General features: G+C 40.0%; 3 protein-coding genes across 7 annotated transcripts; 2 read left to right on the top strand and 1 right to left on the bottom strand.

Moving 5' to 3' along the window:
* Positions 1 to 16,842: 16,842 nt before the first annotated feature.
* On the top strand, positions 16,843 to 90,421 carry NBEAL1 (neurobeachin like 1). Of its 5 annotated transcripts, XM_054278527.1 has the most exons (56): positions 16,843 to 16,914; positions 17,340 to 17,630; positions 32,567 to 32,658; positions 37,751 to 37,912; positions 39,200 to 39,281; positions 39,465 to 39,592; positions 40,422 to 40,504; positions 42,615 to 42,700; positions 44,232 to 44,538; positions 45,734 to 45,840; positions 49,189 to 49,275; positions 50,721 to 50,804; positions 52,312 to 52,410; positions 52,512 to 53,092; positions 53,701 to 53,833; positions 54,399 to 54,518; positions 55,667 to 55,970; positions 56,884 to 56,969; positions 57,284 to 57,373; positions 58,859 to 59,027; positions 60,009 to 60,142; positions 60,523 to 60,682; positions 60,779 to 60,881; positions 61,579 to 61,735; positions 62,223 to 62,381; positions 62,719 to 62,878; positions 63,155 to 63,243; positions 64,046 to 64,627; positions 65,205 to 65,380; positions 65,734 to 65,887; positions 67,071 to 67,199; positions 67,513 to 67,818; positions 67,929 to 68,078; positions 68,978 to 69,135; positions 69,598 to 69,722; positions 70,535 to 70,661; positions 71,754 to 71,902; positions 72,707 to 72,840; positions 73,537 to 73,638; positions 74,770 to 74,865; positions 74,974 to 75,098; positions 76,297 to 76,437; positions 76,532 to 76,662; positions 77,662 to 77,771; positions 78,342 to 78,459; positions 79,108 to 79,205; positions 79,498 to 79,614; positions 80,105 to 80,194; positions 81,326 to 81,435; positions 82,011 to 82,183; positions 82,621 to 82,715; positions 84,489 to 84,605; positions 85,288 to 85,449; positions 86,501 to 86,649; positions 87,311 to 87,446; positions 90,010 to 90,421. In XM_054278527.1, the coding sequence occupies exons 2-56, from the start codon at positions 17,580 to 17,582 to the stop codon at positions 90,109 to 90,111; spliced, it is 8,175 nt and encodes a 2,724-aa protein (XP_054134502.1). In that variant the 5' UTR covers positions 16,843 to 16,914; positions 17,340 to 17,579; the 3' UTR covers positions 90,112 to 90,421. The 5 variants fall into 5 exon arrangements, with proteins under 5 accessions (XP_054134502.1, XP_054134505.1, XP_054134500.1 ...); XM_054278530.1 differs by lacking the exon at positions 49,189 to 49,275; XM_054278525.1 differs by lacking the exon at positions 90,010 to 90,421 and having other exon boundaries at positions 87,311 to 89,647.
* Positions 90,422 to 96,637: 6,216 nt separating this feature from the next.
* On the bottom strand, positions 96,638 to 103,391 carry LOC128938327 (alpha-aspartyl dipeptidase-like). The gene is made up of 8 exons (XM_054278531.1): positions 103,276 to 103,391; positions 103,105 to 103,193; positions 101,949 to 102,023; positions 101,314 to 101,393; positions 99,805 to 99,978; positions 98,301 to 98,360; positions 97,516 to 97,598; positions 96,638 to 96,998 (listed from the first exon to the last, which is right to left on the bottom strand). The coding sequence occupies exons 1-8, from the start codon at positions 103,374 to 103,376 to the stop codon at positions 96,920 to 96,922; spliced, it is 741 nt and encodes a 246-aa protein (XP_054134506.1). The 5' UTR covers positions 103,377 to 103,391; the 3' UTR covers positions 96,638 to 96,919.
* Positions 103,392 to 103,469: 78 nt separating this feature from the next.
* On the top strand, positions 103,470 to 118,878 carry LOC128937959 (cytochrome P450 20A1). The gene is made up of 13 exons (XM_054277858.1): positions 103,470 to 103,570; positions 104,175 to 104,224; positions 104,310 to 104,476; positions 109,455 to 109,600; positions 110,250 to 110,417; positions 111,087 to 111,165; positions 112,783 to 112,898; positions 113,312 to 113,366; positions 114,766 to 114,886; positions 115,723 to 115,834; positions 116,437 to 116,501; positions 118,265 to 118,354; positions 118,523 to 118,878. Exons 1-13 carry the CDS (start codon positions 103,499 to 103,501, stop codon positions 118,671 to 118,673), a joined length of 1,392 nt encoding a protein of 463 aa, XP_054133833.1. The 5' UTR covers positions 103,470 to 103,498; the 3' UTR covers positions 118,674 to 118,878.
* Positions 118,879 to 129,803: the final 10,925 nt, after the last annotated feature.

Genomic DNA, 129,803 nt, shown 5'->3' with positions numbered 1-129,803 from the left:
CCTATCTTGGAAATGGTTTTGCCTCTATTTTTGTAGGTGGTCTCTTGTACTGGAATATATAGATTTTTTTTTCCAGTAACATATAATTTATAGATGTTTCCTAACCAACTATTTCAAGTTGATGTGGAATTGTAGTCAGACTATAACAGACAATTTATATGTAATTCACAGTGTTTGTGGTGCACTTAACTTTTTTTTTTAAATCTCAGACATGCTTAGCTGTAATATTAATGACAGACTGACACCCAATGTCCAGAAAGTGCTAGAGCTCATTCCTGCTCACAGTTACATGCACCAAAATAGCCTTGGGTGTAATGTCTCTTAGTTGAATTCTTCCACATCAAGAACTAGAAATGTCACTAGTTGTGATGTAGGGGCATTTCACAATACGTTATTTAGAGGGAGGGATCTTCCTCTCTGCTCCTGGGATAAGTGGGTGGATCAACTGTCCCTCCTTTTGCTGTGAATGTTACACTGTATATTTTTACAGCCTTGTTTCTTATGGACAGGAATACTTGAATGTCCAACCCAGGATATTTTTAGAAATCTCTGCTTTGAGTGCTCACCATACACTGCAGAGGAGCAATGTTTTCTTCAAAGGTTTCCAGCTAGCTATTCATGCTGTTTCCTGTGGTGGGCTGTTTGAGTTTGCATTTGGGTTTTGATGGGGTTTTTTTCCTTTGGGAGCAGGAGAGGTGGGCCTTTTTTAGCTTTGATTCATATTTTGATGTTATGTAAGCAGAGATAAAGAAAGAACAGAAGTAGTATTTCTCTCAGCTCGTGTTACTGTCCACTTGCTTAGATCTTGCCCCTTGTGGACTCAGAGATACTTCCTTAATGATCAAAAGGTAGCAAAGTTACAAAATTTTCTGAAGAAGATAAGCTAATGTTATCAGGCTCTTCAGTTTCTGTTTCAGCCAACAACACTGCTTCATTTTAATCATGCACTAAAGATCATTCCCACTCTATGAGAAAGCAAAGGAAATGCTTTGATGAGCTGGGAAACTAAAGATGCTTTATTTTGCAAAGTCCTAATTCATTTAAAGGTTAAATGTACTGTTTTAAATTATCAGTGGAAATCAGATTATGCTTCCTTAAGAATCCTAGACTCAAAGAGCTGGAATCCAGCCCATCTGAAAATTAACTCTCTGGGGATATTTTTCCCCCACTGAAGTAAACTGGTGGAGATTTCCTGTTATCCCTCATCAGTTTTTAAGCCTTGGCTTAAATCTCCTTGAAAATCACGTGCTAACTTTATTAAAATATATAGATACTTAGGGAGCCCAAGTCACACCCTTGAGGCAGTTCAGATGGACACTACAAATCGTGCTCATTTATCCCCCAGGACTGCTGAAGCACTTAACTTGGCTTCTGCTGACCAGAAGAGTGTGCCCATTGTCTTAGCACATCGTTTCTGCAGGTATACAAGTCCATGAGTTGTTGTCCTGTCAGGACCACTGGATTCAACCTTTGAAGATCTCCCTGCATCCACCTGCCATGCTGACTGGCCCTGAAGCTGCAGGGCAGGGCCAGAAGCAAAGTGAACACATTTCACCCCACCTCCTAAAAAGCCAAGGCAGGGGAACACCAGGCAGCAGGACCTGGCCCAGCAGAGCCACCAAGTTCCAGCCTGCTGAGTTTCAACAGCTGCACAGGGAAAGGATGGTGTAAACCATGGGCTGTGCCTGTTGTCTTGGGAAGATGGGGGCAATGTAGAGGAGTTTTGTCATTGTAGCCTAAAAATGGCATCTAGCTCAGGCTCCTGAAATTCATGACAATTGCAAAAGTGCATTTTCCTCAAGTGGAGGTAAACAAGATTACATGTTTCCAGTAGCATTTGACAGCCTTTATGTCTATCAATTATTGCTTGCTTTTAAACTTAGACTAATACAAGAAGTTTTGCAAAGGTCAGTCATGCCACTGTCCACTGAGAGCCACTTACAGCTTGCCTGTTTCTTTTTCAATTGCAGCAAAAATGAGAGTAACTTCAGGAGCATTAAAGAATTTGAAACCAGAACCTCTTACCTCCAACCATGTATTGCAAGTGGGCCCGTGCAGTAGATCTGGAAACCAGCCTGGTGGCACTCTAAGCCCAGGATGATACAAGGCTCTCTCTTCCCCAAGGCATCAAGTACCAGACACCAACATGACATCAGAAGCAAGGTCCTCATTCAGCAAGGAGAGCTAAGAAGGACTGCAAGCAACTGGACACACTGACCAGAGGAAAGCAACAGAATGACAAAGTAGGTCTGGAGCATTCACATGAGCCAGTAGAACAGTTTTTGCAATGCAACACCGAATGTCCCAGTCTTGTCCGCCCTTCTCAGCTCTCTTTAGCATGAGATGTTTCATAACAACACTAAAGTGTCAATTCTAAATTGGATTGCATGACATTGGCAGGAGGTGTCACTCATGAGCTGGAAAGTTAACTCCAGTAATATACACATGGAAAGTATTCTTCCACCTAATATCCCTGAAAAAAAAAAACCCAAAACATTTACTACCATCACTTTTAGGTTAAAAGAAAAGAAACCCTGTTTTAAAAGAAATTAACAAAACCGCTGACTCCATAAAGAACCCAGTAATGTCAGATTAGCCTAGCATGTTCATGAAATAGGTTCTGCCTTTCATTTGTCCATGATTTGCTAAAGCCTTTTGTTTACCACTGCTCCACTAAGCAACAGAGCTAAGAAAACATTCCAGCAGCAGTGCTGGATTTGCTGAACCAGAGCAAGGGGGCTCCCCCACAGCCCTGAGTTCAACGTGCATCACATGTCACACAGCAGGAGGGAGGCTGATCTGCCCTGCAGTCCCCATCTCTCCTGATGGATTCAGCCCTGCCTGCTGTGCTTTTGCTTATTAATATTTGCGTCCTGCAGGGAACTACAGAAGCAAAACAAGGAATCTCTCCAAGGAAGCCTGGAACAAACTCAAATTGAGGAAAGCAAATGAAGCAAAGACATAATAAAAGACCTAGACTTCAGGTACTTCACTTAGTTGTAGGTGAGTTAACTGATGTCTTCTACCTTAGCTTTGGTAATACATTTGCAACTTGTGTTTTAGTTGGGGTTTTGTTTGTTTTTAAATCTTCACAGCCATTTCTTCCTGTCCACCCTCATATCTTGCATCTAAGACATCCATTCCTCTTCCATTATCCATTTCTCTCCTGCTTCCTCCTGCCAGTATGTTGGGAGCTTACATTCTCCCAGTGCATCCCTACTGCTCCTCAAGGCACTATGCTACTTTTCCAGGGACAATGAGGGATGCAGCACTTCAGGGGCAAGGAATACACACTTTCCCTTTTCCACAGTGCTTTGCAACTCCCATACAGGATCCAGCATTGGGCAGGATGATGTGGCCTGTGCCTCTCAGCTCTCCCCTTTAACCATCTTGCTTTCTTATTTTGGTAAAGGGCTCAGCTAAAGAAAAAGCATCTCCCTGCAGTGCCAAGTAGCACTGAAGTCTATCTTCCAATCCCCATTTTTACATCTCTAATGGTAAGCTCATATGTCCATGCTGTGCTGCCTAACAACACTCCCCATTCCCTAGATGGGCTGTCACTAATCACAGCTCAATATATTCACAAATTACAAATTAACTGGCAAATCTTCTCTGAAACAAATTCAGGAGAACCATAGGCAGCAGCCAATGACAGGACTGAAGCAAATTTCATCCCAACTCAAACAGCATCAGTCTGACCCCTTAAAAGCCAAAACAGAGAGAAATTATACTTTGAAATTAGGTCATTTCAAGAGGGGAGGAGGGGATATTACTGCTGAGCCCATGAGAGAGCAGTGGTGAGGGGGTGGTTAAGATTAAACAGCTAGAGAGATTAACATCTTATGACTGTTTTTTGTTCACTGACCTGTAATAAAATAAACAGTAAGACTAACAAATAGGTGATTAGCCTTGTTTTTCCAGTGTTGGTTTTGCTGTTAAACTACTGCCATGGTCTTAGCTTTTCTTTGGCTAATACTTTGTGGTTTTATAGATAAGACTAGTGAAATTAAGAGGAATAAGCAACAGAAATCTTATTATAGTATGTTATACTTACTATATTATTACTTATTTATGCTTATAAGCATAAACTCAGTGCTTTATTTTCAGAATGCAAGTACCTGCCTTTTTGCTACTCCCTCCCCTGTTGGCTGGTTGGCATCTGATTGTCTGCACACAAAAATCAAGCCCAGCACATCATATGGTTTGCTGCTCACATGTTCAGACAGCCAGAACTAGAGACCTGAAAGGTGCTTGTGTGTGCACCACAGGATTGGTGAATCATAGCCTTCTGCTACCTTGACAGGAAATTCCTCCTTTTCTGAGCTATATTGTCTCCAGAATGAAAAAAGAAAGGTCTTTCAGTGACCAAATCAATTAGTCAGAACAACTTTAAACTCTTTCTTCAGCTATGCAGAAAGCAATGAACAGAGTTCAAATGCAATGCAGAGTCATGAATTTTTTATACAGGACCCAGAAGAGATCTCTGATCATAGTGCACCCTATGCATACATTTAGGGCCTACCATTGCACTGCAAAACTACCCATAGTGGGAAAGGTAAGAGGCCATTCTGGTTCTGTTCTTCCTAAGCACCTGAAATCATGGAAAAGGGGCAAATGGGGAATTGAACAGGGCATTATCCACTTTTCCTTTGGCTAATTTAAGAGGAAAATTGTACCCCAGAGGCTGGCTCCATCAGCAGAACTCATGGTGGCAACTTTCTGTCCCAGTTCAGAGCCCAGTTTATGACACTGAAATCAGATGGTTTCAGCTAACACGCCTGACTGGACAACACAGCAGCTGAAGCACAAACATCTTGTCTGCTGGACCAGAGAGTCTAATTTCTTAAATTGCTCCACTCAAGTTTGTGAGTCAGAGTCTTCGTACCACAGCCAGAGTTACTAGAGCACTGCCCATGCAAGCAAGCACAAATTTCTCCCTCATTGCTGCTACAGTAATCTTAAGACAAGTCACTACTGATTCTCCAGCTAGTCTGAAAATTCTCACTTATTATGTGAAGTGCTTTTTCTTAGCCAAATGTCATGTAGAAACATCTATCTAGCATTCATCAGGGAAAATCAAAATATCTTTTCTCTCCCAAACTGGTTTATCTGTTGGACAAAAATATAACCAATCTGTTCTGAAAAGCATCAATTTTATCAGGTTGGAAAGTAATGTAAGTCCACAGGACTGTGTATCTTCAAGAGGCAGCTGGCAGCAACAGCAATCACCAAAGCCATGCGAAAATCAGTTTTACTGCATCTCTCTAAAACACTGTTAAAGATGCTGGCTTCACAAAGGGAGTCATGGTTGAAAGGATGCTTAGAGGTCCTCGAAACAGAAACTAGCCCAGACAGGCTGTTATGGAGGTAATCTGCCAGGTACTTCCACACAGGTATTTCCACTGGCAGCGCTAAATCCATCATCTGTTTAAGTGAAGAAAGTGTGTGGTGTGGTTGCCAAAGGCATCCAGGCCTAGATTTCAGGGTCTTTCATGGGGACTTGCCAGCAGACAAGTATCAAGTCCTGAATAGTGTACTTACAGTAACAGCAGCAATACAGCCAGTCAAATACAACAGGTAAGCAAACATCATGACAAGGAAATCCAACAGGATGAAGGCAGGTGGTCCGAGGTAACACAGTCTGGGACAAAAGGGCTGAATATACTAAACAGGACAGAAGAGTATCTAACCTGTTTGGAAATGGTGAATGCACATTAGCCACTGTCATTTAATGGGGATATAGTTTAAAAAAAATCAGTGAAGTGGTTTGTGATGGAAGGCTGTGAAGGTGAAGGTTTCATATTTCCCCAGAATACACTTGTCATTCTCTTTTCTTTCTTACTACAGCACTGAAAGCACTTTTCTTTGGCCTGAAACCTAAGCAAAGCTGAGCTCCACTAAGTCTCCCAAACTGTGCCCTGCCCTCCTTCCTTACAGCCACAAACACTCCTTTGTTCCATCAGAGGTGGAGGCTATGTAGTTGAAAATAGAGCTCTTTTAAGTAAATTAGGTCTACGAAGGTGTACATCTGTGTGCCAAGTTACTAATGGATCATGTTGACAAGGTCTTCACATGCTTGAATGAGCTCCCCCAAATACATAGGATTAAAAATCTAGTTTTGGAGTACAGTAGTTTGTTTTGATCTGATGCCTCATCTACTGGTGATATAGGTCACTTTTATAACCAGCTTTGCATATTCCATGAAGCAGTTTGTTTTTCAGAGTCTAAGATTTAGGTGCAAGAAAATGATAATTGGAACAGAACAAGTCAAGGTTTATTACAAACCCGCACCAAACAGGGAAAAGAAAAACCCAGAGGAAAAGTTTCAAAATGGAGGAATACAGTTTTCTCTAACCTAGTATCTATACTTTAATGTTAAAGCACTCTGCTTTAGCATTAAACAACCATCATTCTGAGTTCCAGACAGACAGCAACTGGAGTTTAATGCTGTTTTCTCCCTCTGAATTTTTAAAACAGACTTTCAAAGGGAAAACACTGAACCAAGTGACCCAAACTGATTTACAATGTTAGTTGTATAGTTACACTGATAAACATCTAATAAGAACCACTTGATTTCAATCGTTATAGTCTTCTGGGATGTTGCAATTAATCACACACCAGGAAGAAACTGAGACTTTTAATCACTACTTCCTCCTCACACGTCTGTGCTAAAATCTGTACACAATAGAAAGGATTAGTAGACAAAGGCTAACAACACCACGTGAGATGGAGACTTTTCCTGTCTCCAGGATAAAGTGTGTGACAAAGTACTGAAATTGAAGCAAAGTTTATCTGCTGTCACAAAAGGAAAGTTTGCCATGGGACAAGCTTGGGCAAGTGGCAGTCAGTACAGGGTGGGGAAGGAGAGGAACAGACCTACACCAGAAGCTGCTCAGGTTGGCGGAGTTTGAGAGCTTGCACGCAAAAGAGGTTCTATAAAGAACCATTTTTCTATTCTCATACATGTGCTTGTTCCTATCTCACATTGGGTCAGATGGACCACACAAAACAGTTAACAGCAGCTCAAAGTGCAGTCTACCCCACAGTTACATGATAACTCAACTTGCACACAGCACCAGCAAATGCAGTGTGAAACACAGAAAAAATAAGAGTCCCCTGTGGGAAATGCAATAAACATCATGACTACAATAAAGACAAAACATCAAAAATCCCCACAGCTTAAAATGGTCTCTTTTGTGTTACTTTTTGCAGATGGGGCATTAGGACTGTGGTACATAAAAGCAAGCACAATGTCTGCTCACAGCTCTCAACTTTCATCTCAGCAAATTTTCAGAAGTGGGAAAGATAAGTGGAAACCTCAGTTTGCCAGTGCCCTGCTCTGACACAGACACCAGGGTGGACTATGAGTCTTTCTAAATGTTTATATTGCAGATAATTTTTTTATGACAATAAGAGCTTCTGGGTCACTGCTGTGAATGTTGCAGTGACCACCTTGACCTGCAGCCCTCTGTGAAACAATGCAATTCCTTTATGGCAAAAAAAGGCTGCTAGAGTACCTATGAGTGCCCAGTTACTCAGAACACCATTGCCTTTTAAAAAGGAAGAATGATCCTGACTTCCAGAAGTGGTTCAGTCTCTGCAATTCCATCAGGTCTTGCCATGTAATACTAAAAGTGAGTTCTTTTAGTTTAAGAAAGTGGGTTTAGTTTATCCCTTAAGATTATAGTTACACAGTCTCTCCAAGCAACTTTAGAGACAGGCAAAGTTTAGTAAGGCAATGCAAAGTTTCTCTAAAGATGAAGGAAATCATCTGTTTAATATCAAAGCTATTTCCAGGGCCTTTTCATAACTTGAAGATACTAAAACAAAGTGGAGTGACTGTTCCTAGGTAAAGAATATCTTTACATCACCCAGGGAAAGGCTGGCAGGGCTAGCTGATAAAAACTTCTGTTGTGGGCTGATGTATGCAACTTGCTTATGATCATACTGTGTTATTGTACAATGATACAATGTTAAATCAGATTTGCAACGGGTACAGTTTTCCTAACATAAAAGCTGTGTCTGTTAAAGTGAGGCAAAGGATTAATACTTGCAAAGGTACTTCTCTCATTATTTTGATATCCTTTCAGCATGAGCCATAGCAGCAGGAATGTCTTTTAGTAGCATAATTCTGAAAAGGCCACATTTTTCAGGCCTGGTCATGAGTAAGTGCCACACATCATCCACAAATTGCATGAATACATTTGCTCCTCTTGTCTTGATACAGAGTCCTTATAAATCACATTTCTTGAAATCATAAATCATCTTCCATTTACTTGCTATCACAAGTGTGATCATACCCATTTGTTGGCACACCTGAGCTCTTCCCCATGGGTAAGTATTCAACCTTTTCCATTCATTTCAAAAGAGTGAATCTTTTTGCAATCCCAACTCCAGAACAGAACACAATTTCTCAGAAATACACATGGAAGCAGGCAACACTCCCTTTCCTGTATTTCTGTCTTGTTTAGTAATGTCAAAATCAGTTAAACTTCTGTCTTTTCTGTATTTTTGCTATTTGCCACTGCAGAATTCTATTTCCCACAATATTCAGCTCTATAAAAAAGGAATGCCCCAAGGTCAAATGTTGGATCTTACTGATATTTGTCCCAGCCTATGTCCATCTCCCTGAGATTTGGTCCCTCAATGTCTGATATAGCTCTTGGATCTTGTATGAAATGCCAAAATTCAGGGCAGACTGTATTTATTGAAAACTAGGGAATAGAGAAGCATTCTTGACTGTGGTGCAGTAAATGCCAAAAATTGTCTCTTTGCAGAGGCTGGCTGACACATACTGAGTTACTGCTCTCATACTAAATAAACAGTGAATGCATTCCAAAACCCGGGTTCAAACAAATCTTTCTTCAAACAAATTAAAGTTGTGCAGTCCAGAGGGAAATCTGATTTCTTTCACATTTTCAGGGAAGAGGAGGAATATGTTTAAAATATATTCACAATCAGCCAGTGGTTCATGATAAGTTAAGGCATGATAAGTTACATAAGTTTTAAAGGTCCAACTACACATTGCTGGTAAGTGTACACTTACCATACCCTGGTAAGTGAAAATCTGATTCTTTCATCTAAGTTCTCTATTTTCACAAGTTTTCAATCTAGGAATAGATCCCAGCTCTATACTTATCAGGGATACTACTGTTTTTCAGAAAAGTTCTGGAGACTTTTGGGAAGAGAACACAGTACAGAGAGCACAGAACTATTAGGAGACTTCAACCTTATCTAGTATGTGTTTAATTTTAAATGACTTCATCTTGGCTTGAAATGGTAGGCTTTGACTTTGTTTTGCCTAGAACACATTCTGATAATGGAGTCCTTGAATAAAACCAAGCAACTTTTACAGCAGTTGGGGAAACTGCTTAAAACTCACATCCCTCCTTGCTAATGTCAGAGACCTCATTTAGCCATTATTTCACACTCACATGACCCAACAGTAACAGCCTGTTAGTGATGCTCACCAGCCCTTCCCTGACAACACTGGAGAGAAAAATAGAACTATTCTTTGCCCTTCTTGTCCTTTCTTTGGGACACTACCTCTGCCCTCCTGCCTGTCCTTCACTGCATGAAGTAGGCTGTTCAGCTACTGCAAATATTTGGTGTACATAAAAACACCATGCTTCAGCCAGAGGGAAATGGAGCATGAGCAACTTGGCTCTCAGGGCAGAGGTGTGAAAAAGCATGTTTCCTCTTGCTCACAAACACCTAATATTGTGCATTTATGGGAACTGCACAGTGTATGGAATATGTGTGTTAGCATGCTTAGCTAACACAGATTTGCAAAATAACATAGCAGTTCAGGTACAGTATCTGCTTGTCTGCTTAGAACAGGAAATCAAAATATTTCATTTGTCTTCAGCAGGAATAAAATAAAGAAAGAAGAGACCAGTTCCCCAGACAGCAATTAGCATATGCCTACTTACTGCAACAAAGTATCTGGTTCAGAAAGTGCAATTGAGAGCCTGGGCTCTGTAGTCATGTGTAGATTATGTGCTGGCATTCCTCTGGCAAAAGACAAGAACCAACAGAAATAGTTATTCAGAGATCAGAGTGATAGGTAGGGTGTCTGGATTCTAGATTCTGCCACAGTCTAGAGCTTAGGGGTAGCTAAACTTCTCCAAAATATTCCACCTGAGATAGGGATGGTGACAATTCCTATTTTTAAGGACCACTTAGGGGCTGCACTTGCTTTTGTTTGCAAATGTTCAGAGACTCTCAAGGAGACGTTAAGAGCAAGTTAAGAACAAGTTTTCACTGGCAAGTCATCTAGGCTCCTGCAGCTTGCTTTAAGGTTGGTAGCAGTTTATATCATCTTAGATTTTTAAGATGTCAGGCAAATAAGTTTGAAATAACCTATATCAAACAAATGTAAGGAATATCACCAAACAATACCACTTAATTTAATATTTCTAACTTGATTTTACTGCTCCTAAGACTGGCAGTCCAGCAGACCTAAAGTGCTCAGTGGGCTTATTTGTCTTGGACAAGAGAGTCTTGTTTTTTTTCCAGTATCATTAAGAGATGTGAAAACTTCAGCACTATTCAGATATAGTGGAATTATTCCTTCTTTGTCTGTCTTCCACATTACAGAAGATTTCTAGGAACCCAGGACTGGGAGCATGAGGTGGGCACAAAGTTGAATGAATTTGTGATAAAGTCATCCACAGAGCTATCAAAGAGCAAATAGGGTTTCACTTTCTCTAAATGCTCCCAAAATCTTGTCAAAAGGCTGCTAACAGAACACTTTCAGCATGAAATTATGATAACAGTCGCTCCCCACTTTCAGAGTCCCAAAGGGAGATCCACCATTCTCTAGTGGAAAGGAAGAGAAAGGAAGGCAGCACTAATGATCTGCACATACTATAGAAAATGGATATAAGGGCTTTGCTAGCCCTAGGGCTCAGCAGAAGTGTCCCTATGGACCCTTGCAGTCTTTGGATTGCTTTGTACAACCTAGGCAAAACCCAGTCAGCTTTCAAATACTTGGCAGTGTGATTGGGAGTACTTCTGTTTTATTGCAGATGTCTTTCTTTGAGGGCTGCTCCTGTGACACCACCATCAGAGCTGCATGCCTTCCTCAACTCCTGATAAAGTGGAAACCAGCTGCTGCATATCTATCAATGTCCCAACTACACAGGCCATCAATACTTCCTGAAGGTGGAACCTCTCCTGACTGCCAGCACTGTGTGGGCTTCAATATAAAAGAAACCCAAAACCAACAATGACAAAAACTTTCAGACCTTAGAGAAAAAAATTCTTCATTTATGATTATGAAAATCCCAAACTCCACCTGTAATTGAGCCCATGGGCTAACTCCATGCTTGAATTGATGTACCTTTCATCTTGAGTTGCCCCATAAAAGCAATGGCCTTCACAGAAGTGTTTCTTCTGTGAGTACACTGGCAAGCTGACAGCAAACAGTGTCATCATGGAAATATTGCATACCAAGCCTCCAGCTGTGACACTGGATGGCTTAAGACAGAGCAAAGCATTTACAGTATTTACCAAGTTTATTAATAAAAATTATTTCTAGCAATGACTATTTAAAATGCTACAGGTAGCAAAATAAATCTTTCATTTGCTCATTCACTTAATGATTAAGAAATATCCAACAAACAAACAGTTCTGGTGCCCAGTAGTTTCTGCTACCAATTGGCATTAAATCCAGATTTCTGCACAGGATTGAATTGCTCCTACTTCCAGCTCAAGGCCTACACTGTGGTCTTTTGTTTAGCCAGGACCTCACACCATTTGGAGGCATGAACTCATGCTGACCCTCCACAGCACAGAAGTAGCTGCTTTCCTCAGGGCCTGGGGTTAGGAACCAAAAGAGAGACCTGTTATATTAAGGTTTCTACAACCAGTTCAGTGTGCAAGTGGGCCCCCACAAGTCTCTCACATACTCTAACAGCACACTGTTTACACTCCACTGCAGAATCTTTAAAACTTCATTTCAAGTTTTACAACAGTAGCCATCATTCAGGTCTCTATACCCTTTCTGTGCTCAGGAGTTAGGCTAGCCAAGTCCTTGGGACATTCACAAGGGCACCTCTTTGGTTTCACATCCCACTCAGAAGCAGGCAGTGTGTTTGCAGCCAACATGTAACTTTTGAGAGGCTGTGGTACTAATATTTTGCAACCCCACCTCTAGTCAAAGTTAGAGCTTTCCTAAGCCCATTTTCCCTTAGTTACTTCCCTTCATTTGCCTTCTTCCCCAAACCAAGACAAGTTAGGCTCCAAGTTGCTATAGCAGACATCCTTAAGACAACCTTACCCTGCTCAGCTAAGAGGGAATTAAATTCAAACACATCAAGAGAGACTACTAACCCCTACACATCCTTCAGTCCTGGTTGCTGCTATGTTGTTTTTTTCCTGACACACTGATTGCTTTCAGGAATCACGCTGCAGATCCATACTGCTGAGCACTGCAACATAGTGAAATAATTCATTAAATACCCTTTTATCTAAAGCAGAATGATTTGAAGTGCAAGTATGGTAACTTCACTGATTCCTGGCACTGAGATTTTACAGAAAAGGATGGGTTACTTTGAGTGAGAACTCAGTTTGGTGAAGGAAAGAGAAAAATTTTTATGATGCAATCTTCTGCAGTAACAACTGGTGCCTTCAAGCATCTGCAAAAGAAAGACAGATATAGCATAAATCTACATGTTAGCTCTTGCACAGCTAATCTAAATGACAGCAGAGGAGAGGGGCAGTCCTGAGACTCAACTCTCATCTCGAATATTTGCTATTTGCTTAAGAATCTAAGCAGATCAAAGCATATAAACACATACTATCTATTTAGTCTGAAAGGGTCTTTAGGAGGTACCCCCACAAGAACATTCCTAGCACAGCTGCAAACTTAAAGCAGCCCATACTACAAAAAAGGGAGCAGAAGAGATCAGGTCACTGCCTGAGCCTTTGACAACGGTGTAGTTATTCTACTGAGGGCCCCCTGAGGAAACAAGCAGAAAGGACAGACAAGGACAAAAATACTCACCAGGGTCCCAGGCTACCCTGGGGTAAATTCCTTTCTGAATTTAAGTCTGGTGAATGGCTTAACCCTGCATATCTGAAAGCAGGGCAGGCAGGGGGACTTAATGCTATTAGCCAGACCATCGCCTCCCAGCTTTAGCTGCGGCCAGTCTCCAGCACTTTGAAAGAAATTAACTAAAATCCCTAGATACCAGTTTATATGTCAAGGGGCAAACAAATTCCTTCCCATTTTCAAATTTTACAAACAACTAACAAGCTCTGAATTACCTCTGGTACAAAGTGAATATAGTTACAGAAGGAGAATTAAACATCAGGTTTGCTGACTTAACTAACAGAATAATTGCAAACTCATCTGGCAATCATAGCCAGAGAAATTCAAATCACCCTCAGCAAAACATCATCACAGAGACCTTGGAATCTTACAAGGACCAGCTTGCCTCTTTCCAATAGCCACACCAAATCCAATCACAAGTTATTTTGGCTTGAATGTCCAGAAACTAGCATGCAAAGTCTTATTTCTTTACATTCAGTAAGAGGTATTTTGATAATGGAAATTTTACATGCAACCACAAGGCCATTTGTTTACTTCCACTGTAAAGATTACTCCTTGCTTCTGTGCAAGAGACTGTTTGTAAAAAAAAAAAAAAGGTGTAATGATTGAGGGGCAGGTTCCTTTCTAAGCTAATTTCTATATCCATTTCTATTTTAGGTCTTTATTGTTGGTAAACAAAGCATTAGCTTTAAGACATCAAAAAAAAGCTCAGCTAAAAGCTTAGCCATACATTCATCTCAGCATGATTTCTGTTGGTCTGGGGCTTGGTTTCAGTAGAAGCCTTAGGGCTAAACTACAGGCCTGAGAATATCTAAAAGTCAAATACAGATTTTTGCCTGATTTATTTGCATCCACAGAAAAGAAGCATAATCTTGCAAAAGCAGTATTATAAGGTATGTGGCTTTTCCTGCCACTTCAGAGGTTCCTGGACTCAAAGTTACAATCCAGTGTAGTCCATTTCTTTGTTAAATCTTTCCTCAACACGAAATTAATGCCTTCTCCTTATCCACACCCTTCTTTCTATCCATTCTGTTACCTGGACTCGCTGACAAACATATTCACTCCACAGTAAAATGACTGAGTTACTAATTTATGGCTCCTGATGAGAGACATTAAAACCCAAAGTAATAAACAAAGTATGAGAAATAACCACTGTTGTAAACAGTTACCACAAGACAGCAGCTAAGGGACAATGAAATACTAAAGAACACTGCTGACCTGACAGTTCAAGGTCCATGAAACAATTGGTATATCATTATGGAAGAGCAGGCAATGAAAAGTCTAGCAATTATCTCACAGCTGAAGCTATCCATAAACACTCACATTTTAAAGTACCCATCCATAGCTGGCAAGGCTTCTCTTTACACCTTCCTCCATTCTTTGATTTCCATATCATTTGCTGAGTATTCGTGTAGGTAAGTACACTGAAATATAAATTCACCTAGAATTATACTCCACCTGCAGAGACAAACCTGTAACCTACCTTTTTCCACTGACCTCTCCCATTTTTGCCCATATATCTATGGAAGCAAATATCTATCATAGCAAATACTAAATATCTGTCTGTACAGGGAAAGACTAAACTTGACACACACCCACTGATGCAGACACCCCAAAGCCACCTCAACAACTTTACAGGGAGCTTCCTGGCTTAGGGAAACCTCTAGAAGGTCAGACCAGGAGACCACTCACCCTGAATGACACAGGAACAGATCGTTCTGTTGCAAATCTCAAATGCTTTCGTTTCCATCTAGAGCACCTATATAAGGCAAGAACTGCCTACACAAGCAGCACTGATTGCCTAGGCCCACTAAAATAACTACATTGCTACAACTCCAGCAGAGTGGAAAATGGCTGCTTTATAGTCTGGGAGCATCCGAATTACGGGGGTGGCAGCACTTAGCCAGGGAGGAGTCTCCCACTTCTGTCAGAGGAAGGCTTTTTAATGCTTCATTGAAGGCTCTTGCAGAACTGGTGTGTAGGAGCAGCTGCTCGTACAAGAGTCAGTAATGCAAAAAATCAGAGCAATATCTGAAGGCAGGATTAGAATTTTTACATGGCTTTGCTAGGGCCTGACTTCTTCAAAGGGAGCAAGCTGTAAGAGAAATTTGAAATAAGCTGTTGTTTAGTCTAGAAAAGGCTGCAAAACATGTGATAAGAGTTTGTAACTCAAAAGACCTGCTAGAAAGAGCTTCCTTTTATCAAATTACTGCAGAAGGGTCTAATAACAGTGGTTTGCATTGCTAGAAAGGTGGTGCAGGTTGGCTGTGAGGGAAGAGCTCCCAGCAGTAACTCAAGCCCTGAGCTAAGTCTCTCAGGGAGGAGGCAGGCTCTCTTTTTTCCTAGACACGTTTCACCAAAGGCAGTCCAGGGTGGTTTAAGCTCAGCAGATCCTGCCCTGGGGACAGAGTTAGACTCTAAGCTCCTATTTTTTTCTTGATGGAAAAAATTATCTTACATCCTAAAGGCAGCAGAATATTGTGGCTAGCGTCAAGTATCAGAGCACATGTATCACACAACTAAAAATAATTTTACAGGCTCATTTTTGTCAATGTCCCTCCATCCGTGCTAGATACTATGTTTAGATATTGCAGTAAAAGATACTTCTACCACTCCCACAGTGGTGATCCACATGAAACAACATTCAGCACAGATTAGCTCTTGAATTTCTCCAGGGAAACTTCACTGATATGCTAAAAACAAGACAAATATGCAAAGGCTTGTTGCAGGAATGTATCTCAATCTGTCTTTGGGCTCTTGGTGATACTTATCCATCCCTAGAAAAAATTAATGTAGCAGACACTACAATGATATTGCAGAGTCACTTCCTTTGCAAAGGATTTCCAAACTTTGGATTAGATCATTGCAAAGATGTGAAAATCCCCTGAAAGTGGATCAACTGTGTAATGAATGGCAATGCTTTATTGCATGAAGCTGTAGGAACCGAAGTGAAGAGATGATCCAGTGGCAGAAGGACCAGGGCTGTGGCCAAAAGCTGCAGCTTTGTGATTCTCCCAGCAAGCTAGGGAGATGCCCCATGTCTCCTTAAACTGCCTCCTCCCTGCTTTGGAGTCTGACACAACATTAACTTCCAGCCTCACTGTCCAAGGGAGCAGGAGGACACGGAGGGAAGCCCATTCCCTGGGGAGTCATGCCAAGCAGATCCAGCTATTGAAGGAGCAGGAGGAAGGTCCTTCACTGGAGTGCAGTGCCACGGCTGCGGCAGCACAGGCCGGTGTGCTTGGGCAGCACCACTCGCAAGCTGAGGGACGTCTTTGCATTTCTCCTTTGGAAATCTAACTTTGGTTCCTTAGTCCTACGCAAGTTCTGCATACAAGGTAGGGGGCTGCATACAGGGGCAGCAGGTTGGATGTGTGGATATATCCATGCTCTGCAGGCTATGCTGGTAGGCCTCTCTGGAGCGTATGTAAAACGCGTGTATGTGCTTGGTAACCTTTATTAACTTATAAAGCAAAGCAGTGCGGAGGTTTCCTGAGATGCTCAGGATGGGGATGCTGATTCTTTACGGGCACGCTCCTGGTGCGGCCGAGGGGCGCAGGCCGGGCAGGAACCGCCGGCTCTGTGGGTGAGACGCCGCAGGCTGCGGATCGCCTTCTCCACTGGCGCTGCCCTTGCCCCGGCCGCCCCGGGCGGGCACTGCCCCTGCCCGCTGCCAAGATGGCGCCCGCGGCTTCCCCGCCCCTCAGCGGCGGCCCGGGGCGTGTGCGGGAGCGCGGGCGGGGCGGGCGATGTGGCGACGCTCGGCCCCTCCTGCCCGGCCGCCACTCGCCGCGGCCCGGGTAGGCTGCGGGAGAGGCCGCGGCAGCGCGGCGGGAGCTGAGGGAGGCCGGGGTGCGGTAGGTGGCGGCGCGGGGCGGCCGGTCCCGGCCGGGAGCGGGCGGCGGCGCAGCGCGGGGCTCCTCCCGCGCCCTGCGGCTCTGCCTGGCAGCCGCTGGCCTGTGGGGCCCGCCGGGGTCCGGAGCGGCCGCGGAGCCCGGGGCAGAAGGGCGGTGGCGGTAGCTGTGGCTGTCACTGCCGGGCCGGGAGCGGCCGTACCCGGGGCTCCGGCGGCGCCGCTTGGCTGCCCTGCGGCTTCCCCCCTGCCAAAGCGAGCAAGCGCCACGAACACTGAACGGCAGAGCTCTCCGTCAGCGGTAATAGTGACAGAGAGCAAAGCGGTGCGACTGCCGCCGCCCCAGTCCCCAGGTTGTCTGTGGGCTTTAAGTGCGGATTTGTTTTCCTCCCTCCACCAAAGGCCTGAAGGGTGTGTTTTCACTTTCAGAGATTAAAACCGAAGCGGCGCTGGCGAAGAACGGACATGCTTGACACTTGTCTGCAGTTGCTTGTGTTGCGCCTCGTTGTTTACTCGAAAAGGAGAGACTGAAACTATTACTTGGCTTCTTCTCGGGTTATGTTATAACTAATAATAAAGCAAAACTGTGGAAAAAGCACCTGGGAACTGAGCATGGTAGGATCTTGAAGGGAAAAGTAGCTGGGATCGACGGGAAGAGGAAGGGGAGGAATGGCATCCCGAGAGAGACTGTATGAGCTTTGGATGCTTTACTGCAATAAGGTAAATATTTGTGTTTGTTTGCTTTTATCCTCTCTTGTTTGGTAGTCAGGTATTTAAACTGTAACATCTTTTTTCTTGGAAATTGCATAGACGTGATTAGCCTCTGAAAGGATGTAATTGCACTTCTTAGACTGTTTACAGCCTCATCCCATGGTTTGCTGTTCAAGTTGGTCTTTTTATGTTTGAGAATTGCAGTGTTCCTGGGTCAGTTTAAGCAGTTATTGTAGCTATGTATTTTAAGTATGTGAATGTACACGTTTACATAATTCTTCATTTTTTAGCAATTAAACTGTGCTGTATTAATTTAATTAAGTACTGCCTAGTATTCAGCTTTTTACTTACTGATTTCTGAACAGCTTCAATTTTATTTAACCTTTTTTAGCAAAATCCTTCCCAAAGAACAGATTTGTTAAGTTGCTCCAGAGTCTGCCTTTGCTGGCTATTGCCATAATATCTACATATTCCATTAGTAATGAATTTCCTTCACCTGGCAGAAATAATACAAAAATGCTGTCCTGCTTCCATTTGCGTTTTATAGTGTAAAGCAATTAATGTGTTTAAAGCACATATCCTGATTGCTGCCGGGTGTGCCGAGTATGTAGAAAAATTGGATTGCAGATTATCGGAATAGGTGGGTCTAAAATAAGTAGCATACAGAAAACAGCTGTAAAGGTGGAGGAAAGGACTGATCTACTGTCATACAGGAGCTCAGTGGCAAGGGTAGCTTTTGATGGCCTTATTCTCTGGGTTGTTTTGCGTTTTTGCAGTCTCATGCTTCGTTTGTATTTCGGTTTCTTTAAGTCTCCAATCCAGCAGGACATAAGGGTAGAACAGTCCTTCGCTTGTTCCTCCCACCTCATTTCTAGAGAATGTGAGATGTTAAGTACAGACCATTTAACACAAGTGCACAAAGTACTTGTCTTAATTGCACTGTTTCCTAATTTTTGTACCGCCTTAATCCTCTACACGCTGTTAAACCTAGTGCGAGCACAACGGCGTGGTCCCAGTTCTTACTGCTCCCCGTGTGGGTGAGCTGCTGGCTTGGACCTTTGCCTTTTAAACCAGTGTAGTAATGATAATGGCAGTAGGAAGTGGAGTAGCACTGGAGAAGATGGATGTTTTGCCCGTGAGTTCATCGATGTGAGAGGAACAAATGCACTTGGAATACATTCAGAGAATCCAGACTTGACTCAGCTTTGGGAGACGCTAAGGCAGCAGAAATGAGCCAAGTTCTGAATTTCTTTGATTGGCTGTTCTTTGGCTCTTTCCTCCCTTGTTGTTTAAAATATTCTTCTGTCTGTCTTGGACCTACTCCCCCTTTGCTGGAATCTTTCATTCAGATTGTATGCTATCTGTCTCTATGTTGTTCATAGCAGGAAGTTTGCATGAAGGAGTGCTATTTAAAATGTGTAGTTTAGATCACTTAGGGGATGTTCAGTTACTTGAGGGGAATGATATGCCCACAGTCTACTCAGCTCTCAGGTGGTAGAGGATGAGCTGTTTGAAATAAATAATCTTTTCATATGTTCAGTCTCCTCATTAGCTATCAGTGATTTTTTTTGGCCTTTTTTTCTTTCAGACCCATATATTAAGGGCATAATTAAATGAATTTGTTTGTTGATAACGGCTTGTTCCTAAGTAACAAAACATGTATTTTAAAAATAAAATGGAGTGTCTTTGACATATGAGGGCAATTGGAGTGATCCAAAAAAAGGGAGTCTTCACTTTTTCAAGAAGTGTTAATCACAAAACAGTTTTCTTCCATATCTCTCAACTGGTTCAGGTTAAAATGATATCTTATTCTGCTTCAGGCATGCATCCAGAATGACAGTATTAAGCTTGGTGAAGTTAAAAGCAGATGAAGAAGTTATGTCTCCATCTTGGGATGTAAAATGTGGGAGGCCTTAAAGTAAATTAGTTTATTCAGCCCACTTGGAAACATCTGTATATTGTGCTTTGTTCTTCTCAGTGCATCTAGCAGAATGGGAAGGTGTAGCAATAATTACCAGTGATAGGATATAGTGGTTTAGAGAGAAGTTGGTTATAGCTGGGAGTGAAGTGTTTATACCTGCCCAGTGAAGTGCAGTATGTTGCACTGCAGTGACTGTCCCTGGATGACACCCTGGGAAATAAAGCTAGGCAAATTCTTCAAACTAGAAAATGGCTGGAGAGTGACAGTTGAGTAAGGCACAATAAATTCCTATTTATTGTGCCACAAATCCCATATACATGGCTTTAGCTTTTGCAGCCTTGTTAGCTACAGAAACAGTGAAATCCAAGCTACTCCTTTGTGATGCTTCCAACTGTTGCTAATGGTCTTGTCTTTTGATAATCGGGTCCTTCGTGATAATCTTTTAAATACAGCACCCTCTGCTAAAGCAGCAAGGCTTTTCACAGCTTTCAAGTGCTACATAATGCTGTGTTACCATCTTACCATCTATCCTGGGTCGTGACTTTTGTTCTTTGTGATCCCTTGACATCTCTGGCAGCATCAGGTGTCATTGCAACGCTTAATTTTGTGCAAAGTAACACTAGGAAGGCATTTCTCCATTTTCATTGCCTCTTGAGCGGTTGAGGCATTGGAGATACGGGCAGATAGCAGCATTAAGCAGGGCCTTTACAGGAGCAGTCTTTGGAAGACACCATGTATGAGGTGGTTTAATTTTTCTGGGGTTTTTTTGTTATTGTGGTGGGATTTTTTTGCTTGTTTGTGGTTTTTAAAAATATTTTAATTTTTTTTTAAAGATAATATTTGGGTGTCTGCAAGAGTTTGGTTTTAGTTGGTATTCAGTTGTTTTCATTTCGCAGTTTCTAATCCAAGGGTGGGATTTGGTTTTGGATTTTTTTTCTCCTTCTGTTTCCCTAAAAGCTACAGATTGCAGTTGGCTGTTACAGATTAAAGTAGTAGCCACATTTGATTTACAATGCTTCTGATGTTGCATGGAAGCAATTTAAAATTTCTTTAGATTTAGTAAAATTTAGATTTGAGTCACTGGGGTTGTTACCATGTTGTATTATTCACAGCCTAAATCTGGTTTTATCTTGAGTATTTTGTTGGTTTTGGTTTTTTTCTTTTTTTTCAATTTGTTAAAGTTTCTGTATAGAGTGCCTTGTTAAGGATGTAACTTCCTGATGATTTTCAGTTTGAAATGATTTTAGTGGTTGGGGGATGTTTTTCTGTTCAGTGAACTGTTAATGTACAACACCTTTACTCAAATATTGATATGAATGTGAACTGCTGTCTTGTCATCCAAATGTTTGAATGAGCATTTTAAGATAATTGAATTGTGTAAAATAGATAGCAACATTTTTTTTCCAGTTGACTGATAGTTAAAAGCCTTCAATAACCTACAGAGGAGCATGGAACACTCCTTATATAAGTGCACATAGAGCAGATAGCTGGAAATGCTTTACTAATGTAAGTGTACAGCAGGAGTAGAGCTCCATGAGGTAGAAGAAAAAGACATGCTTTCATGTGTGTCTGACTTCTTTGGGTTTGTGACAGAGCTAATCTACCAGTTTTGTCTTGTAACATTAGACTGTCATGGCTGCGATATTACTATGGTAATATTGCTATTACTATTGTGATATTGGTTGACTAACCTTTTATTAGATATCAATTTTATATCAATATAGAAAATTTATTTCTCTTTCATTATCCTCTGAAGTAGCTTTTGCTGTAGATTCAAATTAAAGAGATTCAACCTTTGTCCTATCTATAAGATTTTAAGTATATGTAGTTCACCTCCAGTTGTTCTGTTAGGTATTTCAGACTCTTAGACATAAAGCATGTCAGGATTTCTGGTATTTTGGATTTTATTCAGAAGGTGTTCAGATAGCCTTTTATATGGAGATTTTTTTCTAATCTGTGAAAATAAGAGATCCTAGCTGCCTTCAAAAGGGATTTCAAAGGCATTAATGCAAGCACTTAACTGCAACATTCACATCAGCTTTCATGATACTACAATGGTTTCTGAGCTTTTTCTTACACTCTTGTCTTGAATATAGCCCTGATTTCATTTAAACACTGTCTTTTCCTGTGAGGTGACAATGATTTCAAGGGAAAGCTGTGAATGTTCTTCACTCAGTTTGGAGCCTGTGCTTCTCATTTCAAGAAGGAATGTTCAGCCTTGGTGTCATTGATACAGTCAGGGCTGTGTGTTAGCTGATCATAATGATCTGGTCTTTACTAATGCAGAGAGCTGAGGCAGTCACATCCCTTGCTTGTTAAGAGCAGCAGACCTGTGCATAAGCTGTTATCTCAAATGTGCTTCCTTACCTTGTGCTGCACCTCTCATTTGTTTTTACAAACTGATTGTATTGAAATAATACAACTACAATTGTAGTTTTCTCTCTGGCACAGTGAGGGATATCTTTGTATTATAAATATCTTCTCATTTGATATTGTAACATTGTTTCTCAAATAAATGTGCCTTTAGCCAAATTGTGCTTTGCTGTGGTGAGAAGCATGTAATTCAACAAGAATAATCATTGACATGGAATTGTAAGCCCCGTGTGAAACACTGGCCGTGGCATCCCCAACATGATCTCATCCTGGCTTGGCTTGCCCCTGCCTTCCTTCTTGTGCAGTTGCTGACTTGTCAGTGATGCAGATCACATTGCTATATGTTGCCTTTGTTAGAATTTGATAAAGAATTATTCAGCTTACACTTAGATGAATTTGAGCAAACCAAGTGCTCAGTAAAAGTAGTTTTTAGTAATTCACTGTCATGTAAATTCATGCCTCTGCTGAAACAGTGAAGTCTTCGAAGGAGTTGCTGTGTAAGATATCTTTTCTGCAGATTGTTTTAAGTAAATTTTTTCGTTCCTAGGGACTGTAACTTGTAGAAGAACATGTCACTTGTGGCCATGTGGTGACAAAAATATCTTTGTTCTGTCTCTATTCAAGAGGCTGAACTAAGAATGGATACAGATAACAGTTGGTCTTCTGAATTAACAGTTGGTCTAATTCTGAATTAACTGCTATTTAAAGAGCTGTCTCCTAGTCCAAGAACTAACATAATTCTGATATTTACAAATATAGAACTTCTCATATAAATAGCTGACATCAGTGTATGAGCCATCAGTCTCTGGAGTGGCTGTTTCCTTCCTTAATTATGAGCCAGGGTGACCTTGTGCTGGTAGTTGTTCAGACACAGAACAGAGACTGACACAGAGAATGCAGATTTCAGGTTGCAGTGAGGCAGCAGATAAATCTAAACAGGCAAAGATGTAAGAAAACCCTAACATTTTACAAGCTATGAAGAAATGATTGTTGCTCATTCTTTCATACAAGCAGCAGTGCATATATATAGCTGCTATTGCTGGACAAAGTAGAGTCTCAGGTTTGTTGGTGTATTTGATGTAAGATTCAGGGTTTTAGTGGAGTCCAACATGAGGTTAGAATTTCCACATGTCTATGGGTTTGTGGATCAGCACTTTACAGAACCAGTAAGAAACATCCAGTTCTGAACATGCCAACAAATAATAATTCAGATCAAGCTTTTATTGATGTGAAAGAGTTGAGTGTCTCCTAAATACAATGATATATCACAAAGCTAGGAGCACAGGCTTCTGCTTCTATATGTGATGCTCTAATGTAGAGAGAAATTAACCAAACCCTGCATTGTTGTGTGTGTCTGAGTTACAGCTCTTTTAACTTGGCCAGCTGGGCAGCCTTGGAGATGACGTGTGTCCTGGTGAGAGAGTATTGCCAAATCAACTCAAATATGCAGTATGTTTGTGCTGATTTTGAAATGAGAGAAAGGCTTGCTAGCTGCCCATTGAACAGCTTTGAAGCTTGAGGCCTGAATCCAAATGTTGTCAGTAGACACTGTTAAAATATTTACAGGCTTCAGAAAGGTTAAACAGCTGCTGTAGGAGAGAGAAGAGCTTCTCCAATTACTGAGCTTTTCTTGCTGAAAGAATTATATGTGAGTATGGGAGCAAACATCAAAACATGCACATTTCACCACTACCAATAAGCCCCTTTTTCTTAAAAAAACCCACTAATTTGCTCAAGCCCAACTTTTCCAATTTAGCTTCTACTAAATGGGAGGCTGCAGTGGAGGACAATGGGAGAGATGACAGGGAGCACCAAGAGATGGAAACTGTATTTGATTATTCTCCTCATAAACCCTGTCTTGAGTTTGGTATCTCAGTCTTCTCCAAGTATGTGCAGATCTAAACATTAGCTGTGAGTTCTCTGTGCTGGTAAGATGTTTGTGTGTGTTGATGCATTCTCTGATATTTAAAGCATAATCCAATTTATGGTTGAGGATTACATTTGCCTTTAGAAAGCAATGAGAATAAGTGATATTAAATACATAGTGAGTGGGTAAAGCTCCTGGGAGTAAAGCAGGGTATAGAAAACAAGTGTGTTATTTACAGATACCTGGCTCTAGTTAATTGTGCTGGTCATTTAAAAACTGAACTAGCAGAAGTGCAGTGGATGCCAAACAAACAGAATTTGGGCAAGTAACCCATATTCTGTTATGCTGTAGTTTTTGAGGGGTTTTTTTAAGTGTTCTTCTGAAAAGTGAATTTGGGGATTTTAAACGATACCACTTCAGTCTATACATGAATTATACCTTCAGTGCATAGTTCAACTTCAGTATTTTAAGTAAGGCCAGGTGAGAATGAAGAGGCAAAACCAAATCATTAAATACATAGCTAATGATACAGAAATTGGTTTTAGTTTAATTTGGTATGATCACTTGACACATTGAAACAAATACTTTTGTCTTTGAAACAAAGCCTTTTTTTGCTAAGCTGTGTTCCAGTTCTCAGCCTTATCTGCTGGAAGACATAGCTAGACAATATTTAGCTGTTGATATGGTGAAATAGGCTGATGTTTTATTGCTGTAGCACCATCCTGCTTCCTTTCTGTCTGTGATAAACTTGTATTGTCTCTTGCACTACATTGAAAGTTAGAAACTCAGTGGGGCAAAAGCTCACTTTGTGTGTGTTGGTGCTAAAATTCAGCCTTTTTCTCATGTCAAATAGTGGCAAAATTTGGAGTTTATAAGCAGGTAAAAGTTCAAGTCTTGTATAAGGTAGAGTTTGAATTTTCATTAAATTTAGGCTAATCTTGGCACTGTAGACTTTTGGCATCATGTTAGTTCAGTTATCTTTGAATCATTTAGGATGCTTCTTGTTCCCCTTAAAATAAAGTTTCCAGTTGGTTCACAATGCCAAATTTGGTGGGAAAATTGAATGTTAATAGAATGAAATTTGTTACAGTATGGTAAGTTCCTGATGAGTATTCTGTGTGGTGAACTCCAGAAGGCTGAAATGAGGTATACCAACTTGTACATGGGGCTTGCCTGGTGGTACTTTCTGTCGAATGTGAAGACAATAAAATCTGAATTCACATTAATTAGATTCATCCCATGGATGGCATCAGACACATGCCAGTTTCAAGCTACAAGGTTGTAATTGTATCATCATTGAAAAGCAACAGCAACAATAAAAAAGGCAAGAGGAAGAAAAGTAGAGGCTTTACTTCTATTTTAGTAAGAAAATTCTTTCATTTTGTTTTTCCAGTTTTGTTGGAGATCTGAAGTCAAAAGGAAAATGAATAAATTGCTTGGATTGTCTTTAAGGCAATACTAGAAGAGTAAAAATATTTTTTGTTTTGAGAAGAGAAGAAAAACACTAAACTTGACCTAAAGTTGAGAAGACAAGAAAAATACTAAACTTGAGCTAAATGCTATCGTGATTGACAGCTATAGGCTTATTTTGGTATAAATCCCTATGCTAAAGAGAATTTTTAACTTGTCCCAAAATAGTTGTTTCTATCATGATTCACTGCAACTTCCATTTATAAAACAAAGCATCACCACTCCATCCCTTTTGCTTTTAATTCTGGAAATGGAACAGAATGCTTGTGTGGATGTTGAAAATGGAAATTTATAGTTACTTGCCAGGAGCTTTTCTTCTTTTGGATCCACTGATTCAAAAATCACTCTTTTGATTATAATGGAAAGTTGAGCCCAAAGGTGATTCCCCAGTCAATTAGAATAGATTGATTGAATTTATCAAGGCAGTTATGCCAATTTCCAATGGTTTATCATGAAGTTTTTTACTAATTCTAACTGTGGTGTTGCTGCTGTAACAAAGCTTTTCATGTTTTATTTTGACATTTCATATGAAAGGTTCACAAAAAGAATAGGCACTGTCATATTGCAGAGTAAAGGCTGCTAGGAGTTCTCATGCTGGAAATGTAGCCTTTTATGTCTGAAAACATGAAGAGGAAAGAGCTCCTTTAACACAAATCTTCTAATTCCCAAATGAATAGATTATTTCAAACAGTGTTGAGAAGTGTTCTGCAATTCTGCATTATGCAGACTACTTCAATTAATTTAAAGATGAGTAAACTCGCCAGTGATCTAAAGGGAATGTTTCATGTTTAGTTTCCTAATGTTACATTTTGTAAGTCTAATTCAACCTTGACACCAAAGGATTGTTCTTATTTTGACTAAAATGCTTGGGGATGGGGATTACTTGTGATAATGCCAGTGCCAGCGAGATTTTATGGTTGTGCTTCTAAGGTGACATCCACTTTGAAGGTTGACTGAGAGCTAGCACGGGAGTCAGACCCGGCTGGCTGTTTGATGGCTGCATGTTAAATTTAACAACTTCAAACAACTGCCTTGTCCAACAAGTCGGGCTTGTCTGATAGCTGCACTCTGAACTGCCCTGCAGGGAATTTTTGCCTTTAGAGCATGGAATGTGACCCTGCCAAGAGCCTCGGGTGGATCCAGCTTTTGTTTTAGCAACTAATACTTCCTGAACATATCTGTAAAATTCTACTGAGCTTTGCCCTTCCATTCTTTGCCTGAAGCCTTAGTAGTAATGGAAGTCACTACTAAATCTAAAATAAACCCTTTATATAAATACATAAACAGTGTTGGTTTGAGGTCTTGGGTAAATGTACTTGTACGGGCACAGGGCTGAAGGCTTTCAGCTGGGAGGACTTCAGTGCCAGTTTTGTGTAAAATGTTCTCATTTAGCTGAGAGCTGGCTGTAAGACTAGTACTACCTGGCTTCTTAAGGGATATAAAAAATGTTATACTGGTTCAAACATTTCCTGTGACCTTCTTGCATAGATTGAAGAATAAGACTGTGTTAGAATATTTTTGTCATTCATTTAATGAGTTTTCATAGAAACTAGAAAAGGCTCTTGTAATTTCCAGACAATTCAGTGTATCTAAGACAAGAGCCTGTCCCAGGCTAGTGTAGATTTTGGCTGTGATTTCTTTTCACTTTGTTGCCTTAGAGAAGGTCCTGCCTGTCTGAAGGGCACCAGAGGAGATCCCCACTGGGCTATGGGCATGGTTCAGTGCTGAAGGTGGTGAATTGGGAGCCTGTGTAAGCTTATACATCCAAACTGCAAGTGTGAACACTCCATGGGAATCTTGATAATTGCTTGGCAGAATTTAGTCGCAGTATTGCAGTGCACACTGGGGACCAGTACAATAGGTTTACTTAGCAAATGTTTTTTTCTTTCTAGCATTGTATTAACTAATTTGGAAAAGAAAAAAAAAAAAACAACCCAACCTAACTCTCCTCTGGCTGTTTCATGGGAAAGGGGTTTAGTGTGTTATGGTTTGGAGTAGTTTTTGAGGTTATTTTCAGTACCTGTTAGAAACACTCCACTGCTCAGGTCTGGCAGTGTTTGGTTTTTGGTGGTTTTTTTTAAGTGTAAAGAGCTGTAGCAGCTCTTATTGTGCTGAGAGGATCTTGGGGAAATGGAGGCCTGAAGGGTGGTGTGTCATTGTGCTGGGTTGGGTTATATGTTTGTTTTTTTAATGAAAACCAGAGGTATTCAGGGAAGGGAGGGAACAAGGAAGTATTTTCACTTTCAGCTGCTCTGAGCTACATTTGATTTAATAGGCACAAAGGACTTATTTTTCATTAGTGCAGGTGAGTGACTGCTGTAGCGCTTTCAAAGGCCTTCATTACAATGGACTGAGCTCAGAAGCCTAAGCTTAGCCTCTGCAAACTTGTGGCTATTAACAAAAGAACTTTTATATTCCTGGGCTCTTTATTTTATTTTTCAGTGGTTTTTTCACAGACTTTTGTTACAATGACACCTTTAAGATAGCCTTGTTTCCATTTATCACTATGAAGAGAAATGGCTGACTTGAGTTTTATTTTACCTTCTTGGAGTTCAAGCCATGGGGAAATTATCTTCCAGAAGTTTTAAGACATACAGTTTCTATATGTGAATTATTATTCAAATAAATTACACAAATTTGGCCTGCAGAAAAGCTGGGCAGGTTTCAGGTAAGTAAATTAAAAGCTTAGGCTTGTAACTTAGAAGGCTTTAAGGTTTCAGAAAACAGCATTTCTTATCTTGTAATTGAAAAGTTGTAACTGGTGAAAGGCATTTTATTACCCCTTAGAAGCTTCTTCCTGCTTTTACTGCTTCTGCACCAATCAAAAATGTTCTTCTTGATTTCTTGCTGATCTAAGAGGACATGTGTGCAGAGTGTGTGTGGTGGGGCTGGGAAAGAATACCAATCCTCACATTGGTTTGTCACAGTTCAGCCTTGTGGTGTATTGCCAAAGCATACAGTGCTTTGTAAACTGTGCTCTCCAAGTGCATCTTCAGCCAGCCCCACAGAAAACAATTTGGTGCTGTTTTCTGACACCCAGCCTCCAGCTGCCTGTCTGCAGAATGATAACAAAAGGGTAACTTTCAAAGAGGGGAAATACATTCCATAGGTTTTGCTGCTTCCTTAGGAGGACCACACATGTGATGTAGTAGCTCACAATTTACAGTGGATCAGGTGGAGCTGAGGTTGCAGTTCAGTGATTTGTTGCCCTCAGTAGCATGGTGGATCCCATGGGATGCTCTCTTCTGACACCTAGTAACACAGATATTTGTCATATTGCAACATGTACTGGCTTGGAAAGTTGATCTGGCACTGGAGAACACAAATGTATTGATGTTAAATTAAGATAATTTGTGTTCTGCTCTTAATATGGTTTACCATTTCTGTTGTGGGACAATAGAGGATTGTTGAAAAGGTGAGTGGGGGAGAGGACTTAACAGAAATACATTCTTTTTCATTTTTCATTCCATCAAATTTAAACTCCAGATTAAGTGGGGCCAGCTGACCTCAAGAAAAAGTTCAGTTCAAGGTAAAGATGCTGGGTTGGATAATTGCATTATACATAAAATCACAGTGTAAACAAAACAGCTGATATCTGTTATTACTGCCTGGTTTTATTATGAACTTGGAATATTAAACCACTGTAAAAAGACTGTTTGTCCTGAACTATGATATGTTTGGTTTGGAAGAATGTAAGGTGCATCTGATTTAACATAGGCAGGTCTTCAGAAAGGTTGTATCTATTTAGCTATGGTTTAGGACATTTATATACACTGTGCCAAGGCTAACATTTACCATTTTCAATTTCCTTTCCTAAAACTTCTTCAGTAAAATCTAAATTTTCTTGGAGCTTTCAACAGGAGACTGGTGCCTAGGATCTGGAATGATTGCTGCTAATAAAGAAAAAAGAAAACCTGAGCCAGATTTGAAGTTAGAAAGCTGTTTATAGCTTCTGTTTCTAACATTATTGGCATCACTTACATGAAATATTTTAATTGTAGCCCATTTGCTAAGTATTTTGTCAGTTTTTCCTGGAATGAACTTCTGCTTCACAAGTCTTCATTTTTGTTCATTTCTGGAAAGGAGGCATGCCTCTGTTAGCTGGTGTATAATGGAGATCTATTTCTTGGTGTTTCTCATGTTGCTAAGTGATCTTGTTTACTTTTTTGCCTTCATGATTTTTTAAAAAAAAATTTGTCCAAGTGGTTTTGAGTTAGTGATGGAAATCTCTAGATTTGACTCTGAGTCAGCTGTTGCATAAACTGTTTTCTACTGGCACATACCAGTAATGCTACCTGGTATTTTGATATAAAATCTGATTATTTTAATAACTTGGAATATTCCGTTATTAATTGACTGGCAGGGGAGTGAGATGAAGGGAGTTGGATTGAATTGTGTGCTGCAGGAATAATCAAGCAGTACAGCAGTTCTTGTTTTTACCAGGAGCAGGAAGAGTTCTAGTGGCAAAGCAAATTGAGCAGTCTGTGTTCAACAGGTAACCAGACACTTCTGGCTGTTTCATAACATGTGGTTTACTCTTGCCATCTGTATAAGTGCTATTTCTTGCAAATTTTGTCAGCCAGTGCTCTCTTATTCCCAGTCTGTACTGATAGTTTTGCAAAGGCATTGGAGTTCAAAGATAAAGAAGCTTGAAACTCATTTAGGGTGTATCATTAAAAAGGAGCAAGCAGGCATTTAATATAACTTTGTCTTTTGCCCTACCCTTCCCCTTTTCTCATCCTTGACTTTTGTTAAAGCAATTTTAAGTCAGATAGTGTTGTTATTTGCACATCTTCTTTCATGGTAACCAAGAAAAACACGTTTTTTACACAAGTTTACTGTTAGCAATTAGGAATGAGCCTGAGTTGTGTCAACAAAGAATTTTAATTTGGAAACATGAATCTAGTGTTTCTTGTTGGCTTTCAAGGAGAAGCTTCTCATGCAATGAAGAAGCAGTTTGTTCAACAGGGAACAAGTCTGTTAAGTTCAGTTTTTGCACGTGTATACGGCCATTTTCATCAGGGGCATGGACACATGGATATGGCAACATTTCTGTTCATTACTTCCTGTAGTTGCTTTGTCCTTTGTAGCCTGAGCTCTGTTGTAATTGCTAAAATGGTATCTTGGTTTCTCTTGTCTTTATGATCCTGTGAAATAGTTTGCTTGCAGCTAAAATTACTTACTGTGAAATGCCAGAAAGTTAAAGCTGTGAACATTTTTGAGAAGTTGGGCTGCCTGAAGACAGTGTCTTCTACTAAATCTAAATCATTCTTTTAGGCAAGTCTTATTTCTTGTCTAACTTTTGGGTTGTTTTTCAATATGTTTGATGTCTGAACCTGAGAAATGTGTATTCTATGCTCACCTACTTGTGATAATCCAACAAACTCTGTAGCTTAAAGCAGCAGCTTGGAAACCTTGAAGTTATTCTTTATCTCAACTGCTTCCTTCATTCTGTGTTTTGCAATTCCACGTTGAGGACACTTGGTAGGTGTGTTTAAGATTAGTTAACCATTTGGTACTTCAGTGCATATTAAACATGAGAACAAGGCTACATTACACTTTCAGAACATAGTGTTGTTTTGACAAATTTTTAACAGAAAAAGAAAGGAAGTGATTACTTAAATAATTGAAAAGTGAATAAAAGCAGAGATGAGGAGAAGCAAGATTATGAAGGAGGGAGAGATTAGGAACTAAACAGAGGAAGGGAAAATAAGAATGAGGAAAAATGAATAAGAAAATGCCATCAAGTCAGCAGAAGTGAATAATCAGATAAGTTATGTATCTAGCTGAGGGTTTTATTTGGCACCTGTTGTCACAGTACCTGAACAGGTTTTATATATAATTAATAGTGATAGTGAAGTAAATTGTGTCTGGATGTTTGTGACACTTCTTGCCTGAATTGAGGATGGCTTTTGGGGACATAGAGAAGGGTAAAGGTTTAGAATGAGAAGGGGATTCCCATGCTTTGTAACTCCTGTAGATGCTGTGGAAAGATGCTCTGGGAAGAGCTTTGCACCACTTGAGGTTCTGGATTTAGGTGTTTATTTTATTCTGAGGTTGTTAGTTTGTTTTGTTTGTGTGGTTTTTTAAAACTTTGTTTTGTTTGATTTCTTTCCCACGTGGAGGGCTCTTTCATAGGTAGCTATTTTACACTGACAGGACTCTGTTAGTCTTTCTTGGTGACTTTCTTTTACATTGACATTGCTGCAGAAACAGTGTGTTTATTAGAGATATTCAATGTTTGCTCTTCAATCTTAACTCTGCAAGGAAACATTATCTTATTTGGGAACATCTGTTGTAGTATAAAGGCAACAAACAAAAGGGAGGAGATATAGAGGAGGGAAAAGGATAAAGAAAAATGTTTTCAACTTCTGCAAAATGTTATAAATTATGGAACAGATTCAGGAATCGTTTGTAATCTCAAATACTTCAGGCAAAGTTTTTAAAACTGTTTTGAAAATTATTTGTGGTGTAGAATGGACTATGTGCATTGTGTTAATGAACAAGAACAGTCCTGGCAAAGGAATATGTTAGCTATGGGCTGGCAGCTTGTTTTTGAAAATTAAGCAGCTTGACTTGGAAAGTAAGACTACCTCAAATGCATATTTTGACAGCATTTCCCTGTGTGGTTTGCAGTGGTCCAGGATCTGTCCTAGTTCCTGGGGCAGTGTCTAGCCCTGAGGGACTGCTGGTCACAAACACAGTCTTTGTGCTCTACTAGGAACAAATAGGAAGCTTAAATATAATTTTAATCTGTTAATAGCTATCTAATATGCAAGTCATAGTTTCTACATTGTGTTTTCTGAACGCCATCTGTCTCTAATCTGCTATTATCTGCCATATTGACCTATGAGTGAAGCAAAAAGGAAATTATTTTGTGATTAGGATTGCTCTTAGGGTTCTTATTTAATTTTATGAGCCATAAGGAGAGTTGTGTACTAGTATCTATGGTATCAAGACTAGAACACATTCTAGTAAGTTTGTAAAGCTGGTATGGATGACTCTGGAGAATAAGTTACGATTGTTTATGAGGAGAAAAGCTAAAATGCTTTGGTTGACACTGGTGCCTGGAAGAGGAGACACATAAACTAATGAATAGAGCAGCAATGTCCCATCAGCACAATGTGGCTGAAAATTTCAAAGTACACAGGTGGTGGTGGTTGTTTTTTCTTTTGGTTCTAAAAAATGTGGTTTTCCTCCTTTCTTCCAGTTGAAATGCATTAAATAGAAAGTTTTTATTTGAGGCAGTATTACAGAGCTGTTGATAGATGACCTTGAGTGCAATATTGCCTAATGTTCTCTTTCTTTTTACAGAAAGACCCAGATTACCTGAAGCTCTGGTTGGATAGTTTTGTGTCTAGCTATGAACAGTTTCTGGATGTGGACTTTGAGAAGCTGCCAACGAGGTATGTAGAATTACAGACCTGTTTATCTTTCCCTGATACGTGAAACAGACCTGGCTGAGAGCCCAGTCCTCTTTAATGGCTGTGCTGCCTTTAAACAAAAGTAAGTTTTTAAGTTGTGAAGTGGCAGTCCCATTCATGTGAAGGTCAAGTTGGCTTAGGAGTGATGAAATTAGGCAAATACTGGTATTTGCATTGTATTAGGAAATTGGCCATTAGTACTTCTTGTTCTTGTTCATAGAAATATAATTGTTATTCCTTGTGTTCCTTATAATTCTGAATAGTGTTTACTATCTGCATCAGCAGTGACAGAAGAGAAGCAAGATATAGATAAAGAATTTGTAATTTTATTTCAGGGTTTGCTTTAAGATTAAGGATGAATGAAATTCTCAATGAAAGATTTGGATATCTTAGCTGAAAGCATTTAAAAATTAAAATATGCACCAATTATAGACTTGAGGGTGAATTCTTTGCATCCATGAAGACTTCAGGGTAAGAGTATTGCTGACTTCCCTCATGTTGCTGACCAAAAGCTCCCACTTATAATCATGAGTCTATTGGAGCCTAATTTCAGAGTTTCATATTTAGTATTTTAAATTTGTATGCTGTGTTATCCTGATTGTGTTTTCATGTCTAACTTTGAAAATGAGGAGTAAAAACTTAAGCATTGGATGTTTTCTCTTGCTTCTGAGGTGCTTGGAGGAACTAGGGATTTTAAGAAAAACCAAATGTAAAGGATTCAGACTTCATGAGAGCTGCTGTCAGTATTATAGCTGATACCACCAGTGGTGTTTGAAAGCACAGAATGGTACTCCTTGCATGTGGCTGCATTCCAAGCCCTGTTGAAATCAATGGAAATTCTTTAATGGGCTTTGGATCAGATCCTGTTTGAAGTGCAAGTGATAGCCTCAACTCTTACAAGGAAAGGCAGAACGCTGCAACTGCATCTCAGCAGATAAAACCTGGACTTCCCAGCTCTTTGTATTAAAAATTTCCTCATAATGCCTGTATGAGAACAAAATATATAGTGAATTACTAGTAAGCAAGACCTTCAAGTTAATTCTGTGCTCTTTCTAAAAATTTGTTTCTTTCTGGTATCAAAAATGCATCTTACTATGTTTAGTTAAGGAGAAAAGTTTGTCCTTTGACACAGGTTATCTTCAACATACTATTTCGTATTGAAATATGAACACTGGAAGATAAAAATCTGTTGGTACTTTGATTTGAAGTTTTTAAAATTTATTTGTACTCTGAGTTTGAGTGGTTTTTAGTGTATGTGTTCATGGTTTTCATGTTGAGTTTTTTTTCACCTACATAAAGCTTAGTTATGCAGAAAAGTAGCAGCATCTTCATTGTTATAAATGGTGACTTTAGTGAGTGTAAAAATAATGTGTGTTTTTCTGAGCTTAATGACAGGATTAGTGACTTAGTCTGTAGGAATAGAACCATGTGGATTTAGGCTCATTTGTGTAACAGATGCAAAGAAAAATCATCAAAACAACATAGGGATGAAGGCAGATCCTTCCTGTGCTTTTATGTCTGCAATAAGCAAACCCATGGTGGTCAGATACTAGAATTAATGAAGAATTGCAGTTTCTGCCCATACATGCATTTGTGATATAATCAGGCATATGAAAGTGGCATCTTTTTGGGCTGTGTCAATTTGTATTGCAGAACTTTACATTGCAAAAACATTATTGCTGGCCCCATGAAAAAAAAAAGTAGGTCAGTGTGGAACTGCCAAATGCTGATTTCCAGTGACTCCAGGGGCCACAGGACCCTGTGGACTCACTTTATTTTTTTTTGTTTAACTCGATTCCTTACTAGACAGCTAATTCTGTCTGTTGGTCTTTAAAAAAGTGTGATGCTAGCTAAAATGAGAAACTGCACCAATAGTTTTTTCTTTTTTTCCATCTATGAATCTTGTTGTGTTTTACAGCTGTATGCCTGCAAGACCTTGTGTAGTGAAGGGCTAATGCCAGGAAATAATGAGAAAATGTTTAGGGAGAAGGCTTGTACAGATTTCTGGACACAACTAACTTTTTGGACTACAGGCATGACATTTTGTGTCAATATAAACCATATGTGGGGCTTTTTAGTATCCAAGAAAATACCTGTTAAGAAATGTAAAGATTCTATTACAGGTTTGGTTTTGGGTTTTTTCCTTCCTGAAAGGAGGACTCAATTGGCGCTGTCACTTGCTGATTTAACTCATAAGGGTTTTTTTCCTATAAATTAGAATGTCTAATTTCCTGAAGTCTGCTTTGGAAATGTGGAAGATGCTAAGCAGTGCAGAATTAGGAAACCTCTAAATATAGTGTGTGAGTGTACCCACTATGATTTGACTGTATAAGTAGAGCTTATACAGTTATGCAGCTTATAGGCTTATACAGCTTCAGTTCTACCCCTCTCTTAGTGCCTCTACTCTGTGTGAAATGGCTCATTGATGATGTTATAATTGATTTTGCTGAAAAGGTGAATATAGCTATGCTAATGGTTTGATCATTGAGCACAGAAGGCCATCACACCTGTCTGTTATTTCCCTCAAAACGTGTATCTATGCCTTATGTATTTACCATAAAAAGGATAAAATCTCTACCAGCTGGTGTGAGGATTTTTTCTCCTCACTGGAGAGGAATTGTCATTTGATTCAATACTTTTAAAAATAACAAAGGCCTCCAGAGTGTTTGTCATACTTTTTTTCTGCCTTTGGTTAGCATGATCTTGAGCAAAGGAGCTTAAAGGAAGCTCATGCAAAGTACCATAGAAACCGTATTTTATTACTTGCTGACTTCAAACCCACATAAAAATGATGCAGAAATCATGGTAGGAATGCTGATTACATGGTTTGTGTGATTGCATGGTGATTGTTGCAAAGTAAAGCCTGGTTTGCCACAGCAGTTTTTACTACTGGGGGAGGAGAGTTCCCAGTGTGTGTTTGAGCTGAATAGGTGACTGATGTGGAGGTGGTTCAGTTCCCTTCCTGACACACCTGACAGAGTTTGTATGGCTGCATGACCATGTTAACATTATGGAGGAAATGATAAATAAAAGGATCCCAAATAAGGCAAGTTCTTTCTCATATTTTTGAGGTATGGTACCAGCAGTCAAGTAACAATGTCAGATTAATATAAATTTTTTTCCATCCTTTTAGAGTACTTGCTTTAAACAATGACTCTGGTCGGGAAAAATTGGTACTACATGTCAACAAATTTAAATCCTTGTTTAAATCTAAGGTTTTTTGGTGGTATAATAGTAATTTGGTCTGGGGTGAAAACAAGCTTGATTGGTTATAAATATTTACATTTATTTATATACTCTATAGTGTATTAATTTTGTGTAATGCCAGTTAGGATTTCTCATGCTGGTCTCACACATCTCTCCCAAATTCTCATGGGTTGTGCAACACAGGCAGCTACTGCAAAGAAAACATTCTTTGGGATGTGAGGCATGAAGGGTATGTTGTTTGCTTTCTTGTAGAGCATTTCATGGTCTTACTGAAAAAAACTTGTTGGCCATTTTAGGGAATTAACTTCTGGAAATATGATTTCAGCTGTCAAAAATTACGAATTTCCTAATACTGAGAGGGAATTATCAGAATCTGAAATACAGAATCTGAATTATCAGATTGTGAGAAACCATGTTTGTGGTTCTGGAGAGTGTGGATCTGCCAGCATCTTGAGGGGTGAAGTTGCTATCACAGAAATTAAAATTTCTTTCTTGGCATTTGTGTTGGAAAAAAACCCCAGTTGCTCTCAGTTTTGTGGTTAGTGTTGCTATCAGTTTAGAGCCTCGCCTATAAAATTTGTGTTACAGTGCTCTGAATCCCTTGAGATTCTGAATTCCACAATCTGAAAAGCAAATTGCACAACTGTGTGAGGGGGCAAGGGAATGAAGTAGGTACTTGTATAAATGTAGGTAACATTTGTTTTCTAGGATATGGGAGCCTTCTGTCACTTACACCTGTCTAGGTGTTTTACTAAACTGTGCCTCTGATTTTCCCTCCTATGAAGGCTTCCTTTTCAACATTGGAAGCTAAACAATGGGTTGTTCCCCATTTTCCTCAGATAATAGAGTCATATTGTATAGGGTCAGTCACTGCATTTCTACACATCTTTTTTGTGGTTTTTCTCACATAGATACAATGTACACAGCAGCATATTAGTGAGGGTTTGTGCTTGCTGAATTTTTTTGTTGTAGCTTTCCTCTGGCTTTGGCCGTGTTGGAGGTTTCTGTAAGCTCTTGCCTCTGTCTTCCTTTGCCTATGTAGAGTTCATAGAGGATGTGTCAGGCTAAATAGCTGCTGCCAAAGGCTAACTGTTTTTAGCATGTGCAACAGTGGATAAACAATTCTCATCCCAAAAAATGTTCTTACAGTTCTGTAGTTTTCTATACTGTTATTGAAATGGGTTTCCTTATGGTTGTTCATGGGCATTTTCTTCTTTGGTTTTGGATCACTGGAAAAAAAAATTAAACCACAAATAATCCTATTCTTTTCTTCATGTCTTGGTTCTCGCTGGTGTGTTTCCAAAAATGTTTTAGTTTGCAGAAAACAATAGGCAAAAGATAATTTTGTATGGCTTTTTGAAATTTATGTAAGAACGACATGAGGTTCACTGTGGATGAATACCAACTGGGCTTCAATAACTATGCAATAATTGGCATCTCATTTATTTGGACACTTTTAATCTTCAGTAGAAAGTAGAAAATGTTCTTCCAAATATGTTTTGTTCTCATGTTTCATTCCTCTGTGACTGTCGCTGGGGATTGCCCAGATCACCTTTTTACCTGATGAAGATCATGCAATTTCTTTGTGGCAATTAAAGCAGCTCATTGAATGGAGGAGGATTTAGGAGCCACTTGTTGAATTTTAACACTTTTTTTTTTTAATGTAGTTCATTTCTGGAGAAAAGAAAGCTCAGACTGGTGTATTGCCACCAGACATTGCCTTGTGGCTCATTAGGAAGTGTTTGTGATGTGTCAGCTGGGTGACCTTTCCCACAGAACTTCACTGGAACACCACATGAGAGCATGGGAATCGATTGGCAGCTTGGCATGTATGATTAACAATTTTGTGTCTGGCTTTTTTCATTAGGGTGGATGACATTCCACCAGGAATATCGCTGCTTCCTGATAACATTCTTCAGGTCCTCAGGCTCCAGTTGCTACAGTGTGTCCAGAAAATGTCAGATGGCCTGGAAGAGCAGCAGCAGACTCTGTCACTTTTACTTGTGAAATTCTTTATCATCCTTTGCAGGTATTTGCTCTAATTGGTACCTCAGCAAGGTTGTTGTTTTGGTTAAGAAATCTTGATGCAGCCTATAAATACAGATTTTAATGACACATAATAAGTGATTTGATACCTTCCAGTAGATACAGAGAAATAACACTTCTCACAATCTTCAGAATAATGGCAGGGAGAATAAAAGAGAGAGAGGGGAGCAGTGCATTCATCTTAGCAGTAATGTTTGCAATAGAAATAGAAGGGGTTTAAACACTAAATTCTTTGTAGCTATAGAAGATAAATCTATGGGAATTCAAGATATGATGTACCTTGTATAAGAAATACTTTTAAAAAGGAAAGGTGCACTCTAACAACTGGTAGCTATGAAATAACTTGAGAGAATTGTACAGGAAGAACTGTTTCACATTCTTAACATGCTTATAATTCCATAAACAGCTTGTGAAACTTAGTATTACACTACTCATGCAGTTGATTTCCTTCTGAAACTTCTGCCTGATAGTGTAATTCTGTTGACACAAATCTATTCCTCACTATTTCTTCAGTTTGCTGTTGCAAAATGCTGTTAGAGAGAGGAAGGGGAAAAAATATAATAGAGAATCTCCTTTACTGAGGAGTATTTGAAGCAGCATTTTTGAATACTTTGTCTCACCTTACCTCTGAAACAATTTGAAGAGCTGGCAGTGTTTAAATACCATGGAGTATTGAGTATAAGCTGAGTGGATGGTGGTAATGTGTTTCTGAATTACGAACTAGTGTCACCTTTACTTACTGAAAAGTTCTCCTATGTCATCACTTTGGTATCTGATCTTTGTAACATCAAAACTGAGAAATTCTTAGTTGTTGTTGCTTTATTTTCTAAAGTAATTTATTAGGTGTTTGTTTTGCTCCAGGGAATTTAAAGTGAGAAAATTTAAGTTTCTAGGTTACATATTTCCTAAAGTTTTAGAAAGCATATGCACTAGTAAAGTGGAAGTTATTGTCTTTGTTATCAGATGCCATTTCTGAGCTTCCTATTTAGGGTGTCCTGGGAATTTGCTTAACCTCTGAAACCCCAAATTCCAGATGGAATTGGCCTGCAGCAGTGTGACTTGAATCTTTCTTCCTGTTAGATGAAAACTCGTGAGCTCTGTAATGGTGACAGAAATAAACATTTAAGTATGTGCAGTCCTTTGGAGACTATTTTTGAAATGCTGGTATCCTTTTGTATGAATATAGACAGAATGCTAACACAAACATTGTTTGAACTAGCTTCAAATGGTACACTGTGTACAATCTGTGGTTTTTATGTTGTCTTTGCAGGAATTTGGCTAATGTGGAAGAGATTGGGATGTGTTCATACATTAACCATGTTATCACCATGACTACGTTGTACATTCAACAGGTACATGGTTAATAATTCCTGTCTGTATTTCTGTCATCTGATACCTCCTGCTGCTTTTTATGTGATCTGCTCTTTCAGCAATAGTGGGGAAGAATTCATAGGCTCAGAACTGTTCTGGCGGAGATCAAGATAAAGTTTCAACTTCTGGAAATTTTCTGACCATGGCTTTCTTTTTCTCCTCAGTTAAAAAGCAAAACAAAAGAAAAAGAAGTGGAGGATCAGACCCCCATAGAAGAGTTTGTGAGACATGCATTGGCTTTCTGTGAAAGCCTGTATGATCCATATCGGAACTGGAGGCAGAGAATTGCAGGGTATGTGTGGACTAGCACAGGATGCTAAATACTCTGGTTTATGACAGCTTTAACCATCAGTCAGTAGAGTCACATCACAGAAACGTGGTATGCTTTCTCAAACTGGATATGACTTAAATAATTTTCATAAATTATAATATTTTTGCTGTTAATACTAAAGTTAAAACAAAATTAAATTTGAGGGTATATCAAGAGGTGATTGGTTGTAACTGATCACCATGAAGGTGCTTACATTATGTTCTCCTTCCAAAAACTGACCATTTTTCTAAATGAGGGGAACGGAGAAGCCAAAAGAAATGTGGTGGGCAGACCTGCTTGAAATAGAGTAAAATAAGTTATTGAAATTCATAGTGTAGATAACTTATATCTTTGAAAATAAGTTTATAAGTGTAGCAGTAGAATTACAGCCCTTTAATTTGATTGTGTGTTCTCACCAGCCTAATGAACTCATAATAATGTTTTCTGCCCATTTAAAATTGCTTGGTCAACAAATGTGGCATTCTAGCTGGTGGCTTAGTTGCAGTAGGCATGGATTAAATAAGAGATTGCTTTTTTTTAATTTTAATTTTTTTAATTAAACCATTTTGTAAAATGTTAAATATTTTTAAGTGCAGACTGAATATGAGATGAGCTGTGAGTCATGTCTTCAGGATGAAATACTACTTCACTATTCTTTTTCATCCTGTAGGTAAAAGATAACTCCTGATTTATGGCAGCATTTTCTACTCTGTCATATTATAAATTCACATTATAAGTAATAAATCAATACGTAAGTAATAAACAAAGGTATCATGTCTAATTTCTTTGGTGTTTTTTAATGTAATTGCAGACGTTTCCTTAGTACAGTTGAAAGGAGCAGACAGAAATATAAACCAGCTTCCCTCACTGTTGAGTTTGTCCCTTTTTTTTACCGTAAGTATTACTTAACATCCTGTTAAAATATAGTTTTCTGTGGAGGAATGAACTTAGTGAGCCCAAGTAACTTTCTCCTAAGCATGCCTGGTAATGTTCAAGTCATTTACTTGCTTTCTGAGACTGAATGTAGTGGGTTACTTTGTTTGTTTTTTGTATTTCTTCTTTGCTTTGAGCATCACTATTTTGTCATCCCTGCTCATCTTTGAAAGCCTTTTTCTTTATTTCTAGACTTTATTTCAGTGCCTAACGTGGTTTATTAGGGTTGGTTCTGTGAACTTTCTTTTTATTGTGGTACACAGTGATTGCACATGCGATCCCTGTAGTAACTGCACTGATAACTCGTGGAAAAATTATCTTAGGAGAGTGTTCATGCACTTCTGTCTCTTTAATATGCTTTAACAACTAGAAAAAATGAAACTCTGCCATTCAACTAGCAAATGCTCCTTGGCCTCGAGTTTAGGAAACAATTTTCTCTGGTTAAGTCATTAAATATCATGATGGCTACTTTGGAATTTGTATGTTCTTATGATTACAAATTGTTTGTGTGGAAGAGAGGAGCTTACATGTCCATGTTCTGTACTTAAATCTCAAGAATGTGGGATGCCCAGGTAGTTTGCCAGTTGAGCATACCAAAGTGCTAGTGCCTACAGAATTGAAGCAGCAGGAACAAGCTCGAGGGAAGGGCAGTGAAGGAGTGAAATCAGCCCTTTTTGCAGCTATCCCTTAACTAGTTTTAATTGAAAAAAAAATAAGAGAGAGATTATATTCATGGAGTGGTAGCATTTATGAATTTGATTCTTCTAGGTTTGAGTCACAGCTCCTGTTCTTTGAGATTGCATTGCTGCGTACAAAAAATAGGATAGTTGCCAAAAAGACCAAATTGTTACTTCCAGTAAAATGCCCTTATCTACATACCAGAGCACTGAAAACCCACTGTAAAGGCTGCTACTGAGGAATATAATCTATAGGTTCTCTCCTCTCCATTCAGTGCATTGCCCTGGGGTTCCTCCTGTCTCTTAAATACAATATCATGTGACTGAGCTAAAAGTGTGCTCATCAGCCAGCAGATACTCCTCTGCTTGTTGGCCACCTGGCAGAAAGGACAGAGTAAGAAATTGCTGAGCATGTGCCTTAAGCATCCTGCCATGCCAGGACTAATTTGAGGGGGGGTGGTTTTAGTCTACCCAGCCTAATGATTTATTTACAGTCTGCTAGGTACTGCTCTTTTCAATTTGTCTGTAGTTCTGTAAAGATCCAGAGGCTATAAGTCAAGGAGTGGTGTTACTAGCTCACTAACAGTGGGATCATCTAAGTAAGCTTTGTTCTGTTTGGAGAACAGATTGGAAAAATGGCTTTGCAATCTTCTTTTAAAACAGGCTCAATATATGTAATATACTATATTATATATAATCTTACTTTCCAATAAGTGGCATTTCCATAAATAATCCTTTGTAGTTTCTTGCTGCTGTGTTATGTCTGGAGTTATTGCTATAACAACAACATCCAGGTTATATCTATTGCTAAGAAGAGACACTGAGGCTGTCTGGGATTAATTTCCATCAGATATGGCAAGAGAAGAGATGCAAGATAGTTGTCATTAAAGAAATTACTGCTAGAAAGGTTACAGATCTGCACAGGATTCTCTGACAATCTGCCTTAAAGTCAGGAAGCTCAGAGACTGTTTTTTTGAGCTACCTGCACTGCATATGGCATTTCATGCCAAAATTTCTCTGGACTTTATCATGCTTGATAACTGGTTGTTTGTTAGAATGTCCTTCTCTTTCTCATTAATATGGACAAAATGGGCTCATTTTTACATTACAAATTGAGAGCAAAAGTTGTGTGTCAATAGTTCTGTCAGCTGGCATGGGAATTTTATGCAAACTGAAGGTGTGGCCCTGTGAATTCCTGATAAATGTGGTAATGTTGTGTTGCTTTGATTATGCTGGAATTGGTGTGTTTGTGTCCGAGTTATATAAAACAAAGTGGAGATAATACCGTTGATTTTTTTTTTTTAATTTGTATGATAACAGGGAATAGAGGAGGGATTTTTTTATTATTTGTTGGTGGGGTTTTTTTGAGAAAAATCTCCTTTTTGTTTAATCAGAATGCTTTCAAGAAAGTGAACATCTCAAGGAAAGCCTAAAATGTTGCCTGCTGCATCTCTTTGGAGCTATTGTGGCTGGTGGTCAGGTAAGGATACTTTGAACTTTTCAGCTGCTGAAACCTCCAAATGCTTGTTCTTTGTTTAAGATTTTTAAATACTCCATAACTCGTAAATGAGAAGAATTTATTATCCATGATTAATTATTTTTGTCTTAGCAACTTTGGGATCATTCTGGGCAATAATACCTAAATGCTAAAAGCTGGGTCCAAATTTCAAGTAACCATAGAAGTTTGCTGTTTAGAACAACTACATGTTCATATGAATTTACTGTAATCTTTAAGAAAAAATGTGCATAACTAAATTAGGAATTTCCACCTGCACAGATGGAAGTTTTGTGTTCATATGCATGAAATTGATCTATCTTACTTCCCCGTGCTGAAAGTAAGCTGTTTTCAGTAGGAGGCATGGTAGCTTGAAAGGCATTACAGCTTGGAAGCTGTTTAAAGTCTTTGAAAGAACATGAGGAAATGAGGGTATTCATCAGCAGCAAAGCCAACATCCACTTTCTCACCTGGCTCCTGTAAAGTCCTACTTAGTCTGGTCACAAGCAGCTGCTGCTTCTGGTGATCTCCAAGAGAGTGTTTTTAAAGGTTTCCAGGGAGCTGCAAAGCCAGGCTCTGCTCCATCATGGAAGGCAAGTGGAGTCTGAGCAGGATGGCCAGGAGCAGCTTCCTGACCAGCAAAGGGTGCAACCTCACTGCACCCAGTGATGGGAGCAGCTGTGCTGGCTGGAGCCAGGATGGACCAGCCCAACCCAGCCCACTAGACAAGGCTGTGGTGATAAAGCCTAAAGTCAAGCCAGGAAGTCTGGTCAGCACATCAGAGTAAGGGTTTGCTCTGCTGGTGGTAACTAGGGTCAGTCAGGAGGCCAGTGGCTGCCAGCCCCAGCCATGAGGCAGGGCCGAGGTCAAGCTGCAGTCAAGTCAGTGGGTCAGGTTCAAGACATGACACAGCCAGGCATGGCCATGGCTGCAGTGTAGATCAAACAATAAAGGGTTGAGAGCCAAAACTTGAATTCAGCTCCCTACAGGGGACAAAGAATCCCTGACAGGGCTTCTCAAAGCTCACCACAAGCTCAGGCTCCTGTCCCTGAGCCGAGGCAGTCAGGCCCCCAGGAAGAAAGGTGAGGAAAATGCATTCAGGGCCCAGGCAAACATTTGCTGATGAGTGTGTTCTTACCACATGTTCTAAAGTATCATCAATCTCATAATCTAAAATGAAAACTCAGGTGAAGGTTTGCCTCAAATTAGCAGTTTATCAGGGCTAATTTATAAGAATGTTGTAACACAGATTTAAATTGTATTTCCTTTTCTATATAAGCATTCCCTTTGAAAAAGAGAGCCTATTTAAGTGAACAAGATGGGATGAATTTCATCTGTAGCCATCAGCATAATCCAAATAGAATGTTTCTTAGTTATTTAACTACACAGCATTAGTAGACAGAATAATGCATATTGCATGGTTCAGATAACTCAAGTAGACACAGCTGGTTTGAAGAGGTTTAAGTTCTTCTAAATTTATTTTTCTTAATAATTCTTTTGCCTTTATGGGTTTCAGAGGAATGCTCTTCAAGCAGTATCCCCTGCCACCATGGAAGTCTTGATGCGTGTTTTAGCAGACTGTGACAACTGGGATGACAGAAACCCTGAGGAAGTGAGCAGGAAGGCAGAGCTGACTCTGAAGTGCCTGACAGAAGTTGTCCATATCCTCCTCACCAGCAGTTCTGACCAGCGCCAGGTGGAGACAAGTACAATATTGGAGAACTATTTCAAGTTGCTTAACTCAGACCATTCAGCCTTACCTAATCCAAGGCGATGCAGGCAGTGGGAGAGCAGGTTCATAGCACTGCAGGTCCAAATGCTGAGTGAGTACACAGTTCCTTTCAATATTTCTGACAATAACTCTGAAGCAAAAAATATTGACTTGGCTAAGCAATTGAAAAATTTCTAACATATCTTCTTAGATATTTCTTGTTTTAATTATTTACTGTCGTACTTGAGAGGGTCACAAAATGAAGCAATGCTCCACTTTCAGGAGGCTTCAAACCTGGTTTTAATACAGTGTACATGCTATTTATACATTCTTACAAAGCTCATAAGTTTACACTTTACTCATAGGTCAGGAAAGACAAACAGAGAGCTTATTGGAATAGGCAGTTGTAGGTTTCTCTTATTTATCCTTCTCTCTTTCTTGATTTCTATGTCGGTGACCTTGGTAGAAAATTCTTTCAGGGGTAAACATGGATCCTCTTATCAAACTTCTCTCTGGCTCACAGAAGTCGCTGTAAAACCTCTTTCACAATTTAGTAATAAAAAAACCAGAAGAAACCGTATCAGATTGCTGCCATTTAACCAGTGTCAAGGTTCATAGGCTGAAAGTCTCCATTAAAAGAGAAAAACTTTGCTAGGCAAGAAGTGAAGCTTATCAGAACCTTAGTAATTGCAGAATAAAATTGTTCTGTAATAAAATAGCTATGTGGTATTATTTTGTGATAGTTTGATTTTCAAATGGCATTACTGTAAACATTGGCCAGCAGTAATAGTCTGAAAGAGTTGGGTATAAGTTTTTGTGTTAGAATTCAGGGCTTTGAGTTTTTTCCATTTTGATGTTCAGCATGGGAAATCAAGGTGTTTCTTTTCCCACACTTCCAAGAAAACTGAGGAATAGTACTGTGGCCATGGAGAATGCTTACCCTATAAGTCTGCTGTAGAATGCAGAGTAATTACTTGTTGAGGAAAGAAACATTCATGTGCTGTAAAGAAAAGATGATGCTGCTTATGTACTCACTATTGGAAATTACTTGAAACAGAGCCCCAAAGCAATCAAAGATATTCATTTGGTAAAATTGCTCCATAATATTAGTTTGTGGTAGTCTTTACTGTGTCAAAATGTTTAGCTTTAGGCCTAGTGATTTGTTCTTAAAATGCATATCATTCTTGATCAAAAGTGCAGATAATATAATTTTTTCCTGATATGTATTGTAGAATGTGCAGGAAAAAATGCTTGATGGATTTGGGATGTGTTTTGTCTTTGATGCCAGTTCTATTTTAATTTTATAGATACCATCACAGCCATGTTAGACTGCACAGATAGGCCTGTTCTGCAGGCAATTTTCCTTAACAGTAACTGCTTTGAGCATCTCATTCGACTCTTGCAGAACTGCAAGGTAAGTGTTCCCTTATCAGCTTATTTTTAACAAACCCTGCTTTGTATTATTACTAATGAGGTGGAGGTGTCTCATTTGTCTTGTGGTTAAAGCAATGAATACTTTGAGTCCTGAGCAAAATACCTTTGCAGACCCTGCTCAGTCTCCAAAAACTGTTACAATCTTTGAATTACTGCTGAATCTTTTCCTACCTATTACAATCTTTTCCTACCTATCTCTCAGATGTCAGACTTTGAGCTAAGCACAGTAATCTCTTAACAGTATGTCTGATTAAAAAAATCAATCCCTCCTGCCTTTTTATTTGGCTTTTTATTGTGGGATTTTGTTATTTTGTTTTGTTTCTCTTATATTCTATCAATGGATCATTAGGAAGTCACTTAACAACTGCTGCCAGATGAAGGTCTGAATTCTAATTTCAGAGGAATTTTTCCATTTAAAAAAATCTTTCTGGTGTCCCATTTTAAGTCTTTCAGAATATTTGAATCCTGTCTGTGGCTGACATAAAACATGAGCTCAAGCTGTTAAAAATGCTCCTCAATTTTTCCTTTTCTACATAGGATCTAGGGTTTTCATCTGAGTTGCAAATGGTCATAATTTGCAAACTTCCACTGATTGCACTGATTTTATTTTTCCCTGTGTGAAAGAACACAGATATGATGTAACTCTCTGCACTATTTCTTTTTGTGATATATTATTGTGATCTGTGATATGTTAGTGACATAGCTGTTTTGAGCTCTTCTGATGTTAGATTATTTAATGCTAACTACACTGTGCAATTTGTTTCTAATCCCTTTAGATTTTGGATTAGAATGTATTTCAGTGCAATGATGTATTAAAAATAAATGTGTTTGGATTATGTCCTAATTGTAATTATAATTAGAGGCAGAATGCCAGCTGACTTGAAGTGTTTTAAATAGTCTGTAGCTTTATTATCTCCTTCTGAAAATACATTGTTTGACCTTTCCATTCTTCTCCTGTGTTTGGGAATCTGCCTGTTTTTGTAGTAACCTTGTACTTGATAAGAAGCTCCTTTTATAGTTTCTTCTCAAATCATCAGCAGTGTGATGTTTACCTCTTCATGGAAACTCTTTGCTGTGTTCCTGCACTTGTAAACAAGTGGTGGAATTCAAGAAAGCAGGAACAGCTGATCTATTTTTTCTTGCAGCTTGCTGTTTTTATTTTCATTCTGCCTGTCTGTATGTTACAAGATATGTTCTTTTAAGGTTTTTTCCAGGGGTACAGACTCACATATCACTGTGTTGTTTAGAGATCAGTGCTGCCAGTTTGGTACACAGTGTACTTTTTTAGCATTTCACAGGCAAAATACCCCCACAGATGAGAAGTGGGAGAGATAGAGGCAGGGCAGGTGTTGCAGTATATTTGTACTTCCAAATATACTGTGTCTCCATTCTTTTTCAAAGGTAAATAGCAAAGGTTGAGTTAGTTTTGGAATTAGCATTTCTCCTTATTAGTTGGGGGTGGAGATCCTAGTTCTAGATTTTATTCCTTCTTTTGTGAAAATTGCTACTGGGTTCCTAAGCAAACTGTGTGTGGAAAGCATGCTCTGCATTTCCGCAGAGAGCATGAAAGTCCATACACATACCTGAAACTCAGGAAGTGATTGGATCTCCTGCAATTTGAAATGCAAGTAATTTCTGTGGAAAGGAGGGGTAAAGCAAATCCGTACCACTATTTCTGCTCTAGATATCCCAAAGAACTTGGGGTGTTTAAAGCTGTATTTCTACTCATACTTCCTAATAATTTGCAGTATTACAATCTTCTGAGATGTAAATCCTTTTTTTTTCTTTGCTGGTGTTAAGGCTCATAGGCAACTGTCTTTCCTTAGCTATGCTTTAGGGTTAGAGATCTGCACAAAAGCTTTTCAAAACTGCTTGGTTAACTTTTGATGATATGAATGTCACTTTTTGCCAGTGATATCCATAAAGAGGGACTGTAATCAGGAGGTGCTTATTCTGTACTGAGAGTCATTTAACAATCTGGTTTGTCAGTGCTGAATCTTTTCTCATCTGTTTAACTATCTCAGAGGTCAGACTTTGAGCAAAGCACGATGATCTCTAACAGTATGTCCGATTAAAAGAAAAAAAAAGTGGTTTTTTAACAGCTTTTAAATGGAAAAATTAAAACCTTGTAGACATTGTAAAAAGAAATCTATTTTTCCTTTTCACATGCCTTATGAGAAATGAAGCAACTTGTACCAAAAGTTTGATGACATCTTTATTTTTTCATTGTCTCCGTTTGCGTTTGTTTAATGTTCTTATTCTTGCTAATGTTATAGTCCTCTAAGACATATTATAGTTACTCTGCATTGTTGAGTGCTCTTGGCTGTGATGTACCTTTCAAAGTGTTTCTAGCAATGTGCTTTCACACCTATGTAAGTCAAAGTAATATCTTCAGTGTTGTCCTTTGTTTTAGCCAAATTTATGGAAGTTGATTTCTCAGGTTGTTCCTCTTCAGGGAGACTGACCTAGCAGATAATGGAGCAAAATGTGTGTGTGGGGGGGGGAAAAGAAATGCTTAGGTTTTACTCACTGAAGGAAAGGGTTTATATTTTTTAAAGCAACTTTTAAAACATTTTGATCAGAGTTTTTTGGGTTTTTAAATACCTCAATAGAATCTTAAAACAGAAGGAGGTAAATCTTAGTCCTGATTGCATTACAGCTAAATTTGGCACACAAATTGTCTGCAATTGATTATGAATTTGGGTCAGTTTGAAACTGTCAAATTCAGGTACTGACTAGGAATTTAGCTACTGAACACAGAGCAGTTCCTTAGCTGAAGATGCAGTATAGGTGTATGTTTGATTTGAAGCTACTTGCAACCTGTCTGCTTCTTAGGATGATGGCAGAGATATTTTGCCCTCCTTCCTGTCCCAAAGACTGTGTGCCCCAGAAATTCTGCTACTGTGCTGTTTGAAGATGAACATATTCTGTCTAGGTATCTTCAGCTTTCACCTAGGCTGAAACATAAGTGGAAAATGATGAAACATTTGTATCCATTTCCTTGTTAATGCCCCACTGTTGTCTTTATTTCTTACAAGTAAATTTCTTACAACTCTGTCATATTGCTTATTGTGAATGAAATCACAGTTGCTAAGCCAGAGATGAGTACAAATTCCAGATAAATCTCTCTTTGTCTCAGTGATTACATATTTTCTTTCTTTTTTTTTTAAATTACTCTTTTGCAAAAATACAATGTAATCATCAGTATTTTTTCCCCCATTTTTGTTTTTGTATGTGAAATACAAATATAAGGCAGCCTCCACAGATTTGGCTGCAGGTAACTGTTTAATGCAATTATTTCCATTATTCTTGTCTCTGTTTCTAACAGCTGTTTTTAAATGCTAACAATAAAGTGGCAGACAAGAGTGAGAAAGACCTTACCAACAAATTACTGACAGAAATGAATGAGGACCAGGTACCTACCTAAACTGTATTTTGCTTCAGTTGAAGTCAAGACACAATCACAGGAAAATTGATTCCTGTGCTTCACCTTAACCATCCTCCTTAAGCCTTCTGCAGCAAGATGAACTTTTGATGCTGCAGAGATCAGCATTTCCTGTCACTGGAAAATAATTTTTCTGAATAACAGATTGAATTCAGCCTATGTTTTATTCATCTGCTTCAAACTGCAGATACTGGCAATAGAATGAGCATCAGTTATGCTTCTTTTAAGGAAAAGGTGAAGCACATGAATGAGATCCAAATTAATTTTCTCAACCTGATGGTGATTCTTTTTCCCCTCCTTTTCCTCTTTTTTGCTCTTTGTCTCAGCACTGTGGTGTTTTGGATTCTGAGGCCTTGTTTGTGAAATCTCAATGGTTGTGTTTGGTGTCCTGGTTCTTAGCTTGTCATCAAGAACAGATGTTCACAAAACAATGGACAGGCTGAATCAGGGAGGTAGGAATAGCCTGTTGCTTCGCTTTTCCCAAATACTGTGGAAAGTTACAAATGCCAACTTTTATATAAATTTTATAGTAGAATTATTTGTTCTGATTAAAAATGTAAAAAAAAGCTGAATACAAGGGATGGTTATTTACAAATTGTGATTTTTAACTAATAGCTTTGGCTTTTTTGGACACAGCACAACACTTTAACCATATGTAAATGTTTCTTCACATCTAATAATCTTGACATTTCACTTAATTCTTGACATTTCACTTTCAAAATATGTCTGAGGTGCACATCATTTTTCAGAGATGATGAAACAGTATGTTTGTTTGCACAGTGTTGCTAATTAGGTTTACTGATGGATGCAAAAGAGTGCTTCAACATTTTTGTTCTTAAAACCATCATAGACATATCAATATAAACAAGAATTATAGAAAAAAAAAACCTCAAAAGATTACTTAAATTGGAGAGAGAGGTGTTGAATCAATGCAATGAGGCTGTGGGTGAGGCAGCCACCTAACTATGCTGGTGTGACTTATCTCTTAGATTTTGGGGATGTGTCTGTGCTGCATTGGTTTGCAGGGCCTTGGATGGAGAATAAGTCACTTGATATGAACTGCAGATGCTGATTTTCCAGCAGCACACACACTGCAAGAAATTTCTAATTGTTTTCCTCCCTCCCTCTTGAGGTTGTCCATTAGACGCATGAGGAAAACTTGTTTGTCCATCAGAATATTTGAGGTGCGGTTTGTGTTGCGAATGCTTCTCTCCTCTTGAAGTCTGTGGTTAGTTGTCTACTGTGATGTAACTCCTTGTAGGCTGTGGGGTTTGAAATTTTGGCTGGTGGGGAGATGATTTTTGAAGCATGTTAGCAAATTCGTGGTTTCCCTCCTGGCAGGAGGGCACAGCGCAGATGTTGGAGCTGAACTGTCTTTGCATGTGTTGTATGACTTCTGTACCTGCTCCTTTCAGGTGTTTCAGGGACACCTGGACTCCTTGGCAGTGTCAACCATTCAAGCCCTCACAGCAGTAATGCACAAGTCTCCAGCTGCAAAGGTAACAGTGTCTATGCACAGGGCTGTTTGCAGCTTCTTCATCTTTTTCCAGTTGTACCTTGATGGATCTTGCTAATGGAGATGAGCAGATTGTGCTCACACATTCATGCCAAATAGGAATAGCTGATTAGCATTTCTTATCCCTTTATATGTGTCTGATGGCTGAACACTGAGTCATCTTTCTACCTAAACTGGAAGATCTGAGTATGCTGGCAGTTGGAACCTTTGTAAAGAAAGGACATTGTTACTTGTCTCATGGATATATGGGGTAGACTTAGTGGGTATTTAGAGGAATTTTCAGGCAGCTGTTTGTGTTATAGTTTTATAAGGCTTTAAAGCAAGCCAAGACAGTATTACTGTCCAGATGGTGGTCATGCTATTGCCCTGTGCCCTTCCCTGGTAGTTATTCTTGTGATTTGGTAAATGGATAGGTTGTGGTTAGTTTGTGATTCTGACTGGAAGCTGAGCCCATGGAAAAACAGTATATTTATTCCTGGGTTGCCGAGTTACTTAAATCCAGCCCTTGGCTGAATGATCCCTGGACTTGGCACAGGTAAAGGGATGTGACTGTCCAGTGGAGGATGAAGGAGGAGTGGGAATCATTTATTTTTTTGCTACTTGCAGTACAGCCTAAGGGAGAGACAACAGGATCTATTATGCTCCTCCAGAGCTTTACTGAAGGTGTTTATTTCTCCACTGACTCTGGAAAGCCTGGGAAGAGTTGTGTGTTGGAGATGGGGCCTAGCTGGGATTCACAGAGAGTCAGAGTTTTCAATTGTACTTCTACTGCAATATGTGTATTTTTTCTTTTCATGTTTACCTAAGTAATCACCTCACTTCTGCTGAACGATTTATTCTTTTAAAAAAAGTCATTTCAACACAAACTAGAGCCAGGAGAAGAGTATCCATTCCATATGATGTATTAGCTGTTTAATAATTGAACCATAAATGGATACTACCATTTGAACTTTGCTGGTTGATTTTTTTTCTTGTAAAATCAGTTAGTTTTCAGGAAAACTTCTGTGGAACACTTCTCTAATTTTTTAAAGTTTTTAGGATAGGTGGTTTTTAATCTGCTCTAGGAAAGTTTTTTACTGAAAGATTAATATTTTAATATTTCTGTGTTTCAGTGCAAACATTTCAAGCTATAGTTTGCACTAAAAGGATGAAAAACTAAGCTCTTTATTCATTGTGATATTATTAACATTTGGGTTATACCAAAGTAGTTATATTCTTTGTAGGTAATTAATAAAATACAACTTTGAGCTGTTATTTATCTGTGTGCTACAGTGAAATGCTTCTCATCTGCAGCATTCTAGAGACAGTAGATTGAACAGGTTATCAAAAATAGATTTCTAACCTGTAATTATTACATTCTAATTATTATGTGTCTAATATTGCATTAAACTGTCTAAATTAAAATTAAAAGTTGCTTGTCTACCTGCTGCAGTAGACAAGCAGTTTTTGTCCATTTTACTTGTTAGTGAGTTGGGAATTTTTATCCTCAGGAGGTCTTCAAGGAGAGGATTGGGTATGCACACATATATGAGGTACTGAAATCACTGGGTCAGCCGTCACGGGAATTGCTGGAGGAACTCATGAATATGGTGAGCTGTGCTTGCTTTGAAGCAGAAATCTCTCATCTTTCAACAGTACTTCTGGCCCCGTCTTATTGTGTTTCATGTCTGAGTTCCCTGCTGTTTTTCAGGCTGTTGAAGGTGACCACATGGCTGTTGGGATACTAGGCATTAGTAATGTCCAGCCCTTATTGCTGCTCATCCAGTGGCTTCCAGAGCTAGAATCCCACGAGCTGCAGATTTTCATCTCCAATTGGTTGAGGCGAATCTGCTGCATTGACAGGCAGAGCCGTGCCACGTGCGTCAACGCAAACATGGTCATCCGCATCATCGAGACCCTCAATTCCCACTCGGTGCTGCACTGCACCTGTGCAGAGAACCTGATTGCCCTGCTGGGCTCCTTGGGGAGTCAGTCCATGGGCTCAGAAGAGCTGCTGCAGCTGGTGCGGCTGCTGCGGCCGGAGGAGCCACGGGGCGCACACCCCTACGTGGTGCCGGCGATGCGCGCGCTGCTGGCCATGGCGCGCAAGCAGGGCCTGGCCAGCGCCCTGCAGTACTTCAACCTGCACCACAGCATGGCCGGCATCGCCCTGCCCGCCATCCACAGGTGGCCGGGCTCCGCCTTCTCCTTCAACGCCTGGCTCTGCCTCGACCAGGACCGGGTGGAGCCCGGCTCGATGGGCAAAAGCGGCAAGAGGAAGCAGCTCTACAGGTACAGTTACTGCTACAGCCTGCAGGGCTGGGCCATCTGTGCCCTGTGGCGTTTGGTACCGTGGCATGTGCTGCTTCTGCTTATCTTCATCAGAGGCAATACTTAATGCTGCTCTGGGAAAGGGAGAGCTTTCAGCTGTCAACACAGCCAAGTTCTGTTACAGAACTTTAGTGTAGTTCCTTCGCTGTAATGTCTTGTCATCTGCAGTTTCAACATCCATAACTCCAAATTGTGGGAAGGTTAATTGCTTAAAAAACACAACATTAAAAACCAAAACCCAAACCCAAAACCAGAACAAACTTTCACACAGTTTGTTGTGAATGTAATGAACTCTGGATTTGTATAAGTGCACAAGTGAGAAGGCACCTTCATGCTGCTTAAATAGTGCATATTGACATGAATGCTTCTTGATGTAATTTAACTTCTTAGGTACTAATAGAAGCAAACAAAATGTCTTTTTGGTCTTTTTTTTTTTCTTTTAATAAGTAACAGTCGCATAGTAAATATTGCACCACCACCAAACAACTTGGGTGGATTTTCTTCTTAATGAGTGTATTGTTAGGTGGTAGTTTTGATGAAGCAAGTCCTTGATTGTGTGTCTCTTGTAGCTTTTTTACAGCAAGTGGTATGGGGTTTGAAGCCTTTATTACGTGCTCGGGGGTATTGGTGGTTGCAGTGTGCACAAAGAGGGAATATGCAACAGTGATGCTGCCTGACCATTGTTTTTTTGACTCTCTCTGGGTAAGATTTGATACTGACAAACACTTTGTTTAGGATTGTATTGTTAGCTCAGAAGTCAAAATTATGGTTTTTTGATCATTTAACAAATAGTCTGTTTTATAATATTGCGATAATTCATTGCATAAGAGCAGTTTTAATCTCAAATAGTACAAGCAATTTTCACATAGATTAGTTGTTGATTGAGCTAACTTATGCATGTATGTTAGGCATTTTTGTTGATTAAGTTTGTTGCAGCATTAGAGGTTTTGATATTAAATTAAAACAGGCATAGATGGCTGTGGTGCTGTCTCTGCATTACCCTTTTCTATTCCTATACTTAAGAACTGATGTGCATTACTATGAAAGAGCTGTATCTTTCTCTTCCAAAACCTGTTTATATGTAAACATTACATTCACTCCTTTGAAATAGAATCAGCAGATGTTCTTGTTATATTCTTTTTGGTGCTTTGGATTTACTTTCTTACGTGCTTTCCTCACCAGCTTAGTAGAGATAAAGTTAAATAGTTTCATATAGTAATTTCGCTGCTCTTAATAATGACTTAATTATTTTTTATTGCTTAACCAGCACAACATAACTATTGTCCACGTGCCTGGAAAGAGGCCCTTTGGTCAGAGCCTTGTCTATATCTATGTCAATGGACAGCAGAAGGTCTCTGCCCCACTTCGATTCCCTGCTATGAATGAAGTAAGTTCCCTTCTGAGCCATTGCCTGGTAGGATGAGCTCTCATACAGCAGTGATTCTACAGACTGCTGCTAGTAATGTTCAGCCATGGATACTGTCCAGAATTATCCTTTTGAAATGTAACTAACCATTAAGTAATTTTTATTTAGTCATCTCTGTTTAAAAACAAAAAAGTCTACTAGGTGACATTAAGTAGTGGGGTTATCCTCAAAATAATTGCCTGAGCATATTGACATAATTTATGGTGACATCATAATAACTGGCAGCTCTACCAGTAGAATTGTTGTAACAGTACTCAATGGGGAATATTCCCCGTTATTTTCATGTGTTTTTACTGGGGTTTTTTTGAGTGTTTCCTTAATATGCTATTCCTCATTCCTTTAGTAACTGAATAAGCACTTTATGTGCTGTTAATCTAACCATTTTGGATGTATACACATTTAGCAATACGCTACCCATCAAAATGAATGTATGTCATGTTTAATTTCCTCTGTAAGCTTTGTTCATTCCTTTTGGGAAACAAATTTATATTAAACTGGGCTATAATACCCAACATTCTTCCCTCTTTTCTAAGTTCTATTTTGATATTTTCTTAAGTATGCTGAGAAAACAGTTAACTTGCATGCTGTAATGGTACAATCAATATAAAACTTACTTAAAAATGAGAGAAAGTGTAGTTTTCATTTCAAGATCAAACCCTGGATTTTGGTCCATCTGTGAAATAAACATTATAAATCTTAACGTAACTAGACGTAGGGCAGGTAATTTTACCATGAGAGCATCTGTTTGAATGGACTAACTGATATGAGAAATGTGCAGTAGCAGACATGCTGGGCTAGTATTTTGGAATATAGTGCAGAAGAGGAGTGTTTACAGAGGATATCAGGAGCTGTCCTTCCTGCTGTGCTCCTGCCAGAGGTCATGCAGCACTTGAGGTAACCAAATTGCTCTTAGTTGGAAAAAGGGCGTTCTCTCCTATTATGAGAAGCATATGCTCTGGTTTTTGACCTACTGTGATGGATTGCTTGGCAGAACTTGTTGCTTGGGGTTTCATTTATTTAGTTCAGATTTGCTAGATGCAGTCTTCAGATTTAAAGCACAGATTTACAGTATATGTTTTGTTTTCTTTCTTCCATGTATGACTCTCCAGTCTTTCACTTCTTGCTGCATTGGTTCAGCTGGTCAAAGAACAACAACTCCTCCTCCCTCTCAGATACCAGATCCCCCTTTTTCCTCCCCAATCATGCCCCACCGGACGTCCCTTGGGGGCATTCTCGCTCCAGGAGCTTGGGGTGGGGTGCTTGGAAAACCAGAGTTCATCACCAAAATGATCTCAGCAGGGACTCAGGACAGTGAATGGGGGTGTCCAACATCCTTGGAGGGCCAACTTGGATCAGTTATTGTCTTTCATGAAGCACTGCAACCTTCTCAGGTGAAAGCATTATATTTAGCAGGTAAGTGGTGTTTGTTCTGGTTTTAGCAAAGTAAAAGGAATGAGTTATGAACAAGACCCCATTAAGCTTTGCTCTACACAGACACATAATGAAGAACTTACAATCCAGAAGAACTGCAGAGCTGACCTAAGTGAGAGGGCTTTAAAGCAAATAAGTGTAACATTTAATAAGTATGTTATGAAGTTTGATTTTAAAATGTTATATTTGCTTAAGCTCATCTGTTTATCATATGAGCAGACCAGCAAAATTAAAACATTAGGTAATAATTTCACTTGTAAATTTCTGAATTTTTGCTACCCTTTGCCTACATGTGTTTACAGAGACTCTGAAAGTATTGCCCTTATTTGTTAGGCCACTTAAAGGTGATATATGCTCGAGGATTTTCCCATAAGAATAAATAATTAAGTGGTCATTTTGAAGAAAATACTCTGAAAGCTATGTTGTACAGTTCAAAGTGTGAACGATATTAAGTTGCATAATAACTCAAGGTTGTTATAGATTGGCATTAAAACACTTGTATCATTTAAAGGAAATATTTTGTATTGCTAAACAAAACTATCTTGAAGCTTGCTAATTTTGTGGGCATTTAGGCTTGATGACAGATTAGTGACAAATATAAGATAGGTGTTTGTACAGACAAAGATGAGAACTGATTGAAGGTATAAAAACACCTCTTCTTTGTGCAGTTTAGCATTTCATGTAGAATGTGTTCCTTTTTAAGCATGCCCTCTGAAACGAATTATTTAAGTCATAGAATCTCTACTTCGAAGCATGTTTGAAATAGATACAGTTCAGACTGTCCCATTTGTTCTTCCAACATGTTTGGTATTATAACATTTGTAAAGGGCAACATTATTAACCACTGGACTGTTAAAATATGTTATATGATTTTATATACCTTTTTTTTTAATAGGTCCAAACTGTTTAACTCCATGGAAATCTCAAGAAGCTGAAGTAGCAGACCTCCCCAGTAAGGTGCTGCTTCATTATACACCAAAGGTATGAACCAGGACATAATTTCTGTTCGACTACACAGTGTGCATTGCTTTCAGTGTTTGCACTGTGGCTTTTATGGGAAGATAAGGAGCAATGAGAGCTTTCTTAAACTGTAGTCTTGTGCAGACATAGTAGGTTTGGCAAAAGGATGGAATTATCTTGTACAATAGAGAATGTCAAATCTAAAATGGCATATGTTATATTCTAAGGGTTTCATGTTGTTTAAATACTTTAATATCAACACATTGGCAGAAAATCTTGTGTTCAAGCATCTGTAGATGCTTGATGACATCATGTCTTCTTTATTTGTTTAATAGGCCTGCAGAAACCCAATTTGCCTTGACCTGTCTGCAAATCTTTTACATGGAAGACTAACTGGAAACAAAGTAGTGAATTGGGACATCAAGGTAAATGTGTTGTAAAGAGGCAGAACCTGATGTAAAACTGACAGTGGCTGTGTGTGTTCATCTAACTTTTGGAATGCTGGAAGTTATTATCATAATGCAAATTTTTTTTGCATTATGATAAAACACCATGTTTTTATGCTGAGAATTCATGGGCTAATGCTGTAGGTGGAGTAGTGTTGCCTTTACGTTACATTTATTGAGAACTTATGAGTGCCACTGCTTTTACTGGCACAGTACATGAAGATATTTTGTGGTAGCTGACAATTCTTCATAATAATGTTGAATGCATGTTGTGTATCAAGAGCATTTTGTCATCTCTAGGGAATTCTGTCATGGTTTTCTTTGTCATAAACTTTGAGTTAGATGAAGATTACTAGGGTTTGGTTAACACTTGGGACTTGTCAATAGAATACCACGTTTATTCATCTTGAGGAAAATGTATGCACTATAAATAAGATCTGCCTTTTTTTTCCAAGAACTGTGAACAATTGACTGTACTGGCAAACTGATTAATGAGGAAATATTGTTGGAGCTGCACACTACATATCCAGTGTGCACATATCTCACTGTATATATCCACTGTGCATATCTCTACAACCACTTGCTGAGACTAATGTTAAGAATATTCAGGCACTTGTTAGTTAATTTGCTATGGTGTGAATAGTTCCAATACTTTGATTTGTTCTCTTTGCCCATTAATGGGCTTCACAGTATTTGTCTCTGGACCAAGCTGGGGAAGTGAGTGGGTGTCTCTGACTAGCTTGCTAAAACCCTGATTTTGAAATGATTTGAAGTGGTTGTGAATCACTTCCAGAAATCTTGTGTTTGGAATATATTATACCTTACCACAAGAAGCATTGTTTGAACAACAGAATCCAGAATCAATTAAATTGGAAACATCCTCTGAGGTCATCAAGTCCAACCTGTGACCAAACACCATCTTGTTAACCAGACTGTGGCACTAAGTGCCAAATCCAGTCTGTCCTTAAGCACCTCCAGGGACTGTCTTGTGCTATCTCCACTTGTGAGAAGAAGGGGAAAAAAGGGGACTTAGGAGACTTGAATTTTAAGGAGAGGCTTAGAATTGATGTATGTGTAGAGTTATTTAAAAAAATTGTATTATTTAATTGCCTGAAGTTGAAATGCTGCGTGAAGATGATTAAAACAGAGACATGTATAATCTTATAGTCTTCTCTTGCTGCTTGCTGCAAGTAACTTAGAAATCACAGAGATGTTTTTCCTGGTTTTTAAATATATTTAGCAGATTTTGTGTCCTTCAGTTTTCAGTGTTTATATGGGGGGAGGAGGAAGGAAATGTACAAAATGTACTTTCAGAACAAGAGCTGACAGGATGGCCCATGTGTAAGTGGCCTGTGAGACATTCTGATTGGTTTGTGAGTACTCTTGTATGCAGAGTAAATTTTTGTTATAATGGAAGGGGTTTTATTTATGGTGATGTTTATCCTGCCTTTTCTCTTGATTCAGGATATGATCAACTGTATTGGTGGGATGAATGTGCTGTTTCCATTGCTGGAGCAGATCAGCTTTCTTGGTGCACAGATGCCTGAGAAGTCTGAAGGAGAAGTTCTGCCTCCAGAACTTGTAACTCCTGTGGAGGGTGACTGGGTGGTCTTTTCATCCCCAAAGGCATCAGGTAGGAAAGTGAAGCTGAAGTGACCTAATTTTTGAGCTTGATTTTACAAGTCCTTTTTTGAATGATGGAAGTCTGTTTATTATGTGCTGAATTTTCCAGAGCATCTGTGTGAAACTGAAAGGCTCTTTCTGTTTCTAGATACCTGACATGGATACTGAATACCAGGAGTTCAGCACTATATAAAAAATAATATAACATGTTTCAAGTATAGATATATTTAATAGCATTATTTTTCTTTTCATGATTTACTGTTAGAGGTGCCAAGGTTTGACATTGTTTTAATTTTTGTTCTGATTATTTTGAGAAATTGTTTGATGTAAAACTTACTAATATCAACAGGAGAAGCTTTCCTACAGCTTGAGAGCTGGGTCACACAGGCATGTGGGGACAGCAGCATCAGAACTGCACTATTTAGCCTTTAGCCAAACTTATATTTTCTTAATGAAATATTCAGGCTCCTGCCTCTTCCACACATAGTCACATGTTAAGGAAGAGATTTTTTTAAAGCTTTGCTAATATTGAGAATTAACTTTGACCTTAACAAAAACCACTGAGAAAGCAAACCTTGCAAGGCAGAACGCTACTCTTTTACACAGATGAAATGATGGAGAAGAGTGAAAAAAATAGGTCTTCTCTGTCTCTAATTTTTTGCATACCATGGCTAGGAAGTGTCAGTTTGCAGCTACAGAGGGAAAATAACAGCATTTGCAAAAGATTGTAACAAAGAAGTTTGTAACCTACAGTCATGGATGAAGCAACTGAAGTCAGGACTGGGATCACTTTGCTCTGGAGAGGCATGGAATGGCTATGATTCTGCGCAGGAAAAAATCTAAAGACAGGCTACAGCTGAGGAACAGGAGCTGAGAAGTTCAGGAAGTAGTGAGGAATATAAACAGTTGATTTTACTTTTTCCCCTCTATTTTTATGCAGTGATCCAATGATAAACCATAAGACTTTAGCTACTGTTGTTCTGTTCTGCAGAAGCACGTCTGGAGAAGAACATAGTTGCAACTTTCATCTTGATGATAAAACACTTTATTCAGGGACATCATGTTAATCAAGAAAATCTCATTCACTCCCATGGAGTTGCCACCCTAGGAGCCTTGTTACAGAAGGTGAGCAAACTTGAGAAACGTCATTTAGTAATGAATTTTGTGGATGAGGTTCTGATTTTGAAGCATAGCCAGAATGCCACAGTCTTTAAAGGCCTCCTTAGTAAGAATTTTATTTCTTGTGTTTCTAAAAGCAAAAAGGTGAGAAGTTGGTATTTATCTGCAAAGTGAAATACAATGTTTCATTTTCTGTAATGTTCTGGTTTTTTGATATAAACATTGTGTTGTTTGGTTATTCAAATACTTTTGTGTTTATTTTATTGCTTTAATGGAGCAGACATTGCTGTAGAAGATAAAAGAAACTTAAACTTCCATTTTTTGAAATAAAATTTTATTAGGACATTCAGTATTTTGAGTGCTGACCCCTGTTGTTATTTTGCAAGGTGCCAAGCATCCTAATGGATGTGAATGTCCTAATGGCTGTACAGTTGCTGATAGAACAAGTCTCAGTAGAAAAGAACATGCAGCTTTTGCAACAGATGTATCACCACTTGCTTTTTGACTTCAGCATCTGGAACAGTGGTGACTTTCCCTTCAGAATTGGTGAGCTCTTGGCCTCAGGCAGCTGTGTGAAGGCACAGGACTCTTCACATGACACAAATCTTTATCTTGGTTCTAAAAGAAACCTTTATGTTGTAGGACATATACAGTATCTTTCTACAATCATCAAGGACAGTAGAAGGCTCTTCAGAAAGAAGTATGGTGTGCAGTTTCTTCTAGACACACTCAGGATTTATTATGGGTATGAGTTTTACTACTTCTGACTCCTCATTTATTTTGTGTGGCTCTTGGAGTTTTTTGCCATCTAAAATTAATAAATAAAACCGCAGGTTGGATTTTGTTGGTTGATTTTGTTTACAAAATTGCATTAATTTTTTTTCCCATTTGATTTACTTCTTTGCCTTGCCTTGAATTTTTATGCTAAGATTATGTAAAGTTTGTCAGTGACACTAGGAGTGCCTGTCGAAGTAATTAAAACTACAAAATTGTAGTTAAACAATGCAAATTAAGTCATAGATCATTACCATTATAAAAAGTTTAGCATTTTAAGTTTTCGTAAATGCTTGTAGAATTTTGAAGTAAGACTTCTTTAGAAATTTAAAATTTTAACCTTTCAGTGCTGATGATTTTTATCTGCTTATGAACATAATTATGTGTTTGAGGAAGATTGGCAAGAGACTTTGCTGTTTCCTGTGGGAGGTGGGAACCTGCAATGCTGACCTACATCCAGATCAATACAAGTCTGCATTTCAGGGCTTTGATAGACATACAAAGTCTGATCTGATTATTACTGTTCAGTTGCTTGAGTTCAGTAAAAATTGAACGCTTGTGCACGATGCCTGGGTAGATGAAAAATTACCAAAGTGGCACCCTCAAATTGCTGTTAATGAGCCAAGAAGAGCTTCCTTAGGTTGTCTTTTTGGTCTGTTGGCAAGCAGGACTGGCTGTAAAGATGGTGATTTGGCTCCTGATGACCTGAGGACAATACGGACGTCCCTGTATGGACTGATCAAATATTTCCTGAGCAAAGGTGGAACACATGAAGAAATTCAGAGCATTGTAGGATACATAGCTGCCACCAGTGATGAGGAGCAGGTATGCAACATGGCATAAATTAACAGTTTAAACTGGACATGATTTGATTTGGCATCTTGGCATTTAGAAATCATGCCTTGTGTACTTAAAAGAAGGGTGAACGAAGAAGAAAATGACCACAAGCAAAATATTAGCTGATGTGTGGTTCTGTTTAGATGTAGGGAAGATAAGGATGTGCCATTAGAAAAGTTATCTTACTTTACAAAACCAAATGAATTGATTTTCAACCTACCTGGAGTTGGGATGACATAGTTTCTATTTTATGGCATCAGCAGCACTTGGTCTTGCTTTGTGTCCGTGCTTAATGAGATAAGGTATTCTATAGAGAGAAGAAAATGTATTACAAGTTGTTTAAAGGCACTAATACTGAGCCACAGAATGTCTATTAACCAGCAAAGGTAAAACTTAAAAACCAAGAAAATTTTCCTAAAACAAAGCATGAAATCTAAATGAACTGGGTATTAATTGTCTTGTCTTCATTTTGTAGCTCTGCGGAATTCTGGATGTTCTCTTCAGCCTACTTCATTCCAGTCCAACCCCAGACCAGCTTTTTTTATTGCTCTTTGAACCAGGGAATGCTGATATTCTTTATGCTCTGTTATTGCATCAAAGATACTCTGACAGGCTTAGAGAACTTGTGTTCAAGGTAATTAATTGAATGATATGTTCCTAAATTAATCAATTGAGCATAAATTTGTGTTTTCCTTTGGTCTGGCAGAAGTGTATGTAATTACAAAGATACTGATCATCCAAGTTTGCTTTTTTCTTTTCTCTTATGTTAGCTAGATGGCATTGTCACAAAGGAATGTGTTCTCTTAAAATAAATTATCGGGATCTTTAACAAAAACTATCCATGTTGTTTTAGTTAGTTTATCAAATAAACTTTAAAAATTGTGGACCAGCATGTCATAGTATACACAAGTTTGAGAGATAAGGATGCTTTTCTGTGCTCAATTTGCATTTGTGTCTACTTTTCCTTACAGATCGTGGAAGAGATGCTGAAATGTACCAAAGTTTATGAGCGGAGCAAGCACCGGATGAGGCTCAGAGAAGTGGGGTACTCTGGGCTGGGACTCCTTCTGAATGAATCCCATGTTACTGTTTCTCTTATTAAAAACCTTCTTAACCAAGTTCTCTATGCAGGTAATTGGCAAGGGCTGTATCTGACCTTAGTACTCTTCTGCTGCTCAGAGGCCAGCATCCCTGGTTTTTGTTAGGAGAGCCAGAGGTGTTGCTTGTAGAGCTGTTCTGTTCAAAGTTCCCATTAGTCTCAGCTGACATTTTCTTAGTTCCCTGAAGTTTGTTCCTTTTACTATCCTTGGATGCAGTCATAACTTCCAAGGCAATTTATAAATATTTATTTGTTACATTCTCTTGTGTGATATTGCTTATGGTGGCTTTTTTCTTTCTTCCCTACAGATCCTGCTGTGAATTATAAAGATCTCCTAGCTGTAGTGTATCTGGCTCATAGATCAGATATAAACATGAGAGTGATTATCTGTAGAAAGGTAAATTTCTTCTTTAGAACTGGAGTACTGTCCTTCAAGCCTATAAACTGTACAGTGTAATAACTAAATTATTTCTTTAAAACACAGTGGCAGTATTTGTTGTTACTGGTTTTTTTAGCAATGATTTCTTTTAAAAATTAGACCCATCTGTCACTTACTGTTGTATTTTGTGTACTCAAGTACTTTAAAAAGCCAAAACAAAAAGTGAAGCCTCTATCATGGTTCTCAAATAGCTTGTATTTTCTACAGGTTTGAGGTAGTAGGCTCCTTGAATTACTGAGTTTTCTCAAAGCTTGTATCACTGGAATTAGTACTGAGTGATAGCTGTGAGACATCATACAGTCTGTTAAGGTTTCCCAAAATGAAGAAGTGAAACTATAATGTATGCTATCAATAAGCTATTAATACTGTAATTTTATTAATAGTTCCTAATCAAGCATGTTTTCTATTAGAGAATTTTTTTTAGACTGTGGGGGAATGGAATTATTTATTGATATAACTGACATTTGGAGGAATTGTTGCAGAAGACTTGCTGAAATATGGCGACTTACCAATATGGTTTTACAGCTTTTCTCTTGAGAATTTTTTACTTTTTTTTCTTTTTTATCAACAATATTTTTTTTATGAGACAAAATTACTTTGTGGCTGGTTTGCTTATTATTAGCTGATTGTGACTCTTTATATAAGGTTGTAAGAAAAGTAAAGAAATTTAAAGATTGTAAAATGTTTAATTGAAAAGCCAGATGGATGCAGTTACAAGCTAAAATTAATGTGTAGATATGGGATATCTTCTATTCCTTAGATTTTGCACCTTTTGCATTCCCAATTGGATGCAGCACAACAGATTTCTCAGCAGCTGGGCTGGCAGGACACTTTGGTTAGACTGTTCCTGAAGGAGAACTCAGAGGTCCGGATTGGCTTTAAGGAGAACAGGACTGATTCCTCCAGGGAAGAGGATAAAAAGCCTCCTACTGAAGAGCTACAGAAACATCAAGCTGATAAAACAGAGAGAGATAAAGCTGGCAGCTTTGCATCAGTTAATGGTCTCTTTGATCAGTGGAGTTTAGAAGACAACAAATCCCTGGATGTCCCTGCCCATTTCTCTGTTATGCCACTGGAAGATGCATCCACAGCAGAGATGTCTTTCGGTTCGGAGGGCCGAGAAGGGCTGTGGCACAGTAATCCTTCACATTTGAGTTTGGATTTGTCCAGTGTTGACTCTTATGAACTGGCTGATGTTGGGAATCAGATGACAGACAGCCAGCCCAGCACTCCCTCACCCACAGAGAGCACAAAGCCCTTCTCTGGGCAGCCTGACAGAGAGCTGGGTGTTACAAATGATGTGGGCTTCGCTGCTGAGCTTTCTCTCTTTGAAAACCAAGGAGTAAGTAACTATGGGACTGGTTTCTCCGACTGTTGGAAATTTCATTTTGTTCTTTCAATCTCCCTAATGAATCATTATTACTTTTTTTTGTCCCTCCTATCATTCAACAGGAAAGTGAACAAAATGGCTCTTTTATAGTGAATAGGAGTACTTCCTTTTGTAATGTGTCTTCTTTTTTGAGTGTCCACTTGGGGTAGCTTTGGTGTTTAAAAAAAAAAAAGAACAAAAAAGCAAATAAATAAGGCCGACCTCCCAACCACAAGAAACCGCAAAAAATCCCTGCAAACTCTACTCCCTCTATATTTAAACATCCTTTATCATCCAGAGGAGGTGTGCAGCAGACTTGCTGTGAAAAAATCTAGGGTGGTTAAAAGGCAGCTTGTTTTACATCATAGAAGCAAGCTACAGTCTCTTATATTTGTGTTTTCCTGAGCTTTTCAATTGGACTTTGGAGTCCATTTGAAGACTGCAAAGTTTCAAATGTTGAAACATGCAAGCATAAGGGCTGTGATGAATTAGAAATGTTTTGAAGGTTTTCTATACTAGAAGGGCTTTAAATATTTAACTTCTTTTGTAGGGGAGTGATAATGAACTCATACAGTTACTCACAGACATCCTACTGTGTATAATGTGGAAAGGTATTGAAAAATCTGATGATGATGCTTGGATTGAGAGAGGACAGGTGTTCTCTGCTCTCACCAAACTGGGGATGTCTAACGAGTTGCTGCGGCCTTCTGATGAAATAAAACTCAAGTGAGTGTACAGTTCATCCCTTCTGAGGATAAACAGAAGTGAGGGGCATGAGTGAAGGTGGGAAGGGGTGGGTGGTTCCCAACAAGATGTACTTTTCTCTGCTGTCTCTTCACATACTGTCAGAAATATATTCCTGGACCTGTTTAGGAGGTGGGTCTTGAGGCCAGAAGGTTTTAAAACTATCACTGTTTTCATGAGTCTCTCAATCGCTTTTATCTCATTGGCTTATCAAGAAGATGGCAGTTATGTAACTGCAGACTAAGAGATTCAATTAAATACTTAATTGGATTTTTTTAAAGCCACTTACACTCAGAACATGTAATACTTACTTGGGGATTTTGTTTTCCATGCAGCTTGCTGGAGAAGATGTTAGAATGGTCAGTCACTGATAACAGAGATTCAAAAGCTCTCCCTACACATGCTGAAAATGCCTTCAAGCTCTTGCTAATTGTACAAGGTTTCCTGCAGGCAGAAGGACTAATTAATTCAAATTTATGGACAGAAAAGGTACAGTAACTGCATAATGGAAGTATGGGCTGAAATGGTAACAAGAAAGTTGTTGGTTTGGATACTGTCACCCTTCTAGTCATATTAAACCATAGATATTACAGAGTAAGGATTTATAGTAGAATGGATTAGAGTGCCCCTTCATGAATAAGAAATGTGAATATTTACCACAGGGAATATAGTAAATTATGCAAATTAAGTAGGCATGTAAGTAGTACTCTTTACTGAGAATCCAGGTTTCTTCAGACTGGAGAAATATTTGGAAAATGTAAAAGCTAGTGGAATAGCAGCAGTTGTAGCCTGAGCAGATTTTGCACTGTTTATCAGCATTTATGACTCTCTGAGCATCCTGAATGAAAGACCAGCTAAAACTCTGCTTTTGGTTGCAAGTTGGGAAATGTCACTTCTGGGTTTTGACCCATATTGTAGTTTCAACAGATAAATTATATCTCAGCATTTATGTAATCTCTGACACTGGTCATGCTTCCTTCACAGTCTGAGTTGTCATTGCTTTTCAGTTTTTCTAAGCAAAAAAAGAGAGATTATCTGGAAACCATCATTATTTCTCTAGAAATCCTTTAAAAATATTTTGTAAGACTACTTTCTTTAAGAAAAAAGTAAAATGTCAAGAGCCATTAACACACAATTCCAATGCTGTGTTAGAGAGTATATCAAGGTGTATTAGTTTTAAACAAACACATCTGGATAGTGAAATATGGCATTTGCCTTGGGAGTACCCACCTTTCACAAGGCTTGTGTCACTTTTGCTATCTAAATACTGACAGAAAGAATGCCTCCTAAAGTGGGGTCTTCTAAATTTTCTAAGGATATGGCATTTACTGGAGTTAATTTATAGGAAAAGCAATAAGCATATATATACTCTCACTCCCTGTACACACACACACAGATATATATATATATATATATGCACTTTATTTAGGGGAAATACTTGACTTAACATACTGGGCTAGGTAGTTTTTTGTTGTCGGGAATTTCTTTAAATTACTGGTTTAAGTGTAGTGTTCTTGGATGATTTTCTGGGTTTGGTTAAGTTACAAATAAACACAGCCTCTTTTTCAGCTCTTTGAAATTACTATGTCTCCACTAGAGTAATTATTGTTACTTTTATTCCAGTTCATTTTATTTATTTTAATGTTATGCTTATTTTCTGTTTCTGTAATAGCTGTTGGAAGAACTAGTGACTCTCATGGATAGTCTGTCAGTCTGGTACTCTGCTGGCTTAGAGGCAATTAGGCTTTCACAGGTGCAAGTCCAGCTGCTCCTTGGATTTATTGCACAAGACAACTTACAGGTTTGTTGCAAATTCTTGCAAGTGGTGCTTGAGTTTTAAGGGCACATTTGATGTAACTGTTGTGGTTTTTGGGAGTGCTGCTCACACCAGAGAGCAGACCTGTGGCAGTCCCTCATCCTTCTCTTGGGAAGATGTTTTATTGGCTCTTAGCTTTTGCAGGTTTACTCTACAGTCCTGTCAGTGTGTGCCTGTGGAGCACAAGGAAGAGGTAGAGGGCTTCTGTTTGGGGATGGGAATATGCAGGCAGAAGTGGCAGGAAAAAGATGGGTGCTCAAGGAAGATCACATTCATTTTTTGCTGTTTGTTTTTGTAGGTCTGTGCTATGGCAGCAGCCAAACTAAACACCCTCCTTCAGACCAAAGTAATTGAGAGCCAGCCTGAGGCATGCTACCTCCTGGGGAAGTTGGAAGGCATTTTGAGTAGGTCAATTGAAGAGAAGACAGAAACATACTCATTTTTGATTCCTCTGGTTCGGACATTGGTATCCAAGGTTTATGAACTTCTCTTTATGAACCTGCACCTTCCTTCACTGCCTCCTACCAATGGCAGCCCATCGTTCTTTGAGGACTTTCAAGAATACTGCAGATCTGATGAGTGGCAAGTTTATATTGACAAATATGTAAGTAGTAAATTCTTTTTGTATCGTTTCCTCCCTCTTTTCAGCCATGAAAGCAGAGGAACCCATTCAGAAATCACATGGTACTTTTTATTTTGTTTTGATGGAACCAGATTATTCCAAATATGAAGCAATATGAAGAGAATTCATTCAGACATGATAATGAGCAAATGGCACTTTATTGGAAAGATTGTTATGAAGCTTTTATGGTGAACATGCACAAGCGAGACCGAGAAAGAGGAGAAAGTAAGCTTAAATTTCAGGTAAGGTTTTCAGTGAGTGTGAGGTTCTCTTAAAAGAACTCTCTTGAGAGCTGCTGTCTAAAAGATGGAGAAAACGAATTTCGGGATGATCCAGTTGAATAACTGTAAACAGGTTAATTTAATTAAGATTTGATGGGCAGTGGAACTATATTCCCTTCTAGGATATACTTACTAATTCTGCTCTGTCTATTAACAGTCTTACATGCAATCAAAGTGATTTCAGTACAGTAGGCCTTCCTTTTCATCAGCAAGGTAGAGATATGCTCACCCATAAGCTGCATCCTCTTTGATTTGTGTTTTGAATTATTAAAACCTGATTTCCATTATGAGCTGGTTTTTGGGTTATTTTTTTAAACCCTATTTCAATACAGTTAAAGGATTTACAGCAGTGAACGGTTCTTCTTTAATGTGGAAAAATTGCTTTCCTGTATAAGGTCCAGATTGAGTTTTAGCATTAGAATTAACAGGTAATTATAGGCAATAACATAGTGAAGTTACATATCTCTTTGCTTTTTTAATAACAAAACTTGTAGGTCTATTTTATTCAAATAGCTAAAGGAAAAATACAATGCAAGTCACATTCAAGAATGCCAGAATTTAGGAAAAATCCTACCTATTATAGTAGGGTTTCTAATACTGACTGCTTTTCTGATGATGAAAAATTACTTTATGGTGGATTCAGCATTGATAATGCTTTCTTCACATCTTTAAAGTCTGGCATTATTTCTTCTAGGTCTAAGCTTTCAAAAATTTCTCTCCTAAGTATTTTATTACCTTAAAATTTCAGAATGTTTTATCGCTAAACTTTTTCCACTTCTTGTTTTCTGAGAATTCTTGGGAAGCTGTTTTCCAAGGTCAGAGGTAACTGAGTGCTGGATCTATTTGCACTGGTGTTTCAGGAGCACTTTGTGGAGCCGTTCCGCAGGAAGGCTCGGCAGGAGAACCTGCGCTACAACAGCATGCTCAAACAGCTGAGCAGCCAGCACACAGCCACGCTGAGGCAGTGGAGAGCAGCCCAGCTGTACTTGTTCTCTGAGCGTGGGCCTTGGGCTGAAAGGTGAGACTGGGCTTCTTAAACTGGGTATCATTCTTAAAAGGGATTTGCTCACTGTTTCGTGTGGTTAAAACCAGGTAAGATTGACTGCAGTAATCGTGCTTGAGGTGTACAGTCTTGAGTGACAGGACAAGGGGAAATGCCTCAAGTCGTGCCAGGAAATGTTCTTATCAGAAGGTAGTTTTGGGGTGATTGCAGTGATGGTAGTTTGTCAGTTGGACTTAATGCTCTTGAGCATCTCTTCCAACCTTGCTAATTCTGTGAAAATAAATACTGTTTACAGAATAAAGAGTGATGTTCAGCACTGCAATGTGAAACAAAAGCAATAAACTGCATTTTAATCTTTTATTTTTTACAATGTACAAGTTAATGACCAGTATTTTTCTAAATATGCACTCTTTTGTAATCACTTCTTTCCTGTAGGTCTTTATTCAGATTTTTTAATGAATTTTCTTGTTTGCCTAGGAAACAGCGTCCTGTTCACTGGAAACTTTCAAATGTGGAAAATTTTTCACGTATGAGACTAAAACTAGTGCAGAATTACAACTTCAACTCTCATCAGGATGCTAGTGACCTGAGAGATAATTTAGGTATAAAGTGGTATTTGCTATCTCACTTGAGTTCTTACCAAAGAAAGATACTCACTTTCCTCTTTGTGTTTAATAAGCAGTATATGCTTATATACTTAAATCTTGATTTTTCTTTATTTCATCTGTAGTAAAATCTATTTTATGAGAGTGATTCTTTGACCTTAAACAACATTTTCCTACTGAGTAGAATTCTTTTGCCCTGGTTCATTGAAATGTGGGGTTTTGTTGAGCAATAAATAAAAGTCAACTCCTTTGTTTTAAAATAAGAAGTCGTACAACTTTCTTGTATGAGATTATTTCTTCAAAAAATACACAAAAAGATTACAGTAAGCAGTGTTTGTTCAAAGTCTTTTAGAATTTTTGGCTAAAATGTGTAGATTGGAAGTGCTTTGCTTCAGAAGTGTGCCAAACAGCTGAGTTAGGTGTAACTGTTAAGTTTGATGTATTGGATATCAAGGCTCAAGCAAAAAAACCTCCACAAAACACTCTTGTAAACCCACGTAACCAAAAAACAAATGCAGTGTATTTCTACTAAATCTGCATGCTTTAGCAATGTCTGGAAAAACATTGCAAAATATTTTATTGTAAGTTTCTACATCAGAATTCAAGTTAAATTTTTGTTGTCATAATTTTCAGTGTAGCTCAAGGACTGTTTGTAGTGTTCTGCTTAACCACAAAAATATATAAGAAACCTGCTTGCTTCTTACTTGGCTACAACCAAAATTCAACTGTAGAAGACAGGTTTAGTAGGTTAGATTTCCAAAAGCATTGTAGCAGAAAAAGTTATGAGCTGTTATGTCTATTTATGCTAGGTGTGCACCAGACACAGCCCTCTAGTGAGTCTCTGCTTCTGGAGGTGGTGAAGCAGGTGAAAGTGAGTGACTTGGAAGATGATGTTCTGGAACTACCAGAAGAAGACACAACAGCCAGTTCCGATTTGTAAGTAGAACAGGATAAGCAATTATAATTTGTTTCTGTGCTAGGGATACGGAACAAGAAACAACTTTGGGAGTTGAATAGCATCCAGTTTCCCTCTTTCTTTGTCTGGCTTTAACAATTCAATCCAGGGCAGTTTTGATCAGAAAAGTTACTGTTGGACTGTTGGATTTATCCTTGTTACCACTGAGACAAGAAAAGCCCCAGGGAGAAGGAGGCAGAGCAGATGTTTATGAGAATCCATTAGTGATTCACTGCTCACAGGTGGGCTGAAGCTATGGAATTGTTAATGCTTCTCTACTGTGTATATTGGCTGTAATTCTCAGGAGGCAATCTGCTGTGTGAGGACATGGACCAGACTGGAACTGCCTCTTGTCCATAGTTGCCATGTCGTTCACTCCATTGTCAGCTGCATAGCATGAAAATTGGTGCGGTTGGCATTTAAGTGCTGGAGTGCCTTGTGTTTAACAGCATTCCAGAGGGAAGGCTGTGCTTCCTTCATGTCAGTTGTGTGACTGCAACCAAAATAAAGGCAGGAGAGAGAGAGTAGGGAAAGGGGAGTTGAGGTAGGATAGCAAATGCTTTGCTTTGCTTCAGTAATTGGACATGTCACGTTGTGCATGCATCTGTGTTTGTGTTATTAAGTCCAGTAGGTAGTTGGCACTCTGAATGGTACTGATACATTTTGTATTTTAAAGGTTATTAAATGCTTGCTGTAGATTATAGCAAAATAACCCTGGAGATAACTTCAGTCACATGAACTGGAACTCAGCTCTGCTCTGGGCCAGAGAGCTTAAGCCCCTAACAATTAAATAAAGTAGGGAAATGCAGCCTGATGTTTTTGTACTTCACGTGAAGTCAAGTCCACTGTGCCCAAGACCAAAATATCAAGACTGAAGAGTGATGCTGTGAAATGCTGTTTGTGGTCTAGCCTGAAACACCCATGACTGCTGATATAAGCAGCTTTATAGAATTGTTTATGCTGCAGTTTCAATGCCATTTAAATTTGATTATTTTCTGAGCTGTGCTTTTACCAAGGATCTAAGTAACAGTATAATCTACCCAACCCTGTAACACTTAGTGGTGTTTTTGCAGGGATGAGAAGGATGAGGAAAGTCAGAAAGAAAAGCTAATATTGTCTGAAGACTGTGAACTCATTACAGTAATTGATGTGATACCGGGCAGGCTGGAGGTCACTACCCAGCACATCTATTTCTTTGATGGCAGCATTGAGAAAGAGGAAGGTAAGCATGACCAATATCTCTTTATTTTCAGTGTAGTTCGGCATACTGCTTTTCATAGGCTGAGTTTGTTTTGAAAATGAATGTCAAAGTAATTGTAAAGAGACAAGTTGTTGGTCTGTACTTAAAATTAATATTGCACTTGATGGTTAGTGGCTGACTGATCCCTTCAGAATCAAGAATCAAGAACTGTAATTTCTGAGCTGGTAAATTGATTAACTATTCTTAATATTTCTTAAAAATAACTTATTAAAAAAAAATTAATACCTCTAATTTGCTTTGTAAATTGCACTGCTCTGTTCTCTTTCTACAACAAATATTGTTGTACTCATGCATTGATTAAAAAGCAGTAGTATGTAAGCATTAATCATGCATATTAATTTAGGGAACTTTAATAGAATATACACAACTGACTATGAAAACACGGGAGTAAAATTTTGGACAAATAATAGTAAAATTTTCCATATCAGTATACTGAAACATTCAGCCTTTGTTTGAACCTGTTGAAGAAAGCAAAGGGGTTGGTTCATACTTTTTGTCAACAGAATACATTTATAATATGTCTTTAATCAGAAAGCAAATGTATTCTACATTCCATCAGGTATTTCTTGCTTCATTTCTTTCAGCACAACAATATCTGAAGTTAATATTTTCCTAGCAAAATGGTTAATCACATCAGCTACAAGACTCTCCTTTTCTAGGAATAACTCTGAGGTGATTGAAGCTGGTGTCTGTATGCACTGTGTCTGTATGAAAAGGGTTTTTTTCGTGTGTATTCCAACTCAGTAAACAGAGTGTTCCTCCTAGGGGTAGGTTTTGATTTCAAATGGCACCTTTCTCAAATCCGAGAGATCCATTTGCGTCGGTACAACCTGAGGAGGTCAGCTTTGGAGATCTTCCTTACGGATCAAACCAACTACTTCCTCAACTTCAATAAGGAGGTATGGCTTTCCTAAATGTCATGGATTCATGTAAGAAGCACAAGGATAGGTTTAAGATCAGTGATTGAATTTGAGTCTGGTGCCTTTCTTAATACCGTAACACTAATAGCAAACTGTTTGCTTTACATCGTCATCAAACTACTCTGCAGTCTGGCACCTAGAAACTGATTAATTGTGAAAAGATAAAACAAGATTCTCCTTTTTTCTTTCTCTCTCTCTCTGTTATACAAAATGATTATTTAACTAAAATCACATCAATAGTAATCTAAATGTCTTGAAGCCCATCTTTTTAAAGATTGAACAAATTAATTGCAAATGAAAGGAGACTTTATTTTTAACTACAACATTAGAAATCATTGATATTCGGTGGTTAAAGAGTAGTGAACTTTTCTGCCCTCTGGGTAATACCAATGATCCTTTTTATGAGGAACTATGATAAATTTCAGGACTTAGGGTGAGTTACATACTAGTAGGTCAGTGTAGTAGTAGGTCAGCTCTTAGAAAATGTTGTGTGGTTTGGTTTTGATGTGAAGGATGTCACATCCATCCATGTCCAAACGTTTTAAATAGCAGGAGATCGAAGTACTTGAAAGTGTAACTGTGTCCTAATTATTTCATATTTTAATTAGGAGACAAATTGCTTGATTGTCAGCTTCAATCTCCAGAATATTCTTTTATTAGTGCTGTTTCTGACAGGTACGAAACAAAGTGTATAGTCGGATACTGTCGCTGCGCTCTCCAAACATTTCTGGGACCAGATCTCCACAGGAGCTTTTCAAAGCATCGGGTTTGATGCAGGTATGAGACCTCAGCTCAATGGTCTAAAGAGTTCCTCTGCCTTTTGAAGGACACCCTCAGTGTTTAGATGGCAGCTGCCAATTTCTACCCTCAGCCTGGCCCCTGAACTTCCACGTGCATAATTTTAGGATGGCTTGGTTTGTGTTTACAGTCAGGTAAATTATTATAGCCAGCTCTGGTGATGTGATTGACAGGCATTTTAACATGAACATAAAATGTGGCAGATTGACTTCTGGTTTTAGTCTATGATCTTGAGTGCTGTTTTGAAACTTCTTTCATTGGATGTGCAAATAATTTTCCCTGCTATCTTTTCATGATGGAGCTTTCGACAAAACTCACATGAAGATTAAGTGGGAATTATTAATATTGGTAATAACCGAAAACACAGATAAATTTTTAAATATAGTAAATGTATTTTTATCTTCCATCTCTTTATGCCAAAATTGTTTTCTCTGAGGGAGGAGGCTTTACAAATAAGTTTAAGATATTGGAAATACTTTGATTGTTCTTTGTTTTCTTGACAATAAAAACTATTGAGTTGTATATTTACACAGAAAATATATCATCTGTCATGACACATCTCCATCACTCTACAGACAAATACTGAGCCCTTCTGAACACAGCTCTGTCTGTTCTTTGATTTAGAACGTAATAATGGAGCAAACAAAGGTGCACAGACAATTTGGTTTACAAATTGTTAACCTGTACTGTTAACCAATGGGAGAATAATTTATAAATAAGTCTTGATCTTAGCACTCAGATGGATTTCAAAGTTCTCTTCTCCTTTTTATCAGTACCTGCATACTTGCCTTCTTTTTGTTTTTCTTACTTCCTATTTTTCTTTTCGTTTGTAGCAAGGTTGCTAATTGTCTGCTGCTCTGTGTTTGACACAGTACTGTCACCAATCAGGACCTGATTTCAATGAAGTATAGATAGCACAATCACTGAATCAAAGGGAAAATAAACTTCATTATGGGAAATTGTATCTAGACTTGCATACAATTTTTGTGGTCTTGTACTTTTCACTTGCCAGTGCTATCCTCTGGCATATAGATACTGACAAGATGTGTAATTTGCAATAAATATATCTTTGATATAGTGAATTCCATTTAATCTTTCTTTGTCTTTCAGAAATGGGTGAATAGAGAAATATCCAACTTTGATTACCTTATTCAGCTAAACACTATGGCTGGACGAACTTACAATGACCTTGCTCAATATCCTGTGGTAATTAAAAAGCTAATTTTTAAATTTTTGCCAAAGGTATGTGTTTCTTCTGGTTTGAAAGATGTATTTTTAATCTCTGTCTGATATTTGACTTAATTTTTTTTTTAGTTTCCCTGGATTTTACGAGATTACACCTCAGAAGAACTGGACCTGAATAATCCTGCAGTATTTAGGGACCTGTCCAAACCTATAGGTGTGGTTAATGAGAAGAATGCTAAGACTGTGAAAGAGAAGTATGTATTTGAACACTTGCTTATATTTCTTTGTCTTTTCTGAGCCTCCAGGCTAATAACACATTTAGAAAATAAAATAGTGACAGTGAAATTTTTGAAGCTGGTTTTATGACATAACAGATGCCCTTGCAAATGTAATTGGTTGGTTGTTCCTGCTGCATACAGACTACATTATATAGCACTCAGTTATATGGCAGTGAAAGGACAAAACTTACTGTTGTAAATTTTCAGTTATTTCTCAGTTGTGGAGATGAAAAACTGAAAGATTGTAGAAACAATTTAATGGCTTGAAAAGTGTGTCCCATATCTGCTACAAGATAGGGAATGTGAAATGATACTGCTGAGTTGAGCTGCCTAAGAGGTAGCATTGAGCCTAAATCTGTGCTTCCTCTTTTTTTCAAGCATAGATTATTATCTTCAAAATAAAATAGGTCTCAAGTGACTTTCAGCAAGTCCTCTGTAGGTGCCAATGACAGGTACTTACACCCACCCAGCAGTACAGTGGTTTTCCCCTTGTTTGCTAGTCTGGAGAGTGAGTGTGCTGTCATACCAGACTGCAGCCAGGTGTCTTCCAAAATCTTCTGAAAACTTGGAACATGGAGAATTTCCTTTGGATTACTGGGTTCTGTCCTGATTGTAATGAAGTGGATTCTCCAGAAGTATGTTCAACTAGAATTTCTCTTACCAGCCTTGTGAGGCTGAGGAATGTATCAGCCAGATGGTGGCACGGTAGAGTGAGTTTGCCAGTAGAAAAGGAAATGGGCATGAGTGTGAAAAAGATCTCTCTCCTGCATCCTGCACAGTTAAACACATTTCCTAAATCTTGCAGGAAGCCATCACAAGTCTATTCACTAGTAAATATTCATTTTAGTGGTGGGGGGTGTGTTGGTTTGTTGTATAAAGTCATCAGTCTTGTCTGCCCTTTATCTGGTGTCTGACAGCTGATAGCAAATGCCTAGGGAAGAGTATAACAGGCATGCAAAGGCTTCATCTGGTGTACATTTTTATCTTTCAGCAGTCTTTCCTTAGGGACTTGCTAAGTAAGATTTGGAATCTTCATGTTTGATGGCACTCAATGTATTTTTCCTCTCATAGATTGCTGTGGTAATTTCTTTCGAATCTTTGCCTTGAATAAGCATAACCCACATGTAAATCAACCATAATGCTCAGTTGTATTTATAAAGATTTATTTTTTCAGATATGAGAATTTTGAGGATCCTCTTGGGATGATTGACAAGTTTCACTATGGGACACACTACTCAAATGCTGCTGGTGTCATGCATTACCTCATTCGGGTGGAGCCTTTCACAACACTCCATATCCAGCTTCAGAGTGGCAGGTATGCTGGGCAGATAAGCAGCCCCCTCCTGCTGCTTCCTTGTCATTTTACTGAGGGAATTGTCAAAGTCTAACCTGGATTTTCTGATCCACAGATTTGACTGTGCTGACAGACAGTTCCACTCTATTCCTGCTACCTGGCAGGCACTCATGGACAACCCCAATGATGTCAAAGAACTTATCCCAGAGTTCTTCTACTTTCCAGAGTTCCTGGAGAATCAGAATGGTAAGCTGACTGCCAAGACTATTCTCACAAGAAACTGTTTCTGTATTCTTCAGAAAAGAATTGTTACAGCCATTTGTGAATGCTGAGGAACACTTACTATTTAAACCTTATTGTGTGATTGTAGACATTAATCATGGTGCTGGCTTAAACTCTTCAGTGAAGATGCCAGTTGTGTTAAGCAGCAGCCTAAACATAGTTTAAAATTCAGGCTATGGGCTTAAGGATGGCTAAAAATAGTGGTGCTTACCCAATGGAGAGTGTCAGAGATGCTCACTGGGATGTTTGAAAAAGTTAGTAATAGTTAATACTGATTAAATACATAGAAAAAGTTAAAAGATATTAATTATAATTATTATAATGCTGATTAAAAAGACAGTATCCTGCATTCTGACATTAGACTCCTTTTTAAATTCACATTTATTGTTTAGTGATTTGATTCTCTGTCTTTACACAATTTGAAAATGGATTTGTATGTTTTGCTGCTACAATCTACTGGAGTTCTAAATTAGAAAAAATGAGAACTCCCAAGTCACACTTTCAAGTAATTTAAGTGTGTAGAGTTGTTTTAATGATAGCTGGTGAAATTTCAGACTTCTTAAGAGCCTTGATTTTACAACCATTTAAACTTCTAAGTAACTCCCTTCTTATGAATTACCTTATGGAAGTGTTTTGGACTCTTAATTCTGGCAAAGCAAATGCAGATATGTTTACAGATAGATGTGTAAAAGATTAATACTGCTTCTGTGGTTGGGACTTAGCTTCAAAATCAATTAGATGTTTTGGATAATTGTTATCCATTATCATTTAAAATCATAAACATACAGAACAGAACTTAGCCTCCTATGTCAGTGGTAGAGTTATTAGGGATTTACATTTATAACTTTTCAATATCCTTCTGTTGCACTGAGAAAATAATGATTTTTAATCTTTATTGAGAAATCAAGGTACTTGAAATATTTTGTAGTAACTCTGAAACTTTTTTTCTGAATTATTCACCAGGTTTTAACTTAGGCCAGCTTCAAATGTCCAAAGAGGTGGTAAACAATGTTGTTCTGCCTAAGTGGGCCCACTCCCCAGAAGACTTTATTTACAAACATAGGAAGGCTCTGGTAAGATGCTGTTTGTTTGTGTAACATAATCATAAAGGAAGTGCACTTGCAGATTGTTACTAAGGCTTAAATGTAAAACTAGTGGGATGGCATTCAAACTACAGTTGAGGTTACATTTGACATTACAAATGCCATTAGAACTTCCAGTTAAAAGCTCTGTACACGTTGATAAAATGCTGAAAAGAGCATTTAATCTCGTGGGCATTTTGGGCACTAATGATTTGGGCATTTGCTGTCCTAGGAGATAAAATGCAGAGGTAGGTGAGTAGGCTTCCTTTGCTATTTAAAGATGACTCTCTGGTGTTAGGGAGCTGGCAGGTTACCTTCCCTTGCACAGTTGCATTTCAAAAGTGCGTACCTTTTGTGTCACTGTATTGATTTTCCCTCTTACCTGGCAGTTACTGCCCATAGCACACAAGATTCTTATCCCTCTGCCCTATATATTGCTAAATACCTCATTTGTGGATACTCTTAATTTAGGAATTGAATCTTTTCCATAGAGAATAGTAAAAACTTCAAGAGGGAGCAGTTTTTCTCTTATTCTTACAAGAGCACTTTTTTTCCTTCTAGGAATCTGAGTATGTTTCTGCTCATCTTCATGAATGGATAGATTTGATTTTTGGCTACAAGCAGAGGGGACCAGCTGCAGTGGAGGCGCTTAATGTGTTCTATTATTGTACTTATGAAGGTACAAAGCATGTTCTCTTGTCATTGTCATCAGGCTTGTGAGTTTTCATTATTAGACAGTACACACTTGATTTGTGAGTGTACCATTCAGTAGCATATGGTAAGGCAGCAGATTTATAGATGAAATATGGCAGCAAACCTTGTAATGTATCATCAAAAACAAAAGTATAGTTTTTTAAAAGGAGAACTGTTACGATTTTTTGTCTTTTTTTTCCTAAAAGTTACTGGGCTTTCTTGCCACGTATTTACTTGCTTAAATGCATATGTGGGAGGAGATTTCTTGTGGTTTAGAGTTCAGGCACATTGATTGAAAGCAATTAATATTAGAGATAAATTTAATCTGTTAATTTCAAAGCTAAATTTTGGGTGGTTTTTGTGTGTTACTTGTTGCGTGCAATGAGGTAAATGAAATTCATTTGATAAGACAAAGGCCTGCAATTCTTGCTCTGACAGATACACTTAAAATTCCACATGCAGAGTGGAGTTTTCAGATTGTGTTTTAAATGGAGGCATTGTATGGGGCTTTTCTGGGGGTAAAGGGTCATAATGCTGCAAGTAAATTAAGTTGACCACATTGGTTCTTAATAAGTTCTTTGGATTGTGTTCTCTTTTTTTTTCCCTATTCTTCATCATTCTGCTTGTGATCCAGGGGCTGTGGATTTGGATGCTTTAACAGATGAGAAAGAAAGGAAGGCTTTAGAAGGGATGATAAACAATTTTGGGCAAACTCCCTGTCAGCTGTTAAAGGTACTGTTCTTTTGCTCCCTCTCAACCAGACCTTTGTGGTTAAATACAACTGAGTTACAGAGACTTCTGAAAAAAAAAAAAGTGGTTTTTAAGGTAATGGTTTGTAATTTTAGCAACATTAAAACTTTGTCACATTACTAAAGAATCCATTTTCAAAACAAATAAATTTACTTCAAGAAGGGATATTAGGTTTTTAAGACTGTTTTCCCATTAAGAGTCTGAGTATCTCATGTGTATTGAACAAATTGATAAAATAGTCTAATTTGTTACTCCTTCAAATATTGCCTCCTAGGAGCCCCATCCACAAAGGCTGTCAGCAGAAGAGGTAGTACAAAGACTAACTAAAAGTGATACCTCTACTCTGAATCTCTTCCAACACCTCACTGAGCTGAAGTCATTCTTCATAGAGGTAGATGTGTTACTTGAAATTGTTTGAAGTCTAACCTGAAATTTGATGTACTTGGAACAAAAGGTCACAACCTGGATGAAAACAAACTTGCTTCCTATTTAGAAAGGATATTTTACAATGCAATGTGTATTGAATGAGCTCTGTCTTTTTAGTTGGCTTCCTAGATGTTGAATCCCATAATCTGCTGGCTGCTTGTGTGGGTGTTGAGTATTAAACTAGTCACCACACCAAGAAAGCTGCAAGCCTCACTGGTGGTGTGTGAGGAATCACTGAAGTTGGTAGTTAAAGTCCCTGATTGGGGTCAGGGTTTCATTTGCAGTGTTTGTGATGAAGCTTACCTGCACAAACTGAATGGGTGTGGGCCAGTCCATTAGGGTGCTCTACACATCTGACACTGATTCCAGAGCTTTGCATCTTACTCTTTACAGGTTCTAGATTTATCCTTTAGCTTTTGGATATAATCAGATCAAACCCATGTCCTTTCTCTTAGGGAATTAGTGATGGTGTGCCCATTGTCAAAGCTGTTGTCCCCAGGAATCAGTCACGCTCCTTTATCTCTCAGGGAAGCCCAGAGATCTTGGTGAGTTGCATGTGTCAATACTGTTCTTAAACTACAGATAGTCAAATGGCTGTATTTTTTTATGCAGCTTGTAGAGAAATATCTTAACTGTTCCTCTTCAAATGTGTTCCTTTAACCTGAAGCAACTGTCAGTTAAGTTAAATATTTATCTTCCAAGGAGAAGCCAGGCTGATTTGTTGAATGGCATTTAAGAGCTGATGAGATATGACTGTAAATTATAGTGAGGCATATTGTGAGTTGACACTTGATCAACTTCCCTGCAACAACCAATTTGCTAATGCAGTGCAGCCCAGATTTAAATTACAGCATTGAGTTATTAATGGTGTCATTGTTTGTCATTGCTTTCCAGCCCGTATGTTAACGGGTGCATGCACATTCCAAAGGCCTGCACTGTTTCTAAAACTAGCTCTTGCACTAACACACATTCTTGTACTGTGGCAGATACCAAATAATGAAAGGAGAACAGTGGTTTTGTGTCTGCATCTGTATATATGGCCTAGACACTGGCCCCAGTGCAACAATACCTCTGTTTTGCAGGAAAGAATATTCCAGTATTCCTATTTTGTATGTCAAAGTTATTGTCTTGGCTTAATTGAGCTACATTCATAGGTTATTTGAGCACATCTAAAATTCTCCTTTGATTAGATATGAAAAACATATCTAATCAAAGTAACCTTGAATATTTAGATTCCTTTGTTACTTCCTCAGAAATTAAACTGTAGTACAATGTTTGTTAAACTTCTTCTGTTAATATGTTTACTATTAACAGTTAGTATTCAGAAAAGAGAAGAAACAGCAGCTTAAACTAAATGACTGATTTGTAATTAAATATTTGAGAGGGGTTGGTTGACTGGGGTTTTTAGTGTTTGTCTCCTCCCATCCTTCCTACCCCAACTTCTCTGACCTATGTAGAACATGTACTATTCTAATATTGTTCTATGTACCACATGTGGATTAACTCAGAGGGATTTTTTAATTGATTTATTTGTTCAGGGAGAGGTGCATGTGCTTTTTCCTTTGTGGTAGGTTTTCAAGAAGCCTCTGCTGGACTTTATGCAAGCTCCATTAGCATTGAGGCAAGCAGAAAGCAAACCTCTGCGTTTCATCAACTTTTTCATTAAACCTTTTTAGGTAACAACAAGTCTGAACTGTGTTATTGGAACTCATGGTTGGCTGCCTTATGACAAAAATATTTCCAACTATTTTACATTCATCAAAGATACAACAGTGACAAATCCCAAGTAAGCAAATTTTGAGGGGGGGTACAGATGAATGCATTTAAAATAAGGAAGTACAATAATTGTTGAAAATCAGTGAAAATACTGTTTTCACTGTCTGGGTTTTCACCAAAGAATGCATCTTCTGGTATTCAGCAATATTACCTCTAATCTATAATAGCATTCTAGTACAGTTATGTAAGTGGTATTTCAGGCTTCATTCTTAGAGCTACTTCTAATTTTTTCTAATTATCAATCACAAAAACTCATTGTGTAATCTGAGATAGTCTTCATACATTCTTATGCTGTAGTAATACATAGGCATATATGGCATATTTGGATTTTTTGGTTTTAGAAAATTCCTTTTTTGTCTTTAATGTTATAATGCTTAGTAGGGACATGAGTTATCCAATTGTGTAAAAGGCTGAAAAAAAACTAAGATGAAATCTTGCTTCCAGTCACTGGTGGCAGTGCGAGTTTTACCATGGAGGTAGCCTCTAATATAGCTGGAATTCATTAGTGATATTTAAAGACAGAGGAAGTACAAGGTACATGGATGTGAACCAAGGTTGCTGCTAACTGCTGTCGTTTGCCTGCAGAACACAGCGCAGCATGAGTGGCCCTTTTGCCCCAGGGCTGGAGATCACCTCCAAGCTGTTCGCAGTGTCCCATGACGCAAAGCTGCTCTTCAGTGGCGGACACTGGGACAACAGCATCCGAGTGACGTCCCTTACCAAAGGCAAACTGATGGGACAGCACATCAGGCACATGGGTCAGTCACTCTGTTTTGGGAAATGGAAAGGGTTATGTGTGTTATTTGGTGGTCCCAGAATATAGCCACGTCCCCTGGGCACTCAAGTGTAGCAGCTGTAAAGGAATGGCAGCATAAGAACAGAGGAATGCTTGAATTTGGATTATACATAAATACTTGAGCATGGCTTTTCAGTCATTGGACTGGTGCTTTCATGTAGTTTCAAAATAAGGCTTGCTTGCTGTTTTTAGGTAGCAAAGCTGAATGTGTAAAGTGGGTACATTTGGCTGTATGATGATGTCATTGTTGAATAATGTCACCAGCCCTTATCACAGTAGAGTATTTCATGCTGACTGCAAATCAGGATACAGTGTAACAAATTGTATCTACATTGTCAGTCTGAGGGAAATTAGTCTTAATTACCCATGTGAACACTTTGTCTTCTTTTCTTTATGTAGATATTGTGACCTGCTTGGCAATAGACCACTGTGGAATTCATTTAATTTCAGGCTCCAGAGATACTACCTGTATGATATGGCAGATTGTTCACCAGGTGGGTTATTTAGGCATACTCAGAAGCAGTTCCTGGATGTAGTTTTTCCCTCTGTTTTGTTATTATGTTTTATTGATTTCTTTTCAGGTTTGTAGGGAAGATAATGCACTTCAGCTATATAGTAACTGATATGTATAGTACTTCAGAAAAGACAATGGGAGTAAAATTACTAAGCTAATTGATTTTAGTGCACTATTTTAGAGGCTCTCTTAAAGATTTCATAGATTATTTTCAGGGCAGGCAAATAAGAATTTTACATTTCTAGGCAGTTCTTCTCTCCTAGTGGTTGCATTTTAGCACTGCCTTTTCTCTGTGGTGGGTATTTATAACTACAGCAAAGACAACACTGTCTGTTTCCTGCGTTTGCACTGGCATTTGAGAATTCTTCAATACTGGTCTCATGCTTTCACACAGTGAATGTAGTTGTGTGATCCACATGTGTACTTACACTCAACCATGATTTCCATCATTAAGCATTTAAATGCTGATTTCTGATTGCTGCATTTAAGATATACAAGTAGGATTACTTGCTGGGGGAAGCTGTCATGTTTTGGACAGTAGATTTCATCAAGTCACCTTGTGCTTATCATGGAACTGAAGTCAGCAGTAGAGTGATGAATAATTGCATGTGCTTTTGTGGAAGCTGTCTTTATGGTTGGGGTATTTATAATTTTTGTAGTAACAGTGCATGGTCAAAAAAAGTAAGACTTTAGTGCTCATATGAGTTGCTTTTTGTCTCAAGTGGGGATAAATGTTGGAGATTTTTTTTTTATCTTTTCATGGTGAGTTAACTCACACTCTGGAAATGATCTTTATTTAGAAGTGCTTTTTCTGAAGATTTTAAATGTATTTTTTGTTAAAAGATATATAAATCCTATTTTATGCATAGTAAATGTTTCTTGTGAGACTTTTATCTTAGTCTTTACAAAGTGGCAGCAATGGACTGCATACTGGCATTTCCATTCTACTTGTCTTCTCTGCAGTGACACCTTCTGTATTTTGATACTTGTTCTGTATTCCTGCATGCTTCAGGCTTTCAGGGCCTAATTGGCAAACAAATTTTTATCACAGAAATTAAAATAAATAGTTCTCTGTAGAACTATTTACAGTATCTTCTTTCTAAGGACCGTTCGTTCCTTAGAACTGGTTTAAGAATTAGTCTGTATATGCTGACAGTGCCCTCACTGGGACAAAAGCTGTGATACCTGGAGTTACATGGGGACATTGCTATTTTTAATGAGCATTATTCCAAGATTTCCTTTGTGTATTTTACTACTGGTAGTCACTGAGAAGTACTATTTGCTTCCTTTTCCTTGGAAAATAGAAAGAGTTATAAAAGTCAATTTCAGCTTTTTTTAAGCTTGATTGTGAAGATAGTGCTTGATTCCAGGGTAAACTCTTAAGAACTGGACAAGCCCAGATACACAGGTGAAGAATGAGTGTGTGGATGGGGTGTATGAACAACTCTTGTTAGGCCAGCTCACTGTTGTCCTTGCATTCCTGGACACCTGCAGGGGGAGGAGAGAGTGAGCCAAGTAACCTTGTCTCTCACACCCACACAGTAACTACGTGTTCATTCATTCTTGGGATTTCAGTAAGTGAGGTGCTGACAGAGGGTAATACATTGATACTGGAGTGGTGAGTTATGCCTTTGGCTTTGACCTCTGTCAAATATACACCTCACACAACTGGTGCTGAAGATACCAGAAGTTCATTTTTTGTTTGTCCTTCAGCTGCAAGAGAATGTGTCATTGCACTTTTTGTTACTCTCAGGGAGGAGTGCCTGTAGGCCTGGCACCTAAGCCATTACAGATCCTTTATGGGCACACAGATGAGGTTTCGAGTGTTGGCATCAGCACTGAACTGGACATGGCAGTGTCAGGATCCAGGGTAAGCACTTTCCTACTTGTCTATTTTTTTGCCTCTTCTCAACCAAACTCAAATCATATAAGGTGTTTGAAGTTGATTAAGAATAATAGAAAAAAAGTCACTATTTCACAATGTTTTTCTTAAGCCTTCCTTATCAAGAAGATATTTGCCATCCCTTTTGCTGTCTGCTTAAATCTGACTGTCTCAAACTGCAGTGCAGAGCATAGACCTCACCTACTATGTGGTGTTATTCTGCACAGATGAGCTTTAATATGTGTGGATTTTCTTGGAGATTTTAAGCTTCTCATAGCAACAGTGTTCTGATTGTTTCTTCCCTGCTGTGTTAACCCTGAAGGTTCTGTGCCACTTGCTCATGTTATGCCTTATTATACTGCACGGGCAGGCTGCTGAACTCTGGCTTTGTACTCCATGTAATGCCTACTCATAAATGTGACCTGTGAAGTAGCTGATTTGCTGCCTATCCTCCCTCTTGCCCGACTTGTATTTGTTTTTTTCATATGCCTATAGTACCTGGTCTTGAGGGGAAGGCTTCTTAGTGCAGGGTTCCTAATGCTCAGGAGTCCTTATCTCCCACTAAGGATTGAAGTGCATTCAGAGTATTCCCTGTGTCCTGTGTGTGTAAATTCTGAGTGTTGTGATATATCCTGCTGAATATCCACTGCCCTTGACGTGCTTGCTGCAGGATGGCACCGTCATTGTGCGCACCGTACGGAAGGGTCAGTACGTGAGGACTCTGCGGCCCCCGTGTGAGAGTTCTCTCCTGCTGACTGTTCCCAATCTGGCTGTGTCCTGGGAAGGCCATATAGTTGTCCACACCAGCGTGGAAGGAAAGACTACTCTCAAGGTACTTAAGTTTATGGAAAACCTCTGTTTCTGTCACTGAAGATTTTAATCATAAGTGTATCTAACTTTATCTCATTTCCTGTAGTAATGAGGCTTTTTGAGCATGCAGTGTCAATTTCCATATTTTTTTTTAAATTTTGCTGGCCAATTCAAGTGAAATTTGGTTAAAGGTAAATGAATATTGTGCTCCTTTGAGTTTCATAAAAATCTCCAAACATCTGCAAGATGCTCAAGCATGCATTAGTGTGTCTTCCTGGGAGAGCCACTTTGGACTGGAAAACTAGGGGGAGCAAGTTCCACTGTGCACAAAAACAGAGGCTTATAAGGAGAGCAGCAAGTTCTTGGTGCAAGATGCTCAATGCCCACAGGGTTTCTTAGTTTGGGATTGGAGATACAGCTATAAGGTTGTGTCTGTTGAGCGGTGTAGTTGCTTTAATAATGGTAGAGGTGTTGTGATTTCTTTAAACATGGGAGATTTCTTGGAAAACAAATCTCTGATGTAGGCATACTAACTACATTAGGAAGATGGGGAGAGAAGAGATTCAAGGTAATGCCAGGCTGGAAGAACTTAAGATGGTTTTGTTATTTGCTTCTGTAATGCAGCAAGAAGTCATTGGCTTGTCTACAAAATGCTGCTGGATCTAGCTCTGTGGAAATATGCTTGTTTCCTTCTGCTTTTGGATTTGGGAGGGCAAGAGAGTAAGGGGGGTGGTAGCAAGGCTGAGATAAGTGCAATCTTGCTTTCTTTTTTCTTAACAAAAAAATAGGGACCTGTCTATTAAATCCATGGATGATTCCGGGAAATTTAGAATTGATTGAATGGACTACAATGTTACATCAAGAGGTGGCTTCAAAAACTTCGATACAGGCAGGACCTTCCCTCCACACACATTGAGTATAGTCTCACTACTCTTGCATCATTCAACAGGGAGGCTGTTGTCAGCATTATCACCTGTGGGTTGTTGCCAAATTAGTGCCTTTTAATGAGCAAAAGATACAACACTCTTCATCCTCTCAGTCCTCTGTCACATATTTATTTTTGATCTCTTCAGGATAAGAATGCATTACATCTCTATTCTGTCAATGGGAAGTATCTGGGTTCTGAGACTCTGAAGGAGGAAGTGTCTGATCTGTGTGTAACTGGCGAATATATCGTCATGGGCAGCTTGCAGGGATTTCTTTCCATACGGGATCTCTACAGGTAATGTACCAGCATTTGTACTGAGATACAAATATGGAGCCTTAGAGAGAAATGGCTGTGTAATAAACTTTGTTTGGTGCTATAGGTGATAGCTGTTGCTTTTTTTGTGTTCCCAAAAAAAAAAGTTTTGATGGAACTAAGATGTGCAGAAAAATAAAATGATAGGTTGTAACAGATCTCTTTCTTGCCAGACATTTATCCCAATTAAACACCTAGAACTGACAGGAGGAGCTGTCAGTTTGCAAACTGCTGTGATTAGTCACAGGGAGCTCAGCAATTGCAGGATCAAGCCCCACATAGTTCTACACCGAGTTTTAAGCTCCACTTAAAACAAAACAAACATCCCTCCATTGCTCCACAGGATGGGAGGGATGTTTGTCACTTAGGCAGCTGTGGGACTAATGTCACAGTTTTTCAGTGAAAATGTCTTAGCTTACTGACTTAAACTGTCCACATCTGTTTTTGTTATTGAAGCTCTATTTTGAGATAAAATTAGATTCTTAGGATACAGTTAGATAATTGAAACTGCAAATTTTATCCTTGAGAAACTGTGTTTTATAGTGCATCTCGTGGACAGCAATTTCACTTGCATGTGATTCTTTGCAGTATGTGCAAGCAAATACATGATTTACTTTCTCTCTGTGGTTTTTATTCCTTCCAGCCTGAGTCTGAGCATCTCTCCCTTAGCCATGAGAGTGCCAATCCATTGCATTTCTGTCACCAAAGAGTACAGCCACATCCTTGTTGGCCTGGAGGACGGCAAGTTGATTATCGTTGGTGTTGGCAAGCCGGCAGAGGTAAAACCCACCATCAAGAACTTTTTCTACCGAACTGTGGGAAGTTCACTTATTTCTGCTTTCCAGTTGAGCAAGAGGTCTCCTCTTTGGCAGGGTAAACTTAAGAGCAAGTTTCAGTTTTCAGTGGGAAACAAATAACTTTTGAGACTGCTCTGCTGAAAGTTCTGATTAAGAATCAGATGTGTATAGGGATCGCAGATGGGAAGCTCAGCTGGACTAACTTCCAGACTTTATCACTCACATCTGAATAAGCAAAGTCATAATAGCTAACCTTTTCTGAATGGGATAGTGTTGTCAGCCTCTTCTTGATGAAATAATTTTCCAGAAGAAATTTGGAAATGAAAGAGAGCAAGCTACTTCCTTTATTTTTTTTTATGATTTCTATCAGATATCTTTTAATATGCGCTGACTGACATTGGGGAAAAAGGTATTACTTCTGTCTGTTGAGAGTCTCTAATGGCAATGCACAGTGAATCACTTCTGTAGGTTCCCAGTATGCTTGTGTTCCATATGGCAAATAGAAGTTGGTCCTGCATATGCAATATCAATTACAGAGCATCCATCTCTCAAATAGATATGCCCAATTTTTCTTGTGCAAAACCATAGTTTTTGCTTTAATTACTTCTTGTAATGACTTTCAAAGTACTTGAGTTAATTTAAAACTGCTTGTTATCTTTATAACTCAATCTCTGTTGTGCTGCTATGTATTTATTTGAGAATGTGATTATCACTTTTGCATGATCTTAAGTACATGCTGGAAAAGTGAGTATTAATTCTATTTTATATTCTAAATGTGAAAACAGAGCAACTTTATTTGTCAGTATTTTTAAATTTTCTTGCTAGGATATACATAGTTTAATATTGGAAAAATATTCACACAATAGTAGTCTGATTTTGCTTGCACTGGATGTGGAGGGGACATTTCCACTGATTTTCAATTTTCTATTGTAGAATTGAAAAAGAGATTATTATTATGTGGTTAAACATATGGTTGTAACAGCAGTTTTAAAGCCACTGTCATTTCTAAGCTTCCTATTCCATAGAAAAGATCTTTTGTAGGCTGAAATTTATGTGTATCATTAGACTGAAGGCTGTTTTCTTATTTTCATTTTTTAATCACATCTATTTTTCTAACTATGCAGAAAGTGTTGTTTCAAAGACTGGATTCCTTTTATGGTTATAGAGGCTTTCCAGTGACCTTTTTCCCAGGATTTTCTGTTTACAGTTCAGATGATATGCAACCTTAATATCTGTGTAAATAAGGTTTTTTTTTAACACAAACATATAAGGAACAACATTATGTCCCAGATTTTCTAGTTTTCTATAATGGCATCAATCAATATATTTGAATAGTGTGTGTATGTGTGGTGTTCATTTGTTGAATTACTTATTTTGGAAGGAATGTGTTAATTCCTGGAACTTTATCTGTATGCAAAGACAGTGTTGTAGTTCTGGCTTTCAGTGGTGATATTGATCCTTAGGACAGAGGATTGGATCCTTGGCACAGACTTGCTTTAATGTGCAAAAAGTGAAATGATGCTTGCTATCAAGATTGGCCCTTAGTGTTTCTGCACTGACAGTTTCTAATATGGAGGATAAGAAATGCTTTTGTATTTTTAACAATTACTTAGCTGTTTTGGATGTTACAGAAGTCTGGGCAATTATCACTTGTTAGTGTTGATCCTGGTCAGTGCTGTGCCTTTTCTAGAACACTGCTGCTCTGCTGATACAGCTCAGAAGCAGGTAACATTTGTAGTAATAACTGTGAGGAACTGTTCTCAAACTTTTAAAGGCATGGATCTTATTTATTGAACTGTGAGGATTTTCAGAACATAATCAGCTGCCAGGCTGATCACTATGGGCCAATCATCAACCTTGTGCTTAGGTAATGAAGAGTTTCTTACAAACTGTTGTCAGATTGTAGACCTACCAGATGCTGGATTTAGTATGGCCTCTGGTTGCTTGTTATCCATCTTATCCTGTTGAATACTCTCTATGAATTACTTCTGCTTTAAACATTCCTCTGAGCACTTCACCCAGGATCTTTGGAAGACTGTATAAATTTGATACCAGGAGATAACCTTTCTCTTTTTCCTTTATTCTGCTATCACTGTCCTGCATCTTGGCTATTTTTTTCCCACTTCTGGCAATTTCTGTTTGAAATCTCTAAAATAAAATGTCCTTTCTTCTCATTTAGTTCATTTTTGCTTGGCATTCACTTCTTCTTTTCTCTTCCTATCAAAATAGCAATCTAAACACTCTTTCTAAGCTGTTTGAAGTAGGTTAAGCATATAAGTACACATTAGTGGGTAATATCCCTTTAACTGTTCAAATTCAGAGAAGGCTGTGGTTAGTGTTTTGTGTCTTGTTTTTTCGTCAGTCCCAAGAACAATCCCTAAGTGTAACTTTTAGTTTATTTTCAAAGAATTTTTGTTGGTATATTTTGTTTGTGCAGTACATTGTAGTGTCTGCATTTCACCAGATTCAGTGTCTGAATTCTTTTTTAATTTATCCACCTTATCCCTTCCCCCTCCTTTTGTTTCTCTGAATTACTTTCAAACAGATGCGCTCAGGTCAGATTTCCCGAAAGCTGTGGGGATCAAGCAAACGGCTCAGCCAGATTTCAGCAGGAGAGACTGAATATAACACTCAAGATTCCAAGTGATTGCTGCTTCTACATTCTCTTATGGATTCCAGAAAAATGTTTAATCTTTTGGTCACTTTAGATGTATACATATGTAATCAGGGCTTTGAATCTGAAGCCCTTTGATTCTTGATGAAGAACTTATAGTAGAGGTATAGTAGTAAGCATATGTACTCATGCAAGTTAGCCTGCTTGCCTATTTGTCCTCAACTGTGTTGACTTGTTCACAGCAAAATCCCTCTCTCAACAGCTGCTAAAACTGTGTTTTGGGAGGACTAAAAAACCCCTGAATCATCCCCCCAGAAGTCTTCAAAACAGATTACTAATTGAATTTAAAGCTGAGTAGGGCCAGATGCTCCTTGATAACAAACAAGATATTTGGCTTTACTTTGACAGCACTGTTATTTCCCAGTAAATTAAAACTCTGGTAGTTGCAATGGTTAGTTTCAGAATTGAATAGATGATGGTTATGACCTTCTCAGTATGTTTGTTTGCCTAATGAACTTTATTACAGTTTGTTTGTGTAAATGGCTATTGCTCACATCTTTTGTGTAGTTCCAATTTTAGGCTGTTCTGCAAGGAACATCTGTGTTGCACTACTTTATCAGAAATTGTTTTAAGTACAGACATGAATAACTTCAAAGGAGTTGGAGGTGGTGAAGGAGCTGAAGGAGGTAGGAAATATTGCTGCTGAAAATTATTTATATTGTTAAGTAAACTTGAGACATACACCAAGAAATCCCATTATATATTTAACATCTTGCAGAAATACCCAGGAAGACTTTTTATCTATATTGGTCAGATATCAATGTGCTTTATTAGTAAGGCAACTTCTGCAAACAAAAGATAAATTTCCACTGCAGAATCATTATTGAACATTGCAGCACAATTCAATTAAAAATAGCACCTGTTTGTTTCTTGGTGTTCACAAAACCAGTTGTTAGCCATATTTTTTTTCTGTAAAAATAAACAGGGAAAACCAGTTGATATATCCATTTTCAAAATGCATTTAAGACCTGGTAAAAGAAAATATTAGATCCTTATGTGTGCTCTATCAAATTGCTTACTGTGTTTTGGAGAAGCCATTACTGATTTTTTTTTTTTTTTTGTTTAGCAATACATGATGATAGAAGGGTGCATTTTCCTAGCAATCTGATATTTTTTAATGTTACAGATTGAAATTAGAAACTCTATAGTGTTAGAAAAGCTGGGTGCTGAGGGAAAACACAAATTTCCAGATCAGTGTGCGAAGGTGTGTGTATGTGTATATATGTGTGTGTATGTATATATGTATATTCGTGTATGTATTAAAAGAAGAAAATCCCATGGGGTGAGGGGAGCACAGATACAAGGCAGGTTTGATTGTTAGCTAATACGTTCCCTTTTGGGTCCCCATTTCTTCCCTCTACCATCGCTTTTTTTGTTATTTTTTATTTATTTATTGAAATGAATGTGTGTTGTCTCTCTCATAAATGTTATCACATATGCCCTGTGGCTGGGGAGTTGTTGAACTACCTGAGGAACATAATGTATAATCTCATTTCATTAACTTTAAGCACAATATTTATTGACTTAATAGAAATAATAATATGTCCTTACTCTGCTAAAGGATAATCTTTACAAGTTGTGTTAGTCTCATTCAAACTGATTTCTCCTCCTCACTTTCTTTACTGGAAAAAAAACATCCCTCTTGATGGCTGATTGGTGTACTTGTAAAGAAAGCTGTGTTGCATTTTCTTAACTTTTGTAAATGAAATAATAAATCAGATTAGTGAACAAGTGGGTCTATGCATAGTTGCAATATTCTGCCTAATCACTGTGACAGACTGGAATGTCTGGAAAGTTAGGAGAAAATAAGAATTATTTTCCTGAGTCACTTGCCAAGAGAAGATTAAACATCCAAAAGTAGAGTGGTGTGGGTTTTTTCGTTCTCCACATATGTAAAAAAAAATATAAATTAACCCACATCCCATATTTTCAAATAAGCTGTAGAGAAATGTACTATTTTTAATCAGTTACCTATCCAGTAAGAATACTAAGGATACTGTGAAAGTATTAAGTTTGTTCATGAGAATGTGAAGCATGTTTGTCCATTATGATTTCATGAAAAAAGGATTTCAGGGGAGCTCTTTGTAGATAGTTTAAAAGTATTTCAGCTCAGAATGTGAGCTCTTTCTGTTCTGGGAGGTTGGAAACACTCAGGTGGGGCATTGAATTGATGGGTTTTATAGGTGTGCATTCATGTTGTGTTTAATGCATAGACAAGGCTAAGTGTTTATTTGGAGGGGAAGGTGGCAGGAAATGATAATGTTTTAGGTTATGAGAATGAAGTGAAAAAGGGAGATAGGTCTTACGTAGTGTTTGGTGGGAGCACAGTTTTCTTCTTGTCACTTGCACAGAGGGGTTTGTATAAGCATTTTAAAACATCCTGTTGTGGGTTTGGTAGGTTTATACAACAGCTGACTTAACATTTTTCAATATTAAAGAATAATGAAAATAGTGTGTCAGTTTAAGTAAAATATAATGTTGCAATAATTGAAATAATTTATGATTAAGACCTTTGACATTTGAATACCATAATTTCAGTGCATCACAAGCACTGGGTGATCATCACAAATACCTGGGCCAAGTTTAAATGTGGACAGTTCTTGGGCTCTCAAACTCAAGGCTGGTCTGTGCTCAGTACAAAGCAGCAGCAGCAGAATGAGGAGGGGAGCTCTGAGCTGCTGCTTTATGCCCCAGGTAGAATGGCAACATCTATGGCCTTTGGATCTGAGATCTGCTCCTTGGGGGTGGGAGGTGTACACCATCACAGCTTGGCATCCTTGCCAGAGGCCATCTGGAAAGACCTGCATGGCTGTGAAAGTCTGCACTCTGCCTTCATTTAAAACCAGCTTTATATAAAAGATGAGTCGTAAGTGTGAGCATTAGCATTAGACACTTTCATTCTTTTAGGTTTAACTTATTTGCATAAAAAGTAAAAAATAATGTTTAAAATAGAAAATAATTCTTCTGATCGGCTGTTTAGTCAGTTGAATTGCAGCCTGTTATGCAGTGCACTGTGAATTGGTGAACTGACTTTCATAATTCTTTGATTTCCTCAAGTCAATAAAGCTTAGGATCCCATTTTTTTTTCAGGTAGTATTGGTGAAATAAGATTCTCCTTTGGTTTTGTTCAAAGGTTTGTTTAAGTGTAAAAAGCAAAGTTTTGAAATTATCGTATTCCAATGAGGAATTTAGAAGAAACAAGTCTTAAGTGACATTTATTTCATAGCACTACATTTGTCAAGATCTTCTTTGTGATATCTTAATATGTTTAATTTTTGGAATAACTCTAATAATATTTATCAAAGTGTAACATATGCTTACCTTTGAAGATGAGTAAGTAGGAGTGTAAATATATATATCTAAAAGAAACTGAAAACTGACCTACTTTTCATACCTGTATATAAATGAGATTAATTAGTTAGCAGTATTAACTTCTTCGTATCACAGTTTTGAACTTGCGTACCAAAGGATATTTAGAAGACATGTCTCCTTTATTTCAAGTCAAATGTTTGTGAAATTTCTCTAAATCAATTTACTTAAAATTCTTGATAGTATTTTTAGTTGTCTTTTTAGCTGTAGTGAAGAGTCCTATCTGGTCTTTGCTGGGTTTGAACTATACAAGCTTACAGAAAGTGAAATGCTCTTCAAGTAGCATCTGACTGAGGCAGATTTTTCTGTAACTGATGTATTATCCATTACTCACTCCTAGGATATCTAGAAACCTCATCTTTTATCATCCATGTACCTTTACCAGCACAACATCATAATCCCAGTCCTAAAGTAACTGCATTTGTCCTGGTCGTAAAGACACATTGTGGAAATTAGATTTTCTTAGGAAAATAATTTTTTGATATTAAAAAGAGTAAAAAAAGAAAAAAAACTAAGCCAACAAAACTTCCCCCAACCCCCACAACTTCCCCTCCAAAAAAAAGCAAAGTCATCCACATCCATATTACAATTGCTTTGCTAATCTGCAACATTGATATAGAGAAGCTCTTTCCCCTCTGGCATACCTTAGATGATGCATATTATCACAAAACAGGTTTATCAGTCTTCACAGGCTTTAAATGGCCAAATAATTGGCTGTCTTACAAGGATCCCCAAAGTTGTATTTCTTTGTATTGAAAGTTGTATTTCTTTGTCCTTTAAATGAGTGCAAAGAACCAAGTTTCTGCTCTGGAAAAATTCTTTAACATAATCCTGCAGAAATGATAAATTTATTTTTGTAATGCACAGATTTGGTAACTCCTGCTTTAGTCAATGGGAGCTGTATACCTCACTTCCCGAAATCATGTCTTCCTCCTCCCTGTTTCCTTTGCAAACCTTTCCCAATCTTAATGAACAAAATCATTAGAAAAGATAAGTAAAGGAACCAAATGCTGCACAAAGCTTTTGCTGTGTATGTGTAATTAGTTGAAAATGTGTATCTATATACAGATTATAGAGTGGTAGGGAGCTTTAGAGCTAGAGATGTCTACTTCCCTCTGCCCCTATATTGAGAGTCTCTGTGCTGTCACCTGAAACATTCCTGTCTTCCACTGCTAAAGGCACCTTGCTGACTATCTTAAATGCTGAGCTGAGGTGCTGGGAATATTTTTTCCCTTTCAAAGAATTAAAAAAAAAAAAGGCATGCCCATTAAATGCATACCCTAAAGTGAGCCTAGGGCCTGATGTAATCAATTACTGTTATGTGAAAGCACTACATAGGCTTGTATTTATTTGAATGGAAATTCAAGCATGTGCTTCAGTGCTTTCTAGGTCTTTTTATGATTTCTAGCTTAAAAGCTGTGTTGGTTTTGGCTGCAAACATGACACTTGTTGGTCGTCTCCCTTTGGGGAGAGTAAGTTTCCATGGTATCATATACACATGGGTTCATTGTATGCCAATGTTAGAGTCAACTGAAGTGTTTGGAAGATGTCTTTTATTCCAAGGAGCCAGTCTTATTACTAAATTGCCCTTGTAAGCACATACTTTTGAAGGAAGCAAGTTTTCTAGAAAGCTACTGCATCAAAAAAATATATTGAAAATTGGTAAAATGCTATTATTCCCTTCTTCAGTGTGGATATCAGATGCCTGAATGTAAAAATGCCTGAGTGGCACCATAGCATGCTCTGCATTTCAGTTGAGTGCCATTCACCTTACTGCAGTCTTGAACACCCCATAAGTGAAGAACTGCTTGCAGTGTTTAGTCCAAGGTAGCCTTTGTTCAGTTTTAACTCACCTTTTTATTGTGCATCTGTGGAAGAATACTGGTGTGTCTTTCTTTTAGTTATCATTTACCGATGTGGCCCAAATAAAATAGGTGTTTCCCTTGTTTTCAATAGAGTTTTTTCAGTGTGTGTTCTTCCTAGTTTTGTCTAGTGGACTTGAGGAATTTGGCAGGTATTTCCAGAGTTCAGGTCTATACTTATACTCAGCAAAGACATAATTTCATCAGACATCTTCTGTCCCAGAAGCATGGTTGTCAGTATAGATTATGGTTTAAAGCTGCTAAGGAGTTTTGAGATTGGAATATAAAACATCCAGCCATATATATCATAGATCTAACTGAACTTGGAGGTCACTTGTTTATTTAGCTTCCTGTCTAGTCACTATTTTCCTCTCAAGGGAGCCATACTTTTTGCCTTGAAATAGCTTTAAAATAAACTGAAGTCTTGCACCTGATAGTACTACTTTAGTCACATGCAGCAGTGAGTTGTTTCTTAAAGAAAGCCATGAGAGGGAAAAAAGAATTAAAGAAAAACTTGCAATATGTGTTCTGATTCTGCAGGAGCTACTTAGGACAAGGGAAATGCTGCATGTGAGACTTACCTCCCTTTGGTCAGTGTTTTGATGGAAGCTGTGATGCTACTCAGTTTTCTGATGACTTTTTACTGAAGCTAATCAGGGGGTGGAAGCAAAGGCCTTACAGCAAAGTTAACCATATCTTCTGATAATTCTTACAGATTTGTGCAATTACATGATTACAAATGGATCTTTAAATGCCAAAAAATGCCTTTTCAAAGAGCTAAATGTTAGGTCTGAGGAGTGTTGGAAATAGCTACTTTCAGAAATGAGCCTTCAGGCACTGTAATGAACTTGCTGTCTGTCTTCTGTGCAATATCTTTTTCCCTCTGGGTGCTTTAAGAGTATACTGTATGTCTTACTTTGGTTTGATCAATATGTTTTAAGAGTGTGTATATTGGCTAATGATGGGTTTTTTTCCTGTACAGCATGATGGAAGATGTTTTAAAATTTTGCACTTTTCTAGGATTTGCAAGTTTGTAACCTGAAAATTTTTAACATGCACACTTTTGTACATAATTAGCATTGTATATATTTAACATGAGTCTGAAGCAAATAAAAGTAATTGAATGCATAACTTCTCCCTTTATTAATAGCACAAAAATTAAACTAAGTGTGGGAGTACACTGAATGAACAATTCTTTTGTGTAGCAGGTAAAAATAGGCAGCGGGAAGAGCTGACACAGTGTCCTGTCTTAATTGTGTTAAGGCAACTTTATTTTGGTGGGGAAGGAATCAAAGTGGACATGTGAATGTATAGGCCCCTTCAAGCTTTGATTAGCTATGATTCTCCAAGTATTGCAACAAAAAGTGTCTTTTTGCTGGGAAGGAGGTGTCTGAGGCATGCATTAGGGTGAGGAAAAGAGTCCAACTAATGCATATTGATCTTTATTTATAAAGCTGAAGTACCCCACCTACTCTGGGACAACAAGCATATCTTTCCTTTTTCCTCATTGTCTTCCCTATATAGTAACTTTTGCTGCAGAATATGGAAGGCTATGGATTCAGGGGATTGCTGTCAGTCAGGAGGAAACTGAAATCTGTTCCAGGCTCATGTTCAGTTGGTTTCTTACCCCTGCAAACAAGAGAAACCATGCTGTGAGCTTTAATGGGAGGTGGGACTACTCTGCCCCATCTGTTACTAGATATAGATCAAGGCACCCTTATTCTGAACAAGCAGAGTTTTGATTCCATCATGTCACATGCATTTTAGATTTCTCAATAAAGTCCATGTAATTCTAGATATGGATTCCCTTGTTCTGGAGTTGAGTGCATTAGGGCCAAATTGGCATTTCCCTGGCTTTCAATAAAGGAGCTGACTATTGGGGCTCTTGTTTAGAATTTGGAAACATAAGCAGCAATGGATGCAGTGCTAGAGCACACACTGGGTTAGTCAGACATCCTTTGCAGTGCTGTCATACTGCTGGCTCCTCTGGAGCATTAAACAATACTCACATTTTCTCCAAAGAGAAATGGAACCAAGGGATTAAGTAACTTCTGGTGGGGGGACAGGCACCATGTGCCAGGAGTTTAACAGAAACCTCTCTTCCTTTCTGTCTGAAGGAGGATATCAATTCAAGTGATGCATTTACCTCAAAAACAGACGTGCTCCTGTCACTCCTTGCAGCGTGGCGTTATCTCCTTCCACTAACAGCATCGTACCTTCCCGCAAGCCCTGGGCGAGGCAGAAACATTTAAACTTATTTTCAAGCTATGTGAAAGGGTAGAATGCTTGTCACAAGCAGGCCAGTCTCAGTGGCACCATGACTACAGACTAAACCTTCTCACTTACCTAACAAAGAGGTAAAGACAAAAATAGGTGAGTTATCTTGTTTTAGAAGTTGATTTTCTTGTTTATTTCAGTTTTCACTCTTAAAGGAGAAATCATTAAGGAGGAGAGGAAACTGGTTTTTCATTTAGTTATTCTTAGATCCAGTTTGGGTTGAGCAACAGCCACTGGGTTTGTTAGTGCACAAAATTTATAGTACAAGGTCAAACACAGGGACAGGAAACACAGAGGTTCCAATTCCCCAGACAGACATAATGAGATTATGTGTACACTATTGAATATGCAAATTCAGAAACTATTACAGAGATTAAAGTTAAGAGTATCTTCAAAAAGATTAAGGGAGACTTTTGTACTGCTGCCTAAAAATAGTGTTGAGCAACACTAACAGGAGTATGCATTTCATTGGCCCCAATCCATTTTCTACAATGAGCAATATCCAAGGCTCAAGCTCTTAGCAAGAATACAATTAGCATTCCAATCCAGGGAATTTTAAGGCTTGACAGGCAAAGAACCCACACTGAGAGCTAGCATGAATGCATTTAAAATGTTTATCATGCTCCAGCTTCCTGATGGAGAACTACTACTCACCAGAACTGGAGGGGTGTTTGGTTCTTCGTGGTACTGGTGGATTCTTTCCTCTCTTGTCTCCTGCAATAATGAGCACAGATTTAGCTTCCCAGGCCATAAGGTAAGGACTTGGAGCTATCCAGGCAACATGACATCAAATAATTTCATAACATTAAACAAAGCAGGCACTTCCCTTCAAGCAGAATGGGATGGCCGGATTGACTCTATTTAATAGATGTGTGTTTATCCTTTATCACTAGCAACAAGTTACTGCAGGTTGATCAAACAGAACTCACACAATCCCAACCCTGAAAAACGTCAAAACTTACTTCCACTCAATTAATCCATGAGTTTTTTTTAATTAGTACTATCTCTGTGTGCAGAGATAGTACTAATACTACCAGGAAATTGGTAGAAGCAAATGCCTGAGGTGCAACCTTTGTGAAAGAGAGTAGTGAATCATGGATTTTCAGTGATTAAGTATTTGCTTGTTTGTCTTCAAGTAGGTATTACACTGAAGAATTTCCTTCTGTGAACAGCTGTGTCATGTTTCCTGAGGTTTGCTGCTAAACTGAGCAACAGTAAAGAAATAAAAACATAGGAACACAGCAGGGACTTGGTACAGCACAGGGCTTCCAGCCTCCTCTGAGAGAAACAACAAAAGTTATTTATAGGGAAAAGACTGCCTGCTAATCTAGTGACAAGCTGATGAAATGAATACCTACAACTTCATCTAAATTCTAGAAGCACACCCATCTCTTCACCCATCTAGAAGCATCTACCATCTTCATTGTTCCCTAACTTTTAATACTTCCTCTAACCATGAATTTTGATTACAAGGAGGAAAGTGTTTAGGTTGTTAAAAGATGCACCACACAGATTGTTCCCTGAGGAATTAGCTGACGAGCTATTTAAAGAAGGAGCTCCTCCCCACTGTATGGAAATCTGTCTTTGTGCTTGATGGCTGAAGTGTTTTTCTTTCAGCTGTACTGGTGCATGTGCTTGCTCTGTACTGGACATTACAAGCTGTGCTCCCTGCAAGGACACCAGTGCCCAGGTATTTTCTTACACAACTGCTTGAATCTCAACATCTCTGTTCAGATTGTTTCTTCAGACCTTTAGATATTTAAGCCTCTTAATGTATGTTTAAGTTAGGGCTTCCCAAGCAGCAGGTAAGACAGAACTTTCCAGAACCAGTGCTTTGCATCTTAACACTTCAGGTTTATCTTTTCTTTTTTAATTCCCCCATTCCATGCCAGTTAGCCAGCATTTCAACAGTATTTCAGACATTGCAGAGCTTCTGTTTGTGAAAAACACTTTGTTCAGTAATACTCCTGCCAACTCCTCTTCCCAAGCAAAGTTAAGTTTTAGGAGGAAGTGAAGTGTTACTGCCTCATTGGCATTTCCAGTTTCTCTAGGGAGAAGCTGTTTGACATTCTATAGCTTTGTAAGGCCTCAGAAATGCACACTATTTTTACTCTTCCACACCCTAGTGACTGTCTTAGTTCTGGTGTGCTTTACTTACACCCATGTGAGTTCTTTTAATGTCTGGGTCCAGGTAGTGAGGGTTAATATTAAAAGGAACTAATCCTAGAGCCTGCAGGGTAGGTGGATAAACAATTGGCATGTCATTGGTGGTATTGATGCTGACAGTGGCAACGTTGGTTCCTGCGCTGGATCCCATGTAAGGAATCCCATCCTGAAAGACAAAAGCAATGATCAGTCTGCAGCACCACAACTAGGAACTCAATTTTATACCATCTTCTATCAGTCTCAGAAACCCATCAGTCAGATCAGACTTAGTGCTTCCAGCTCCTCTCATTGGTAACTTTACAGGTGAAAAGCAGAACAAGAATTCAGATTCTGAGGTGGGCAGTAGCTTCTCTGTGTCAGAGAACTAACTGCTGCCTGCCTTGTACTCACAGCTCTGTGACCCCCCAAGACAGAATTTACCAGGTGTGCATGGTGAACTTTGCTATTAAGAGGAGAGACTTGCCTCTATTGCAGTTAAAGGAAGTATCTGAACTGGCTTTTAAGTAGCTTCTGGAGAGAGCAGGCCATCAGAAGCTCAGTGCAATGTTATCACAGCATAAACTTACCAGAACCATGACCAGTTTAGCACTGTTTAGCTATGAGTACTATGCTGTACGTAGAAGAATGCCACACAAATATGCAAGTGTACAGGTAATCACAAGCAATTTGTAAAAATAGAGCTGTCTTGAGACAACTGGTGGTAATATAACCAAGTAGTTATCCAAACTTAACTGGCATTTGGACATTTTCTGGCTTTCATTCCCACAACAGATGATGAATTTCTATATATTAAGATAAGCCTAGCTAACCTTTATTCTTGGCAGCTGGCCTTACTGTGGCTCGTATAAATCTGCATAAAGTCATTTGCAGTTCCACATTGCTAGGGAACACCTTGCTTCTGTTCTCCTCCAGAGATGGTGTATCTTTGCTGTGCCTTATGAGATTCACCAGCTGGACTGGTGCTGCTGACCAGAGGGGCTCAATGGCACTCACACCTCTCAGTTCCAAGGAGATACAAGAATTACGTAATTTTCAACATCAACAGGACACTGTCTAAAAGGCACATATGGATCCAACTTTATCACCAGTTTATTGCAGACAACTTCAACATGAACACATCTATATCAACAAGATATGAAGTGGTCATCTCAAGCTGAAAAACAGGGTTTCTGGACACAGATTAAATCCTGCACTGGTCTTTTGACTGGCATTTTGAGTGGTTTGCTTCTAGGGTTCTATGTAGCATTGTACATCCCAAGGTCTTGCAATCCAGCATCTAGAAAACTGCTCTAGGAAGACAGACTGCTGACACCTTAAGTCTTTTCAATGACTCAGTGACAGCCTTATTTGGCCATTGTTTTCAGTTCACCAGGTTGTTTGAGATGGCTCGACATCTGAAGTGTATTAGAGACAAAAATGCAGAATCAGCTTGGACTTGTCTGAACAAAAGCTCATGCATGAGATCCAGCCATTGAGACTTGGCCAGAATCTGTAGTTTTACCTCAAGAACTCTTTTCCTGATCTCATGTATCAGACAGTTGTCATAAAGAGCTTTCAGGAGACGGAATGTGTTCCCACCTCCTGCAGAAACAAAGTTCAGCTTATTTAGCATGCTTTCACCATCAGTTTTAATTGAAGCCTTCAATTAAACTCAGCAGGCACTACAAATTCTATGCTCTATTCAGGGGCAGTATCCTGCTTTGAGAAGCAGTAAAACCAGAAGCTTCAGAGGAATGGTCACTGGGCAGGCCATGGGCATGCCCTGAGTCATCCTTGTAAGATGACATCCTGCCACTGTCTGACAGTGACCTCTCTTCCAATATCCAGGACCATGCTATTAGGACTAGAACTTCTTGGGCTTGCTAAAGTGATAATAGAGCTGCTATGATCATGTTTTTACACTGAAGTACTGCTCAAAATAATAATTTGAAATTTACTGGAGATGAAGTTCCATTAATAAATCTACTTCCCAGCCCACCACTAAATTTAGAGTCTTAGGGCTCCCAATTACTGTCTTCTGTAGTTTCTAATCACTAAGCCTAACTGCTTAATTGTTGGTCTTCAGTGCCACCTCTGAGCAGGACTAATCCGGTGCCCTATATAAACCTTCACTGGGGACTAAGAAGTAAAACTTACCAATAAATATTGCTTCAGATTTCCTTACAGCTTCCACTGGATCACAAGATTCATGAATGCTGTCCAGCCCATAACCTTAAATGAAAAAGTATTTACCTTTTAATGTGAAAGTTTGGTGGAAGAATGGGATATGTTCAATCCCTCCCTGCCCACCTCCTCCAACCCCTGAGCCAAATATGTCAACCAGGGAAATTTCAGAGAACTCTACAACGTAAAACAGAGTGTACACCCTACAGTAGTGCAGGGCTAATACAGCTGTACAAAAGGAAATACTTGTTTTGTGGAGATATGCACTCAGTTTCTAGGAGCAGAACATTTCACTCAGCAGGTGCAGGCTGAGGCACAGTATCCTCCTGAGCATTACCAGATAACTAGAAAATGAGGAAAAAGCTGTTAGTTCTCAGCTTGGCCATGCTGAAATCTGACAGGATGTGTTGGTTCTAGCACTTCTTGTGCAAATACCTGATCTGAGTATTGTTTCTGTTCAAATGTCCGACTTTGATAGATTTGCCTTGCTGGGGTTGACTGAGTACAGGAAGTGTCAAGAGAGACCGAAGAACATAGGTATTTGATAGCAGCAATCTTCCTGCAAGTCAGGGAGCAAAGTGTGCTGCCCAGGCAAGTGAGTACTGATTATTACTACACTAACAGCTCCAAAGTTACCCTTAACAGTGATAGATACTAGGTGGAGGTGTTGCTGTAGACTCTGCAGAGATCTTTGCTCCAAGCAAAGTTCAGCTGCTGTCCATCATGGAACTATCCGGCTCCTTGATGTGCTTTAAGTAATGGTCTTCACTTACAACCGTGACTTGAGCAGAGGTTTAAGATATATGGGAAGAAATGTTCCCTCATGTGATTAAGAAGGATAAAAAGATGCCACTTAGTAGTTAGGGATAAAATCATCTTCCCTGGAGTGAGCAGAAGTGTTTGCAGCAAGATTTCTTCTGGAGGCTTCTAAAACATCTCCTTCCAGGCAGAAGTCCGCAGCCGACTCCTGCTGCTCACTGCCCTTGCTGCCCGTACCGCAGCAGCCCAGCCCGTGTGCCCCGCGCCTGTCTCGGGCCGCTCCGTGCCCGCAGCCCGCTCCCCGTGCCCGGTAGCGGCCCGACAGCCCCGGGCACAGCCGGCGTGGCCGCCGCTGCCGGGCCGGCCTTACCCAGGCTTTCAAACTTCTCCCTGGCCGTGCGGGCGTAGGCGTCGCGGTCGTGCAGGGCGTAGGGGATGAACAGCACCCGCCTCACGTTCCTGGGAGAGGAGAGAGGGGAGAGAGCGGTGGGCGCGACGGAGGCGGGGGCCGAGCGCTCCCGCAGCCCCGCACGGCGCTTACTGCCCTAGGAAGCTCTGGATGTGCTGCTGGCAGTGGCCCAGGTACCCTCCTCCGGGCAGGGTGGAGTTGGAGATCAGCAGCAGGCGCCGTGGGCTCCCCATGCCGAGCCGAGCCAAGCCAAGCCGAGCCCTGCTCCCTGCCCAGTCCGGTCCGCCCCTTCCTGCCCCGCCGGCGGCCCCGGGGTGGGGCCGAGCCGCCGCCGCTCCGCCGCCCCGGCCCGGCCATGCTGGACTTCGCCATCTTCGCCGTCACTTTCCTGCTCATCCTCGTGGGCGCCGTGCTCTACCTGTACCCGGTAATGCTGCCGGCCATGGGGCCGGGGGCGCCCGGCCCGGCCCGGCCCGGCCCCGGTGCAGGCGGGCAGAGAGCGAGCGGCCGCGGGGCCGAGGCAGCCCCGTCGCAGCCCCTGGGCCCGGGCGGTGCCCCCGGCCCGCAGCCCGGGCCCGGACGGGACGTGGCAGGGGCCTGCGGGAGAAGCTGCGGGCAGGGCGTTCCCGGGACAGCGCAGTCCCGGCACTCCTCCTGCCTTACGGGCTCCGGGATGAATCCTGCTTTCCAAAGGCGCGGTCGTCTGCTCGCCTTGTATTTTTGCAGGCCTCCAGGGCAAATCAGTGTGTAATGCCCTACATTGCAAACTTGACCCTTTTAATCTTTACGCAGACATCTTTGATCTAACCAGATGAATAATCCTGGTTTAGCCAGTGGCACCAGGCATACAGTTGAGGTTTATCGGCTTAGCAGGTTTAAAGCCTGCAGATGTAGCATACCCAGCTCCTGTTTCATGTTTGTAAGTAGTTTAGTAGTATTGGTGTGGAAAATTCATCTCTCCTGCCGGAAAGGTGTGGGATCTGTATAAAATCTCAAGTTCACGTAGATTGATGCATTTCCTTTTACTCTAGGCATCTAGGCAAGCATCAGGTATCCCTGGGCTGGCTCCAACTGATGAAAAGTAAGTGGTTTCTGTCTCCACATTGGTGAAGTTCAGCATTGGCAGAGGATGCTATTCATGACCAGAAATCCTGTGTGTTTCTCAGGGATGGCAACCTGCCAGATATCATTGCCAGCAGCAGCTTACATGAGTTTCTTGTCAACCTTCATGAGAAATATGGGCCACTGGTCTCCTTCTGGTTTGGAAGGCGTCTTGTTGTCAGCCTCGGCTCCATCAATCTCCTGAAACAGCATGTTAACCCCAACCGGTTGTGTAAGTGTCCTTTACCTTGTCTTTTGAGTCCATTTGTTCTGGCCTCACTGGGCATCAAAGGAAGTTGGGGTTTCATTCTACATTGAAAGAAAATGAAGCTTTTTAACTGACATGGTGGTTCAGATCCTGACTTTGGTCCTGCTTACTGAGCTTGAGTATCAGTGACCAAGGGTTACTGCTGTCCAGTGCCCATCAGGAAATCAGTATGCTTGTGTCTTATACCATCTCTCTACAGGCAAACATTCAGGAAAAGCATCATGCTCATTAGTCACTTGATAGAGCAAGATGAACATCCTGTAGCCACTTGGCGTACATTTTAAAAGCAGTTTGAAATACAGTTTAGGAGGTAACTTTGATAAATTAAGTCTGAAAACAGCTCTGCTAGTTTGTGATAACAGCCTTGTATGGTTCAACATGTAGGTTTTTCAAACTATTATTTGGAGAAATTCTTTACCTTTCATGTTTCTTTTGGTGTGTAAAATTTTGTAGTGAAAACCTTTAATGATCTTCCAGTCTTGGAAGTGGATGGTGATGCTGGTAGCTGAGTTGACTATCTTAGTCATGAGAGAGTATTTTAATTTATGGCCTAAACCTCTTAGGTGGGCATTTTGCTTCCTAAGGTTATCACACTTGATAAGTTAACTCAGTTGGTGCTTGGGTTCAATCTCTTGCTTTCCCAGTTTTACTTTAGAAGGTTGAAAGAGGTGCTGGGTGCACACCTCTGACCTGATCCTGTTGGCTGTCTTTAGGCACAGGCAGAGAGCTCAGCTCACTTTATGCTGGGGTCGTGAGGGGTAAACTTCATGTACAGTTGCCTGACAGAATCAGAAAAAGAAATGGTGACAATCTGGGAAAGGAGTGGGAGTTAACAAGGATCAGCAAGACACAGTGGATAACGATGACACTCCAGAAGGTGGAAAACCACCCTGAGAGATCTGAATGCTCTCAAGTGTGTTTGGAAGAAATTAAGCAGACAGTCACTTTTTCTAAGCTCAGAGAAGTGGTGACAGGCCCCTGCACAGGCAAGTTCTCATAAATGTTCTGAATTTTGGAGGATCTGAGTATTGGAGAAAGAGAAATACAGTGCCTGAACTTAAGTGCAGGAAATTAGGTGACCCAGGCAGCTACAGACTAGCCTAGTATCCTGCTATGCCAATGGCTAAATATATTTTTTTAAGCATGGGGGATAAATGGGAAATGCATGTTATACTTTGATAATAAGATTTTTAGACAAATAAAGCGATAAAACTGTGTTTATGTCAGGGATTCAGTTCAGAATTTGCTTGGATACTGATAAATACTGGACTGTTACTTGGAAGGGGGATCAAGGCTAGATTGTCTTGAAAAGTGAAATGCAGTTTTGGGGACATGGAATATGCCATCTTATGTTAGTGTCCTACCCTGCTGGCATTATTCTGGAACCCTTTGTTGGCACAGGGCAGCAGAGTGAGATGGATATCCCTGAAGGCTGGGATAGCAGGAACAGGAGCAGGAGGAGAAAAAGTGAGCTGCATGAATTGCCTATGGGATGACATGGCCATGGAAAAAAAAAGGATATATTGAGTCATGGATTTTCAGTAAAGAGAGGACTTTTGCACAAAATGAGCATGAGTCAGACTTGGAGTCCTGTGTGTGGCTCTGACCTCTATACTCAGGCATGATTTTGAATAAAGCAAGTGCCAATAAAGGCTGCCAGTGCTCCCAGAGGAGTGGGAAGGCTGTTGTGCAGGAGAAGCCAGGGAAAGTGTGTTCAGCCCAGACGAAGAAAGAGCTTCTGAAGGGATCCTCATAATGGCAACAGGCTTGAGAAGGAGTGTTCTTACAACCTCAGAGCTGGAAGAGCAGCAATATTAGTTGTATCACTGCTTTCCTTTTAGCACTGATGCTTGCCAGAAGTGCTGAAGCTTTATTAGGGGTGAGGAATCTTACAGGTGATATTTCCTGAAGCATTGAGGTATAAACTGAGCTGAGTAGCTGTAGCAAAGCCCTTTCTATGCCCTTTCTTGGTGAGTGGGAACAGGGGTTGTAGTGGGTCTCAGCCACAAGCTGGCTCTGGGCAGGCTGGAGTTTTGTTGGAGATGAGGTCTTGTCCATATCTCTGCTGTAGTTTTATTGGAAATGAGGTCTTGTCCATATCTCTGCTGTAGTTTTATTGGAAATGAGGTCTTCCCATATCTCTGCTGTGCACACAGTGCTGTGGGGCAGGAGACAGCCCACAGTGGACTGCATTATATCCAACTCCTGACTCCTCATCCCCACTTGAAAACCCAGCCATGTGACTGTTCCTCAGTCAGCTGGAGTGCCTGAGGATCCATATCTTCATGGATACCTGACATTTGGTTTCCAAGGCTGAAATACAGGATTTGGCTCCTGACAAAGTTTCCTCTCATCTCATATGTGTGTCACAGGTATGGCCAAACTTCTTGGAGAGAGAGGTGCAGATAATGCATTTCTCATCAAAGCCTTGAAGCTGGACTAATTGGATTCATAGTTGTAAACATTTCCAATGCCAGGAGACTCTTTTTCTTTAGGCTTCAAGCAGTGTTTGAAATTGGTATGTTTTCATGGCCTCTTAAAGCCTGGTTGAGATTCATTTGCAAGGGGAATTCAAAGGAAGTAAAACTTTGTAGCTGGTACTGGTGATTCCCTTGAGTGTCTCTGGGGAAGCAGTTCAGGCCTACAAACAATGTGGATGTGAAGAGGATGGACTAATTCAGGATTGCCAGGAGCAGGGGCTTTAGAGACCAACTTGGAAAATTCTCCTGAGGTGATGTTGCTTTTTGGGTTGAGGCAATGAACCTGAAGCACACTGCATGCTGGAGATGGAGCTATGGGTCCTGGCCTGTCTGAGCAGGACTTCAGTGCTGTTCTGTGAGCATTTTACTGTGCACGTCCAGAGTTCCTTTCCATCTCTGATGTTCAGTTGTGCTTGATCTCAGATCTTTTCTCTATATTTATTTGCAGTGGTATCCAGGACAGCACTCTGAGGTTTTTGGGATGGGGAGATTTCCATATAAGTGAAAAGAACAGTCAAAATTTTGCTATATGTCACTAGGAGGGGTGAATATGTAACCCTGGAGACATTTCCAAGACAAGGACAAAGGATGAAGTCTGTGCAAGTGCTGGCAGAACAGACCTCTCTCCAGAGGCAGTTTGTGCCTTGTGGAGTCACTGGCCTCCCACAGCTGTGCAGAAATAGCCCTTTGCATACAGCAGGAGGCAGAGCCAGCCCTCAGCAAAAGGGCAGCCTGGGCTCTGCAGCCCTGAGTGCACAACAGTGTGTATCAGTTTAGTCTGGGGACATTAGCAGAAAAACACCCAGAGCCCATGGCTAATGCAGCAGTTTCATATGCAGCAGGAAAACTTTGCAGTTTCAGCAGGCATTGCTTCTAAGCATCCTCCACCCTCTCTGGATGCCTCTGCTTGCCGGATTTTCTGTGTGGGCTTTGCCACCTGCCATGTGTCTTCCTGGCTGCCCAGTATTGTGCCTGGCTGTGCCAGTGCCAGTCAGCAGGGATCTGTGGCATCAGTAGCAGCTCCATGACAAAGTACCTTGGAGGAGGAATTGTCAGCAGCAGCTAGAGGCACGTAACAGCCTGCGCCACGTGGAGAGCCGCAGGTACCATCTGCTCTGCCAAAAGACACATGCTCGTGCTCCTTGTCATTCAAAGTGGGAAAGAGGGTGAGATGCAGAGCTTAAAAACATTGGAAGGGAAAAGATGTGAGAGAAAAACATTTGGGAAAGATTACCATATTCATGCCTCTGGCCTCGTTAGCTGCTTTTATGTCTTTAGGTAGTAAGTCCTCTGCAGGTGGGAATTTTCTCTTCTTGTAAGTTTGCCTGGTAGCATAATGAGACCCCAATCTCTGTGGGGAATCCTAGATACATCCACAGCTGGTAAAGTCATATGTGTCTAGCCCAGCCTTGATGTTTTCTGATGCCTCAGAGGTTTCACTCTCCATCTGGGAGAAATAACAGACTGTGATAAACAGTGACAATATCCTTCTTGAAAACCCTGATTGCTGCTTCCAAATAGCTCCTTAAAGACTCTGTCAGTTCCACAAGACACACTAAAAGGTTTACAGAAAGGGAAAAACATATGCCATGCTGTATTGCACAGTTTTGCATTGACATATAATATCCTTCAGCAAATTTATTAAATAGAGGTCCTTGGTGGTGAAATTCAGAGTTAAAAATCTAACTGAAATGAGTCATGGATTGGGAAGTGACGTGGTTTTCTCTAGTTTGCACACTGATGCAAGTGTCTGTGTGGAAGGATTGAAGATGGAAAGAAGGAGGTTAGCAGTAGAAAGCATTTTGTAGCTTAGTGGGGTATGGTTTTCTATAGGAGCTTCAGAGCTTCTGTGCTGGAGGCAGCCCTGGCAGACAGGTAGGTGCTAGTTTGGGAAGAGGGAACTCAGTGCCCTAGAGAGAAATCATGCAGGAGCAGTAGGGTCTCAAACAGACCTTGCTGGGTCTGTGACACAAGGGAAGGAGTGTCAGGAGCAGCCTCTGGCTAAGTCTATCATGAGCTGGTATGTCCTGAGTGCATGGCCATGTTCAGGGCAGGAGGGCACACCACATGTGAAGGGAATGTGCTAAAGAGCCTGCAGGTCAGGCTGGAGGAGAAGGGGAAAGACCATGCCACACTCACTCTTGTCACCAAGTCGATGGCACAACCAGCTGGGAACTAGCAAACAGGGAACAAGCTCTGAAGACATTTTTACTGAAGAATTACTTGGTAGAGCCAGCAGGCAAACTCTGCATCACAGGATGGCAATCAGCCCCAGGAAAAAGACTTTGTGAGGTACCAGCCCACACTGAGCAAGAGAAACTTGACACCCCAAAGAGGCTGTTGTAGGGGAAGGAGCCACACCTTGCTCACTGCCCAGAAGTAGCAGTATCTAATTAAAGAGGCTGCTGTTTTAATCAGCCCTGTGTAGTATGACTTTTGAATGATGTTTCCTCTGCTTCCAGTGGATCCCTTTGAGACAATGCTGAAATCCCTCTTGAGGTACCAGTCCAGCCTGAATGGGGATACAGGAGAGAGCCACATGAGGAGAAAACTGTATGAGAACAGTGTGACCAAGTCCTTGCAAAGTAATGTTGCTCTCATCCAGAAGGTAACTGCCTTTGTATAGCAAAGAAGCCCTGTGTGGCTCACAGGGGAAGGTTTAGTGAGAATGATCACTAGGATAAAGGACCTGCATTCAAATTAGTGCTGGGGCTATAAGCATCTGAGATAGCAAACAGCCTCTGCCTTTCATGGTGTGAATATTTGTGTTCTCTTATCTCCAGTGGGCTGGGGGAAGGGCTGAGCTTGATTAATTTTTATGCAAAGATAACAGATGCAGTTAAAGATACTGGAGCACTTGGATTCTAGATATATTTCCCTGGACAAGAGGATGGAACAAGGAACCAGCTTTTGGGGCCACAAAGAAATGATTTTGATTTAGTCCAGCAGCCAGAATATGATCTGTTTTCCTGTTCTGGAACTGTCTGTACTAAAGGATTTAAGGTTTCTTTTGTAACAGAGGGAACAAGAGAGGAGAGTAGAGTTGCCTTGTTAGGGGAGAGCCTTGAAAGAAGCAGAAGATTGGAGTCTGAAATGTTACTGTTTAACAATGGGAAGAAACATGGAAGGAGTTTAGCATTATTCCATAGCCATGAAAGTGTGGTCTGCCTTAGGAAGTGGGTGGGAATGTGTCCAGGGTGTGTTTGGTAAATAGACTGCTGGTGTTACTGCTAACTAATGGTTCATTCCCTCTCAAGCTGTCAGAAGAGCTGTTGGCCAAATGGCTGTCTCTCCCCGAGGCACAACATGTGCCACTCTGCCAGCACATGCTGGGCTTTGCCATGAAGTCTGTCACACAGACAGCTATGGGCAGCAGCTTCGAGGATGACCGGGAAGTCATCCGATTCCGCAGGCACCACGACGCAGTAAGTGTCCTGCAGAGCCAGGAAATCTCCTATCCCATTTTTCCAAACTGAAAACACAGAGCTTGTGCCTGTGTACAGTTTAGTACAAGCTACTGCTGAGACTTTAAAGTATGAGCTTGAGGGGTCTGTCTCACTTGTCCCAAGCTAAAACTGTTAGAAAGATCCTACTGCTGATCCTGCTGTCATTAGTCTGAGGTGTTTCTAAAGGATGCAGAGGGATCAGGAACCCAGATCCAATGGCAGTTGGGAAGTCTTTGGTACCTAAGTCAGCTAAACTCTGTTAGAACTGCCCGTGGAATTTCTCCCTTTTGAAGATCTTCTGAAGGCTCTGTGACATTGTGGAGAAAGGAAAATCTGAGGAAATCTCACCTGTATCCACATGTGGGGATGCTAAACATGCTCGTGATAAGGTGGGAAAGAAGCAGTTCCATCTCCCATTTAAGATTCCCATAGCTTTTTTTCCTACAGTTGTTTAATTTCAGCTTAATTCCAGCTATCATAGACATAGTGAGAAATGGGATGGGGTGTCCTAAAGAGACAAGTTCCACATTGACAGGAAGTCCTAATATTATTTGGTGTTTTCATTTTCCTGACTAGGGAAGAGTAGAATAGTCCCAGCAGTCTAAGCCTGTGGTAAGTGATGGTGCTGTTCTCTTTCTCCTCTTCCAGATCTGGTCAGAGATTGGAAGAGGTTTCTTGGATGGGTCTCTTGACAAAAACATGACTAGGAAGAAGCACTATGAAGATGGTAGGTTTCTCCCAAAATTACGGTTTTCCTCCCACTCTGATTAATACTTAGGAGTTAGCTAGCATGTGAAAGCACTTCATTTGCCCATTTGTTTTGGCTTTTCTTCAGAGTTGCTCATCATGCCATAAGCTACCAGATGCATTGTACATACTCTCAGATTAGATCATTGTTTTGGAGTTGAGTGGCAAGCTGCCTTTCTTTATGTGAGAAGTTGTAGGACTAGACCTCTAGTTCCAGGTCTGGTTCCAGGGTCTGTCCAGTCTGGAGAGTGATACAAGGGAAGAATCAGGGTGTGCTTCCTCCCTTACTGTTGTGTTCCCTAGTGTCCACTTTTGACCTCTCTTGGAGGCAAGCAGCTGTGCTAGGTGGAGACAGATGGAGCCCCTGGATTTGGCCCATATGGGCATTCAAATGATGCACCATCTGGGGCCTGTACTGCCAGACAGTCACTCACAGGCTGGATGACACAAGTACAGAGGTGCTGCTTTGTTGGATACACCATCAGATAGCCTCTCATGTGCTCTTACAAGATAACGTGATTTAGGTCTGTTACAGCAGTACTTTTATTTCTAATATATTTTATAGTAAGTCATTTTAATTTTAGGTTGTCTTATCTTTTTTGTTTGAAATTAAATAATTTCAGTACTGATTGATAAGATGCTAAACTAAGAGATTGTATCTGGAACTAAAGTTTTGTTTGTAAATCCTCCAAACCCAGTGTTTCCCTCTTTGTGCTTTGAGTTCTGTGGGTTTCAGAACCTGGGGACAGCTTCTGCCCCATTGAAATGGGTTCTTCCCATGGTCACTCTTTTTGAGTTGTAGTATGATGATGCATGAGGACAAAGTTTCACAAACTCCAGGTAGTGAGCCTTGGTGTTTGAGTGTTGCTGGTCTTCCTGCACAGAGGAAGAAGGAAGGTAATTCTGAGACAAAGGACCTTAACTGGGCCTTGATAAATGGAGTTTCAGACCCAAATTCTACTCCATATTTCTTGGATAGTCCTCAATAGGTCATTTAAGCCAGACAGGCAATGATGTCTAGGTCCCTAACTCCCCCTGGTTCCCACATGAGTTAGGCACTCACATATCTTCAGATGTGTGGCCTCTTTCCCAAAACCCTCCCATGTTCCCACCATTCCTCTGTCTGTGTCTGCACTCTTTAGCACAGAGCCATCCTCTTGTACCCTGCCTGTACAACCCCTGGCCAAATGGGCTCCATCAGTTCTGGTGCTGCAGTAATTGTAACTCTGCAGCTCATGTAACCAGAGTTATGTGGCTCATACCTGTTTTCATGGGAGCTGATAAAAATGCATTCTCTGGTGGTTTGACAGCATTACTTGTCTTCCCCTTGTGTGATTTCAGCTCACAGAGCACACGCGTTGGTTATACCTGTAAGGATGGCTTTTTATAGGCAACCTCTGTTTCTTGGTTCCTGCATTTTCAGCTAAACTGGGGATACTGCCTTCCAAATTGACAGTAACATGTAACAGAGGCTGCTTCTGTAAGTGAGCCCAGCAGGGACAGCTGGTCTGAAAATCTGCTTGGGAAGATGAATTTACTTCTCTGCAGTACCACGATGACCAGGTTTTAAAATAAACATTTCTTTTTTCTTGCAAAGCTCTGGTGGAGATGGAATCCATCTTGAAGAAGGTTACAAAGGAGCGCCGAGGCAGATCATTCAACAGGCATGTCTTTGTAGACACCTTGCTGCAGGGGAGCCTGAGTGACCAGCAGGTCTGTGCAGCTGTTACCTCCTCACACAGTCATGGGGTTTTGCCAGATGGACAATTCATTACATTGTAGCCTTTGATTAATATAAGTTCTTGCATCTTAGCTTAGATTCTTTACCAAAGCAGGGCTTCTGCTTCGTTTTTTCCACTCCTGCAGTGTTTGATTGCATTAGACTTTGGTGGATTTCCTTGCCACTGCTTCATAGCTATTTTTATAAACCAGAAGTATGTTAATGTTGAGCATGTCTTGTGCAATTCAGTGCAAGTTCAACAGAGAGTTCACTTTATGTCTTCTGGATGTATTTCCTGCTCTCTGCACTAAAGGGGTTTAATGTGCTTGAGTGGAGAATGTGCTACTTCTTTATTCTCTTTACAGTCTTATGAACTTCATTCCCTGAAGTAGATTTTCTTTCCTAGATTCTGGAAGATACAATGATTTTCTCTTTGGCAGGATGTGTAATCACTGCTAACTGTAAGTACAGTAACTGTAGGTAGCTTCCCATCTTGCACTCAGCTGCCAAAAACTGTGTGTGATGACATGAGACTTATCCTAGGCTAATAAAAAATTGTATTAATCAGTCTTTCTCCTGAGCTACAGACATATAGAAGAAGCTAATTTTTACATCAGATTGGTGCCACAGCCTCACAGTTAGTGAGCTGAACCTAAGCTGTGTTTGACAACCTTTCCAGGCTTATGGTGGACCTTAGAATTTCTCCCCATTGCTTTTTGCTTGCATTCTTAACACCAGACAACTGATGCTAAATTTGATGGAGAAAACCACCAAAATAAATAAGCCACAAAGATCATGTTGTCAAATAGGTTCAGGCACATAGGAAGGAAGAGTGCTAGCATCTGTCTTTGTGCTTTGAATTTCTGGAGGATAGGTGTGTTCCATGTATGGAGGACTTTCAAAAAAGCTACTCTGGGATTTATGCATAGATTATGAAAAAAAAAACGAAACAAATAAAAATACAAACTGAAGCTGTGTAAAATACCTTGATAAAGGGATGATTATCTGGCCTTGTACCTCAGCCAGTGAGGCTGGGATTCCAAAGAAAACCTCCAAGATGCATCTAGGTGTTAAAGAATGGGAAGTAAATCAGACAACTCTGGTGATTCTCTCTCCAGAGAATATCCTCTCCAGGTACTTCAGGAAGTCTGTGATTTTAAGGGGCTTGAATTCACATGGATTCACAGAATCACAGAATATTCTGAGTTGGAAGGATCATCAACTCCAAGATTCCAGATAGTTCTCATGAATAGACATTTTTGAGAGCTAGAAACATTTCCTTGTAGCTGTAGGGAAACTGCCTCCTACACACTTATTTCTTATGCAGGGTTTTTTCTCACTCTGCATTTGAAGATAATCTCAAGTACCTCAAAAAATAGATGTAGGGGGACAAGTGCTGGCCAACATCTGCAGAGAGCTCCCTTCAGGAGCCCCAGGCATTGGCTCTTTGGAGCACTTGCCTGACATGTGCTAGGGAAGACCCCCAAATAAGGGAATTTTCTAAAGCTTTGAACAAACCAGCCTTTCATTTGCATGGTTGGTGTAATAGCTGTGATTCCCCTGGGTTTCTTGGGCTGTGGGGTCCTTTTGCCAGAGCTGTGGGACTGAGTGCTTTAGTGTCCTGCAAAGCTCCTCATAGCATCAGAAAGAGAATCTTAACTTGCAGGGCCTCTTGCTACACAGTAGTTCAGCCTGTGTTCCTACCACTGAATACAAAATCAGCACAGCCTGCTGTGAACAGAGGCCACCTTTTTTTTAGGCCAAAAAGTAATGTTGAAAATATAGGAAGGAAGAAAACTGAATGCCATTTGTAAAGGATTGAATTTTCTGAGTCCAGTCTTGTCTTGATTCTTTTCCCAGTGTGCACCTGGGCAGTCTATTTCCTGACAACCTCAGAAGATGTTCAGCAGAATCTCTACAAGGAGCTGGACCGTGTTCTGGGGAAGGGACCAATTACCCATGAGAAAATGGAGCAGCTCAGGTGGGTCCTATAGAAGGAATGCAGAGGAAGGCTGTGTCATGTGGTGGGGACAGGTGTTTCATGTGGAGTCTGATGCCTAGCCTGCCCTAGGCCAGGAGAAGGCATCCAAAAGCTGCTAACTCCCTTTTTTCTTTCTGGAAGTAATCAAGCCACAGAATGACTTGTAACATAGAGAGAATCTGCTGGCATTCCAGACACAGGGACCAAGGTGCTCACTTCAGGGTGTCTGTAGGAAACCCTTTAGGTTCATCAGCAGAGGAGAAGCACTGAATCAGTGCCCTGACTGCAAGGCCAAAATTTTTGCACACTGTCTTGTTTGCTTTCTGTCCTAGTTTTCCAGAAGTAGCAGAAGTAATCAGTCATTTTCATGGTTGGATATAGAGATATTTAGAGAGGAAGCATGGACCAATCTTCTTTTCAAAGGGCTGCAAGTAATGATGACTGGTCAACAGTGTGCCTTTATGTTTTCTGCATTTGTTATGTTGGTGCAACCAGGTGCATTTTCTATTTGGACTAGTGTTAGGGTTTCAGGGAACATCGAGTCTGTGGCTTTCTTGCTTCTTCTTGTATGAGTGAGAGGTACAGGAAAAGGGCTGGTGTGTTTATGCATTTTAGCAGATTTAGTTTGGTTTAAAATCTGAAACAAGAGGGATTCCAATAACCTTCTGTAAAAGCTGTTAATGAGATTTAATGCTTCTTACAAAGATGTTGGGACTCCTTGCCAAAAAAAAGGAAGTGCCTCTAAATGAAGCAGTTGACTCTGCTCTGCTTGCTGCTCCAAGGGTGTGGACAAGCTTCTCTGTGAGACTCACGCTGACCAGGGGTCACTGTTGCAGGTACTGCCGGCAGGTCCTGTGTGAGACAGTGCGGACAGCAAAGCTCACTCCCATTGCTGCGCAGCTGCAGGAGCTGGAGGGCAGAGTCGACCAACACACTATCCCCAAGGAGGTAGGGCAGTGCTGGGAGCACTAGGCCACTCCTTTCCTCTAGGGGAATTTGCTGTTTCCTCTTCTTCCAGACCAGGAGTGAGGTAGAAAAAACATTTCTTCTGACAGCGTTGAACCTGAGCAGGTGCTTTGTCATCTGAAAGTACAGTTTAGCTCAAAGTTTGCCTGCACTTCCTCTGTGGGAGAGGCTCTATAAATTCATGTTCTCTTGCTGAGCAGATTTGCTTCTTGGGTGAGTAAGCTTTTGAAGGTGCCTATGGACTTAGTTATGCATAAAAGAACATTGTTTCAGGCTTCATCATACCACTCATCATATCACCTTCCCTTCCAGAGAGTAAAGTAGTCCATACATACATCTCAGCAAACATAGAGAAATGGGGTCACACCTTCTGTAACCACCAACAATTGCAGCATGATTCTTAGAAGTTAAAATCCTAACATCTGGGCATTATGAAAATCTGTAGATGAATACTGCATGGTTGTCTTTTTAATCCACCTAAATATGAGTAGTCTACAGAAGAATCATCATCCAGCAGAGCGGCTGAGAGGTGTCTTTAATTGTGCATTTCCTTCCTCATTGACATGTTGTAATTCTCTTTGCAGACACTTGTGCTTTATGCTCTTGGTGTGATGCTGCAGGATAGTTCATCTTGGCCATCACCATACAAGTATGTAGAATCAACTGTAATTGCAATTAATTCCTTCTTTGTTAAATTAGATCTTGCAGCACAGCCATTTGTGCTGCAGGGCCTGCCTTAAGCAGATTCTGGAGATGAAAGGGAGTCTATAAGAAAATCAGTTTATGAAGGTCTGGGTTTGTTTGTCTCCATGGGCATGGTTATGGGGCAATTAAAGTCAGGTTCCTCTGGTGCTCCAGTCTGTGTATGTGCATGTATGTGTTAGAGTTTAGTAAAAACTTTTTTGTGCATGTACACAGAGCTTCCCTGGCTAATGCTGGTCACTTCTGTTAAAGGTTTTCTGTGAAATAGTGACTTGAATGGCTTTGGAATCACTGCTTGTCATCATGAAACAAGGGTGCAAGGAAATGTCAGTCTGAAGTTTTGGTTTTTTAGGGTGAAGGGAAATGCTACCTCAGTATTTCGGTCTGTCTGTGAAAATTGAAGTGGATCTAGGCCAGTGGAGGTTAAAGAAAAAAATCACTGTAGATTCTTGTGACCTCCAGGTGGCAAATATTAACCTGTATCTGATTTACTTCACTTGGGCTGCAAAAAATGTGGGTCAGTTATTCTAGACAGAGAGAACAGACAGCTGAGATTTAGGAGAAAGAATAAAGCCTTTAGAACAGCACTTGTCCTCTCCTGCAATTACACTTTTTAGAAAGGGGTCAGGCATTGATGCACCAGTCTGCAAGCCCCTTGGCAGGGATTGCCTCCCAAGGTGTTCATAACTGTGTTCAGCTTTGCTGAGACCCCATGGGACCTTCACTGAGGACTGCTAGAACATTGTATGCTTGCTTCAGGGAAGCTGGGGTCGAGGTTTAGCTTGAGTTAGATGAAGATTTCCATGACAGAAGTAGGAGACCAGCTCTGTGTGATCCTTTCACCAACCTGCTGTACAAAAACACTGATTGCCCTCCCTGCATTTTTGCTAGGCAGGTGCATTTTCTCTCCTATTACAAAATCTGTAATTTTCACTTTAGTTCAGGGGAAATGTAAGCTTGATGCTGCTTTTCTTAAGCATCAGCAACCACATGCCCTTTTACCTTGTTAAAAGCAGACCTTGGATGTTAAAGCAGGGAAGTGAAGGCTTGAAGTATTTAGCAGAAAGGTTTAAAAGAACCGTTTTCTGTCCATCAAATTTTGTGTTTGGAGGGGGGTTAATATTTAAATTGAATGTTATTTTATTAGTTTCCCTTGTTTTAACTCATGCCAGCCCTGGATAATAGTTTTCTCACAGGCTCTACCATCCTAAAGCTGGAAACCACTTTTCTCACTTCAGTGAGTCACTGGCTTCCCTCCCCCAGCACATACACATACACATACACACACCAGCTGCTTGAAGAGAACGGTGAGGGGCAAGGAGAAAAAGGAAATATTTTTGGAAGTGAAAAAGGAAGGGACTCAAAGAGGCAGAGAGAGACAAATGAGATTGCATGTGCCTTGGAGAGGAATAGAGGGCAGGTAACAGCATCAGCTCAGCTGTGTACTGCACATTAGTTCCAGCCCTGTCTCACACTACCTCAGTTTGTCAGCATTTTGACCAAGATGGGACACAGCTGACCAGCTGGGAACATTGATGGAATGGATGCACAATTGCCTTCATCCATTTGTGTGGAATGACCCAGAGAGAACAAATAGTGAGATTCTCTAGTTCATTTCTGGCTTTTTACTTTTCTCTGTGTGTGTGCACATTTCTGGGGAAAGGATGCTGTGCCTGCTCCAAAAACCCTAATGTGTTTCATATTTTATAGGTTTGACCCAGACAGATTCAATGAGGAATTAGCCATGAAAAACCTCTCCTTGTTGGGTTTCTCAGGAAGCCAGGAGTGCCCAGAGTTGAGGTGAGCATAGGGAAGGAGGTCTTGGTGAGTCTCTGGCAGACAGGAGAGAAGGTGCTTCCAGCATCTTGGTGTTACTGCTGGAACAGCCTGTCCAAGCTGGCTGTTGTCCTTTGGCAGATTTACATCATAGCAAGGTTTTTATTTTTTTTCTCCTGATTCTTCCCTCAGGTTTGCCTATATGGTGGCCACAGTTCTGCTGAGTGTCCTGGTGAGGAAACTGTATCTCCACCCAGTGAAAGGACAAGTCATGGAGGCAAAATATGAACTGGTAACCTCACCAAAGGAGGAAGCCTGGATAACGGTGTCTAAGAGAAGCTAAAAGCAAGCAAAACAAGGGGTTAAAAGTGCCAGCAGTGAAGTTCTGAGCAAGGGTCTTAATGAGAATCATACTGCCACTGTGTTTACTCAGCCAAGGAATTTTATATCCAGAAAATTTTTTTTACCTTCCATATTCTTAACCTCATGCCTATCTTGGGTACTCTCTCTAATTCAACCAGTAGTCATATTAAAGTAGATTTAATCTATATGTCTTTTTCATATTTGCTTTTGGATCTCTGGCCAAACCTTTGCAAAGGAAGCAGTAAAACCTTGCAGTGGTGTATGGATGAAGTACTGGGTGTCAGCTAGTCAAAAACTAGCTGGGCTGGTTAGCCCAGCCTCTTTCCAATAGCAGCCAGAGCTGGGTAAGAGTGCCCCTCTTACCCAGTGGAATGATTCTTCCTGAATTCTAGCTAGATAAGACCTTGGAGACACAAGGACAAAGCCTTTCTCTATATATAGGTATTTTTATTCAAAGTGTCTTTCCCTCCCTTGAGCTATATCTGTCAGGAAGAACAGATATATCCTGTGAGAAGTATGTGTGAGTGTGAGAAAGAGAGAAATAAACTGGGGTGGGAATAGCACCACTAATGCTCATGCTGTGTAATCTTGCCATGCTGTGGGGTTGCAAGAAAAAAAATGATTTAGAAATGCTAGTAAACCAAGAGGAATAAAATTGATTTGGCCCCTGAGAAAACAGAAGTATCAGTAATAATATGAGGAAATAAAATAAAACCACAGAACAAAGCCCCAAGAAAGGGAGTCTTTAACCTGAAAATTCTGAGGGCAGTGTCTAATCCAATGAACAGAAATTGACAGATGCTTGCAATTCATTCAGCACTGGTCAGCATGAGACTGGTCATGCAAGTAGTGAAGTGCTGATTTCACAGGGCTCTAGATTAATGTTGTACTTAATAACTTAAAAGCCTTTCAAAGAATCCTTTTCCTCTTCCAAAATGTGTGCTCGCCAAAGAAGCATCAAATGTTGCATATTCACATGCTTTTTCCTGCTTCTTCCTTTCTTGTTTTGCCAATCATAGGACAGCTCCATTCAGAGCCCCACTGAATGGATTGCAAGGCAGGAACCTCCTACCCCATCATGGCATTGGAGTAATTTATACTTACTGTTCACATTGTGCTTCTTCCCTCTCTTCTCTTACAGTTTTCTCTTTATCTGATCTTCATAAGTCTTTTCTCCATACGCCTGACTGCTCTGTTAGCTGCAGTTCCTTCCTACCCAGCACAGCTGTGTGGTGGTAGGTGAGGGGTTTCTCAGCCTGCAGCTGTGTCTGCTCAAGCTGTACACAGCTGCCTGTGCACCACAGAGCAGGCTAAGAGTGTGTGCCTCCCATGAGAGCTACTTTTTACTGCTTGTGCAGAGTTCATGTCACTGGTAACTGCAGTTCTTTTTTCTACAGATGTACCTTCCAGGTCAGGAAATCTGCTGCTCTTTTAAAAATGTTTTTGCTTTTGTCTGAGGTGTGCCAGCCTGAATGCGATCCTGTCAGTTCTTATGGGGTTTAACAGCTGATGCCATCCTCTGCGGGCACCAGACAAAGAAAATTCTGCTCTGGGATTTAGCATGTCATCTGTGCTTTTGGTGGAGCTGTAGAGATTCAGATGCCCCCCAGTGTAGCTCCTGTTGGGGTAGAATGATACAGAGATGTTGGGCAGAAAAGGGAGAGTTGTGCAGTTCAGCTTCCTGTCTCTCTTGAATTGATTTTTATAATGAACTGCAAGAAAGCTCTTGCTAATCTGACCTTCACTTCACTAAAGCTTGGTCATGTCCCCAGATGGCAATTCATGTTAGGCTTTGCTTCACTGCTTATACAAAAAGGCCCATTTTTCTTGAAGGTTGCAGATGTTTCCTAAACCTTCTGGAGAAATCAGCATGGTAAAGAATTTTCGTTTTAAAACATCCCTGGATGTGCAGAGGAGGCAAAATTAAGGGTAAGTTATTGCCTTCTTTGGAAAATAGGGTAGGATAGCACTGTCCCTGCTAGAAACTGAACAAGGAATATAACTGGGTGATGAAGATCTGCTTTAGGAGTGAAGCTTTCAAACACTAGAAAAGCTTCCCAAGTGTAATTTCTCTGTCTTGCTGGAGCTGATCAAACTGCCTTGGAACGGCCCCTTCCCCAGTTACAGGGATCAAAAATGGGAGCGATTCCATGTAATTTGTTATGAATTTTCCATTAGCCTGCACCCATTGGCTGTACTCAGTCCAGGCCAATGATCAAGCCTGCTTCAGGAGTCCATGACTGATACAGGAGAGGAATGGGGCTCATTGTGCTGGAGAGAGAGCCAGTGATCAGTTTGTGTTTGCTCAAAACTGCTGTCAAAAAAAACCACCCTGACTCATCAGTTAAGGAAATGTGTTGAGCTTGGAGGGAAAGGAGGGTGAGGCACTCTGAGGCATTTGTAATGCACTGCTGGGAGTGACACTGAGGTCACAGCCACAATGTTTGCTGAAGTCTGTAGGTTTCCATTCCTTGCTCTGTGTGTGTCTGTCACTTCAGACAGCCCAGCTATGGCAATTTAGTGCAACACTCATCAGCCCAGCTGTGAATCCTTGTGCAGCAAACTCCTTTTTTAATATGGGGATGTTCATGGAATAGAGCTTTCTTAGGAAGTTTTAATCTATTTTGATTTGAAGATGGAAATTAAGTTTTCTCCCATTTCTGTCCTCTCCCCTTGTCTGGTATGCACTGTCACTGGTTCTTGTTTGGCTGGTTTCCTAAGGAAGACTTGTGTTCATAGGGTGTGCACCCCTCCCATTTACTTTTGGCCATTTTTCCCTTTCTCTTACAAGAACTGACTTCTGAGCCCTTGGGCCAAATCAGCTGCATTTGACAGGGATTTGAATTCTCTGCACTCTTGTGTTCCTGCAGATTTTGTGAGGAGCAGATGACAGAGGCAGGGAGTGTGTGCTGGCCGTGCCCAAGGTCGCAGTCACAGCCGCAGCCCTGTCCCTGCCAGCCCGGGGGAAGCTGAGCCAGCGCCTGCCCTGCTCAGGTCACCAATCTCAGGAGTCCAGGCAGCAGAGCTCAGGGGCTTGTCAGTGCTGCTCAACCCACACACTGAGGACATGCATAAAGTCCAGAGATGCCTTCTGCCTCTTACATGGGGATATGGGCAAGCATTGCAACCTGTGGAAAAAAATGTCTTAGTCTAGGAAGAAAGCCAAGAGGGGGAGGTTACTATAATACAGGGAATTGTTGCTTTTTATGCTTCATATTCCTGCTCTGCACCAGCAAGGTGCTTTACAAATTTGACAGGATGGTTTTGAAAAGCACACAGAAAAGCTGTCATATCATTCCTTAGGCTCTTACTGTAGGACAAGTTTCTACTGGGAGCTGCAAACTCAGGAAAGGTAAGAGGCCAGGTGTATCTCTGTGCCTATGCAACCTGCTGCCCTCAGGAGCAGGCAGCCAGCACAGGTGGTGGGAGCAGCCAGGCCATTGGTAATGCTCTTCTCTTGATGGCTGTCAAAGCCTTTTACTTTTGCCCCTTGTCCTGGTGGCAACTGGTGAGGCAGTTGTTAACAGCTTAGGGCAGAGGAGACAGTTTACTGATCCAGCCTCCCATTACCTCCAAAATATCCATGAATGCTGGTATCTCTACATTTTAATTAACATGAGCTACATATAGAAGCACCATTGCAAATTAATATCCTATTAATAATGGTAATATCCTTCTGTTCCCAGCAGTTAAGGGCTCACTGGCAGTGGCTGTGGCACGCACCACAGAGTTTAGAGCTGCATGTTTTATTTTCAGTTGTAACATGGAAAGGATGGTCTTGGCAATTTCTGTCCTACTTGCTGCAAAATTAAATGTTGGTTATTGTGCAGGGTGGATGTTTACTGATTAGAAGTCCCTTGGGCAGCTGTTGTGCCAGCTCCCCCAGTAGCTGTGCAGTTATATGAATTTGGGCTTGTTTCCTAAATTGAGTCCAATTTAGGAAAACTCTCTCTCTCCCCTGCAAAGTCAATTATTGACTTCCTTTTTGTGCCCAGATCCTCTTCTGGCTTTGGGGCAAAAGGAGTGGGGTAGAGCAATATCTTCAGGAAAGCATAAAGGAAAATCTTAATCACTTGTGGGTTATGCTACCAGGAAGTGAAACTGTTTTAATGACCATGGCAGCTCCTGTTGTTTCTTTACACTTGTCCAAAGCAAGAACTGCTAGAATATATTCCAGGCATTTTTTTGGAGCCTCAGAGTATGAACCCATCTTGACACCTCTTTGTAGTTCAGCTCAGGAGTGGGTTTTAGCAATGACTTTTCAATTAAACAAAAGGCCTGTTTGATATCTCTTAGCATTCAATGCCAGGGTTTTGGTGGTAGCAGACAGAGAAGAGGAACTGCCACATGCAGGAAAAAAAAGATGAAGAAAATGTTCTTCACATATGGAGGGTGGGGAAGGAGACACGGTAAAGGTTTCCATGGCAACATTCCTTGAGGAGAAGTATTTTTAAATCTGTGAATTTTAGCATCAAAAACACAGTTGTGTTTCCCACAAAAAGATTTGGGGGAGGGCTAGAGTGGAAAGAATTTTTCCCCCTACTTTTCAGGTCATTCCAGTTTCTTTTAGAGAGGAGTCTGCTCCCAAGATAAATGAAGTATGTGTGAGTTCTATGATCTTAATGCTCCTGTAAAGAAAGCCTTGCTTCCAAGAGGCAGGAAGCATCAGTCATAGTTCTATATCTGCTCCAACATCTTTGGCACAAGCACTTGATCATCTCTTTAATGGAAAAAGTAGTTCAAATAAATCAATGCTAGACCAGTTAAAAGTCACAAGGACAAATCTTGCAGGATTTTACATTAAAACTAGTGTAACTTGGCACAAAAATATTAGTTTTAATTGATGTACAGTTAAGTGATAGTAGTAGTGATGAGGTAGCTGAGGCCTTTTGCCTTGGCCAAAGAGGAGAGGATGCAGAACTGAAAGGGCAGAGAAACCAGGTAAAAGATGTCCCTGGTGAGTGTCTTGGTTACTTTGATGACGTGGAACATCCCTGAAGGTAGACAAGTGATGCTCCAGTGACACTTACACAGGAAATGTTTGCTCTTGATATGGGGTATCAGTGTTGGGACCACCTCTGACCCTCTCTTAAGCTTCCCTGCTCCAGTCTCTGCAGTGCAGAGCCACTCATGGGCACTGGCAGGCTCTGCTCCCACCTCCCTGCTGGCACCCAGGCAGGTCAGCTCTGTCACGAGCCTGGCACAGCCAGTGCTGTGCCTGCTTGGCTGCCAACTTTGAAGTCTCACCAAAAAAGGCTTTTTTTTTTTTTTAACAGTTGCTTCCAATTCAGTGGTGACTCAGACACTGCAGCAAGGATAAAGTGATCATCTTCCCTTTCAGAGCTTTACAGCACAAGGCCCTGAGTATCCTCTCTAAAAGAGAGCTTGGTGAGCCCAGCCATCAACTGGATTCAGTTCTTTAATTTAACTGATGGAAAAAGAGAGTCCAGCAGTGCTATGTTCCTGCTAGCTCAGGGCCTGTGTTTCAGCAATAGACTAAATGATTCCTGAAGTACTTTGTATCCAGAAAGCCTGGGGAGGGGAGGCTGGGAGGGAATAGTCAGGCAGAAAACAAAGGGTCGATTCACCCATTAAAGCTTTTTTCCTGACCAAACTTCCCTTGGCCATGAATCCAGGAAAGGAACAAAAATCTCTTGCAATAATAATAGAAAAAGGTAAGTCATATTTGGCCATTTATCTTTTTGGGGGAGGGATAGGGTGTCTAAGAAAGCAAAATTCATACTTCAAACATAATATGAATTCATAGGAAATTGGCACTTGGTGGCCATTGTTTCACATTGGCCAAGACCCGATACAGAATAAGCAGGGCTCAGGTCTAAGAGACTAAGAGGGCTTGTCAACTTCCCTTCATCTTCATTGATAAAACCTACCAGCAGTAGGTGCTTTGGGAGGAGGGGAGTGAACCATGTGAGCCAACAGGAGCTGACAGGGATGCCTGCAAGAATACACCACTGCATATCATGGGAAACCAATGGTTGCAGCCGTCCCACATTCATTGGTAAGCAAGATATTTGGGAGCAGAGAGAGCACTTTGTTCTGCTGCTGTGCAGAATTCATACTGAATTTGACAGACCCTGCACCTGGATTTGATGTACTGTTCTAAAAGGAAGGAACAGATTGACTGCTTGTTAACAGAATGCTTTAAATTAACCTCAGCCATGGGCCTGGTTCTGCAGTCTTTGCATGACTATTATTTATGCTGTACAATTGCATTGAATACCATTGAGCATCCAGTACATTGGTCCGGCACAGCTGCACTGAAATTCTAGTTGTGGCTTTCAGTTGTTGGAACCCAAATTTTTGGATCTGCTCAGATGTTTGGATTTTGAATATTCCCAAACAGTCAAGAACCTACTTGACTGTTTAAACACCTAGATGGCTTTTAAGTCCAGTATTGCCATAATGCAAAGGAAAAAGAAATTACATGGAAATTGCCTGGCCTCTGGTTTCATATTGCAGCAGTACTAAGTAGGTAGAGCCTGATGCTGTATATTCCCAGTAGTTCACAGAGAATGTCTTTTCTGCTTGAGGAAGCTTGAGGGTGATTTTTACATAGTAAAGATGAAAATACTGCAAACATACATCATGCATTAGCCTTTATACATTTTATAGCTGTACTGTTCCAGTGTGGCAAACTGAGCTGAGCAATCACATTTTCTCAATTACCTTCAAGAACTGGAAATCCTTATCACCTCTGTGTTTCTTTCTCCCATTACTGCTGCACTGGTCTTGAAATTGTCACCAGAGCTAAAAATCCTCATTCTGTAAATGAAACTGTGATTTCAAAAAATTTTACAGTACAGTCTCCTCATAAAACTCCACAAGTCTTGCTGATGTGACTCACTCAATTACTCATGTGGGCAGACGTTCAGATAATAAAAGTGGTTAATGGAAAGCTGTGAGAAAAACTGCTGGTTCCTGAGGAAGCAGCCAGGGGGAATGTACTGTGGGTATTTTATCCTAAGAGCTGCTGAATTCACTGAGCTCCCAGCCACTTTTTTAAGATAAGGATTTCTCCATTCTGCTTTTTCCTTTGTATAAAAACAGCTTGAAATATCAGATTGGCAACAGAGAAGCAAAAAAGCACACCAGCTGTATCTGCTCTTCTGCTCCTCTTCCTACATATTAGAGATGATAGCCAGTCTGTGCCCTGAAATAATCCCTTTATCCTCGTGATGTACATAGCTAAACAACAGCATTCTAGTGAGCTTCGGGTTTCTGAATCAAGGAGCACAACTTACAAGTGGCTAAGCAATCTCTTTCACTGGAAGTGTCACATACACTGACAAGGATCAGATTTTTCTGGAATTAATAAAATTAAGAGATTTGGCCTTGAGATTTGGTTTGCCATAGGTCAGGAAATAACATCTAGAAAACAGGTTTCAATGACATTTCAGTGAGTGCACAGTAGAGGAATATGGCACCTTTTGAAGTTCATAAGGCAGAAAAGTGTGGAAGAGTAGTAAGGTACCACTTGGATGTGAGAACTGCACTATCTTATGAAGTTATACATGTGTGGTGGCTTCAAAGAGACTTAGAATTAAACCAAAACTGAACTAGTGTAAGTGGATGAACTGATTAGAGCTAAGGGCTAGCTGGCACTTGCAGAAATTAACTCTTGGTTGTGTGGCTGAGGCTGGTAGATTTTTTGGGGATGTGCTACTGCAGTTGCTGTGTGAGCCCATTCCAGCAACAGTGCTGGATATAGAAAGAGAGAGGATGTGAAGATATGCTCATTTTTGACACAAGATGAGCTGGGAGGGAGACTATGGTTTGACTTGTAAAATAGAGCTTCTGGCACAGAGAAGCAGTGCATGCATGTTGGGGCTCTGGACCAGAGAAAGTAAGCTGTCAGGTTATATTTAGCCACTACATGCTGCAGGAAAGCACAGAGGGAGAAGGAGGGGAATGATTGCATAGCTGAGCCCCATGGGTAGTGAGCACACAGAGCAGGGAATGAGGCTGTTAGGAGAGGACGGATTGCCTTGGTGTTCCTGATTCAAATAAATCTATGTGCGCCCAGGCATCTGCACAGACTTGTATGCTTACTGTGATTACCAGAGCTCAGCTTTATCTATCCATCAGTAATACCCTAGACTCCCATTAGGTGAAGAGTGACCAAGCTGTGGCCCTCCAGCCATTCCCCTCTGCTCTCACCCTAGGGATGTCTCCTGCAGCAATCCCATTCCCAGCTGGGGAAGCACTAGTCTGAGAGGGGCTGTTAAACCAATGTCCTAAACTGCTGTACAGCCCAGCTGCACACCCAGCTCAGTCCTAACCCACTGGAATCTTGTTAGCTGAGGCTGGCATCTGCAAAGTAGGTTAGGCTACCCTGCTGCATTTGAATTCAGGGGTGTGAATCCTCCATTGTGTTTTCTGGAAAGCTCAATCCTAAATAGATGAAGATGGGAAAAAATTCCTTATACCTGTATGAGACAGATCAAACCTTGCATGCTGATGTTTGGCAGTCAGTCATTTGGGTTCTATCATATACTCCAGAGTGCAGAGATTGTAACTTTGACTAGTTTACAGCAGGATGGGTATAGCTTAGGTTCTTAACTCTTTCCTGCTAAAAGCTCACTTGTATGATTCAGAGATGCTTTTGCCTTTGCAATAAATAAGGCCTTTCAGCTCCCTCACAGAGGAGACGTGTGGAGAGGCCTGGCTGCCTTCTGTGCATAAATATTTCTGTCAAACTGGATTCAGACTCAGGTGGGTGAAACAACTGTGCCCATGGGGAGCCATCAGCCTCCACCTCCTGCATCACTGAGATTTGTCTTGTTGCCATACTGTCAAAATTAGCTGTGGGTGAGAGAAAGGGCTGAAATGCTCCTGTATGTTCACCAGGCAGGACAACAGAGCAGCTGGGGGAAGGAGGGAGCTGCAGACTGTAATAGTGAAGAGAAGCTGCCTTCACAGCCTTGAGAAAGGGGTCACTTGTCCAGATGTGTGATAGAAGGAGGAAAGATGACTTCAAAAGTGTGATTAATTATTCCCTTCCTATGCAAGGGAGTTATGCTGGTTACAAAAACATCACACATTGGGTTTGGTGGCTCCAGAGAATAGGCAAGATCATAAAATATTTTTTAAATGGTTTATGTGGTAAAAGCAGGATTACAAACAGAACAGGATTAGAAAAGCTCCAAGGGACGAGTTCCTGGAGTTATGCAAGTACCTAAAAATCTGAACTTTAATTTCAGGAAGAAACAAACACCTCAAAGAATGGTTCTGACTGCTGCAGACCAAATTTGAAAATGTGAAAAAAAGCATCAGTAAGTCAGTAATAGTGAGCCAGAATCAATAGTTCAGAGAGGATGATTTTTTGTATGTGCTGTATTGGAGCATTAACTACCCTTCAGTGGCTCAGTGACCATATCAGACCTTACCTGGAGGATGCCACAGGGTCAGGACAGAGTGGAAAAGGACTGGTAGTTGGTCTGGGTTAGCATCTTAGAGAAGGAATACCAGCAGGAAAAACAAATTAGAGCTGTTCTTTTCTCCCCTGTTCCCTGAATGCTTGTCGTTTGATCCCTTGGAAGGAAACTGATGAGCAGCTATGCTTTGTGCTGGCCTCTCTTTGAGACCATTTGTTGCTTGTTTTCTTTTAATGTCTGAAATGTTAGATAATTTTTCCTATTTGGCCTGACCTCTTCCTTCCTGGGAGCATACCTCCCCTTGTACTGGCTCTGTCCTCACACAGTGCTCTGCTGAAAGAAAGTTCAGCAGAAAACTAGAAGAAAGCTTGGGATTTGGAATAAGACGTGCCCTCAAACAGATGGTCTGAATCTCTGCAGCATGTCCTGCTCCTGTCTGGAGGTGCTGTGAGGTATGAGATGTCAGCTGTGCACTAGATAGTTCTGGAATAGCAATTTTGGGCCAACACTTCCATGAGATGGAAGCTACTCTCCTACCTTTGTGGAGCCAGCCTTTTACCCAGCAGCAGTTTCTCATAAACAGAGAGGTTATCTGTGGTTATAATCTTGATTGCCCAGCAAATTGCTGAATGCCTGAGGAAGCAGGAGGAGAATGTGCAGCTTCAGGGTGTGTGGGTTTTTCAGTCTGGTTTACAGTGAGCACTGGAGGTTGAGTGTTTAAGATGCCTTGAGATCCTGACACCATTTGTTGCAGAATTAGACAGCTGCATTCTGTGCTGGGAGGCCACCCCAGCACTCTGGAATAGCCATGGGAGTTCAATAAACTGCTGTTTGCTTCAGAAGCTTTGGATTATGAGGCTGGCAAAGAGTGGCTGTCCAGACAGAGGCAGACCCAAACACCATGTGAAGCAAGCATGAAGACTGTGTCTCTGCTGGGGCAGTTACAGACTATTTGCTTCAATTGCCCAATTCTCCTTCCCTCCCTCACCCCTCCAGTAAATGCTATGTTCCTCCTAAAGCCATGGGCCTATATATATCATCGGTACACATGACCAAAACTTTGGTACCAGAGTCCTTTGTCCTTTATCCAGCTGCAGATCTGCTCAGCTCCATGTGATGCAGCAGCACAGGGATTTTCAGCTTTTGTTCTGCTGTTTACAAAGAGTGAAAAGATAAAAGGAAAAATGTTCATAAAACTGGAGCACAGTTATATAAAGAAGTGAACTGAAAACCTGCAGCAGGATCTGTCCAAGATCTGACCTGGTCATCTGTCCAAAGAAGATCTTTGGACTTGCACCCCTTATGTGATGTGTGTTCAGTTCTCTGTAAAGCAACAAAAATGGAAGAGACTTTGATTGTGATTTCTTACTATGTGCAAAACATAGGTGGCCTTTGAGGTACCCCATTATTACTTTTCTCTAATAAGGAATTGATAATTCAGACTGTAAGTTGGGACACCCATGCAGAGTGCTCAGCTGCAGCATTGCATGTGACCAATGGGTTGGCTCACCTGTGTAAATTTTTGTGAGGAGGGGACTCCCTTGGGTGATTGGCTGGGCTAAAACCCTGACATGTGAGAGAAGTTGGAATAGTGGTTTCCCTGTGCCTTTGGATCTTGGATCTCCAGTTTAGTCTCTAGACTGATTGCCTTTCTATTTTTTTGGTGGCTGTTTGAACAGTACCTTTAGGTGAAAAATATGTTTGCTCCTCAGTCT

This window comes from Melozone crissalis, unplaced genomic scaffold (assembly GCF_028551555.1).
Source record: "Melozone crissalis strain CALT ecotype California unplaced genomic scaffold, PUWL_Pcris_2 ptg000023l_1, whole genome shotgun sequence".
NCBI lineage: Eukaryota > Metazoa > Chordata > Aves > Passeriformes > Passerellidae > Melozone > Melozone crissalis.
The sequence above is the reverse complement of the archived record's forward strand: the minus strand, read 5'-3'. Positions and strand labels throughout refer to the sequence as shown.

Bases quoted from the DNA above. Each gene is read 5' to 3' on its own strand.
- NBEAL1 (XM_054278525.1), top strand. From the start codon at position 17,580: ATGGCATCCCGAGAGAGACTGTATGAGCTTTGGATGCTTTACTGCAAT. The intron at 42,701-44,231 runs GTAAGGATACTT...TATGGGTTTCAG, and splicing joins CTATTGTGGCTGGTGGTCAG to AGGAATGCTCTTCAAGCAGT. The intron at 67,200-67,512 runs GTTTGTTGCAAA...TTGTTTTTGTAG, and splicing joins TTGCACAAGACAACTTACAG to GTCTGTGCTATGGCAGCAGC.
- LOC128938327 (XM_054278531.1), bottom strand. From the start codon at position 103,376: ATGGGGAGCCCACGGCGCCTGCTGCTGATCTCCAACTCCACCCTGCCC. The intron at 103,194-103,275 runs GTAAGCGCCGTG...CTCCTCTCCCAG, and splicing joins ATCCAGAGCTTCCTAGGGCA to GAACGTGAGGCGGGTGCTGT. The intron at 98,361-99,804 runs GTAAGTAAAGCA...TCATTATTGCAG, and splicing joins TTAAAAGAACTCACATGGGT to GAGACAAGAGAGGAAAGAAT.
- LOC128937959 (XM_054277858.1), top strand. From the start codon at position 103,499: ATGCTGGACTTCGCCATCTTCGCCGTCACTTTCCTGCTCATCCTCGTG. The intron at 110,418-111,086 runs GTAAGTGTCCTG...CTCCTCTTCCAG, and splicing joins TCCGCAGGCACCACGACGCA to ATCTGGTCAGAGATTGGAAG. The intron at 114,887-115,722 runs GTGGGTCCTATA...TCACTGTTGCAG, and splicing joins GAGAAAATGGAGCAGCTCAG to GTACTGCCGGCAGGTCCTGT.